Genomic DNA, 144,179 nt, shown 5'->3' on the forward strand with positions numbered 1-144,179 from the left:
GCTATTATGTAAATATATATCGCGTATTTAGGAGCCAAATACGGTTATCGTGAAACAAATAATGCCGTAATCCTGGCATTCTTGGTTTAACATCATAAATGAACGCAGAACTAATGTTTTAATCAAATATCATGTTTGGCATTTATAAAGATAATCAGTACATAAAAATAAAACATAAAATACTTTAATTAAAAATGTACAACTTATTATTGAGACTAAGATCCTGAACTTGAGGAATACAATATACAAATAAACAAGGTATTATCTTTGAAAGATTTGTGCAATGGTAGTGCATGACTTGATGTAGGCTTTTGGACATACGCCATTGCTAAGCACATGGCGTATGTCCAAAAGCCTACATCAAGTCAAATAAACAAGGGTTGGCCACGTCTGCATGATTGCATGGTGTGTGAAGATTTTCTTCCTTCAGCTAATTGTTTCTCCATATTAATTACCCGTCCAAAAATGGTCTAAAGTATAGGTAGTGTTTGCATTGTGGAAAGAGTTCCGAAATATATATTTTTTTGTAATGAAAGTGACTGTTTTTAACGACACTGATTCTAATTCATACTTACCCACCATCACCAGACGCAATGCTTTTGGCGGAACAACATGGCGCTGGCGATGTTAAAAATGACCTCAACTACGTCACAGCATGCCATCTCTTGAGAATTCCTACCTCCTTGACTATAAATTAACCTATACTTACCCATGCAGAACAAAGTCAAATTCCTTTTGATTTTAGGCTGTGTGGTTTGTAGTTTCATAAATGTACCTGTATAATTGGCCGATTTCAGAGAGAGAGAGAGAGAGTGAGAGAGAGAGAGTGAGAGAGAGAGAGAAAATGTAATTATATTGAACCTAGGAGTGACGTCTCTCTTAATTTCAATGTTCCTTGACCATGTACGCTGTGGCAGTGGTATTTATCTAAGTATTATGCAATTCAGTCACTAGTTATGGCGTAAGGCTAGAGAATAAAATCGACAGATTAAAATATTTCCAATGGCCTTTATTTGGAAACGCTGTAAATCCGTTCGAAAAAAATTTGGGTTATTTAAAAATCATTTCCTTTGCGCTTCGTCGCACAAAAAAAAATTGCGCAAAAGAAGATAAATTGTATTCATTTTTAAAATAAAATGACTCTTTTTATAGTATCACAGAGAAATTCATTTCCCGTGAAATTTAATGAATCTTTTAAATTCCATAAATTTTAATTAATAACTATTCAATTTAATTAATATCATCGATAGCGATAGCATTTCTAATGACATTAACATATGCATATTTTGTAAGGTTTCCAAGAGTACACTTGCAGAAGATAAAAAACAAACTCATGATTTATGGCCGCCATGTGCATTATAAGTCGTACTTCACAGACTGGGTTTTACGTCATCTCTATCGACGCTGCAAGCTGCTACTTGAAAACGTCTATTTGCTCGCTACAGAGATAATCGGCCGGACTTTCTTGTGTGACAAAAACCATCACATTTGAATAGCTAATAACTACGAGACTAATAATGTGTCAGCAATGGTTGAGCCCACAACGGATAGATCATGACTGTATGTGTTTGTCGCGCAGAATTTTTTTTGTCTGTGACGTCATCGTACCAGTGTGTGGGCGCATGATCTTGATTGTCACGAATTAGCTTTGTGTAAAGTTATAAATAAGTGTAGTGTGAAAACGCGTTCAACCAGTACATTGATTCGTGATACCAGCTTGATACTAGGACCCGAAACGACATAATAAAATATTTGCCGGAATATATATGAAAATCGATATTAAATTGAAAATTATAAAATAATTATTGATATCATATCATGTGACTCGTAAATATACTCGGAATTATTATGAAACGCGTGTCAGATGAAAGCTCGCTTCGAAAGGAATCCCAAAACCTAAAAATTCCAGTGCCGACCGAATGAGAGAGCTACGGCAGCGTCGAAAACGATATAAACTAATAATGCGTCAACAATGGTTGTGCCCACAACGTATAGATAAACCCGTACGTGTTTGTCACGCAGTATTTGTTTTGTCTGTGACGTCATCGTACCAGTGTAGGCGCATGCGTGATTGCTGCAACAGATACTCAAATTACATGTTTATACGAAAAACGTGTACGACTTCATCGCAACGTTTTTACAAAATGTCTCCGATGCCGAACCGAACTGCGCCTTTATTATTTTTTTTTTAGAAAGTTACTTTATAGCTAAAATATGGTGCATAAATTTGCAAATTAAGGGGATTTAGTGTTGATAATGCCAGTACAATACAATTACACATTATTTATAAGTAGAGACACGGAAATTTCGCGCATTCATTTAGTCGCAAGTTAGAATGCAAACCTTCACACTCTCGCACTGTGTTCATGATTGGCCCGCAGTTACTTGGACACGCCCCTCTATGACTTTAAGCCAACGACGCCCAGCTAGGAGAGAAGTAAGCGAATCGGTTAGTGCCAATTAACGAGGATAAACATGCTCTCGCTAAGAAATCAACCAATGGGAAAGCAAACATGGGTTGAACACACCTACTACCTTAAATTCTACTCTAAAGCCAGACGAATCTGCGAAATTTCCGGGTCTCTAATTAAAAGTTATCTGTTTTCAGATTTACATAAACCCTAAAATTCAACTTCTAGATCAGTTGAGATTTATCAGAATAATGTGTGTAATTTGCGATTGACGTATCCGCAGCCACAAGGCCTTGTCACATCCAACTTCCCGGTGTGGCCATGGAAGTGCAAGTTGAACAAACATGGCGCCAAATAGCAGAGAAGTTACATCGCTCTCTTGTGTTTAACCTTCCGTTACGTTCTGGGCACTACCTACACTTTTTTTTTTTTTTTAATTTTTAGTAACACCACTTTTCGTTTGCCTCCGATTACGTCACCGCCTCGACTTACTTTACCGACTGTAAATATCTCTTTGACTTATAAACGTGATTAACGTCCTATAAATCGATAAACGCCGGCTGCACGCACGAAAAAGCATGACTCATTTTCACGTTCCGCCTGAGCCGAGCGTGCAAGCGAGAGCGCGGAACAAGCGATAGAGAGGCACGATCGGCTTGTGACGCATCTATCTCTCTTCCACTCCATCGGCCGATGCGTGCGAGTAGAAGAGAGACAGCGGCAGCACACAACCTACACGTGAACTGTTTCGTCAACTGTTTATAAAGTGAAGTGAAAAGTTAAAGTGTTTTCCATTGTTTATTACAACAACAATTGCGGCAAAAAAAGGTAATTAATTCTTGCATTTTAAGAATTTGATTAGCTATATAATCTCATATATTTGTTCTTTGATTATAAAAAAAGTAGCATCGGTCGGTGAGTGCATAATAAGTTATGTTACAAATTTGACTAAAAAATTATCTCATATTAACGATCGTATAAAAAGTCAACTGCTTTTATTTAGTATTTAATGTATTTATTTAGTATTAATGTAAGATTAAAAATTAATGTTTAACTTCACACATGTCATAACAATGTGTCTAAAATGACAAGTTGAACCGGCCAACCACCGTGCGAGAAAATCTTCTATAATATCAAACAGGTTATCGCGGTCTTTTTAAAAGTAGCAATTTAAAAATTTTGTTTTACTTGTCCAATTTCGTCATTTCAAATTAACAATTTATTGACATTGATTTGACTTCAGTTTATTTCTATAACTTATTATTCGTGATTATATTTAAACAAATTATTTAAATTAAATTTGCAAAAACTGTAAATAATTTTGAAAATTAAAAAGTATGCAATATTTCATCAATGTTTTCTTATGACGCTATCACGTAAAATTATCGTCCGTAAACCGATTTTACAGACAACCCCCTTTTTCCATTAGGGGCTTTATAAAAGATCGTATCTACGTTCCGCCGCTACCTAATGATTTGCAAGAGTTGAGACACAGGATCGAAGAAACTATTGTTTCCATCACTCCGGACGTGTTAACAAAAGTGTGGGAATAATTGGAATTTAGGATGGATGTGTACCGTATATCTAAAGGTGCACATATTGAAAATTTGTAAGAAAAACTAGGTTACTTTTAATTTGATGTATTATTTGTTGTAAATAGACTAAACTGTTATATACCATTGAAAATGGGACATTCTTTTTAACATAGATACATTGATTGTGAGAATTAATGCAAACAAGCCAGTGAACATTAATTCACTTTATTTTGAAAGCCATATATTTTGTTGTATGACGTACCAGAAATTTTGATTCCCGTATTCATTTATATAGAACATGTTTTTTTTTTTTTTTTTTAATTACAAAACAGCATTAAGTGACTTTTCTCACAGTTTGAAACTCTTTTACTAATCAATGAGTCGTCAAGTAGTAAGACTTTGGATTATAACTTGCATTTTGCTAGCAGTTGTGGGGGCCCGCCCGACAGATAGCGTTACACGTATCGCAAAAACAAAAAAAAAGGTTTCAGTTCCCGCTGTAAGAGTCGCACTCGTGTGTCTCCCTCCTTGCTCTGCGTGTGGGTCGACCACGGTCAGAGGTCACGAGCCAGGCTTCCGGGGTCCGCGGGCCTAGCCAAACACGACGGCACGTAAGGGAAAAGGGGTGGGGGGGGGGGCGGGTTGGGGTTGGGACGTCTCCTCCGGCCGGTAGTAATTAGGATCGCGTTCGGAAGACAGAGGGAATGGCGGAGGAATTTGTTTACCGTTCCGCGGCGGGTGGAGACGAGACTAACCCCCTTCCCTCCCCCTCTTTCTCCACCATCAAACACACGAAATCTCCTCGGCAAAGGCCGAAGGTACAAATTGGCCATTAGCGTTTAAACATTCGCCCGTGTTTACTCTTGCCATCGGTCTAGACGCAACGAATATTTTTTTCTCTCTCTCCGCCTCCTCCTCCTAACCACCAACCCTTTTTCAACCCCTTGGACGCAACTCAACAGTCCTGCGAATCCGTTCCTTATTACTATTATTATACATATATAGATGGTGATGTTTGGATACCGAACTTGCGTGGAGTCGGGTTTGCGGGAGAGTGAGAACTCGGATTGCTTGAAGGCCTGTGTTTTTTTTTATTCATCCACCTATCTCCCTCTCTCTCTTTCTCCTTCTCTCTCTTCCCCTTGATCCCCCTCCCCGCCCTCTTGCTGGGCGAGATGTTTGTGCTTGCGCGCGGCTAACTTGTAGAAATTTCCGCGTGGCAGGGGGTTGCGAATTAAAGGGGGGGTGGGGAGTGTCCGATTTTCGCAGTTGGCTGGACCAGGAGTTTAGACGCTGTGCAAATACATATCAAGTCCCGCCCAGACCCGAGACTTGTAAACGCTCGCTGGAGTAAGAGGGGGAAGAGAGAGAGAGAGAGAGAGAGAGAGAGAGAGAGAGAGAGTTGTTACCAGCGTGTACGGCCTTCCCGTCTGTTATGTGCTTTTCCGGACGGGGGCGGCGGTAGATGATATTATTATTTTTTTTCCCCCTTTTCCTCGCCTCATCACCCTCCGCCGTCCAAGAGACCGGGTCAGCACATTGACGTAGGTTGTGTTTGTGGCCGTTGAAGGAATCGGGTTGTGTTGGCGCTGGCGTGTTATTTCCGCGGGCGAGTTTTTTCTGGTAAGGGAGGGGGGAGGTGGGGTTGTGTTCCTTCGCGTTCCGCGCTCAATTAATTCCGGTTAAACACACCAACCGGTTGACTTTATGGTAGCGCAGTAGGGTGGTTTCCGTGCGTTCCTGTCCTTTGTAAGTATTCTTCGTTCGTGTACGATACTGTTCCAGATATTTTTTTTTTTTGTTTTGGAACCAATACGGGCATAGTGAAGATGGCATCAACGTTAAAATTACAGACAAGTTTAACGCTTTTAAAGGACGACTTTGGAACTTGAAAACTTGAAATAAAATTTGTTTGTTAAAACTAAATGAATCCTAAGAGAGACGCTCTAGTACAAAATAACATTAAATAAGATAAAATATTATGGAATATTTCCAAAGAAAACATAAGTTGTAACTAAAATGAAATCGGCAATAAAAGTGGCTTGTGCAGATTCGCCTTCAAACGAAAACCTAACGAACGTCTTGTTATCTGTCTGCTGATTCAAGTGCGCGGAAACAACACACTGCAACCAACGAGTTTGAAAAAGAGTGACCAACACAATTATATCAAAGTTACCTGTGGTAAAAAATAAATATGAATTGAGGCTTTTAGAAGCGAGAAGAATATTTTTTTTTTCACTTCCTTACGTGATTTTTCTAATCATTATCTAAGAAGGCGTGATATTTAAATAAATTTACCAGTAATTTAGCATTTGAACGAGTAGTAATATTAAGTTGGTTGCATTAAAAAAAGCGTTAATGTGTGATAACGGAAAAAAAAAAACTTTTAGGAGGAGGAAATCCAAACTATCGATATTTGCACGTGAACTTATAACAATTGTGGAGGGTGGTAAAAGTTAAGCAAGGGAAAGGAGCGGGGATTATTTGACGTACGAGCAATCTTGAACAGCCCTAAGGCACTGAGATAAAGCCCTCTTACGTGGTTTAATTAATTGGCCAAAGATATACACAATTTCTTAGCTAATTTTTAAGTCTCTTTGTTGGTATGAAAGCCTGTGATGTCTCACTGTTGAGAAGATTAAATTACTTGGGGAATATTTGGTACAGTTCCGTTAAAAAAAACTAAAAGCGCATTGTGGTTTCAAATATCTTACTTCGTAACATCATTTATTGTTTGTTAATAGTTAAAAAGAATTTCTATAAAGTTTTTTACACTTGATAAATTCGAAAAATTCGTAGTGTTTTTAGAATTATAACATTTCGCAGTTATCAAACAATTCAAATGTAAATTACTAAACTTACTCAATGTGATTTACATGAACCCACATCTAATAACGAATTTCTATTTGGAATAACTATTCATTATTCAACGTAAATTTTGTAGCATGAAAAGAAAATTAATTTTATAAAGTAAAACAATAACATTCTCAAATAAAGTGCCTTGAAGTGCGGTAAGAAAAAAAAAGCACTGATAAAAACTTTAAATTGTAATGGCTTATACATAATGTATGTTCTTCGGTCAGTAATGTGAATATATTTTTTTCTTGGCATTGTAGGTACACCTGCATGTCAAAAAAAGAAGAAAAAAACAGGAGGAGCCCGAACTATGGGATATTCTTCACTCGACTTCACTCCGAAGAGAAAAGTCTTTGATCTTCAAAACGTCTGTTTTAATTAAAACTTCCCATTCGCCCTCCTCGCCGCCGCTTCCCCAGCATGGGCCTTGGAGGGGATGGGAGCGGACTAGGGGGGAGGGAGGGGGGACTGTGCAATGCGGCAGTCTCGTGTCGCGGTGCAGGTCAGGTCACAAAGAACAACGGAAGGGGGAAGGGTGGGGTTGGGGCATGAATCTCGCTCTGGGTCGAAGCCCACATAGCTACACCGCTCTACGCCCTATCCCTATCCCCCCCCCCTCCCACTCATCCTCCCGGGGGCTGTGTGCTCACGCATAAATACTAATCTGGAATGTGGCGAAAGAAATGTTTGCTCAAGGTCCGCGCGAGAGGATCCACGGACAGTCGGTGCAGCGAGAAAGTTGCGCGCAGCGGGCGTGTTCAACTTCGCCGACGGGATTTCTTGATTGGGGTGGGAAGACGTGTTTGTTTCGAGTGAGGTGAAGAGATAGGGTCGAGCTTTTCCCGGCTCAACAAACGAAAAGTGCAACGGATAGGTCATTATCCTAGATGACGTTTAGAAGCTTACCGGAGGCTGTAGACAAGGATGCTTAAGCCTCAATAAGGATTATGTGTTCTTTTTAAGGCAAAAGTCTTTTGAGGTTTTTCAAATTTCGAATTTTTGAATTTTTCAGGACAAAAACGAGAATTTTTCCCACGAAATTGGGAATTCGTAGGAATTTTGAGTCATTTTGAGTCATTTTTGAGGAATTTTGAGTCCAAGATGGCCGCCGTGACGTCAGAGATATCGGTCATTGACCCGGCACTAAGCACCACAGCCAGAAGCCAGTGCCAATACCGGCCAATTTATACTACTAGTGGGCCTTAAGGCTCCTTCTCACACGACAATGTTAATTTTTTTTTTGAAATCTTGAAGCATTTCATTACTGTATGGTGACTCTGATGTTATTTCAGAATTTATGCCCCTTTTATTCCTATTCTTTGGATCAGACCTCTTCGGAAATGGAATTATCTCATGTAGAGGAACAGGATTTATAGCACCTGAACAACTTGGTTAGATCAGGGCAAAATAGCTATGCCACAGTAGAATTCGTTTGAAGAACAACTGATGCTTCCTGCTGTTTGCTACTGCTATAGCTTTATATATAGCCCACTTTCTACTTCATTTATTACCAGTATTATTAATGAATATTTTAAATACAATTTGGTACTGGTTACACGCTTTTTATGATTACTATGCTAATATTACTAAACACACACATGACATATCTCTGGAAAGACACTTACATGATATCACACACAATAAACATTTAATTTCATGTTAAATTATTAACCTTGTTATTGATAAGAAATATATATTCCACTATAGTATTCCTTTAACTTCCTAAATACATTATAAGGAATAACGATGGAGAGATGAAGTCAATAGTCCTTGTTAGCTTGTTATAAACTACGTAAGTGGCACACAAATGTAATAATCTCAGGGATTTAAAAAAAAATGTTTTTTTTTTTTTAAACTGCACACGACTAAAATTTCAATCAGTAGAATAAAAGAATCTAGACACTCCCACTGGGAATAACGGCTGCTTCCTGCGGTGTCTCTGGTAGCTCATCTTCCCTATCTTCTCCTGAATATTCCTCTTGAATATTTTATGAAAATTCTGTGACACTACAGGGAAGCAAGTCTTCATCCGTAAACACAACAGGAATTAATAGGCCAAATCCCACATGCTAGGGATGCATTTCCTGTCTTTTCTAAGGTTGCATATCTTGCATAAGCTTTCCCGAACAATTCACCAAACTGGAAATCATTTATTGAGTTCATCTGGATGCAAATTTTTCAAAATGACCAAAAAAAAAATTCTGTCAAATGACTGAATTTTGTAGCTACTATACGGCAGTAGAGTAAGTAAATGAATGCTATTGTCAGGACAGAAGTTAGTAGGTTCTAGTGCTTGTGAAGAATGATTATCCAACAGGAGCAGAGCTGGTTGATCACAGTCAGCACGCACCTTTTCCTTGAAAGTGACTGATCCATTAATTATATGAACAGGCTTGAATTTATGCAACCCAGGCCAGAACACAGCGCAGTTTTTAGCAGGAGCACCATCAAAAATATCTGCTTCACATTTTCTTGCGTGCATGTATTATTGAAAATGGGACAAAAGTACCGATTGCTCTCATTGCACACATAACTGTGATATTTTCACCCCTGTCTCCAGATAAGACTTTGCCAACAATAATCTTACCTTCGCTCAAAACTTTCGGGTCCTTGTTTGGAATAGTTGAAATAGCACATTTGTCCACGTTAAAAATTGCGCTTTGTGGAAATTTGTACCTGCTGTACAATTCAGACATAATTTTGAAGAAAAGCTGAACTTGAGACTTGTTGCACCCCATCAACCGCCCAATACTAGTCTTCTGTCGTGTTCTGAGGGCCACGTTCCAGCCATTTGTATTGTTTTGTAGAAATGGTTACAGATTCCATTCTATTCCGCGTATTTAAAGCCTAGCCTGGGTAATGTCTGCAAAGTGACCATCTAAATATTTACAATGCATCGCTAATCTGGCTTCTTTGTCAGCTGTAAAAACTGGTTTGGAATTACCTAAATGACAGCAGTCCCAGCTTTTAGACGTTTTCGTAACGTAGACTAGTCAATACAATATCCAGCTAGCTGCTATTTTCCTTTCGGAATAACCTTCTGCAAGTTTTGTTTCTGCAACTGCTAAAATTTCCGGTGTACAAACTTTGGATTTTATTTTTCTCTTGTAGTTTCCGTAAGTTTATAAAATTTTAAAATTCACATTTTTAAATCAAAATCAGGAGCTCACAGTAGAATATATATATATATATATATATATATATATATATATAAAGGAAGACACCCGAACTAGGACTCACGAAGAAATAATATAAATCCACTCTGAAGTTAAATACAAACATTTGTAGCGATTACTGCAGCTAAACGGTGGTTTTGAAATGTTTTAATTAGAGAAATAAGCATATGCAAGAAACAGAGTAGTGTTTGGATTTAAATTTCAAACCCTCAAACCCACGATTATCTGTTATGTGCGTGGAAAGTGCTGCTATTTCTACCGGCCATTTTTAATTCTAACAATACAGTCGTAACCACAAAGAAATGCTGTTTTTGCATATAGATACAGTATTTTGGACTTTCACATTCTATTTAGTAAGAGGCAATATTACATCAGAATTCACTTAATTACTTCTTGCTTCATTGCAGCAGCTAATTGTTACACCGTCAAGCAGCACATACGGCAAAAATTATAACAGTGCACAACTATTTATGTATTGAATCAGAGGTGCCAAAGGTTTCCCTCTTTAAAAATCAATTAAAAACAGGATTTTTGCCCCATCGTATTACCTCTTGCCAAGTTCTGTAGACACGGACAATTTCGGAGTTCATTTAAAGTCACATACCTGAATGTTTTAGTGACGTATTTAATTGAACAACAGTTGTTTTGACACGCTTATGGGTAGTCCAAACCAATGAATAACAACAATTGAACGAAAAAATCACCTTAAGGTCATTCAAGACTAAAATGTTCGTAAGGCCGGGTTTATAAACTACGCAAGGAACACATACACGAAGGGTCCTGCAGCACGCAATTAACGCAAGAAAATCACGATCATTTATAAAGCACGAAAGTCGCAAGGTGTCGCCAATTCTACGATTTGAAACTTTATAACTGTAGAAAACAATATTCTTCCTTGGGCATATTTAATGATTCATGTTTATCTTGAAAACACGTGAAATCGACAACAATTTGATTTTAAAGTCTCATATGCTTTCATTGTGCAAAAGTTTAACAAGTGAGAACGTAATGCATACGATAAAAATATTATTTTAGCATTTATTTTACATAACGTCTGCGTTTTTAAAAGTTTTCGTAACACTTCACTTCTACTATGGAAGGCTGAAAAGTACGTCGAAACACAAAAAGTTGGAAGATATTTGCACTACTTTTTTGCGTCTTGCGTGAATTATAAACCGGTTATTAAGAACTTTGCTATTTTACTTTTTGCGCCTAGCGTTCTTGCGTTCTTGTGTTTCTTGCGTAGTTCATGAACACGGCCTAAGGATCGAGAAAACAAACGACTATCAAGTCTAGTCTGCAAGTTTCTGAACCAACGAGATTTCCTGGTCTCACCTCATAAAGGTTTGCTCGACGTATTCTCCTCGTATATCACGATCCCGGCCGCCACCTACAACAATGTGCTGGTTCAGGGGGAGATAAAATTTTGGCACACCCTATGAGCAAACAGAGTTGCGGCAATACAGATTCGGTGACCAAGGATTTAAACAAAGAGTTCTTCACTTTTATCCTTACAATATTTTGGGGTTAGTTCCACAAGTTTACTTTATATATATATATATATATAATATCCAATATGGCAACGACTTGAAACCTAAGATCGAAATTTAAATGGGAAAAAAAAGTTCAATCGTTCCGAAAATGAAGTGTGATTATTATTGTATGAAGTCCGAAACCAGAATTATATGCCTATTTTTTATTTCCTTTAAACATGCAGGAAACCTAAGATTCACACCAGTCCATTCCGAGGCCGCGTTCAGGCATGTTCGGTTTTTTTCCTCCTCGATTTTTTCTGTTTTTTGTTTACCTAACTCAACAAAGAGAGGATTTGAATATTCCATGAATAGGGTAGTTGATTAAAAGTTCTATGATGATTGGTTAACACATTAGTAAATTCTGAAGGAAAGCTTATTTCTAAAAATCAAAAATGAAAACTCCATAACGATTTTACGTTACCCTTTGAAGGTTTTCGTAAATATTACAAATCAGAATTATCGCGAGAAATAAGTATGGTCCGTTAGGTTAGCTGAATTAAAAATACTTTAAAATAGTGGATAGTTGGTTAAGTTAGGTAAGCTACATCAAAAATGATGTAAAATAATTCTAATTGTTGGTTAGGAATTACCAATTTAAGAAGTACCTAACTTAAAGTAATCAATTGTCATTATTTTATAGCTTTTGTAACGTAGCCCTAACCTAACCAAACGTTAACACGATTTTGACAGTATTTTTTAATGTAGCTAACCTAACCACGTCAACCGTCCACACTATTTTAAAGTATTTTTTTATGTAGCTTGACAATTTACCAATGTCTCCGTCACTTAAGTCTATGAAAGACGATTTCAACATCTTTACTGTATATATGTGCTACAAGTTGGTCTTCCGTGCATTTCGGAACTGTTCGGGCCTCGGAATAAACTTCCATTATTGTTAGGCTTCCTTAAAAACGCATCATTATATAGATTACAGATTAAAACCAGTTTACCGTCAGCCTACAAATATCGCAATCTTTGAAAATAACTCTATTGCTGCTTTATTTAGTTTCTCTAACAAGCAAGTCTGTAGATACATAAATAGATGGTTATTTATAGATCTTGTCAACCAAGTGGCATGATACATATAAAAAAAATGGCTGATATATATTTCATTCAAGCCGACAATTTTTATAGGCGAGTTTAACAGTCGATTTGTATTCAAAAATATAGATTTTTTCTCCTGGACCTTAGAAGCGTTCATATTTCCTTTTACTAGAGCCGCATAGACAAAATCAATCAAAGCGATCTAACCTCACGTAAAAATATTCTTTATATTTTTCATTTCTCCTTGCTTATGCCATGGTTACTCAAAGTTTTCAAGTATAAATCAAGTATTGGTATCAATGCCAAACATTATTTTTTAAAATTCAACATCGCAAAATTAATTATATTTATAGTTTATGTACATAAATTTGAATTTAATTTTTCAGTCCTCTAAAAGCATGGCGACAAAATTTTATATAACTGTAAATTTTAGTAACAATTTGTTTCTCATCGTATCGCTTTCTTTTCATTCATATGACTTCATTTCACTCACCTATGATTGTTTACATCATGTTTAGAGTTATGTTTTCCTAACTACCACTTATTTGTTGAACTTCTGTTGCGTTATTTACACAAACTCGCCGAAGTAAAAGTGATTAAAGGAAGAATTTACCAGGTCAAGCAATTAAAAACTTGTCGCATGAAAAGTTACAAAAATCTACGAACATTCTGAGGGCAGGCATTTGCTTTATAGTTATATAATATGTAAGTAAGCAGTCTAATAGTGTTTTTTTGATAACGACAGACTTAAACGAAACTTTGTTTTTTTAGACATAGCATTTCGTGAAATTTATTTGTAATAATTTTTTTACAATTTTATCAGTACCTTTAGCACAATAACTGATTTCAATACCTAATTCTATAGCCATTAGTGGATTAAAATTTACAGTTTCGCCATAGTCTAGAAGAATGCTTGTAAGCATTCGGAGGTTTGTGGTTCCGAGATAGAAGGTTTCAGTCCACTTCAGTGTGGGTGCATACGCCATCACATTAAAACGGAAAGATAACAACATTCATTTACATCGACTGAAGTTATAAATCCCTTATTTGTCACATTAAAAATAAGTTGGTAATTTTTGGTCACAGTAATATACTTCTGAATTTGTAAAATTGTAAAGCGTATTGTGCTGTATAAATATTCTAAATTTGATGTTTCAATTAGCTACTTGCTGTTTTTACTATATAGGTAGACATATAGGTGTATGTTTATATTATTTTTTTACAGAATGCTGGTCTATTACGTGACGAACTTCGAGATAGCTAAGCATATATTGGTTAAGTCTGGGACCATAGAAGCGAAGACACCGATAGAACCTAGAGGAAAAGTGATTAGAATGTACCAGGTAAAAAACAATATCCGTCAAAATTTTGAGGTAATTAATAACGCATGACCTTAAATATAGGTGCATACGTTTATGGTGAAAATTGGCGAACTTACATTGAACTTGCGAAGTGCAAACAAAACTAGGGAGCCGATCAAATCTTTGCTTTTATAGTAAATTATTTAGGTTCATAACCTACGTGAATTTACCATAAAAGCCACACATCACACAACCAATATCACCGTTTGTACACTCTAAGTTCTAAACTGTTCGAACTACTGGAAATCAGTGGAAATTCCTTATGAAAAACTGTAAGAGCCTCTCTAAATTGATTTAAAATAGAGCATTTTTAATAATTTTCCCCGTTTAATTTCACGGATTCACTCGTTTCGTCACAAATGTAAGCTCGGCTAGCAAATTATACTTGGAGTTCCCCATTTAATTTTTTATTTTATTTTCCTAACCTCGTCTTCAAATAAAAAGAAGATTTACCTACGTTCAAGGAATTTAATTTATACGTTAACTTCAAAAATTTAACTTGGGTACAAACTTCAAATATGTGTCAGATTACAATTGAAATCGGACCTAACCTCACATCTGACAGCTGCACATACATTTATGTTGAGTTGTAATTTAACTCCAGAGCCTCTCACAGGATTAGCAAACGGCCTCCAATAAACTAATTACTAAAACAAAATAACTGCCTTTGCTGTTAAATGCATGGCTTAAGAATAAGAATGCATTATCTTCTATTACCCCTTACGGTGTGATTCCTAAGATTCTATAACAGCCGGCTGTGCTATGGCGTGACTGCATCTACATAACCTCAAAACGCGAATAATATAATTCCGAAGAAAGTAATGGATAGGCCTATAGGTTATATTCTCCAATTGTTAATTTTGGACGAGAAGAAGGCGAACGATGAACTTTTACTGTGATTTTTTTTTTCAAACTAAACTGGGGTGTTTAAAATAGCACAAAAAAGAAAAAAGAATCATTTCGTATTATTTTTTATCCGACACCAGAACTCGTCACGTGGCTAGAATCGGCGCGACAACCGCGCGCAGCTCGACGATGCCGTACTGCGCATGCGCATTAGTATTAGCAAGGATCGCGCCTTAGGAATTACCGTTACGTCCTTTAACACTTTCTTAATGATTCTCGTACGTGTTTCGAGTGCAAAGTTTCAAGGTTAATTCAAAATTTTAAAAAAATCCAGTAATATAGACCATGTGTCGTGTGCACATACTTTAACCGCCCTGTTTCCGAACCTGTTGATTCACAACTACAACATTTAGTAAGCATGGGAGGGAAATGAATGTACATTTCATTTCTGTTACAGCCAATAAGAGAAGTGTATGGAGGATATTTTTACGGGACTCGGGAATTATTTATATTAAAATATCATGCTGGTAAGAAATTACCGAGATATATTACATTTCTCATAACAATAATTATTTTTTTTAAAAGTTAAAAGGGTGTTATCTGAATATGTGACTAGTGAAAAAGGTAAATAAAAGTATTATTTTACAAAACAATCAAATATTTCATAGTCTAAATTATTTATTATCTGTTCATTACCAGTAGTCACAGGTTGGTGGTCAGCTGTCGTGGAATATAATCAGTCTGTTAAAATATTTAATGAATGATACTTCAAACAGATATCAGATAAATAGCGAAATTCTATCGTTACATGAATTTGCCCAGGTCGTGCGTATGGCCAGCCAAGCTCTCGCTTAAGTTCATTAATTGTGAACCCTACTTTAGTCTATCAGGCGACAATCTTATGCTATACGATGAGCTACTTTTCTTTATCTGAAAAACGTTTTCTGGTATTTTATACTATTTTCAGCTGTTCTGAGATGTATTTTGTAATAATCGATTTAAAAATGTCACAGTCGTCTGTTAAGCACAAATTAAAAACAGTGCATTATTTGCTAGTTTTGAAAGTGTTACGAAACCTACAATATTATAATATACATTTTTGGTGAAGTGAGGCATTATTTTAGCTTAACTCGATAAAGCATAATTCATATCACAAACCAGCTTACGCAGCAAAGTGTAAAACTACATATAGTCTTCTGAAATGAAAGTGCGAAATATACGCTAAAACATGAGCTTATTGTAATTTACAAATGCAAATAACTTATGTTTCAATTTTTTATTTTTTCCACAGACATTTTAAAATCGCAATAGGATAGATAACCGCGGATTTTATATTTCTAAACTTCAACATTGTTGGCTAGAAAAAACAATTAGCCTAAAGGGATTTCTATCCGTTGCCAAACTATTCAAGTTGAAATAAAGGTCAGTTTTTACTTCAAGTGTGGAAAAATTAAAAAAAAAAGAAGTATTAATTTGTGTGTTATTAAGACTGGTTTAACAATGCCCCTTTAACGTAGTAGTTAAGTAAACAAATGTTCAATCCAACCCCTACATATAAACTTAAGTTTGTCTTTGGAGGTTTCTCGTCATGATCCCAACGTTTAACTAAATAATGGTTAGTTAACTGAGGTTAATAGTTAACATGGCAACAATGCAGTGATGTTTCACGTTGTGATTGGTTGTTGTATGTGTTATTAATATGTCACTTGCAGTAAACAACTCGGACACTGTGTACTGACTAGGCGTAAATATTAAGAGAGTGTTCGGGTAATTTTAGTAGTTCAGAAACGTTTTTTTTATAGAGCGCATGCCGTTTTCATGGGAGTTTTTGCAATCGATCGTGCTCGAATTTCTGTGAAAGGTTTCTTTACAAGATTGAAATTTTAGCCAAACAGAGTATCAGACTACATCTGTCGTCTTGAGTTATCAACTGTGATGAAATCTGTAAATGCTCACCCATTTTCGTTCTTTCTTGAACTTTAAATACTGCATTGTTGTGAACCGTTTGTATGTGCATATAATGCAAACTTATGTTATGTATATTCAGATAACAATTACGCAAAGTGATTGGGCCTAAAGGCCTATCACCAAGTCGTATGCTATATTTGTTTGAAATTTAAATTTACCTCGAAGAAAAAAAATCATTTGTATAAGCTCATTTGTGATTGGCTTAAAAATATATGTAATTCATTGAATTAAAAAATTGCAACCCGAGTGATATTCCAACCTATAATATTCGCGTGTTCGTGAGAAATAGCTTTTAAATGAACTAACACGTCCCAGATAAATTTTAAAGAGAGGTATTATATTTGTTTATGTGACTTGCATTGTCAAAAGGTTTCTTAAATTATAAAGGAAGAAAAGTAAAAATTTTGAACATTTTTACTACTGCCCTGTTACTTGATATTTTTAATTAAAATGTAGAAATTTTTGCTGTGTAGAATTTTGGCACTTATTTGTTAATTGTGTTTTGTGAGGATGATAAGTACTAGGCCCATTACGTTGGGTCCGTATATTTAAATTCGGTTTTCACGCTAATTATTGCAAAAATTCGTCAAGTTTTTTTTATTTCATCTGAGCGTTAGACTTATAAATAGGCTATGCACAGTATTATTTTTAAAAAATTAACCTATTTCAGAATTGAAATGCACTTCAAAAAGTACACTTATATATTAACTTCATTCAATTGCAATTGAATGTAAAAATAAATGTTATCCTTTTCCCCCCACTCCCTATCTCATAAAGCTACTCTAAATGTCTTTGAAACAATACACACCAATAAAAACAATGCCAGATATATTAAATCAACGATATGATAGAAAAGGATAGTTGTTGGAAGGAGATTTTTCAATAAATATGTAGATTGTTTTCCAGAAGCCGCTACACTACAAAATTATCAGTTTTGTCCCGCAATATTTTACAAGAATAAGAACTTGTTTCACTATAAGTTATAGTTTAGTTACAACTTGTAGTGATTATAAAAGTCAATTTACATATTTATAAATTATTTTTAACCAAGAAACACAGCAAAAAATATTTCATATGTAGTCCTTACACAAAAATTTGATATGAGTTTGAGCTAATTAAACAGTAACTGCAATTTTTTTTTAAGATCTCTTTAAGCGATACAAGTTTTTTTTAACTAGTGAAATAAGCTGATCTGTAACAATTTTCGTAGATATTATGTGTTCGTACTAAGTATTTCCGTAATAAATTAAGTTGACATTTGCTTTGAAGATTAATTGGGTAAATATTTGGCATAGATTTCATGCATTTAAACATTTAGCTTACCCTTTTTTTTTTTTACCATTGTTAGGTTGGTTTAGTTACATTGAAAAAACTGTAAAATAGGGAGAATGGAATGTTATGTTAGATTAATTACATTGGAAACACTGTAAAAATAGGGTGAATGGTTTTTTAGGTTAGATCAGCTACATTAAAAATATAGTAAAATGGTTGGATGGAGTTGGGGGGGGGGGGGTTGGTTTATGTTAAAAACATGTATATCATGTAGGTGAATATGTTCTGTTGTCTGTGAATTTAACATTTTTTATCACCCATCTATACTCAATTCATACAAACATTTCATATTTGCAAATTTCTGATCATTTTTTCATTTAGCTGTAATTTACAAAGTTTTGGTGACACTATAACCGAATCTTGATCTGGTTAAAATAACCACTTGTCGGATGGTTAAATACTGTTAAAACGTTAACCATAGGTCGATGAACGGTTAATTTTACTAACGAAAACTTAAATCGGAACATAACCAGATATTGTGAAACCGGCCCTTAGTCTCTTCAGAAAACTTCTCGTTTGAAAATCTGCACATCAATTCAAAGGTCAGTAGGTATGTCTGGTTAGTGGGTAAGGAACAAAAAAAATCTCAACAAGAAAAAGACGCAAAATTTAAATAACCAGATTATATAATACAGAAGTCGCGAAAATGCACCGCAACCATAAGCCGACCTTCAAATTCTAACGTTTAGACTTGATAATATTCCACCCTCCATATCTGAAATGAAGTATTCCGTAAACTTTCAAAGATGCAGACGTATTATGTTTAGAAGTCTATGATTATTTTTTTTATGAATCCATTACGTTTAACTTGTTAAATTTTCGCAATTGAAAGTAAGCAAAACTTTTTTTAATAAAAATGTGTTTTGACCATTTTACACGTTTTCATGGTAAACATGAGTTATTAAAAGAAGCCAGAGAAACGCATTTTACGCAGGGGCGAATATTCCATGGAACCAAGGGAACCATTGGTTCCCTACTGCTGACAAATAAATAAAATAAATATATTACTACTTGTCTACTGTCGTAAATAATTCAACTCGTATTTTTTGAACAGTTCGCCCTAACACTTTGTGTAGGCGCGTTCGCGCGTTGAACCTCTTCAGATATCGCTTTGTCGCATCGTGAAACGAAGTCGGAAACCTTACAAGACTTCTACATCAGAACTACACAAAATTTTTACGATAAATGCGCAAATAGTTTAAATCCACATATTTCTACATTAGGAAATTATGATCCAGACATTAATGAGAAATATAAACGCCCAAAATCTATCCTGTCACACCGCCCGCCGTAGACGCGGACGTGGCGGGACTGCTCTCTGATTGGCCGGCAGCCCGCGGGCCAATCAGAGCGCGCCCCCTCCCCCTGCTCCGAGCGCGAGAACACGCGCGCGGAGCGCACGCACACAAGCTGGCAGCTCACGTACATTAAGTTAATATTAAGTTAAGTTAATATTAGGCCCCAATTATATATAAGCACACATCATCCCACTACACACTGCACAACACAAACTATCAGGCGAATCAAATAGTCGTGCTTTGGCCCAGCGGGGCCCTAATGGAATAAATAAATTATCCTTCGAAGATTAACAGCGTAGATGCTAGGCTAGCGTCTTTCAATGACAGAAGGTGGCAATTTCTCTAACTGACCGACTGCCTTTTGCTGGCAACAGGTCGACCTGAAGCTATGTCACCACTCTGGAGTCTAGTCCGACGCCACAGTTCGCGACCGCCCCACTTACACGATCATATTACACAGCCACAATGAGTGCTAACTGGCAGCACGACGGGAAACGGCATAAGCCGCCCCCAAAAAGACCACACCTGACCAAACCAATGCGGACTAAAAGTCCAAGTGCCCCACCCCTTGCATAGTAGAACTTCTACCACGCCCCACTCTTCTTCCAGGACCATCCTTCTATTCCTGTAATCCACCTGCTTGTAATAATGCATGACCTTTGCATCCCGCATGTATGTGCCCAGGGTTTTCCCTCTGTCTATGGAGGTTTTACCTGGGCCCAACTTATCTAGTTTTAGTCTAGAATTAAGAGTGAGGGGAGTTAGTCATGGCGAAAACGTCTGCCATGGCTGGCCAATCCCCTCCTAGCACATGATGCACGTGACCTTTTCTGCATGGTTAAAAACCCGCATGTATAGAGCGTATAGGGCTTACCCTGAGACGCACTTAGAGTCTTCCCTACCTAGACCCCTCCCTTACACACTTAGTTTTAACTTAGGTTAGGAAAAAAAAAACGTCACGCCTCTCTTTCTCTCTCTGCCTTCTCTGCCTTCCCCGCTCCCACATCCCCCCCCCCCCCTGGGGTCTACCATTGCTTTCTGCGCCTTCATTGGTGGCTTACTCCTTATCGGATCTCTCCGCCTTCACCTTCGGGTGTTTCCGTGAGCACTCGGCTTCGGCTTCCGACCTGGGGAACCAAGTCAGAGGGCTGGTTCCATCGCGTGCCGCGTGGCGTATTCTCTAGAGAAATTGTGTGCTTCGCGTTGCGTAAAATAACTCGCCTGACAGCCTGAAAGCAGATTTACTACATTAAGAATACGTACTTTATAATACTTAATTACGTCCCAAGTTTTTGGTGAAGAGTTTCGTCAAATTCAAAAGTGGCCACATAGCTACAGCATTGTTGAACTCGCTCATTGCGGTAGGCTTGGCCAAGGGAACCAACAGTCTATTCCGCGGGCCCTGGTCATGGAGGGGATTTTAAGGGGAGTGCGGAGGGACGAAGCTGTCGCAGTAGGGGAGGTAGCGGCAGGAAACAGACGCGCTTGTGACTGCGCGGTAGAAAATTTTAGAGCTGTAAAAGTAACGAAAAAAAGTGTATCCGTATGTATTCGTTACTATAGCAATTAGTACTCGTTACTATCGTATCGTTACGTTACTCGTTACTTCTGATACCGCATAACATGCTATGTTATGTTGCAGCAACGAATCGAGTCGTATTGCGTAAGCGTACAGTATGACGTCGCGTAAATAATAATAAATATAATATATACAACTAACAATATTTGATAATTAACAGTTTTTGTTAACCAAGAAACAATTTAATCTTATTAGAGCGGCTTTATTATGTTATCTCTTTTAACATAAGAACAAAAAAAACGTGAAAAAACGCGATAATAAAAAAACAAAAACATACATATTTCTCATTTGTAAAAAATACTTTCTTACGTTGTTTCTGTTCCAATCTCAAACTATGTCTACACACACAATACCTTTAATAAACAGTAAAAAAAACTTAAACTACGAATTTCCAAATTATACTTTACTTAATAAACAAACATCGTTCTTTGTAACGTAAATTCATCGAATATGCGCGCGCATGCGTAAAACATACGAGAAATGCGAGTAACGAAATGCATCCGTGTGTAACGTTTCGTTACTCGTTACTAGATGGCGCACCCTTTACTCAGTACCAAATACATACGGTTTGCTACAGCTCTAGAAAATTTACTTGTTTCATCTTTTGGTGCTAAAAGTTTCGAACAAAAACGAGTTTTAATTTTGCAAGGTGGACCCACGCCAGACATATCGTGTATGGTAACAAATGCTAAATCAAGCGGTGTGCAGTGCAAAAGACACTTCAAATCTAATAACCGAAATAGCCTAACAAAATGACCATACATGCTCATGCTTGAAAATGAGAGTTAAGATTATTAAATTCTGTGTGACTTTAACATGTATTGCATTGACTACCAAAATCATAATTTCGTGAATTTTGATATAGGTATGCTGGTGATGTGTTTCCGAGCGTATCTTTCACTGTTTCACTGATTAAAATATCTTGCTTCGTGTAACGACGATTGCTCAAGTTTTAGTCAAGTTTTATTATAATATAGGAAATGTTGACTTAACATTTTGAAGAGAAACTCTAAGGCCTAGCTTTCATCGACACTTAAAATTGTTTTGCTGCGGAAGCCGCCTTATTAGTCGAGGCAACAAAAGGAAAATAGATGAAAAACATACTAATTGACCCATTGGTGGTGGTGAATGGGAGGTGGGAAGGCTGTTTAAAGGTACAATTCATCGCTTTTGCTTAAGTATTTTCCAAACTATGGGTTTTAGCAAAAAAAAAAAACATTTTGATACAAAATTAAAGAGCATAAAATTCCTACAAAAGAGATACGTTAAACCGCTTAAATAGCACCAATTGGCACCTTAAAATCCAATTTTTCCGGGGGAGCACCCCCGGACCACCCACATTAATAGGGGGTGACAGTGAACATACTTGGTTCCCCCACTTTGAAATTCACCCTTCGCCACTGATTTTACGGTTTAAGTCTTAAGGATTGGTGACGTCGCGAGTTTCGTCTTTCCGTTTTTGCGTTCCTTGCGAAGTTTTTAACCTGGCATTACGATTGAAACCGCTTAAGACCTAATTATTTTCACTTACAACATATGTATTAGTCTAACCTGTCGGCCTTAGTAGTTGGAAATTCTGGTTGGTTACCCGTGGTTCTTGTATTCGACCAAGTAGGTACATTAAAAGAGAATGCTGGACAGCTCCACATTAATAGCATCGAAGCGCGTGAGACAAGCAACTGTGGTGACATATAGCGGTACGCTGCGAAGAACAACAGCGAAACTCAAATTACTGTGTTACGGACATTTCTCTGAAAGTGCTGTATTTGACACCTCCTCCTTGCTATTGTCACTTTGCAAGCATTGAAAAGAACGTCATCTGTAGAACGTTAAGTCCTTAACTATTCTCCTAGCACATTCGAAACGTAGCCAACTGCTTTTGTCATTGTTGTACAGTATTTCTCTGGTCATTATTGTTCATAGGCAGATTTTACATTTTCGGGTTCAGAACAAAAATTTAAAACAATAAATATACTGATTAAAGTGCTGTTATATATTTATTATAATTTCCTCATAGGTATTTTCTCGTATTTTGAGATATGAAATAATCCATTTTTTTTTTCGTAGCTTCCACATCATAAACTCCTTTCGAGGGGAAAAAATAACAGCATTTCGAGCCAACAACACGTTCTACTGTTATTTGATTGGCTACTTCGATTAAACTTTTGTGATATATATATAGTATATATTTTATATTTATTTTAGTATATATATAAAGTAAATGTTTGTCAAAAGCTGTTTCATACACGACACAATCATAAATCACTACATTTGCATGTATACGGAGTTATATCTTAATCTCACATCAAGTTTTCGTTACATCCAAGGACTCAGTCGCAAACCCACATTTAAGTGTTATCTTGTTTTATATTACTAAAATCTTCGGCTGAAGATAACCAAATCCTTTTTTTATAAGACGAGAGTAATAATCGCTCTTTTTTTTCATGGTAAGATATTATGTGTGTGCGTATGTATTTTATGTTTGTATGAGTATGTATGTGCACGTACATATACATATTGATATTTTAGTTTCATAGCAAGAGAATTAATGTGTATCAATATATCCTGAAAACAAGATAGTACTGCACAGTTTGTGTACATTATATAAGCGTTTAACTTGACTTATGGCACAAACTGGATGTTATACTTGGCATGTAGTGGTGGTGATGGGATTGTAGTTGTAAAACATGCTCATTAATCTTTCACTTGAATACCAATCTTTACACCATAAAAAGGGTACCTAATTTGTTCGGGAAACCAAGCCTTGTCAAGAAGGTACCCACAAGAACACTTAGTAGGCAAATGTGCGTGTAATTATATACATGTATGGAACACGAGTGACGCGGCATCATTACCGATTTTCTCACGTGAGAAAATGGAGTGTTACAAAAGATGATAAACGCCACTAATTTAACTGAACGATCGTATAACAAACGTCAAGAACCCACTTTTGTCGTGCTTCAGGTTTACGGTTACTTATTATCATAATTTTCAAGATTACAGGTTAGATAACTACCATAGTCAAATAAAAAAAATAGCTCCAGTAATTACTATTTTATGACGCTCTGAGACATGCTATCTCCCATGCGCTGTGTTTTGACATTCCTTGCTGTATTATGAAGACTAACTTATAGAATGGCGCCAATTTTATTGAGGCCGCGTGGAATCGCTATACTAAGTTTGAAAACCGAATGGAATTTAAAGATCCATACAATATATTTTCTCTCTCTCTCTCTCCAAGAAACCTACAACAAACGCAACTCACATCTTAAGAGCAAGTTTGGTTAAATATAAGGTTCGCCGTCTGAAATACCATAGAGGCGTGAGCTAATGTCCCCTTAGCGACCAACTAGATGGGCCCTTTAAAGGGGAGAGATTGGGAACCGATATACACCATATTGGTTTCAACAGTTTTTGGTTCATAAATGTTCATATCTTTTAATATTGAAAATTGGTACGTTCTTTAAATGATTTATGCAGTGGTATACTTTAATTTAATACAGTTTATTTTGCCATGGGAAACCTACAGTGTTCGTCGGTGTGTTTTCCATGATATCTGTTTATCTTCATCGTTGTGTTTGTATGTTTGCTGCGTTGTCCAGGGTTTGTTGTCTGTCTGCATTTACTATTCTTCTTGAAACTGTCTCTTTTTTGTTGGCCCACTGTGTTCGTCTGTGCTATTTTTTTTCCTTTTTTTCATGACTAAATTCCTTCCACGGAATTCTTGTGTTGTCTGATATTAAGTTTGAATGTGTTCGTATGTACATTCGTCGTTGTGTTGTGCATAAAGACGTTTTAAGTTCATCGTTGGTTTTATCTGCTTAACATTAGCTGATTTAGGCTTGTTTTCTGTGGGTTTATGTTTACATTTTTATTTATTATTTTGCATTTATGAATTTTTCGCATGACAAACAGTGCAAAGCTGTAATGGCGAAGTCCAAAAAATTGTATTAAATTGAAAATTGGCCTTCGTTGAAGCATAGGTCCCTACATTAATTGTTTTACAAATACCACAACATCGCGTCTATTACGATTGTATTATTAAAATTGTAACCCTAGTAATCCCCAAGAATAAATTAAGTCAATGACTTCACACGAGAAATTATTTATAGCAACCAGTTACTTTTAACTTCAAACATTCTTTAAAGTTAAATACTATGACGATCATAGGCTTTCACGGCCATTGTCTGAAGATGATTGGCTTGTAGCTTCAAGCCGCGTCCAAGACGAAGATTTCATCGATGTTTCGGTCGACCTTGCTGTCACCATCTTTAAGGTAGAAGTTACCCACTGAGGTTCTTGGAAATTCTTCTGCCTTTTAAACCTCTCGCCTGAGAGGGGAGTATTTCCCGATTGGCTGCAGCAGCCAAGCAACTTTATTATATACTATGCTTTAACGAAACAAAAATGTTGAAAATAAAATGCTAGAAAATTGTTATGGCCCAATAACTGTTGAATCCGAGCTACTAATATCAGCTCCTCTTCGCCCCTAAATGCCGGGTTTATAAACCACGCAAGAAACGTAAGACGCAAAAATTTATGTACTGTTTTCGTATACAAGTTTATAAACTACGCAAAACACAAAAATGCATTATCATTTTTTAGACTTCTTGCATTTGTTTCTTGCGTTTCCGCATTCCATATTTGAAGTAAACTTTTCAAAAAAAAATGTATTGTGAAGCAGACATTTGCACTAAGGAGCCCGATGTTTTTATTACATACAAAACGTTTTTACTTCTTAAACTTTTGCACAATAAAAAGAAAATAAACACTTTTAAATCATATTATTTAAACTTTCATAAGTGTTTTCACTATAAAACTAATCTGTCAAAAGAAACCCTGGGAAGAATTTGTTTTTTGCCGTTTAACAATTCCAAGAGGTAGGGTTAGGGACGTCTTTGCGACCTCCGTGCTTTGTAATTAACCGCAGTTTCAAGGCCGTGGCCAGGATTTTGTCAATGAGGGGGTCCAAATTCATCATGATATTATTTTCATGTTATAATTTATTACTAAAACATCAGGGAAAAGTAGACTTTTAGAACTCTAAAATAGAAATTTAAGAATTCATTTTGCTTGAGTAAAGAAAAACATATTATATATTTACATTTCATAATTATTTTTTTTCAATCGTTGGATGATTTCGTTAAAACAGGTCATAAATACATACATATATAAACGTTACTAAATACATTAATCAGAGATGTCAAGTTTGTATGTAACTACAAGCTGCAAACTGCAAGACTACTTGAAAATACAATTAATGCCGCTTCTGTGTAACTGGGAGGAAATGCATTGTTGTAGCCCAATAGGGATTACAATAATCCTTCTAAAATCATCTTTCCGTAGCCTTGCGTAGCTAAGTTTCTGTTATTTAATATTATATCTTTGCTTGTTATTTTTTTTTTCTTGTTTTAAATCCTGGAAGAGAGGGGTTCAGACTCCCACGGACCTGCTCTCTGGCTACGTCCCTTGCGTGAGTTGGTTGCGCGTTACGTTACGTGGTTTACAAACGCACCTTAAGTCACGGGGGTAAAAGTGTGACGCTCTCTGGTGCATCTGGCACGCCATCGCCTCCTGTCGATGAACAGTTGAGCGGCAACCACAACGTTAAGTTTAGTCATGTTCCCTCAGTTGAGGGAGCAGTTTTTCAGATGGCGTATGGTTTTTGTTCTGAAGCACTTGTATGTATGTGTGTGTGTGTGTCGCGCAGCAAACGCCGCCGCCGACCTTCAAGAAGTACGCCATCCCGTCGGAGGGCAGCGCCAAGGCCGCGGCCGACTTCGTGACGAAGGCGGACAACGTGGACGTGTACATGGAGTTCGTGAGCGACGAGGTGGACGCGCGCCGGCGCAAGCGCGGCGAGTGGGTGGCGCACGCGCCCATCCGCGTGTTCGCGCCCGCCGCGCGCGAGGGCGGCCAGCCGCTGCTGCGCGCCGTGTACGCGTGAGGCGCGCGAGGCGCGTGGGGCGCGTCCAACCTCTCTCCGCCGCCCGGTCGCCGCACGACTTCCAGCGGGTCAAACCAACAGTTTTAGTTATTAACATGGGGTATTTACGCAAAATCTTTAATAAATGTTTTCATGGCCTTTCCCTGAATATGTATTTTTTTAATCATTTATATATATATATAATGCTATTGTGCAAGTATGAACCTATGCAAGTATGCAAATGTGTTAATGTAAAGAGTGCCAAAGTATAGTATGCAAGTGTAAAGTATGCAAGTGTACAGCATGCCAATGTTCAAGTGTGTGTGCATACAAGTGTGCAAGTGTATGCTGCGTCATTTATACCTACCTTTCCCTTGCATGTCTCCTCTACCGGTTCCCCCAAAAGTACCTAACTATTCCCCTCGTGCAATCGGAATTTCCGTATATATATATATATATATATATATATATATATATATATATATATATATATACACACATGGGCGTAGATCCCGGGGGGGCCAGGGGGGCCCGGGCCCCCCCTGGAATTAATGGGCCCCTCCTTGGGGGGGCCCACTTCGTGATTTTAAAGTTAATGGTGTACACAACATATATATCATATTATTATTTACAACGCCGACAGACACTTTGACATGCTTTACATTCCTACCTTCGAGTTCCGTAGTTATTTTCCCTTACCCCTTCTGCGAAAGCCATGGTATGGAGTTTTCCAGTGAGAACTTTGAAACCCTTAATTCCTAGAAACCGTTCATTTTAAAGGACGAAGCTAGGGTAGGGTTCCGTTAGCATTTCCTCCCCATTGTTACCCACACTACCTTGTCCTCTGAAACGACAGTATTATAGGTTTCAGGTAGTCTGTTTTTAAAGTGGTTTTGCTCTCGTGTGCGCCAGTCTTCTGCTTTCTTGGCAAACATCAACATGGATAAGTTCGTGACGCGGAAGAAACGGAAAACAAAATCTGATTCTCACCGGGTAAGCTTGATTGTTTTATAAGTAGTGACTATTATTTAGGTAATATATTTTATTTAAGTGATTATGTAACGTTATTTTTTCCAGTAAATAAACAACTTAATATTTTAACAGTAATTATAGCAGAATTTAGTTTATTTACGAACTGAAACTTATATACCATTTTCTGGAATTTTTTTTAGCTCGTCTCCATTCTGTAAGGCTAGCTGCTCTGTACGTTACATGTGAATATACAGGGAATAATTTTTTTCCTCGTCAATATGGAATTTAAAATCACTCCCCTTTTATTATCAAACGATAGTTTTCACAATTCATGTCCGATAATCACTTTAAAACATTTGTTTTTTGATAACTGCAACACTGCACGAGTAAACAGAAATAAGAGTGAGAAAGAAGTATTTAAACGTTACACATCCGTATTTAAGTTAATAAGGAAGCAAACGCGTCTCTTTAATAACTAATCAAGCGGCATATTTTAACTAAATAATTCACTGCCCAAATACTGATTATACTAAATATAAGCCGAGAAATGTATGTGGTTCAATTAGCTGTAGGATAAATTTCATAGTTCTATCTCCGAGATTTTTCATTCGTGTCATTAAGATTTTTTCTCTTTTACCTGGTTTATGCCTTTACCAAATAAAATAGTCTTTAAGGGTTTTAATATGATTCGATCGTTCATTTGATGTTGATCCGTTTATTAGCTTTGGCACTTTGGGTTTTTAGGGCGCATCAAAAACTGTGAACAAAGAATTTCACGAACAGCATTTGAATCGCAGTAATTATGTGATGTGGCATAAAAAAAACCGCTAAAGTGTGAGTCGAACTCGCACACGAAGGGTTCCGTACCATTATCTATAAAAATTGCAAAAAAAAAATTATGTCTGTTTTATGGGAGCCCCACTTTAACATTTATTTTATTCTGTTTTAGTATTTCTTGTAATAGTGGCAACAGAAATACATAATTTGTGAAATTTTATTCTGTTTTCACGTTTGTTGTATGGGAGCCCTGTTAAATATTTGTTTTATTTTAATTTAATCAGTTATTTTTAAAGTGAATATATAATTAAATATTCTGTGAATATCACCTTTTGCCGTTTTCAATATCGAGCAAAAACAAACAAAAAAATCACGTTGGTTGTATGGGAGCACCCTTAAATATTTATTTTACTATGCTTTTAGTATTTGTTGTGTCTAACTATCACGGTTCATGAGATACAGCCTGGTGGCAGACGGACAGACAGACAGACGGACGGACAGCGGAGTCTTAGTAATAGGGTCCCGTTTTACCCTTTGGGTACGGAAGCCTTAAAATGTAACCCCACTCTTTACATCTGAAACTTCGTCAGGTTGAGATGATTTTAATAAGATCTGTTACCCTAATATTAAATTTTTACTGATTTTCTTAGCAACTTAATCGGTCTCTACGGTGAAGCTGACATTTTATACTCTCAAGAGGATCGAAAATAATTTAAAGAATAATATGGCAAATAAATGACTCATCACTGAAGTATATACATTATTCTGTGCCGTTTATGTATTATTACGAAAATGAAAAAAAAAAAAAAAAGATTTTTTCTCACATAAACTTGACATTTTTGTTTCAAATGATTAATAACAATAATATGTACGCATTTAGGACGTGTGATGAAATCATCACACAAATGAAATGAGCAAAACATAGGTATATCGAAAATGTGTATTTGGTAAAGTTCTAAATGACCACTATGCGCTCTGAGGCGTCTGAAGATATGGTTAAGAAGTACCATGACTCAAACCCGTCTCAACTCAGTGACTGTGTGTCATGTTCACAAAAGTCGTTTGGATGAACTTAGTTTACATGAATTAGCTAAAGATTTTGCTTCAAGATCTGAAATTAGAATAAACACTTTTAGAAAATGGTAATGTATGGGTAGGGTGTTATCTATTTGCACTATATTCACGTATATTATTTTTATAAATTTTTTTAATGGATATTTTATGTATTTAGGTTAGCAAATTATTCAAACATGTTTGAGAGATCACTTCTTATAGTCATTAATTAATAATTACTAAAACATATGTTGCTCTGCTTTATTGTTAATATCACTTACGTAAAAATAAAGTGTGTAACATACGAGCTTATCATCCAGAGAAGACTTGTTTCGGTTGACCTCTAGCGCAAAATTCTTAAACCACAGAATTCACGGGCCCCCCCTGGAAATCCTACAGATTTGCGCCCATGTATATATATATATATATATATATATATATATATATATAGCCTCCATCTTCTCAAGTGGCTTAGTTCTATGCACTTTCTTCATTTCGAAAAGAACCTTGCACACGCAATTTATTTTTTTGGGTGTGTACGACTGTGGAATGAAGCACATATGGGATGGCAGACTGTTTTATTAGTTACGATCGCTGGGGGATTTCCATAACCTTTTAGAAGTGTAACTTCTTTGCTGAGGAGGCTGCAATTTTTTCGAGCGTTACGAAAATTCCGATCGCGTGAGGGGAATAGTAGGTACTATTTGGGGAAACCGGTAGAGTCGCACGAGGGGAATAGTTAGGTGCTTTTTGAGGGAACCGGTAGAGGAGACATGCAGGGGAAAGGTATAAATGACGCAGCATCTTGCACACTTGTATGCACACACACAATATAACTTTGGCATACTGTACACTTGCATACTTTACACTTGCATTCTATACTTTTGCACACTTTACATTAACATAGTTGCATACTTGCATAGGTTCACACTTGCGCAATAGCATAATTTAGCGCTCGCATACACGCATATACATATTTTTTATCTGGTACCTCAGCCAGAGTGAATTATGTTTCCTGTGCCTAATTATATAATAAGCAAGAAGTTTCACTTCTGTTTCACGTGAACTCCACGAACGCACTTTTTTTTAGGGTGTCAATAAAATTCTTTTACTTTCCGGGACCCATTAAAATTTCACTGACTTTTCCTTTACTTTCAAGAAAATGTAAACCTTGAAACATGTGTGGTAATGGACGTAAACAAAGTATAATGTCATAAAAATGCTCTAACGCAGCGTCATTCAGTTTATGGAGACTGGAGGTAGAGTGTTTTTCGCACTATTTGCATGTTTTTTAACTTACCGATTTCTTAAAAAAAGGCAGACCAAATTGCTTGCTAAACTCAAGTAGTAATGATGAATTGTTAACATCCTGACCTATTTTAGGATACAGCCGATACATTTAACTAGATTATGTACAAATTTCATAGCAATATGAGAATTTCCACAATGATTTCGTAATCAATCTTTGCAATGCCCAATTATGTGTTTTCGACATTGTTTCTTTTTTGTTATTTAGTTTTTATTACCTATTTGTATTACACAGAAACGTAAAATTTCTTGATTTTGAAGCGAAAAGTTAACACTATCTAAAAAAAAAGTTATATATAGTAAGAAATTTATACGTTATTTAAAATATTCTAGCAAATCCTACGAGTTGTTTTAAATCAAAAGAGTTTTAGCGTTATGATCTCAACGAAATAACTTCACATACGTGCAAAGCATAGGAAGAGTACAACGGTGTGACGAATTGTGCATTTATATTTCCCTTTTTTCTCTCCTTTCCAAAGTTGATTTTTAATAAATGATAATTTCATATGGTCCAAATTAAATATCTACCCATTGTGCCAATATATTGTACTCTTATTTAAGAGACTAGCTGTTCTGTAAAGTGCTAGCATTCCTGGAAGCCTTCAATATCAAGAACAGGTAGTATGTGTCTACACACATTACTTATTCTCCTACATACACGTTGTTTTTAATACACTCTCAATAATGTCCAATGTACACCATTAAATTTTTTTGCAGCAAACGTTCACTTTATTAGATAGAAGTTAAGTGTTATTTCCAAATGATGACCTCTTTTTTTTTTTGGAAGACCATAATACGTCACGTGACAGCTGAAAGTTCAGTGAATGCATCATTCATTAATGTCGGATTCCTATTTGTTAAAAACTTGGATATTGTAGGTAGTAATATCCAAGATAAGGTTTCACAGTCAAATAACATGATGACTGAGACAATACAAGGGTCTGGCCAAAAATTCAGCATGGCTCTTAGTTTTTGCGCATGAAATCAATTACCATAAAGTTATTGTTAAACTAATACTTTTTACATTACCATGCTACATGATACAATGGCTATTAACTGTTTCATGGGTAAATGGATGGTCATTATCGGCTGTGTAGTTATTAACCGTGAAAACTCCACTTTTTGTCAGTTTTCACTTTCTTGCACGAGTTTCTTATAATTTTGTACTCCATGTTCTCTCCGGGTGTCATACCTGAGAAAAAGAATTTGTAGGACACAATTTCCACTTTTATCAAACCTCGTAACTCTAAACTTAACTAGCGTTTATTTTTACCTGTAGTTCGGATAATTAATGTAAAAGATTAATGTTATAACTATTTTACAGTGGGAGTAGTGATTGTATGTTTATACAGTATTAATATTATTGATAATTTAATAAAAATAAAAAGGAGTTACGAGGTATGGATATCGTTACAACCAGCAGTAAGGTTTGAGTTACGAGATGTAGTTTCTTTCTCTCGTGTATAATATGTCTAGGGAATATAGAGGTTTGCTATTTGGACCGAAAATATGTTGTTAAGTCTTTCCAGGAGTGATGTGTGATTGGCAGATGCGTGACTTGTAAACCTTCGCTTCTACTTCTGCAAATAGAGCACAAAAACAAACTGAAAAGAAAAAAATCAAACACGCAGAAACAATATGGTTTTAAAACATAATTATGTACAATAGTAGCTTATACACTTCGTGGTTTTGCAGTAAAAACCAAAAAATAAAAATAATTCAAAGTAGTACTTACAAACTGCACGTTCTAATTCACAAAATACCATAGAGAGACAATACTCATTTTGTTCGGTCCAAAAAAAATTAACACATTAAATAACTTGCCATAATTCTAATTATACTATCTAATGATTTATATAAAGTGTTTTAAAAAAATATGAAATCGAAGTTTTGGTAATGTATGTACATATTTTTCTTATTAATCTTATCTTAAACTTATCTAATCTTAGAACAATGAAATTTGATTCTCAGAGAGAAAATGAAGACTAATTAATTTAGTTTTATAATATAACATCGGACACTTAGTTTGCTAAAAGTACAGTTTATTTATTTAAATTAAATTTTATGTAATTTTCTTTACGATATGTACGTTATTCAGCTGTGTTTTGGATATGAACAGTGCATATAATAAATTTTCTTTATAATAATACATTTCTTTACTTTTTTAAAAATATATATTAATGCTTTTATTGCGACATTTCTTTTGCGTAAAATGTATTCAAATTGTACAAAATATTTCATCTTTCTTTCCCAAAACAAAATTTTAGGTCGATTAATAATAATAATAATAATAATAATAATTTACACGTTTGTTATTGATGAACCATTATAGACCATACACAATGAAGTGAAAGTTTGAACAACATTTCTGTGCTATAAATTAACCATAGTTTATTATTTAAAATAATTTTTAAAAGTTTACATTTAAGATAGTTAACTGCAACATGACATACTTAAATAACCTTTTATAAATATCGCACAAAACACTTGCATCTAATAAAATTTTCATTTTTCATATAGTTCAAATTTTTGTTATTTTAAGTTTTTAAATGTCAAGTTAATTAAATAAACTTACAGATTGGTTACAATTCAGAAACTTTATTGCCATTTAGTTCCGTTATATTAATGCTTTTTAAGACTTATAGTAAACTTATAGTGATAGCTCAGGTAGGGCCTGTATGAGAATGTTAAACTGTAGGATATATGCCAATAAATTGTAATTTACGTAACTTATTGCAATAATACCTGCGACATTCGTGAAAAGTTTGGTAAAAGTTTTGGTACATCAATAAGCTTACATCAGATTGAATTTTTGTTTCCGTACAGAAAAGCTTAATTTCTTGCAATAGGACCTACACGATATATTTTTTATGTTGATTTTTAAAATGAAAATTATAATTTTATAATAAGACTCTAAAGTTATTTACAACATTCACAAAAATTGTCAAATCATCACAAAAATAAATTTCAAAACAGCAATTCAAACACAATTTAATATCATTTTATTTTTCCTTGTTAATTGCGTTTTTAAACTCATCATTTTCGTTCGGTTCAGCTCTGTGTGCTTGAGAATTAAATCGTGTGTCACATAAAATCATTAATGAAATGCACGACTTCATTGACTACTTTGCTCGCTCACAATGAACTCGTAACATTAACGAACCCTGGTTCTCAAATCATGTAAGCGAGTTCACTTCAATTATACTCGAACTTATTCCTGTCTTTGCTAACACTTGTCATGGCAACACTTGGCATCGTCTTTTCGAGACACGGGAATAAACAGTTGGATATAGTATCAACCCTGAATAAGTCCATAACTTGAGAGAAGCGATTCCCAAAAGAGAGATCGTCGGTGTGCTGCAGGAACACAGGCGCGTGCACGGAGAGCTATAATAATTGGCGTCATTTAAGAACCCATCGATCGACAAGTGAACTCGCATTGCACCTGTGCAGTCGGCCGAACAGAGCGCCCCACAGCTCGAAGATCGTCTCGTAGTCGACTTAGTGAACCACGACCCTGCTCCTCAGGTCGCAAGGGTCCACCCTGCGGCGCTTCCACCCGCTCCTGACGGTGCGGTAGTCGGCCTGGAAGCGGCCGACGTCCACCCTCCTGGCCTGCAGCACGTCCGCCAGGAACCCCGTGACGAACACGTCCTCCATCCTGAACAAGTCCTGCGCGACGGCCCAGGCGTACAGGTCCTGCGACAGGTCGCCCGTGTACAGGTAGGAGGACCCTTGCAGGTAGTCGGGGTACGTGTCCCCGGGGAACTCCGCCTCGGGGACGTGGAACTTGCTGGAGGGGTCCCGCACGGGCTTCGCCCCGCGGGTCAGCCTGCCGAAGAAGCTCCTGGTCGAGGCGGCCACCTCCGGCAGGCGGACGAGCTGCAGCAGGCGGACGACGTTCAGGAACACGTCGTCGTCGGCCTTGAGGACGAACCCGGCGCGGCGGCAGTGGCGCGCCACCCACTCCGCCATGGAGACGGACTTGAGCGTGAGGCCGCCGTAGGTGTCGGCGTTGCGGGACAACACCACGTCGCCGAAGAGCTCCGCCTCGCGCGCCGCGCGCCGCGACAGCTCGCGGTCGCGGGTCCTGCCCAGCAGGAAGACCGCGGCGACTCCCGGCAGGCTAGCCGCCGCCTTCCACGTCATCCTGGCGGCCGCGCGCAGGTCGGCGTGGCCGCAGGCGGAGTGCACCACGACGAGCAGGTCCACTCCGCGGCCCGAGTCGGCGCACGCGCGGGGCAGCGCGTCGAACCCCGGCTGGTATACCTCGCTGATGGCGGTGCCGTTGTACCTGGCCGCCCGCATCCGCCCGACAACCTCCTGCTCCGCCGCGGTCACGTCCCGCTCCGCTCCGCAGTTCGATGGACGCGGAGCCGGGTTGTAATCCGACAAGAACTGTTGCAGGTAGTACGTCCGAGCTTCTTCCGCGACGTAGCTTCGCTTAGGAGCAGGCAAAACCAAAAACACGAAGAAACCCGAAAGTGTTAACAACATGACGATGACTATGTTTCTCTGATATCGTCTCATACTTGGAATTTTTTTTTTTAACTCTTTTCGTGTTCAATACACAAAAAACACGTCTTCTATTCTAACGCGAACACGGTTTGTTGATATCATTCAGCACCCCACTATCAGCTCTGATTGGGAAATCTGGATGCTGGATGGAATATCGTAAACTTCAGCAGATTAGAGTTCATTGCAACGAAGTAAAAAAATAACTGTATAGTGCAATAATTGGAGCTCGTCTGAAGAAGAGCAATGCAGGCACTAACTTCCATACGATTGCTTGTTCCACTGATGATTTGGGCGATGGCAGCCCTGCAAAGAGAAGAAAAAAATATTGAGCGCAGCTACAAGTCAAGCGCATTCGTTAGTATAGATTTGAACAAACTCAATGCTTGAAATATAAACCACGCCATGAAAATGCACAAATATAGCATATAGGTAACAAATGACGAGTCGCCAAGAATACAAAAAGCCCAGTCCTGCGTCTTGAGAAGGAAATGTTCCAATTTGGAAAATCCATTACTCAGCCGGAATAGAATCCGGATATTTTAGTTAATAGTAAACTTCCATGGACTAACAGTCCAGCCAAGATTGTGTTGAAGAATTCGTTGTTAAATTTTCTGTAAATGTACCTAAACTATATTAGCTAAGATAATTAACATTTTTATATCAGGTCGTTCTATTAGCGACAATATGCTTGGCTGGGCGTTTCAATAGTCCAAAGTTGAAAAAAAATCACAAGAGTGCCGGGACCAAAAAATATTTGTTGATCTGTCTCAATTAAATTTCTTAGAATAAAGAATTCGAGTTCAAGTTCATAATAAAATAAAATACCCGATAGTTTTGAACACCTGCAAAATATACAACTTATTTATATAAAATTATATAAAATCTCAACCCACGCTCATGTTTTCCCGTTTGCATGAGAAATTTTAAATAAAAAAGTTACACGCTTCATATTTGCGAGAAATCTCCAGAGTGTAATCGAGGATATTAAGTACATACGTGTTCCCGAGGTACTATACACTGTGCCAGTACGATGCGCGATGTGGCGAGGGAAAAAAAACCAAACACTGGACTATCACTCCAGACCACAAGGGTTCTAATCCACGTTGTTTCCAAGGACGGCTCCAGGAAGACTTGTCGGGAGGGGCTGTGACACAAAGAAAGGATGCAGTTGGCCAAACGTGACATTAAGGCTCCCTTCACACCGGGCCAATGCGAGCGAGACAATAGAAACGCGCCACGCCGTGCTGACAAGAAACTAAACATAACTATTCACACGGAGTAGCGCATTCACACCAGCAGAGGCCAGGGGTCGTGCGCAAGAGTGATGGCGGTATCAACTTTCTACACCGAAAGGTTTACTTTAGAAGCGCAGGAGGGAATCGATTTCTGGGACATGCCTGCTAATACTCCAGAGATTTTTTTTTTTAAAAAAAAGGTAGTAATCCTTATGTTATTTGCTCAACGAAGGATCGTGTGAAGCCGATTTCTTCTGTTTTAAGGGCATCTTTTTGCCGCTGCAACAACACAAACAATGTACCGTACTCGCTCCCTCCAAATACAATTTTTTTTCATGCTGGTAATTGGGATTGTAGCTCAGTGGCGCGTTCGAAGTCGCTCGAGATGATTCTTACACGTTTTCCTAACGCGACACGCAATGAGGCGCTGTGAGTGGCCCTGTGTACAGGAGCCTTAATATGTCAGAGAGAGGCTTGGAATAATAACATTTTTGTGTTCTCAAATACTGTCATTTAACAGTTGCAAACAACTTTTAATAAAAGAATAGTTTAACACACCAATTTAAGTATTTGAGTTATATATATACAATACAAAATTTAAAAATAAAAATTTGCTCCCCCCCCCCCCCCCAAACAAAAAATCCTCATGGAACCAGCTTGATTGTTTTCAGAAATAATTTAAGACAATTGCTCGGATGGTTCTTTCCTATGTACCTACGTAGGCCAGCGCCTATTTCTCCCCTGATTTTCCGGTATATAATGCTTTCCCTGTCAACGAGACAAGCTCATTTTAAAAAATAAAAAATAAAAATAGTAATTTGTAATCTAAGTAAGAAATAACGTGAGACATTTTAGATTTCCTAGTTTTAATTTATTTTTTCGAAGCAAGTGGAACCCAAAAGATTTTATAACTGCAGCATATGTCTGGAAAGAAAAATGCAATGTTATTTTATGTATTTTCTGCACACAGAAATATGGCAACATAATGCATGCCTAACTTCAGAGTCAAACCATGAACTTGACTTCTGTAACTTCATAAGGCCACGTGACATAATATTCTCTTAACGACATACACATTACTTTTTTTTCTTAAGTTAACTGATAATTTAATAATTTAATGTGCATATTTACTGAACTTTGCAGATACGTAATTTTTTTATAAGTATCTAAACTTAAAGCAATAGAAATAGTAAGAATACTGTTCTATAAATAATTAGTCACTTAATATTATGACATTGACTAGTAATGGTAATGGGGCAAAGAAAAAACCCTAAGGTTAAAAGTTTCCAAACAGATGAAAACAAATCAACACTGCAAGAAAAATATAATTAATTTGTAACATTCATTGTATTAATTTCCAAAAATATTTTTTGGTGTTAGATTACGACTTTCGGGAGTTTGGGCGCTCCCGTCGTTTTTTATTTTAACAAGAGAAATTTTTCTTTGGTACAGCTACAAGGAGATACCATTATGGGAAATTGTGATAGCAAGGTGTCAGGTTGATTTTGGGTAGAATAATATAGTCATATTAGGTTAGGTTATGGTAGGTTACGTTAGGTTTGGTTACGGTTACAATACGTTAGATTAGAATATGTTAGGTAAGGATTTTTGCACTTGAGTACTTTTGAAATTTTGGACGTTTCGAATGTTTAAATTTTTTGGATATTTCGGACATAAGACTTGTGTCATTTTGGAATTTAAGATTTTTTGACTTGTGCTTTCATACTTTTTTAAAGTCCTTGTCGTTAGAACTGTGCTTAGTCGTCCTAACGTTTGTCATAGGCTGCCAGAATTTACTGAGAACTTTCTACACGTCCTCATTTTTCTAAGAATATTTTAAGTACATGCCTAACACGTGTGTTACATATATTTTAATAAATATCTTACATTTTCATTTAATACAATATTTTGGGTGAATGGTGCATTGCAAGTGTCTTCCGCAAGCAAACAGTTAATCAGATTACTTATCTGACTGTGTTAATCATAGAGTTTGGAATAATTGTCAGATGACATGCTGTGACGTAGTTGAAGTCACTTTTTAACTTCGCCATCGCCATATTGTTCCGCCCAAAACATTGCAGAAATGGTGCTTGATGACGTCAGGCATAGGCGTAATTCGAGGGTGGCAAAGGGTGCCAAATGCTACCCTAGAATTGTCCAATCGAGTATTTAGCCACACCATTTAAAAGTAAATGGTGAAGTAAAAATATCAATAATTTACCAACAATTGTGAAATAAAATTTTACTAGCACGACACTTTCATTATTTACTATCAATCAAGCCTTATTTAGCGTAGAAAAATAAAATGTTTATTGGAACTTTCATATTATAATGTTAAAAAGGAGTGGTGGAGTAGCAGGCGTGACGTAATAACAGAGATCCATGAAGAACGTGAATGAGCGACGTCGCGTCCGGAAGTGACAACACTGTTAGACTAATTACATGATAAAAGATCAGGCAGATCAATCAATTCAAAATAGGCATACTCCTGAGTTGTGTGTAAATGATATCTACTTTACAAATGTTTTGGCTTTTTATTAAAATAATTAACATATACTATTTTAGGGTAAATGGAGAATGTTATCAATTATTTTGATATTTTAGGTGAAAACAGTCTGAGATAGCTTAAAAAACTAACGACTTAATGCTGGTTATTTTTTTAACTCCCCGAGGGAGGACCCACGGACAATCTTACACGTGGGGGCATTTCTCACCCCCCCCCCTTCCCCCAACCAGACCCTCGGTATGCCTTGCCACCACAGTTTAAAAGCTGAAATTACACCTCTGACATCAGGTGATGGTTAGTAAGCATGAATTAGAATCTCCGTCGTTAAAAAAAACAGTCACTTTATATTTAAAATATAAAGTCATTTAAAACTGTTTCCACACTGCAAACACTACACTTCAGGCAATGCTTTGGGCGTCGAACCAATATGGCGCAACAATTAGCTGGACACCATGTGGTCATGCAGACTTGCCCCGCCGTGTGAACAGACCTGAAGTTCGAGAAGTTGCCGAATATTTTAATTATTAAAAAATAAAAATTAAAATTCATGTGTAACACTTCCCACATTACTAACATAACTATAGATATACCTACATTATGTGCTCTTAAAAGCACTTGGGACAATAGAGTTCATATAGGTACATAATTCGTTTGTAAAAAAGAATGCTGTTGAAAATAGAAAAAGAAAAAAATTATTCACGTCACTGTGTCATGGGATGGAAAAACTTTTGTGATGGGAAGAGGGATTTTTTTTCCCCCGTTGCCGGGCTATTGCACAGACTGAGACCAAACACTCGATGTCTAAAAAAGAGCTTGAGACGTGTGTAACTTATTTATGTTCGAAAAACAAACGCACTTCGCCGGGTAATACGTTCAGCTTCCTGCGCGGCTCCGTGGCCTGTTCGTGTCGCAACTGCATATATCGTCGACGGAAATAGTCAACAGCCGTCTTTTGTCCTGCGCCCCGACACGGGTGGTGGAGACGGAAGGGGGGGGGGGAGGGAGACCTTTATTGTTCGGAATAACACACGAGGATAATATCTTTCGTGGTGAAGGAGAACGCGTTAAATGGCCGTCGTTAAAACCCCTCTTGGAAACTGTATTTCATCTGTGTTTTCTTCCTCGGGGGCACGTTTATGGAGTATTTTTGGGGTCTCCTCCATGTCCTTTCCCCCCCCCCCTCCCTTTCCGACCTTCACTGTGCTCCGTCTACCAGCGACCTCCCCTCGTTCACGGTCAGCGGTGGTGTCGTATGACAGTCCGTCACAGCCGACCCTTCATTCGCCCAGGAGCGCTGGTCCCGAAAAGGCACGGCGGGCAACTCTTCCGAGGAATCGACACTCAAGGTATGGTGACGCCGCCACTCCGTCGTCATGCGACGAGTCATACACGCCGCGTTTGGGTTTTATTTGATTTCTGCCTCAACTTGCGGTACGGGTTCATTGCGCGAACCAAAGTTCACAAAGCCGAATGAAAATCTTATAGTGTTAACTGTTTGGTGAATTTAACACGATGGGCAGTATTTTAATAAAATTTCCTGTTGAAAAACAGGTGCAAACCCGGGGTTAAGTTTTTTTATCATTTTTTTTTTCGCTTTTATCGGAGGCGTTTCTTTATATAGTTTAAAAATTCAGGCTGAAAATTGTTACGGGAGCGAGTTCTAGCGGCGAGTGCGAAAATTTCTTATGATTTGCGTCCAATATTATTACATTATAATGTAATTAAACAAAAAATCCAGTGACGAGATTGAACCTCGGCCCTTGAGGTCACCAAGCGCACGCTACCGTTGTTATTTATGCATTTCACGATCATAGGAAAAAAAAAAACCAGGAAAACAGAAAGAAAGAAAAAAAAGCAAATAAAAAAATAGTAACTAAGCTCCATAAAGTAGTAGGATCACCGCTCATTCAGCCATATATTTTTTTGAATGTTATAATATATATAATATAATTGACAAAATAATTTATTGTAATCAGGGATGGTTCGGTAAAATATGATTTAATTTCAAGTTATTTTCAAGCGTGTGTTTACCCTGCAAGTAAGGCGACAATTACAAGTCTATTACTGATAATGGAATCAATTGGAAACCTTACGAGCATATTACGTATGTATGTACAGTCTTTAGTTGTTTTTTTTTGGGGGGGGGGGGAAAGGGGAAGGGGGGTTGAAAAGTTGTAAATTTGAGTAATGTGTAAGAGGTTCCTCGTTTCTCTCGACGGCCATGCCTAAAACTGACCGCGCGGCGCGGGGTGGGATAGTGAGAACCGAGCCTGCAAGTGCATCTCCCCTCCCTCGGTGGTGACTCATCGCCCAGGGCCATCAGATCGAGAGTCCAGAACCCTCGTGGGACGCGCGCGTGTTGTTGTGTTCCCCGGGAGTCGCCGACGAGTCCAGTCCCGGAGACCTCAACGACAGAGCACGCCGTTCCTGCTCGGCTTGGTTTGTTTTTTTTTCAAACATCGGACGGCCATTGGGGCGTCGTCGAGGTAACAACATCTCCAGAGACTTTTCTTTTGTTTTGTTCTTCATGAAAAGAAACATGTGCATTTCGTGACGATTGTTGAATTCTAAGTTGTAATTTGACGCCTTACATGCTTAAATATAGCACTGCTAGTCCTGTAACACGAAAATGTTTGCACATTTCTTAGACCAAGTGCTTCTATGACGTAACAATTGCTTTGATGAATCTATATTTTATTTCGCCCCTGTCGTACAACGACAGGAATGTCCACAGCTGAACCATTCAAATCTATGTACCTTAAAATAACACAGATAAGCTATGCTAACCGTTAAAGTGGACGCATGGCCGGACGCGCGACCTCCGAAAGAGCGTGGGCGCCTAAGGGCGATTTTGGCTCGCGCATCACGCGTCTTTCAGCCTCTACGCTCCAGGCTCCGAACTTGGCGCGCAGTCTTCGCGTCGATAACGCATCTCTGTGGGACTTCAAGCAGGGACCCATTTAATGTTAAGCTGGGATGTTAATTTAGGTTCCCTGAGCGTTTCTACAACCATCACAATATTGTGTTTAAAGTTTTTCGTATCAAAAAGTGATCAAGAAAACATATTTATCCTTATTCACTGTACAAAAAATACACGTTAAAGATGAACTCACACAGGAAAATATTTTTCTGTACTTTTAGTAAAGATTCCTTTGAAAACCAGTTGCCACGAAATAGTTTATAATACTACAAGAAAGATATTGTAACTTCGTACAAAAGAAGGATATGATTATTTTTTCATTAATTAAATACTTAAGATTTATTTGCGGAAATTGGTGCATAAATTTAAATTTTAATTGATGTTTCATTATAGCATATTTTTAATACTATGGAAAAGATAATCGAATATTCAACTATTCAACTTTATCTTGTTTTATCATGCCTATTATGTGTGCAGTTAATACTAGAAAGATGTTCAGGGAACGGTTTACAAATAACTAACCATTGGAGCTACTGATAGCACAAAATTCCCGGGTAAGAATCCGAACCCAGTATTACGGCGAACATTTTTTAGTGATACAATTCGTTTTCATGTAAATGTATAAAGTTACTAACATCTGTAATTATACATGTATATTTCTGTTCCATTTACAAAAGAAATTACAGTCAATGAAAAAAGAAACTGTAGGTACATAAGTTGAACTTTTTCTAAAATACCATTGGTAACTGGACGGATCCAAGTAATGTTGAGTGGTTTGTAAATGGCGCGTTGACATTTGGGGCTCTGTACGCCGTTTTGCGGCACAGCCAGGTTGTTGTTGTTCTGTTGTTCTGGAGCAAAGATCTTTTAACTCCCAGTGTAGCAACGTGGCTGCTGCCTTGGGTTCTCGAATTCTGAAATCAGAGCTGGGATGAGCTGATAGGATCACAGGCGAAACAGACACGAAGTTAAGTCATCTGAACACCACGGAACATCCCAGCTAACGGCTCGTATTACGTCTTGTGTTGGCGAGACGAGGTGTCGAGTATATTTCTCTAGATTAACATCGCGTATTAGTAGGTAAAATAACAAAGCATAGTAAAACAAAACTTTATATAAAACAAACTTGAACGTAAACTTAACATACGAAGATAAAAGATAAACAAAAAAGACTTATTTGTATTTAACCCGAGATTGGCATACACACCTGCTGAAATGTAATTAAAGAATTAAGAGTCATCTGTTGCCGATATGATACAGTATATTAATACCTTTCTCCCGCACATTCACACACACACTCTTACAGTAGGTAAGCCGCGAAGTAATCATGCTTAGTTCCAGAAATGTTTTTTCAGCCTGTTTTTGAAGATTACTAGGTTATTAGATTGCCTTGTAGCTACATTCACGATAGTATGAAAACAGCGTATAAAAAATACCACAGTATCATACGCACAGGACACAACACGAGTTTGAATCATTTACTTCTGTCGAAATTTTAATTTTAAAAAGTTTGACTTTTGTCAACTATTATTTACAGAAGCCATTGTTTACTTAAATCCAAGCATTTAATTTCACAGTTTTGTTTCTAACGTTTAGCAATAATAAAATTTAAAATCTTTCTCGCAAATAAATACATATTCGAATTAGATTCATTCTTTGTCTTTGAAAAGTGCATTAAAAAAACCAACCGTCTGTGCCGTTGACGTACGGAAGTTCGAAGTTCTTTCTGTGCGCCATGCGCGTGCTTTTGTGCTGTGCGTGTGCTGTTTTCCAATGTGGCTGCTGCTATATGATTGTGCACATTCAACTTCCGCGCGTCTGTGCTGTGGGCGTACTGTTGCGAATGTAGTCCAACTTTAGGTCGGGTTTTATAAACTATGAAAGAAACGCAAGGTGCAAAACGTTCAGCAACCACATTTTAGAGTACTGGCAATAACGCAATGCAAGTACTGTCTATCTTCCAACTGTCACTACCTTATCGCTCTTCACATCCTCAACAAGGGGCAATAAAGGGAAAAGATTGTATAGATGGAAAATAACTATAGGTTGAGGCCAGGTAAGTTTAATTGCTGTTTTCAAAAGATGGACAAAATCATAGCAGTAATATGAGCTCTCCAAAACATTACATCACACAACAAAGTTACTTTACAGCTCAACAGAACCCAAAAAAATATTAAAATATGAATTCAAAATTATTGAGCTCTCAAGTTGGACAATCAACAAAAATATTTTACTTTACTCATCATCAAAATGATTTCAAGGTAACCTCAAAAATTACAAGAGTAAGCTGTAGGCAGAATCAGGCAACATGCGCTGCGTCTTTTTACATAAGCACATTGCTACCAGAGCATTACATATACACATTCAGACATCAATCGGATACCTTGAGCAGTTTACAATTAGCGTTGTTTTTCTTGAAGCTCTACACACCGTGTGTGTGCCCAGATAGGCAGCCTTAAGGCCATGCCATGTACTAAATGTGCCTCAAACTTGACAACTTTCAAAAGTGGCACCAACGCTACCAATTTCCCAACTGTCAATTGGCAAAACCACACGCGAAGTTTGTTCACGAAAACTGGCAACCACGTAAAGTCGTTCACGAAAAACAACAACAAAAAAATTGAGCGAGTCTTTCCTTTTCTCCAGGCATATGTAACATCTAACCTCGGTTAACGAGAAAATTCGTGTGTTCTCACGTTGCAAATACACTTACAATACGAAACTCGGACACGAAATGTAACTTAAAATTCTTTAAAATATTGCCGAGCGTGATAAATAGTATAGTCGCAAATTGTGTTTTCAACTACATTTATGGACGCGAATTACCCGTAGTTAGAAATTCCTTGCCCGAGCAGGAACGTCGACTATTTAATCATTTGATTAGAAGACCGAAATTTTAAACTACATAATGAAACGGCTCCGATTAAAAGCGAAAAAGACTTAAAAAATTACTAAACCCCGGTTTTGGATATGATTTTAGAGAAGGTATTTTTAAAAATATACTACCCATATTGTTTAAACTCATTAAACAGTTAATACTATAACGTTTCCCTTTGCATTAGTGAGCTTTGGTTCGCGCCATCCGCCACAGATGGCAGCACCGTGGTTGCGCATTTCCGTTCCATGTGACTTCCGTTCCATTCACGTAATTACTCATACCAAATTCGGTGTACCGAGAACGAATATATTACACATATTAACAGAACAACAGTTGCAGAGGATACGATGACCATTGGCAGTTAGTTTGAAAACTGTCGAATTTGAGACAAGATGCATGAAGCAGATTGTATCTCCGCCTTGCCAGGGGCCGGGTGGTAGTGTGTTGGGAAAAGGGGAAGGGGGCGAGACGGCTCATTGGGTCAGATCACTCGCCTCCCACCAAGGTGGTCCGGGTTCGATTCCCGGTCAAGCTGGGACGGGGAGGAGGACCAACGTTGCCGCGAGGCTACTGATTTATCTCACGATGCTCCCGTTTCCTCTCCACCAAAGCATTCCTTTGCAGCTCCATGAGTAGTAGGCTAATGGGAAGACAGGGACAGGGTCCAAAGTGTGGATTGTGGATGAGGTCAATGACCGTCCGCCATCTTGGATTGTGGTGTCACAGCTGCCATTTTGGATGGCCTTTATCCAGGCCGCCATATCGGATGACGTCACGTCCGGAATTATGGATTCCGCCGTTTTGTTTTCTAGAACTTTCCACCTTCTTGGATTACACCCTTTTTTATCCAGAAATTCCCGCCATCTTGGATTATGACATCACATCCGGCATTTTGAAATTTCGTAAATATTATCCATTTATCAAAAAAATTAAAACTTATAAAATTATGTGGCGGAAAGTTCTAGAAAAAAAATGTTGGAATCCAAAATGGCGTAAATGACGCCCTTCAAATAATGTGGCCCTGGAAGTAGGTCATCCAAGATGGCCTCTGTGACGTCACAATTCAAGATGGCGGCTGGTCATTGACCCCATCCATAATCCACACCCTGGATCCTGGACCCCTCTTTCCATTATCCTACTACTTCCATTCCCCATTGCTTCGCCCCTCGTCGCTCTTGATGACGATGTCGACAGGACGTGATGCCACTGCTACCGCAGAGGGCGGCTCCAGGGCGGGATAAGCCGGGCAAACCCTTTCATTACCGAAGCACCTGTCATGTAAAAAGTTTGTCATTACATTGTACATTCATATACATTATGTAACGTGAACGTAATTTATTCTAACTCTAATAACGCTAATATAATTTGTATTGTTCTCATTATTCGTATGAGTTAGTAAAGATGTATGTGGTTAAGTGTAAGACAAGGTGGTACGCCTTAACTTCGCCAACTTAAAATAAGGCAATAAATAAATACTTTAAACGCATAAATAAATTAGCAAAAGCATCCCTGGTTGGCTTACAAACGTTATTTTAAAGAGTTTATTTTAAAATGTTTCCAGGACCGTCTTTTCTGGAGGCCAGACCCTTCTCAAAAATATTAGGGCCTCGTAAAGTGGCTTCGAAGCCGGAAAAATCTAGGGTCCCATTTACAAGACAACATTATGCATACAATAATCAATAAACAATGTAAACTTTGTGAAAAATTTAGTGAGTGGAAGTATAAACCTTTTTTGTTGATCAAAAAAATTACGGTAATTGTTCTTTTTTATACATAAAATAACTGATTTTAACATTGATTCTTATCGTTCATAAAAATGTTGCACTAGTAAATATTTTATTCGAAATTATTAAACATAGTCTATCCCATGAACAAGTGCACTTTATTGACAGACTTTACGCAAAGGAATAATTAGTCAATCCACACAAAACTTTATCTTTAATAACAATAAACCATTTCGAGGTAAAAATGCTGTAAATTGAATGAAACTAAAAAATAAAGTATTGTAAATGGCTCCAAACATTATTTAAAACTCAAAAATATAGTTTTTAGAATTTTTGTCTGTTTGTCTGTTCCGGCATCACTCAAAAAATACTTGACGGATTTTGATGAAACTTTATTTTTATTAGTAAGGTCTTAGGATCATTTAAACACTAGGCTACATATAATTAAAGAATTCCACTCCTAAGTGGGTAGATAAATTGTAAATATGCATTTAAGAATATTAATTATATTTCCGAAGCTTATGAAACATAAGAAAGGATGTTTGGTATCAATAATAAAACACCCAAACAACCAACCACAATTTTACCACTTTCCGAAATTCAACCCGTGAGGGTTGATAACGGGGTACATATGGCTTTAAGATAATTATATCTACGATGCTAAAGAAAATGTGAAAATATATTCAGTACCAATCATAAACATATCCAAACAAGCAACCACAATTGAAAATTTTGCAATATTCAACCCCTAAGGGATAAAAAAACTGGAAATATATTTTAAAAATAAATATCTATATTTCCGACTATAACAAATTATATTGAGTACCAATAATGAACCTACAGAAGCTACCAACCACGATTTTACCTTTTGCCAAATTCAACACCTAAGAGGTCAAAAAGAGGTAATTATAGTTTTAAGCAATAAATTATATCTCTGAATCTAATAAGGCGTAAGAATAGATACTGAGTACCATTAATATATCTACATACGAAAATTACCAACCACAATGTACTTTTTGTGTATATCAAAACCTAACATCCAATTTTGTGGCATTAGGTCACATGATAGAACATTAGATATTCTTGTACTTGAAACAATTTTTAACGTACCTATTTAAAATCAAGAAAGGAGCAGTTTGAGTCCAGATTACTCCTAAAAACTTTGGAATTTTTTTTTTTTTTTTTTTTTTTTTTTTTTTTTTTTTTTTTGCTTTTTGAATTCCTTTAGACGCGAGCTTTCATCTGACATGCGTTTTCTATAATTACGAGCTTATCGACGAGTCTTATGATACGGCATATTTTATTATTTTGTAATTTTCAATTTAATACCCATTTTCACTTATATTAGGGTGAATATTTTTACTGTCTCACTTTGGGTCTTATTAGTGCTCCGCAAACTATTCACGATGACATCCGAATCAATGTCCTAGCTAAACGCGTTTCCACGTTACGTCAATTTAGAACTTTACACAAAACTAATTCGTAACCATGCGCGTGCGCCTACACTGGTACGATGAAACCACAGGAAAAACAAATACTGCGCGACAAACACGTACAGACGTGATCTATCCATTGTTGACGCCTTATTAGTCTCGTAGTTATTAGGGATTCAAACCTCGCGGTATTTTGCCGCACAAGAAAGTTCGACCGACTATCGCTGTAACGAGCCAATAGACGTTGTCAAGTCAAAATGCAAACCAACATGGCTACTGTAGCGGGCAAAGCCTTAATCTTTATCGTTCGCGCGGGAAGACGTAAACGGAAGATCTGAGCTTTGCTTATATAACCTGTCCTAATGCGTGCCATTGTAGACAGTCCATTCCGTGAGATTCGTCTCCATTTCCGTGTCATTGAATAACAGGCCTGAGAAACTAATGTAGTTTTCTAGCGTAGATGCGTGTTGCGTCCTGCCGTTCCTTGCGAAGTTTATCAACCCAGCCCCAAGGCCGGGGCTATAAACTAGGCAAGAAACGCAAAGGCGCAAGAAACGCAAGACGCAAATGTTCAGAAATCACATTTTAGAGTACCAGTGTTCCGAAACGTTTTCAAGGCGCAGACGCTAGAAGCTCACGATGCTCTTAATATTATATAAATCTTGTTTACTATCGTTAAACTTTCATATATATATATATATATATATATATATATATAATCAAATTATTGAAACTGTTTATTGTTTTCATGATGAATATGAATCATCAAAAAAGCCCGGAGTAAAAACATATTTTCTACTGTCTTTGCTTTAAGCTTGCCCTGTAATTTAGATTTTTCCTTTCAATTACCTATATTCTTGTTGAGAAATAAAATGCTATCAAACTGAGTTGCATTTATTCTGAAATAATCAATAAATTTGGCTTAATGGAATGATGAAATTCTCCGAAGTATTTTCGATTTTGAACTGACTTCATAAACTTTTTTTTTTTTTACGTTTACATACCGCGAGAACCAGCAGAATATCATCATCGTCGGAATCATCACTCTAATCCCGCGTCGCGCGTCTGTTCGACGCATCGCGAACCAGACTGATGTGCCTGGCCAGCTGGCGCAGCGAACATAGCGAACATCGCGAACATGGCGTAGCTTACTGCGTGGCCTCGCCCCAAGTGCCCCGGATAGGCGCCCCAGCTCACCCCTCGGTAGAGTTCCGCAGCTGCTCGAAGCGACGACTCCTCGGCTCCGGACAGGCGGCAGGTAGGACAGCGCTGACAGGCCGCAGATACGCCTGGCGCGGACCCAAGGTCCCCCCGGCTCGCTTATCAGCCGCCAGCAGTGCAGCCATCCGGCGAGGCGCGCACGTAAAACCAAATTTACCTCCCGTCTCACCTCGCGGGCCGGGTACTTGCTCGCGTTAATTTCCGTCCCTCCCCCCCCCTCCTCTGTGTAACGGTGGCGAATCCGGGATAACATTTCAGGAGCGGCTCTCGTACAGCTGCAGAACATGACGTTAAATAATTCAGAAATGAACCTGGGATATTTAATATGTGACACATTACCTCTCGGTACACGAAATTTGGAGAGAACGGTTTCGTGAACGTCAATGAACGTAAATGTACAACGAAAATGAATTAGTTATAGTATTAACGGTTTAATTAATTTTAATAAGATGGGCAGTATTTTAATATAATTCCTTGTCGAAAATCAGGTCCAAAGCCGGGTATTTATTTTTTTTTTAAAGTCTTTTTTTTTCGTTTTTATCGGAGCAGTTTCATTACATAGTTTAAAATTTCGGGCTGGTTCAGGGGCGGGGCCAGGGGGGGGGAGGTTAGGATTTCAACCCCCGCCCCCTTAAACCCAAATCTTTAATTAATTTCTTATTCATCACTCAAACAAATTTCATATTAAAATTAATAAAAAATTTACCATTACAATATTTAAATTTAAGTACCGAAAACAGCTAAAATAGCACTATTTTACACCTTAAAATCCAAATTTTCTTGGGGGAGGACCCCCGGACACCCGGCTTTAATACGGGGGGTCATGCTTCTTAAACCCCCCATACACAAATCCTGGCTACGCCACTGCTGGTAATTAAATGATTCAATAGTCGACGTAGTTGCTCCGGCAGCGAATTCTAGTGGCGGGTGCGGAGACTAATTGTGATTCGCGTTTAGAAATGTAAAAACACCATTTTCGTATATTTATCACACTCGGCATTATTTTAAAGATTTCTACGTACAATTTTCTATCAACAGTAAATTTCTTTATGTATTTGTAAAGATTGTGTGTACTAAATTTATTTGTGAAGTCTCTGAAGTGTGATCACACTCGGTGATTTTTCTAATCCAGTGTTTAATTTGAACTAAACATCTTTCTAAAAAAAAAAAAAAAGTGATGGCTGTCGAATGTTTGGTACGTACGTAATGGCAAGAAACATTTTTAATTTGATCATCACCTGGATAAGAGCCGCGTGTTCAAGATAATGCGATATTGAGATTCCAGCGTTAATGGTAGCTCACATAAAAAAAAAATTTCTAAAACGCAAAGCAAACTTCATTGTTCGTAATCAATAAAATTGCTGATAAGTTGTGATGCGTATAATGAGCATTGGCGATAATCACTATGTCTTCGTTTTTTCGCTATGAGTATGGCCCTTGTCAGTGTTGCGGTCTCCTCTATTTAAATGCGACTAGGTGAAGTGGACCTCGTGCTTGTAGCAGACGACAGACGTCGAGCGACGGGTATCTGTTTACCCAAGGCGCGCAGATAACGGGAAGCGATACCAGACCTGTGACCTGTACCATCACCCGCCGGCTCCGAAGTACCTAGTCTGTCGTTCCTTGTAGCTAGCGGTGGGAGTAGCGACAAAATTTTTGTCCCTGTGACAAGCCGCGACCAGCGCTTTGAAAGTCGCAGGGTATTTAGTATTATATAATACCCTTTTTTCTCTTCCCCCCCCCCCCCCCCTTCACGAGAGGAATAACTGGTATTTTAAACCGAACGAACTCAAAAACTGTGCTGATTGAGTTGCATCTATTAAAAATTAAATAAAACACACGAAATTCACAATATGTGTTTGAAACGACACATATTCTCTTGTTCTTACGCAATAATTTCCTTTTGGACTAGGACTCACTTTCGAATAAATACTGTTCACAAGAAAATAATATTAATAATTAGCATAACAAGTGATTAAAACTTTATAAACATTTGAAAACAGTCTTCAAAAATAGCTGGCATATATTCAGATTGAGCCTCAGACAAATATTATAACAAGGCTGTCTAAAAGAAAACTGGCTCTTTTGCTTGATGAGCATTAATCCTCAAAACACTAATATAACTTGGTCGTGGGAGACACAGCAATTAAACAAAAACTTTAAGACAATTACTCAGTTTATAATTCTATCCAAAATAAATATATACCAAAGAAAAATTTTAGATGCACTGGAAACTTATCACGAAGTAGAGACTGAAAATAATACTACACAATGTTGTCCAAGTGCCTCTTAAAACAAATAAAAAAACTGTACATACATGACTTTTACAAATTGCTCCGAATATTAATACCTCTCTGAAACTAGGGATTTTCCAAGGTCATCACTCGCCTCAAAGTCCTGCAGGAGACGTCCAATCCCGAGTCTGCGGCGAGTCGCTTTCCGCCGAGTAACAATCTCCTTCCCCCACAGTGCTGAGTAGTACTCTCCTTCCCCTACAATGTTGAGTAGCACTCTCCTTCCCCCACAGCGCTGAGTAGCACTCTCCTTCCCCCACAGTGCTGAGTAGCACTCTCCATCCCTCACAGTGATGAGTAGCACTCTCCTTCCCCCAGAGCGCTGAGTAGCACTCTCCTTCCCCAGAGCGCTGAGTAGCACTCTCCTTCCCCCAAAGCGCTGAGTAGCACTCTCCTTCCCCCACAGCGCTGAGTAGCACTCTCCTTCCCTCACAGCGCTGAGTAGCACTCTCCTTCCCCCACAGCGCTGAGTAGCACTCTCCTTCCCCCACAGCGCTGAGTAGCACTCTCCTTCCCCCACAGCGCTGAGTAGCACTCTCCTTCCCTCACAGCGCTGAGTAGCACTCTCCTTCCCCCACAGCGCTGAGTAGCACTCTCCTTCCTCCACAGCGCTGAGTAGCACTCTCCTTCCCCCAGAGCGCTGAGTAGCACTCTCCTTCCCCAGAGCGCTGAGTAGCACTCTCCTTCCCCCAAAGCGCTGAGTAGCACTCTCCTTCCCCCACAGCGCTGAGTAGCACTCTCCTTCCCCCACAGCGCTGAGTAGCACTCTCCTTCCCCCACAGCGCTGAGTAGTACTCTCCTTCCCCCACAGCGCTGAGTAGCACTCTCCTTCCTCCACAGCGCTGAGTAGCACTCTCCTTCCCCCACAGTGCTGAGTAGCACTCTCCTACCACCACAGCGCTCGAATCGGACTTCGTTGGCGGGAACACTAGCAGGAGCTCCTCAAGAAGCCCTCCTGGAAGGGTCGACTACTCGGATGAAGAACTGTTCACTATTATCCTTTTAAGACTCCCCAGCGAGCACGGGTAGTTTCCATCTCTGCACACTCGTTTACAACTGTCTTACTTTGCGAATGTAATAGCACTCTCACCACTCCATGCACCAACAGCAAACTCTCTGATCGTTAGTTATTGTCGCTGTTTCACAGTACTCCTGTCTGTACCCTTCCTGCCCTTGACAAGCCTACCTTATCGTCAGCTCGTCGCTGCTAATGATGTACTTAGTCCCTTTCTGCAACAATGCTTTTGGCTTACTCACTTTCTCACTACACGCTCGGCGAGTAATTAAATTGTCACATAGTCGGCGAGTCTTTTAAAGAACCAGGTGATATTCTGACCACCTAACTGTGCCAAAATCCGATGAAACAATTTTTTGCAACTTATTCGCTCAGCGAGTAAGTTGCAAAACTTACTGATTACGGCAAAAGTTTACTGATTTACTCAACTGGCAGGGAGAGTTGAGTAAATCAGTCCTCGACCTTCGAACACAGCAGCACTCATTCTCCAATGGCAGTAATTTCCTTCCTCATGGCCTCTGGTGCTAAGTCTGAACTGATTAATAGGTAAAGTCTCTCTTATCCCAATCTGCGGCTAAGTCCAACATCGGGCAACGTCGCGGATTCCGGCAGCATGGCGGCGTGTAGAACGATGGTGGTCAAGACGGCGGTGTGACCTCCTTCTGTGCTTCACTGCTTCTATACTTCTACTTGCTGGGGGCCCAGAACGAACTATAATCATCGCGCACCAAGTGGAAGTATTACTCCGCGCCCAAAGTTAGGCGGAGAGATCGCGAACCAACTCGCACTAGCTGGTCACATGACTCGGGCACATTACCCAATCACATGACCCGGCAACATGACTGGCGTAGAACCTCTTTCTCTGGTAGTTAGGCAACTGGAACAGCTTCGATGCACGGCGGGTGGTAAGCACCATATGATAAAAAGTTGGGACGGACGAAAAAACATTGCGGGCAGCAAAATTACACTTTCAATAGCCTTCTTCGGCAACTTAGGTTATTACAATATGTTTTTGAGTGACAAAAAATATTATTATATAAAAGTAGGGGGCATAGGCCGGTTCTGGACTACAGAAGATTATGCTAATTAGGTAATTAATCACTGTCAAACCTCCCCCACCCAATACCGCTCCCCCTGTCAGTCATAACTAATTTTTTCTATTGTTATCTCTCATTTCCCTTCCTCACCAGCTCCTTTATTCCTTCCCTTGCCATCCTCTGCTTCCTCTCTATTTATCTGTTTTCTCTCACTTCCTTTCTCTCTCACACACGTCTCTTTCGCTCAATCACACACACATACACATACACACATGCACATAAACATATACACACTCCCTCTCACTACCAATACTATCTCCCCTCTCCACTCTTCTATTACTCCCCTATCCAATCCTCTCCACCTCTCTCTCATGCTCTTTCCCTCTCCGCGCTCTCTCTCTTTCACGCTTCACAAATACACACACTCCATCACACAAACATACACACTACCTCTCTCTCCCCCAGAAAGGACTAAATATATATTTATAATGTATATTGTTATTAGCAGGAAATATTAATATTGTTACCCCATTTATTTCGCTCTTATTGGGCCTACAAGACTTATTAATGCACTATAATTTCGGTTATCAATAAATATTTTCACAAAAGCTGGTATTTTTTAACCAAAAATTATCTAAATATTTAACGCGCAAGTCGAAAAACTAGTTCAAACACTGTGTATGTATTGATACATATGCATATTTAAATTTAAATAAATTCCTATACAAGTAACCTAACATATTTTCCCCCACGAACCTTCTCGAAAACTTATCGCTTGCAACGATTATTTAATGAAAAAAGAACTATGCACGAACAAAATTATGTAGTATACCTCTTGAATGAGCCAAAAATTTTAATATTTACATCAGTAGTATACGAATGGGGCTCCGGAAACAGGATGCAGGTAGTGGATTGATGATTGTCGTCCGCCATCTTGGATTGTGACGTCACGGTGGCCATCTTGGATTGTGAGTCACGACGGCCATCTTGGATAAGCGTAACGTGACACTTTTTCGTGCGTGCAGCCAGCGTAACGGGACACAGCGTAACGGGACACAGCGTAACGGGACATAACGTAACGGGACAAGTATATCACGGCGTCCATCTTGAATCCGCCATTTTGTATGACGTCATTGTGTGTTCTCGAAAATTCCGGTGATGTGTTTTCCGCCATTTTGAATTATGACGTCACCGTTGCAATTTTCGTTACGGCCGCCATCTTTAACTTTTTTATTTATTATCCGATTTTAAAGATTTTTTTTTAAATGTATAAAAAAATTCACTTAATATAAATTTAATAAATTATTTATAAAAAAATTACATAAACGACACGGAGTTCGGAGTCCTCGGTTCGAACCCGACGGAGGCAAAAAAAAATAAAAATGGCGACCGATCCAACCCTCACAGTGGACGCAGGCAGACTGACCCCCACCACTTATGTCAATGCACATATACCATCAGGTAGTATGACATCATGTCCGCCATCTTGAAATTCGGACGCCATCTTGAAAATCTTTATTTATTATCCGATTTTAATGAAAAAAATTCCAAAATTCATCAAAAAATTAATGTATTTGAATTCTGTTTGATTATATCGATGCACGTCCTTGGTTCGATTCCCGACGAGAGTAAACAGTCGATCCTTCCTCCATAAAAGCTACCTAGACTGATCTACCACCACCAATACCAAAGTATATACCGTCAACTGGTATGACATCATGTCCGCCATCTTGTCTTCATCTGCTGGAGACCGCCATCTTGTTTTCGTATGCTAGAGTGTGCCGATACCATGTAGTATAATTATCTGGTCACCACACCTTTGACCTTGACCTTGACCTTGAAATTTGACCTTGACCTTGAAATTTGACCTTGACCTTGAAATTTGACCTTGACCTTGAAATTTGACCTTGACCTTGAAATTTGACCTTGACCTTGAAATTTGACATTGACCTTGAAATTTGACCTTGAACTTGAAATTTGACCTTGACCTTGAAATTTGACCTTGACCTTGAAATTTGACCTTGACCTTGAAATTTGACCTTGACCTTGAAATTTGACCTTGACCTTGAAATTTGACCTTCCCCTTGAAATTTGACCTTGACCTTTAAATTTGACTTTAACCTTGAAATTTTACTTTGTCCTTGTCGACCATCATGGACCCGGCATTTAATGTTCAGTACATGCTACCTGGAGCGACCAACTGCTGGAGTACGTCATCTTGTGTGTGTACTCATATTATAGAGTACATTTACATCTGGTTAATTTTATTTTAACCTGCTACAGTGCAGTAATCATTTATTACCGAGGTGCCCACCGCCATCTTGAAATTCGGACGCCATCTTGAAATCATGTAATAATGTAGCTAGAAAAGCGGGAAAAAATCCAAAATTCATCAAAAAAATCACTCATTAACTTACAAATCGAATCGATGGATCCCTGTCCACGGTTCGATTCTTGACCAGAGACAGTTGTAACTAATTATTAAATAAATGTTAGGTTCTGTTTTCCATTACCTTTCGCGGAGTTTATTAATCATTCACTCTACGAAAATCATCTCAAGTCAATATACCGGACCAACGAATTAAATCAGTGCCGATTAGCCTATTATGAAAGTCTAATTTTTCATTAATCTGAATAACATATAAGCCGTTCATGTACAAAGCCACACATATAGATCAATTGCCTTCAGTCCATGAGACCGAGTCATGTCATTATCAGACGTATAGGCTAGTCATTTCAGGACCACATGACCTTCGTAATCCATCGTGACATTTTTATACATTCTAAAGGACCAAGTAACCTTGTAAAATATTTTAGTAACACCAAGAGGTGATAAACTAGTAAATATTCAATCACTACATTTTGTACTACGCGCAATCAACACAAAAGGAAGCACCAACAACGAAAAGACAGCACCACCAACGAAAAGGCAACACATTTGGAAGCACCGACAACGAAAAGGCAGCACCGACAACGAAAAGGCAGCACATTTGGAAGCACCGACAACGAAAAGGCAGCACATTTGGAAGCACCGACAACGAAAAGGCAGCAGCGACAACGAAAAGGCAGCACATTTGGAAGCACCGACAACGAAAAGGCAGCACCGACAACGAAAAGGCAGCACATTTGGAAGCACCGACAACGAAAAGGCAGCACCGACAACGAAAAGGCAGCACCGACAACGAAAAGGCAGCACATTTGGAAGCACCGACAAAGAAAAGGCAGCACCGCCAACGAAAAGGAAGCACATTTGGAAGCACCGACAAAGAAAAGGCAGCACCGCCAACGAAAAGGCAACACATTTGGAAGCACCGACAACGAAAAGGCAGCACCGACAACGAAAAGGCAGCACATTTGGAAGCACCGACAACGAAAAGGCAGCACCGACAACGAAAAGGCAGCACATTTGGAAGCACCGACAACGAAAAGGCAGCAGCGACAACGAAAAGGCAGCACATTTGGAAGCACCGACAACGAAAAGGCAGCACCGACAACGAAAAGGCAGCACATTTGGAAGCACCGACAACGAAAAGGCAGCACCGACAACGAAAAGGAAGCACATTTGGAAGCACCGACAAAGAAAAGGCAGCACCGCCAACGAAAAGGAAGCACATTTGGAAGCACCGACAACGAAAAGGCAGCACCGCCAAAGAAAAGACAGCACATTTGGAAGCACCGACAACGAAAAGGAAGCACCATCAACGAAAAGGCCGCACCGCCAACGAAAAGGAAGCACATTTGGAAGCACCGGCAAAGAAAAGGCAGCACCGCCCACGAAAAGGAAGCACATTTGGAAGCACCGATAAAGAAAAGGCAGCACCGCCAACGAAAAGGAAGCACATTTGGAAGCACCGACAACGAAAAGGCAGCACCATCGACGAAAAGGAAGCACATTAATTTGTCATTGACTGCAATATTCATTGGTTCCAATATTTATTGGCTCCAATATTCATTGGCTCCAATATTCAATGGCTCCAATATTCATTGACTCCAATATTCATTGGCTCCATCAGTCATTGACACCTACAGTCTTTTGGTTCCAAAAGTCTTTTGGCCCCAAATATATTAGGCTAGAATTCTTCGAGTCTAAGAGACTATGAGACCACATGGCTACGAGTCTAAAATGATCTAGCTGGTTACGAGTTATACATGGCTTGCGAGGCTACAGAGCTACGAAGTTTCTAGTACACAGGTTTACATGACTGCGAGGATACAGGACTACAAGTCTGCAAGAGTACTTGACTACGAAGGTACTCGTCTACATGACTCCAGTTACCGCATCTGTCTTCGACAGAATTTTCTCTTTTGCTCCAACTGCTCCATCAGCATTATGTTATAAGATTACAAGGCCTCTTGCTTACGTAGCTTCAAGTCTACGAGCCTCCAATGCATCATGACTACGAGACTACGAGCCATGAGGTTACGAGTCTATGCGATTGCGAGTCTTCTAGGTTACGTGATCGCGAGGCTATAGGACTACGAAGCTTCCAGAACGCATGGTTACGAGACTGCGAGGCTACAATTCTACGAGGTCACAAGACATCCTGGCTACGCGACTACGAGCCATGAGGTTACGAGACTACGTGACTACGAATCTTCAAGTTTACGAGACTGCGAGGCTACAGAGCTACGAAGCCTCTAGTACACAGGTTTACGTGACTGTGAGGATACAGGACTACCAGTCTGCATGAGTACTTGACTACGAAGCTACTCGTCTACAAGGCTACAATTACAGCATCTGTTTTCGTCAGAATTTTCTCTTTTGCTCCAACTGCACCACCAGCATTATGTTATAAGATTACAAGGTCGCTTGCTTATGTAGCTTCAAGTCTACGAGGATACTTGGATACATAGCTTCAATTCTACGAGGTCCTAAGACTTCATGACTACGCGACTTCGAGCCATGAGGTTACGAGATTACGTGACTACGAATCTTCATGTTTACGAGACTGTGAGGCTACAGAGCTACGAAGCCTCTAGAAAACGAGTTTACGTGACTGCGTGGATACAGGAATACAAGTTTGCATGAGTTCTTGACTACGAAGCTACTCGTCTACAAGGCTCCAATTGACACATCTGTCTTCGATGGAATTTTCTCTTTTGCTACATCTACGCCATCAGCATTATGTTATAAGATTACAAAGCTACTTGCTTACGTAGCTTCAAGTCTACGAGGCTCCAATACATCATGACTAAGAGACTACGAGCCATGAGGTTACGAGACTATGCGATTGCAAGTCTTCAAGGTTACGTCATCGCGAGGCTATAGGACTACGAAGCTTCCAGAACGCATGGTTACGAGAATGCATGACTAATTGGCCGCATGGCTACGAAACTTTATGTCTCTAACTGACTACAATAGCACTATTCAGTGGTGAGAGTTAATTTATTTCATGCAAAGGTACTTGCTGCAAGCAGTTCCGCTTTTCAACATCAGATGACGTCACGTTTTGCTTGCAGGTAAAATAATATTTATTTATTTTATGCGGGATGCGGGTTGTTCACTATCGATCGCATAAGAAGAATGGCATCGATAGTCTTCAAGGAGAAGGAAGTTCGTCCTTCCTGCTAGTGCTTCTCAGATTTCTCACGGTCCGCCATATTGGATTGCGACGTCACGGCTGCCATCTTGGATGGGTGTGACTTTGACCTTTGACCGAAACCGCAGGAATGATCGCAAGCACTCGGATTAATCATCAAAATATTGATAAGAATAATCAGGAGCACACGGAGAAAACCATCATAATATTGGCAAGAATAATCAGGAGCACACAGAGAAAAACGACACACGATTTCTTTGATATCATAAAATTACAGAAAAAAATATTTAAAAATAAAAATAAATTAATAAAAAATTTAAAATAAAAACAAAAAATACATAAACAGATTCTGCTAGCTTGTAAACTTATCATTGTTGAGCAAAGATAGAGTTCTAGTACAAGCCAGAATCTGTTTATGTATTTTTTGTTTTTATTTTAAATTTTTTATTAATTTATTTTTATTTTTAAATATTTTTTTCTGTAATTTTATGATATCAAAGAAATCGTGTGTCGTTTTTCTCTGTGTGCTCCTGATTATTCTTGCCAATATTATGATGGTTTTCTCCGTGTGCTCCTGATTATTCTTATCAATATTTTGATGATTAATCCGAGTGCTTGCGATCATTCCTGCGGTTTCGGTCAAAGGTCAAAGTCACACCCATCCAAGATGGCAGCCGTGACGTCGCAATCCAATATGGCGGACCGTGAGAAATCTGAGAAGCACTAGCAGGAAGGACGAACTTCCTTCTCCTTGAAGACTATCGATGCCATTCTTCTTATGCGATCGATAGTGAACAACCCGCATCCCGCATAAAATAAATAAATATTATTTTACCTGCAAGCAAAACGTGACGTCATCTGATGTTGAAAAGCGGAACTGCTTGCAGCAAGTACCTTTGCATGAAATAAATTAACTCTCACCACTGAATAGTGCTATTGTAGTCAGTTAGAGACATAAAGTTTCGTAGCCATGCGGCCAATTAGTCATGCATTCTCGTAACCATACGTTCTGGAAGCTTCGTAGTCCTATAGCCTCGCGATGACGTAACCTTGAAGACTTGCAATCGCATAGTCTCGTAACCTCATGGCTCGTAGTCTCTTAGTCATGATGTATTGGAGCCTCGTAGACTTGAAGCTACGTAAGCAAGTAGCTTTGTAATCTTATAACATAATGCTGATGGCGTAGATGTAGCAAAAGAGAAAATTCCATCGAAGACAGATGTGTCAATTGGAGCCTTGTAGACGAGTAGCTTCGTAGTCAAGAACTCATGCAAACTTGTATTCCTGTATCCACGCAGTCACGTAAACTCGTTTTCTAGAGGCTTCGTAGCTCTGTAGCCTCACAGTCTCGTAAACATGAAGATTCGTAGTCACGTAATCTCGTAACCTCATGGCTCGAAGTCGCGTAGTCATGAAGTCTTAGGACCTCGTAGAATTGAAGCTACGTATCCAAGTATCCTCGTAGACTTGAAGCTACATAAGCAAGCGACCTTGTAATCTTATAACATAATGCTGGTGGTGCAGTTGGAGCAAAAGAGAAAATTCTGACGAAAACAGATGCTGTAATTGTAGCCTTGTAGACGAGTAGCTTCGTAGTCAAGTACTCATGCAGACTGGTAGTCCTGTATCCTCACAGTCACGAAAACATGTGTACTAGAGGCTTCGTAGCTCTGTAGCCTCGCAGTCTCGTAAACTTGAAGATTCGTAGTCACGTAGTCTCGTAACCTCATGGCTCGTAGTCGCGTAGCCAGGATGTCTTGTGACCTCGTAGAATTGTAGCCTCGCAGTCTCGTAACCATGCGTTCTGGAAGCTTCGTAGTCCTATAGCCTCGCGATCACGTAACCTAGAAGACTCGCAATCGCATAGACTCGTAACCTCATGGCTCGTAGTCTCGTAGTCATGATGCATTGGAGGCTCGTAGACTTGAAGCTACGTAAGCAAGAGGCCTTGTAATCTTATAACATAATGCTGATGGAGCAGTTGGAGCAAAAGAGAAAATTCTGTCGAAGACAGATGCGGTAACTGGAGTCATGTAGACGAGTACCTTCGTAGTCAAGTACTCTTGCAGACTTGTAGTCCTGTATCCTCGCAGTCATGTAAACCTGTGTACTAGAAACTTCGTAGCTCTGTAGCCTCGCAAGCCATGTATAACTCGTAACCAGCTAGATCATTTTAGACTCGTAGCCATGTGGTCTCATAGTCTCTTAGACTCGAAGAATTCTAGCCTAATATATTTGGGGCCAAAAGACTTTTGGAACCAAAAGACTGTAGGTGTCAATGACTGATGGAGCCAATGAATATTGGAGTCAATGAATATTGGAGCCATTGAATATTGGAGCCAATGAATATTGGAGCCAATAAATATTGGAACCAATGAATATTGCAGTCAATGACAAATTAATGTGCTTCCTTTTCGTCGATGGTGCTGCCTTTTCGTTGTCGGTGCTTCCAAATGTGCTTCCTTTTCGTTGGCGGTGCTGCCTTTTCTTTATCGGTGCTTCCAAATGTGCTTCCTTTTCGTGGGCGGTGCTGCCTTTTCTTTGCCGGTGCTTCCAAATGTGCTTCCTTTTCGTTGGCGGTGCGGCCTTTTCGTTGATGGTGCTTCCTTTTCGTTGTCGGTGCTTCCAAATGTGCTGTCTTTTCTTTGGCGGTGCTGCCTTTTCGTTGTCGGTGCTTCCAAATGTGCTTCCTTTTCGTTGGCGGTGCTGCCTTTTCTTTGTCGGTGCTTCCAAATGTGCTGCCTTTTCGTTGTCGGTGCTGCCTTTTCGTTGTCGGTGCTTCCAAATGTGCTGCCTTTTCTTTGTCGGTGCTTCCAAATGTGTTGCCTTTTCGTTGGCGGTGCTGCCTTTTCTTTGTCGGTGCTTCCAAATGTGCTGCCTTTTCGTTGTCGGTGCTGCCTTTTCGTTGTCGGTGCTTCCAAATGTGCTGCCTTTTCGTTGTCGGTGCTTCCAAATGTGTTGCCTTTTCGTTGGCGGTGCTGCCTTTTCTTTGTCGGTGCTTCCAAATGTGCTTCCTTTTCGTTGGCGGTGCTGCCTTTTCTTTGTCGGTGCTTCCAAATGTGCTGCCTTTTCGTTGTCGGTGCTGCCTTTTCGTTGTCGGTGCTTCCAAATGTGCTGCCTTTTCGTTGTCGGTGCTTCCAAATGTGCTGCCTTTTCGTTGTCGCTGCTGCCTTTTCGTTGTCGGTGCTGCCTTTTCGTTGTCGGTGCTTCCAAATGTGCTGCCTTTTCGTTGTCGGTGCTGCCTTTTCGTTGTCGGTGCTTCCAAATGTGTTGCCTTTTCGTTGGTGGTGCTGTCTTTTCGTTGTTGGTGCTTCCTTTTTTGTTGATTGCGCGTAGTACAAAATGTAGTGATTGAATATTTACTAGTTTATCACCTCTTGGTGTTACTAAAATATTTTACAAGGTTACTTGGTCCTTTAGAATGTATAAAAATGTCACGATGGATTACGAAGGTCATGTGGTCCTGAAATGACTAGCCTATACGTCTGATAATGACATGACTCGGTCTCATGGACTGAAGGCAATTGATCTATATGTGTGGCTTTGTACATGAACGGCTTATATGTTATTCAGATTAATGAAAAATTAGACTTTCATAATAGGCTAATCGGCACTGATTTAATTCGTTGGTCCGGTATATTGACTTGAGATGATTTTCGTAGAGTGAATGATTAATAAACTCCGCGAAAGGTAATGGAAAACAGAACCTAACATTTATTTAATAATTAGTTACAACTGTCTCTGGTCAAGAATCGAACCGTGGACAGGGATCCATCGATTCGATTTGTAAGTTAATGAGTGATTTTTTTGATGAATTTTGGATTTTTTCCCGCTTTTCTAGCTACATTATTACATGATTTCAAGATGGCGTCCGAATTTCAAGATGGCGGTGGGCACCTCGGTAATAAATGATTACTGCACTGTAGCAGGTTAAAATAAAATTAACCAGATGTAAATGTACTCTATAATATGAGTACACACACAAGATGACGTACTCCAGCAGTTGGTCGCTCCAGGTAGCATGTACTGAACATTAAATGCCGGGTCCATGATGGTCGACAAGGACAAAGTAAAATTTCAAGGTTAAAGTCAAATTTAAAGGTCAAGGTCAAATTTCAAGGGGAAGGTCAAATTTCAAGGTCAAGGTCAAATTTCAAGGTCAAGGTCAAATTTCAAGGTCAAGGTCAAATTTCAAGTTCAAGGTCAAATTTCAAGGTCAAGGTCAAATTTCAAGGTCAAGGTCAAATTTCAAGGTCAAGGTCAAATTTCAAGGTCAAGGTCAAATTTCAAGGTCAAGGTCAAATTTCAAGGTCAAGCTCAAATTTCAAGGTCAAGGTCAAATTTCAAGGTCAAGGTCAAGGTCAAAGGTGTGGTGACCAGATAATTATACTACATGGTATCGGCACACTCTAGCATACGAAAACAAGATGGCGGTCTCCAGCAGATGAAGACAAGATGGCGGACATGATGTCATACCAGTTGACGGTATATACTTTGGTATTGGTGGTGGTAGATCAGTCTAGGTAGCTTTTATGGAGGAAGGATCGACTGTTTACTCTCGTCGGGAATCGAACCAAGGACGTGCATCGATATAATCAAACAGAATTCAAATACGTTAATTTTTTGATGAATTTTGGAATTTTTTTCATTAAAATCGGATAATAAATAAAGATTTTCAAGATGGCGTCCGAATTTCAAGATGGCGGAGATGATGTCATACTACCTGATGGTATATGTGCATTGACATAAGTGGTGGGGGTCAGTCTGCCTGCGTCCACTGTGAGGGTTGGATCGGTCGCCATTTTTATTTTTTTTTGCCTCCGTCGGGTTCGAACCGAGGACTCCGAACTCCGTGTCGTTTATGTAATTTTTTTATAAATAATTTATTAAATTTATATTAAGTGAATTTTTTTATAAATTTAAAAAAAAATCTTTAAAATCGGATAATAAATAAAAAAGTTAAAGATGGCGGCCGTAACGAAAATTGCAACGGTGACGTCATAATTCAAAATGGCGGAAAACACATCACCGGAATTTTCGAGAACACACAATGACGTCATACAAAATGGCGGATTCAAGATGGACGCCGTGATATACTTGTCCCATTACGTTATGTCCCGTTACGCTGTGTCCCGTTACGCTGTGTCCCGTTACGCTGGCTGCACGCACGAAAAAGTGTCACGTTACGCTTATCCAAGATGGCCGTCGTGACTCACAATCCAAGATGGCCACCGTGACGTCGCAATCCAAGATGGCGGACGACAATCATCAATCCACTACCTGCATCCTGTTTCCGGAGCCCCATTCGTATACTACTTACATCACCTAAAATTTCAACAACTAGACACTGTTTGCTAAGCACATTTATTATAGATTCAATTACATAATAAAGTAAACAGGAGTTACATCCCTCCAAAAAACATGCAAAGCAAAATAAAGATATTCTTATCTAAAGAAATGTTCTATCCCCATACTTCAACACAATATTTTGCACCGAAAACAAGCGCACCCAAATTTAAAAAAACTTTGTAGAAAAACGGATTCAGTACGATGTTTTCACATTAACCGACATGCAACATGAAAATTAACGCGGAAAATCCATGAAATAATTGACAAACAGTTCAATAAATACTAAAATATTAACAAAGATTACTGAGAAAATAAATCCTTGATCTACCTAATCCTACTACTATATAATTTATGGATCACTCTCGTTATCATTAAAGCCCGATACTAGTTCACAAATAGCAGAAAAATTGTACAACCTTTCCCCTCCTATATCATGCTTCCCACTGATACCTATTACAATCAGCGCGACTCGCCTGCCCAAACCCTCTTCCCATACGAGACATACGTCAATGTCCGGCTTCTGTATTCATACTGCCTAGGAATATTTCTTGGGAAGGGGGAGACGAGCCCTATACAAACTTCACAGGGGTAGAGGGGGAAGAGAGGAGAGAGGGAGTGGAAGGGGAGAGAGGTAAATTAAACAATAGAACAAATTATTTACGACTGGCGGGGGAAGGGGGGTTGGGGAGGGATGGCAGTGATTAATTACCTAATTTGCATAGCCTTTGTGTGGTCCAGAACCGGTCTGCTCCATCTACTTATAAATATTGTTACGAACGCGAGCAAGGCCGCGACACGTGCAGAGCTGGCTGGCGGCCACCACAACATGAGATGCACCGCGGGTGTGTGGAAGATTACAAGGATTGTCTCCCCCCCTCCTTCCCTCCACTCCCCGCGCGACGCCCTGCCTTTGACACGTAACTGACACCTGACAGCTGCGGAGTCCCGCGCACCACCTGGCAGCTGCCGACACGTGTTTCGAGAGATTTCTGCCGTCGGGTCGGCGCGGAATGACGCGACTGGCCCCAGCCGCGCTCATGATTTCTGGAAAGCGCCTGGGCTGATATATAAGAGGAGGACGCCGGCCTCAGAGTCAATTGAGAGGTCAGGCGGGAGTTTTCCCGCGGCGGAGTTTCCGGGGCGATAGTGACGCGGGTCCGTGGCAGAGTGGCGAAGTCCTTCGATGAAGGTTCCAGGGAAGGAGTTCAGTGGAGTCGGGAGTTTTCCCGCGGCGGAGTTTCCGGGCGATAAAGCGGTGAAGTCCCTGGACGAAGGTTCCAGGGCGGAGAGTTCAGTTCCGGGCGATAGTGTCGCGGGCGCGGAGGAGTCCCGAGCGAAGATCCGAGCGAGGCGTCGAGTGGGTCCTCAGCGAAGGGAGGTGGCGGTGGCGGCGGCGGCGGAGTGCGGCGACGGATTCCCGCAGCGGAGGACCGCTAGGGGTGCCGCGGCGAGAGTTGCGCCAGAGGTGCTGCCCAGCGAGATGTATGGATTGTAAGAAACGAGTGACTGGGGAAGCAACATTATTTTTAATTGCAAATTGATTATTTGCCATTTTATAAGATTATTTGTAAGTGACATAAGTAGTGGCCATCATTAAAACTGTGTTTGATAAAAACTTTAATTGGGCTATCCTTTACGAACCCAGTAAATCGTAACAATATGTTTTTCTTACCAATAAAATACGAAAGTCAGCTTGGAAAAACTCTAAGATTTCACAGTCAAATAATGTAAGGAACCCGTGCGGCGATTGCTAAAAGATTATCAACTTTGCCATCAGATTTGTTTGGTCAAGCTGCAGTTTGACTACAGAGCAACTCAAACTACATTCATTTTTAATTGGTTTGTTTTATCCAAAGCTATTTTAAATGACTCGGCGGTCGCTGGAAAGGTTATCTGACACCATTTATGAATCATGATCGCTATAGTTACGTCCAGCAAGGCAAGCATGGTCCTCTTTTTTACCCATCATGGGGACGACCCATCATCGGTATGACGCTTCGTCATTAAAGTCTTTCGTTGAGATTCCCGCATACCTGGTCACACACACGATGTGCAGAGCTTCAGGAAAACCCACGTAATTTGAAAACTACGTTTGGGGTTAGTATTACAAAAAGCGTTTAAGAGTGCGCTGAGGACCGAGAAGTAGTTTGTTTTCGGGTTAAGTTTGAATGATGTATTTTTATAAGAGTTAAAATGGCTAAAAGGCGTGTTTTCATGATAATTTTTAGACAAAATAAAACTAATACAGATTCATAAAAGCACTTAAGTGACTTCCATTACACTTTTATCTTAATTTCTCCTCCATATCATGGTACAGTCACCGCTTAAATGTCGTAGTTGTCCTATGCATGACGAGAAGACTCCGCTCCAGTTCAGAGCATTGCGCTTAGAGGCGATACCGCGTTAGAAAAACTTGCGAGCGTCGCACTTATCAGCCCGCCTCACTAACACAAAAATACCCCTGACTAGGCGGGCCCCTTAATGCGTCGTCGGTATGACACACCCGTCGTACGTATCACATTAATTTAACCCCGTCATACAGCCGACGACTTGACTTAATTTCATTTAATACTGTAATAATCCTTTCAAATGAGATCAATAATACATTCTTGTCAAATCCTCATACTCAAAAATGATGTATTCGCGATATATGAACGTCTTATAAATCGATAAACGCCGGCTGCACGCACGAAAAAGCATGACTCATTGTCACGTTCCGCCTGAGCCGAGCGTGCAAGAACCGGCCAACCACCGTGTGAGAAAATCTTCTATAATACCAAACAGGTTAAGGCGGGCTTTATAAAAGCAGCAATTTAAAATATTTGATTTATTTGTCGAATTTTGTCATATAAAATTAACAATTTATTGACATTGATTCGATTTCAGTTTATTTCTATAACTAATTGTTCGTGATTATATTTAAAAAATTATTTAAATTATATTTGCAAAAACTGTAAATAATATTTGAAAATAAAAAGTATGCAATTTTTCATCAATGTTTTATTATCACGTTATCACGTGAAATTATCGTCCGTATACCGACTTTGCAGACAACCCCCCCACCCCCCTTTTTTTATCTACAACTTTTGTCTGAAATAATTTTAAATAGACGAACCATTGTTGCAGGGGGTTGAAAAAATAAAGTCGTAGAATTTTAAAACGTTCATAATTTTGTACAATACAACTGTTAAATTCATTCTGTTTTACTCTAAAACCTTAAATTATTATCTACAACGTACGTCAGAATATTTTTTTATACGACCAACCATTGCTGCAAGGGGTAGAATAAAAAAAGAATTGGAGGAAAAAAATCGTAACTCCCGTAGGCACAACATCGAATACGTACGGATCGTGTATTAAATTTATAATTTATGTCTAAAACTTTTGTCTGAAACAATTTTTGATTAGACAAACCATTGAAGCAAGGGGTTAGAAAGGGGGGGGGGGGGGTATAATAAAAAAATCATAACTCCCTCAGTAGGTACACTATCAAAACCGTTCAAATTATTTGTAAATCTTATAATTTGTATCTAAAACTTTTGTCTTAAACAAATTTTGATAGTACAAACCATTACTGCAATGGGTGGAAATAATGATAAAAAAGGTCATTACTTTTTTTTAATATGTTTACTTTCATTTACATTATAAATTATTGTAAAACGCTTCAACTTTATCCAAAACCATTGGATGGAAGAATTTTTGTTGAAACGAAGTATTGCCCTAAAAACAGGGAATGAAATAAAAAAATTAGAATTAAATTTTTTGGAATTTATTAATAACTATCTTAATATTTACCTTAACAATTTGCCCAAAATAAATATACGTCCACGTATTAGTGCAAGGGATGTAAAATGATGTTTGAAGATCAAAAATAGTTGCTTTATTAACTTACAAGGCATATTATGAAATTCGTTAACACATTCAATGCTGGATGGATTAAATTGAAAAACATTCAAAATAGTTTTGCTGTATGGAATACCAGAAATTGTTAAATCGGACTATTTTGAATATTGACGAACATATAGGATGTTAGGTCGGCTACATTAAGGTCTTAAAATGTTCAGGAGTTAATAGAAGTTTCTAAAATATTTCTAAAGAAATAGGTTCTTCAAAATATTCCCACACTTTAAAGGCTGTACCGAAAGATTTTTTTTTTCTCTTTCGGATTGTTTTTTTCGTGGAAAGTCATTGAACATATATAATAGAGCATGCAAGGTTTTGCGTGAAATAGGCCCTCTATGGATTTCCTTAATTTCTTTCAGAAAATTGCGAAATAACAAAAATCATTTTGAAACAATTCCAAGTATATTTGAAATATTGGTCATGGACAGGAAAAATCAGGAAGTTTTATTACTGCTGTGGATGAAGGACAATGTTTGAGTTTCAGGGGGAGTGGCAGAGGAGGCGACACATGAGCCGCATAGTGTTCTACGTGGCGGACGCGTGTCAGGCCAGCGTCCTTCTGCGCGAGGGCGTCATCCTGGCGCGGCCTGCCGTCAAACTGACGGAGGCAGAGCCGCCTTTTGACTCGCGACGGCTGCCCGTCGTGCTGTACCTTCGGCTGCGCCCCCGCGTGCACCAGATGCTCCGGTACGACGGCGAGCGCCCCGTCTACTTCGAGTTCCAGTCGCAGGACGTGTGGGCCGTGAAGGACAGCTGCGGCCCGGGCTGCGCGCGCTGGCTCACCGCGCAGAACATCTTCCTGTTCTCGCCCGCCTGCGGCTGCGGCAAGGGCAGCCTGCGCGCGCTCTTCCTGTGAGCCCATTGGTAGCGGTGCGCGCTGGCTCACCGCGCAGAGCATCTTCCTGTTCTCGCCCGCCTGCGGCTGCGGCAAGGGCAGCCTGCGCGCGCTCTTCCTGTGAGCCCATTGGTAGCGGTGCGCGCTGGCTCACCGCGCAGAACATCTTCCTGTTCTCGCCCGCCTGCGGCTGCGGCAAGGGCAGCCTGCGCGCGCTCTTCCTGTGAGCCCAAGGATAGCAGCGCGCACCCTTCCTGTGAGCCCAAGGACAGCAGCGCGCGCTCTACCTGTGAGCCCAAGGACAGCAGCGCGCGCTCTACCTGTGAGCCCAAGGATAGCAGCGCGCACCCTTCCTGTGAGCCCAAGGACAGCAGCGCGCGCTCTACCTGTGAGCCCAAGGACAGCAGCGCGCGCTCTACCTGTGAGCCCAAGGATAGTAGCGCGCACCCTTCCTGTGAGCCCAAGGACAGCAGCGCGCGCTCTACCTGTGAGCCCAAGGACAGATGCGCGCGCTGGCTTACCGTGCAGAACATCTTCCTGTTCTCACCTGCCTGTGGCTACGGCAAGGGCAGCCTGCGGTGCTTATAATACGTAGGCACATAAAAGGACAATTATATTTTACCCACTTTTGTGTAGGTAATTACTTATTCAAAACTAAATATCGCTGTAATAATGTGTTTTTTTAATAGTTATTCCTGCTTTGGCATGAATACATGTGTATATTCTTGATTCAGTGTTGTTAAGGTCGTGTCCGAATACACGATGGTGCCTACTCTCATTACTCACTCTCACATTCTGGCACATTTTGGTTAACTCTCGAATTAGTTATATACTGCATGTATAAAAACCGTGTTTTCAACTATTATTTAATACTGGCTGACAAATTTTAAAACATCCTTCAGGTCTGAAAAACATATTTAGGGTTTACAACGAATTGTTATCTTAGGACTGATTCTTCTAAGTTTATAACCAAACACTTTTCAGGTTTCAGTCACATAGTTCATGTTAAAATAATGAAATATTAATTTTTCAATAGTTTTTTTCTTCATTTATTTTATTTTCATCACAATCCAAACCTGATTATAACCTAAAAGTTTCTTCTACGCTTCGAAAACCAATATGGCTTCCTAAAGGGAGCGAGAATGTGTAGCGAGTGAACACTTCGTTCAATCACGTTTCCGTCTTCCCTCCTTTGATTTGGGACAGGTAGACTTGCCAAGTGAAACGAATTTTTCTTAGTTTTTACAGATTCATATGTACGGTCACTACTTTAGACCAATGTAATTTTTAAACAGTTTAGTGGTTGAATTAGTTCATTACTGCATACGTTTGTCAATTGTTTTGTAGAGTGTATATTTTGGCGTTGACTTTATTGCGTCTGTTTAATGTTTTATTTAATGTATAAGTAAGTGTGGTTACTGATTTGTGTGCCTAGAAGTTGTAAGCACTGAGGTATACCACTCACTCTGTGACGTCAAAGAATTGGCGAGAGTGTGATCTATGAATAAGTTGGGACACGGTCTATATAAATGCTGCGGAATAATTCTGTAACAGTATCTTAAGCCTGGCTCACTTCAACAAAAGTGTTGGTGCAAACGCGAAACAGCACGTGTAAATTTTATCTAGTGATCTCTTAATTCATATATATAAAGCCAGTAAGAGTTTTTTTTCTCGACCATAAAGTTACAGATGTCTACACTTCCGAGCTTATTCCTAAAACTTACTTATCGGTTTAGACTTGGAATTCGCAGTGCAAACATAAACCAGTACCAAATAAATATAGAGATATTTCACGAATGCTAATACATAAAAGGGCCCGTGAATCATGGAATCCAAGCAAAAGGGTTACGTTACTACAATTCACTGAAAATTGTGAGTTCAAATCAATGACCCCTAAAATTGTTATGATGCCATTTTCAAATATTTTATTTTTTAATAATAATAATTCAAACTCAACAGTTGTGTGTATTTCGCTGAAGTGAGTCAAAGACAATGCGTTTTTGAATGCAGATTTTTCTATATCTTATGTTTAGTTACTTGTTTTTGCTTAGATAATTGAGCCCAGAATTAGTACAAGTTCTATTTTCTGTTTTAAGATATCCATCGTCACACCTTCACTAGGCTGTCTAGTTCTTTTTTTATTTATCTTCAAAAAGTTTTCATTTATTCATACTATAGTACTAAAATAAGTTTCTTCCTGATTCAAGTTGAAGACAGGGGAAATTGCTCGTAGTTAAATTACTACTACAGCGAAAATTACTTAAAAAAATTATTTTATTTTTTTTATTCGTCTGATTGTCTTACTGTGTGAATTATTTATCTAACGGTTAACTGAAATTCAGGGAAAGGTCTTTAAATTTGCTGAATTTAAATTTCATATTTTTTTAATATTGCTTTACGGGGAAAAATGTATTATTATTTTTTAATGTTGCAATTGAGCGTGTATTGAATTTTGATAATTGATTTATTTCCAAATTTTACAATTTTCTTCACTTTTTATAATACATTAAATAACACAAAAACTGATACACTGTGGTTTTTGAAAGTTAAATGTAATATAAGATATGATATAAACTTCATACATTGTCATATAAAATTTGTTTGTGATATAATAATGATGTTGCGTATTTTATTGTAAAACTTTGTATATTTAAATCTGTACAAATTTTATGGAATGAGGAAATTTAAAAAAAAAAAAATTGTTAATGTAAAAACGGGTTGTGCTGTAGAAAGCTGTACCCTTTTTTTTTGTAAAGTTACGCTTTTGATATGAAAAAAAAAACTGTGATATTTCTGCCAAAATTGTACAATTGTAAATAAAAGATCACCGCATAAACGCAGCATTTTCATTTTTGTTTTATTTTATATCTTTTCTACATACTGCGCAGTCACCGTGGCACTTAGGTTACTTCTCATCAAAGAGATCCAGGTTCGATTTCCGATGTGGTCAAACCTAGAATATTGTTATTGATGAGAAACATGGCAGACGTTGCGAATGGGTGTTCTCAGGGTATAGGGGAGACTGGGTACAGTTGTGACGATTTTGGTTTGTTTGCCAATAATTCTGTTAATTTATCAGTTAGCTGGGAAAAAAGTAACACGAATTGTAATTTGTTTATTTGTCTACGTAAAAATACTAATATATTGTTCTTAAATACGCTGTATTAGTCATAGGATGAAATTTAAAAAAAAGGAAAGTGTCACAACCGACCACACCCCAAGGACGGTTGTGACAGTGGTTGGGGTCGGTAGTGACAGGCATAAACATACAGCAAAATGGTTTATAGTTACTTTTATTGTTATAAATAACAAAACATAAACTTCTTCTAAACAAAGTTAACATTCATATAGCAAGTGAACTAAAATCTGACATCACTTTTGTTCTTATAATTAATAAGGCACTGTAACAACTAATATTATAACAGTCTTCATAGAATCAGTCAAAACGTTAACTAAACGTAAATTAACTGTAGGTGAGAGTAGTATATGATAGCCGGTCCTGAAACTGGCTTCTGGCTGTGGAGCGGGGAGCCGAGCCACATCTCTGACGTCACGTCCATCTCTGACGTCACGGCGGCCATCTTGGACTCAAAATTCCTCAAAATTGACTCAAAATTGACTCAAAATGACTCAAAATTTCCCGTTTTAAGAAAAAAATTCCCGTTTTCGAGGGAAAAATTCCCGTTTCGATGGAAAATTAGGATTTCGAAAAACCACAAATGTCTTTTGCCTTAGAAAGAACACAAATTCCTAAAACTGGCTTAAGCATCCTTAACTCAAGCCAGCGTTAAGCCATTTATAGGATTATGACGTCACCGTTGCAATTTTCGTTACGCCCGCCATCTTGAAAATCCGCAATTTTTATGTTAGAAAATCGGGAAAAATTTTAAAAATCATTAAAAAAATTATTTGATCGAATTAAATAAAAATCTTAAAAACCACTGTTGCAGTTATTGTTACGGTCGCCATCTTGGATTATATAAATGTTGCATATTTCGTTACACCCGCCATCTTGGTTGAGTACTATACCATTCTTACACTTTACGTTACGACCACCATATTGTATCCTATTAATGTTTCAACTATCGTTATGGTCGCCATCTTGAAATTTAGTCACCATCTTGAAATTTAGACGCCATCTTGGAAATCCGTAATTTTTATGTTAGAAAATCGGGAAAAATTCCAAAATTCATCAAGAAATTAACTTAATAGAATTCCGATTGATTATATCGATTACCGTCCTCGGTTCGAACCCGGTGAGGGCAAAAAATAAAAAAATCAGATCCTTCCACCACAGAAGCCACCTACAGATTGACCTACCTCCACCAATAACAAGGTATTTACCATCAGCTGGTATGACATCATGTCCGCCATCTTGTCTTCGTCCGCTGGAGTCCACCATCTTGTTTTCGTCTGCTAGAGTGTGCTGACATCATGTTAATATATTGTTCTGTTCTCCATACCTTTAACCTTGTATATTAACATTAAACTTTGACCTTGACCTTGTACTTTGACCTTGACCTTGAACTTTGACCTTGACCTTGAACTTTGACCTTGACCTTTGACCTTGACCTTGACCTTTGACCTTGACCTTGAAATTTGACCTTGACCTTGAAATTTGACTTTGTCCCTGAAATTTGACTTTGTCCTTGTCGGCCATCATGGATCCGACATTTTATGTTCATTACATGATACCAGGAGCCACCACCTGCCGGAGTACGCCATCTTGTGTGTGTACTTGTATTATAGAGGACATTCCCATCTGGATAGTTTTATTCTAACCCGCTACAGTGCAGTAATCATTTATTATGGAGGTGCTCCCCGCCATCTTGAAATTCGACCACCATCTTGAAATCATGTAATAATGTAGCTAGAAAAGCGGGAAAAAAATCCAAAATTAATTAAATAAATTTGTAATCCATATAATAATTGATTGGATCGACTAAGGTCCTTGGTTCGAACCCTGACCGATACAAAACATCTTTAATTTAAAAAAAAATACTAAAAAAGTGTTGGTTTAAGAAAATAAAAACACCACAAGTTCTTTTTAAAAAAATGTTATTACATAAATTCAATAGGAAACGAAACGTATACACACATTACACACAGGAAACGGAACGTACACACAGTACACACAGGAAACGAAACGTACACACAGTACACACAGGAAACGGAACGTACACACAGTACACACAGGAAACGGAACGTACACACAGGAAACGAAACGTATACACACAGTACACGCAGGAAACGGAACGTACACACAGTACACACAGGAAACGGAACGTACACACAGTACACACAGGAAACGAAACGTATACACACATTACACACAGGAAACAGAACGTACACACAGTACACACAGGAAACGGAACGTACACACAGTACACACAGGAAACGAAATGTATACACACATTACACACAGGAAACGGAACGTACACACAGTACACACAGGAAACGGAACGTACACACAGTACACACAGGAAACGGAACGTACACACAGTACACACAGGAAACGGAACGTACACACAGTACACACAGGAAACGGAACGTACACACAGTACACACAGGAAACGGAATGTACACACAGTACACACAGGAAACGGAACGTACACACAGGAAACGAAACGTATACACACAGTACACACAGGAAACGGAACGTACACACAGTACACACAGGAAACGGAACGTACACACAGTACACACAGGAAACGAAACGTACACACAGTACACACAGGAAACGAAATGTATACACACATTACACACAGGAAACGGAACGTACACACAGTACACACAGGAAACGAAACGTATACACACATTACACACAGGAAACGGAACGTACACACAGTACACACAGGAAACGAAACGTATACACGCAGTACACACAGGAAACGGAATGATCACACATACAGTAGCGGAAACACACACGCTTAGTTGGAAATCAGAATACAAGAAATAAAACATACTTTAAAATATATAATAATTTATTTATTTTTAAATAGTACACACATGAAAGTTAAACAATTTATTAGTCCATCATTTTTACAAAGTATTGTGGATCTACTGAATATCGGCTTGGTTGTATTCTCACTTTTCACGGTGTTGTTACTTCCATTAGTTTCAGTCTTCACGAAGCCATCAGCATCATTCAATTTATGTTCTTCAACATGATCGATCGATCTAATACCATCTCGCTCAGGTCAAGGAAAAATTATTGTTGTATTCTTTAGTCTAGTGGATCCATCGATGTGATCTATGACGTAAGTAGGCTTGGCTTTACATGTTCTACCATGTCTTTTTAATCCCTCAATTCGTGTTAACAACCTGATACACCGATTACAGCTTAACATTTTACGTAGTGGGTTTTTAACACAATCATTCTTCTCATACCGTTCAGCATTCTTTATCAAGGTAAACACCTTGCTACAGTATCTGCAGTGATGTTGTTTTGATACAGCTACATACATCGAAGGCTCCAAAAGGCTCCAATTGCTCCAACAGCTTTTTGTTTCATCAGCGCCAATGATATTTGGCTAGAATGCTACGAGTCTAAGAGACTATGAGGTCTCAAGGCTACGAGTCTAAAATGATCTAGCTGGTTATGACTTATACATGGCTGCGGCGAGTCTGCATGGCTAAAATACCGCGTGGCTACGTAAAAACATGACTATGAAGCTACAAGGATACAAGTCTACTCGGCTCCAAATAAATGCAAGACGACATGGCTACAAGAAAACTTGGATACAAAGCTTCAATTCTACGAGTCTACAAGACTCCACCAACTACCTTCGAGTGTTTAAAGCTCCAACTGCTCCATCAGCATTATGTTATAAGATTACAAGGCTACTTGCTTACGTAGCTACAATTCTATGAGGTCCCAAGACATCATGACTACACGACTACGAGCCATGAGGTTACGAGACTACACGCCTACGAATCTTAAAGTTTACGAGACTGCAAGGCTACAGAGCTACGAAGCTTCTAGAACACAAGTTTATGTGACTGCGAGGATACAGGACTTCAAGTCTGCATGAGTTCTTGACTACGAAGCTACTCGTCTACAAGGCTCCAATTACCGTATCTTTCTTCGACGGAATTTTCTCTTTTGCTCCAACTGCACCATCAGCTTTATGTTATAAGATTACAAGGCTACTTGCTTACGTAGCTTCAAGTCTACGAGGCTCCAATGCATCTTGACTGCGAGACTACGAGACTATACGATTGCAAATCCTCAAGGTTACGTGATCTCGAGGCTATAGGTCTATGAAGCTTACAGAACGCATGGTTACGAGACTGCCTGACTAATTGGCCATGGCTACGAAACTTCATGTCTCTAACTGACTAAAATAGCACCATTCAGTGGTGAGAGTTAATTTATCTCATGCAAAGGTACTTGTTGCAAGTAGTTCCGCTTTTCAACAACAGATATCGCCACATGTTGCTTACAGATAAATAAAATTTATTTCTTTTATGTAGGATGCAGGATGCTCACTAACGCCCGCAAAAGAAGCACGGCTTCGGAAGTCACCAAGGAGAAGGAAATTCGTCTTGTACGTTAGTGCTTCACAGATGTCTCATGGTATATTACTAGACTGAGTAATAATTTTTTTTTATTTCCACCTCATTAAAAAATATTGCAAGTGACGATTTAGTAGCCGAAAATCACTAATTAAATGTAACTTTGAATAAAATGACATGTCTCATTAAGAGTAAAACTCCTTCATGGAGAGATCGGTTTCTCAGAAATAACCAGAAGCACTTGGAGAAACCACAAGAATAATCAGGAGCACACGGAAAAAACCTTCATAATATTGACAAGAATAATCAGGAGCACACGGAGAAAAACCATCATAATATTGACAAGAACTATCGGTAGCACACGGAGAAAAACAATCATAATATTGACAAGAATTATCGGGAGCACACGGAGAAAAACCATCATTATTTTGATAAGAATAATCAGGAGCACACGGAGAAAAACCATCATTATTTTGATAAGAATAATCAGGAGCACACGGAGAAAAACCATCATAATATTGACAAGTATAATTAGGAGCACACGGAGAAAACCGACATAATATTGACAAGAATAATCGGGCGCACACGGAGAAAACCACCACACATTTTCTTTGATATCATAAAATTAAAAATAAATTAAAAATAAAAATAAATTAATAAAAAATTTAAAACAAAAAAAAATCTACAAAAAAATACATAATATTCTGGCTTGTACTAAAACTCTATCTTTGCTCAACAATGATAAGTTTACAAGCTAGCAGAATCTCTTTCCATGATGATTGTATTAGGTGACGAAAAACAAAATTAAGTTAAAATTAATTACTATTATTACTATTCGATTGTCAGCATTCATAGTGTACAAACAATGCAGAACATATAACTTACAATGTTAAACTTTCCATTTAAGCCACTTTTGCGCTTTTTTGGAGTAATAGCAACTTAAACCATAGAATAGACGGTTTTTATTATTTCCCGCTCTCCGCTATTTATCACTTTACCGCGCCTCTGCGAGCTGCCACCTTCGCCTTCCATTTTCGGGTATACACTGAAGGGCGATATTTTCCTAACAGCCACTACACGGCTCTCGGCTACGTGTCGCCTGCTTACCCCCTCTTCTTTCTCCCGTCCCGCTGTCCCCGCACCACGCGCTGAGAGACGCCAAGATAACTGCTGGCCACAGTAATGGTGACTATTACCTGCGCACTATACGTGGGACCAGAGTCCACATGTTCCTTGGCACTTGATCCATTTTTCGCCAGCCCTACTTTTAAAATATGTGCCTACACAAACTAGACAGAAATAGTCTTCTTCATCGGATGAAGATTGTGAAGTCTTTCTTTTCTTGGCATTGGTTTTTCCTTTTCCTTTCCCTTTATTATTTCGTTTTAGTTCAGTTAGATTTTTCTTTACCTGCTTAGCCTTTAAACGTTTTTCTTTTTCTTCATTTTCTGGGAATCTAAAAGAAAAAAAAAATACGATTAAATATATGTCACAACCGTACCCACAAAATTTGTCACAACCGTACCCAACGCACAATTTCGAAAACAAAAAATTGCCATGAATCAACCAAACAATCTACATCAAAAGTAATCACTCGTAGTTAACTACTAATAATCAACTTATAACAAGAAAAATTACGAGGTAATCTATCTGTATATAAAAAACAGTAATTATTAAAAGAAATCAAAGAAAAATACTTTTGACTGTTGAAAAGTAATGTAGGCTCCTTCTTAGGTTAATGTCGCGCGCTGACTTACGCAATCCTAGGGAACGTGATCAGACTTGCACGCCGCGCCTCTCTTCCCTTATACTCTTCGCCATATTCCGTATAGTTTCGCGGTTATAACGACTGTCACTACCGTACCCTGTCACAATCATACCCAGTGTACCCTACTGCCTTGTGTCCCTAGAATGAATTCCTTCGCTGCACCATCTCATAGTTCTCACTTCATCCATTGTCTTAAACGCGACGTTAAAATCTAATTAATCTTCTTAAAGCTTTGTCACAATTCACAATGTTCTACATGTCCACTTTGCACAAAGGGTTTGTTCTGCAGAGTTAAGGGTGGGGGGAATGTTAAAATATATAGATAAACTAGTTAAAAACATGAAGAACAGAGACTTGAGTCACATAAAAAATGGTTATTTTTAAATAGTTTTAAATAAGTGTAAAAAATGTGCTCATACATAGCTTAAAAAATTTATAAAATGTGTACATAAATTTAAACAAGCAAAATTGAATACATGTAGGCTACATATCACTAAATCCAAATCTCAATTTCTTGTAAGTCTTTTCCACATCTTCAAAGCAGCATTTTGCTTCGCATTCTTCTTAGATGAACCAGATCCATTTTCAGAATGGCCTAGGAGGGAACATTGAACAGTAAAAGTCTTTGCATGTGGTGGTCCCATTTCTCTGACATCGCAGTAGATGGGGAGTGTCAATCTTTTGGCCGCACAGAATTCTTGCAGCATTCCCACTGGATTCGAAGGCATCTGATTTAAGATGTATTCATTCTGTGCTTCAAAAGAATCACTAGCAAACAAACGTCCATTCGGTAGTTTTATCTCGCGCACTAATGTATCATCACGAAAGATTATGCCTAGTTTATTAAGCATTTGTTCTGCTGCTGCTTTCCTTGCCAACTTTTTTGTCCAACCAAATCCTTTGCAAGAAACACCCCCTACTCTTACAACAATTGCAAAGTTAATCTTACTCGGTTCTTGGTTTTTTGAAAGTGGAAGATCATCATAGTTGGGCAGCGACAAACCCTTATTCACACAATACTCTTGTAATTTACCAACCGGATTATATACGTCTATAGCGGCGTTAGAAATGACATTTATGCTGTCTGAAGAAATTTTCGATACATTTCCGTAGTTCGGTATATCTTTAGTGCTTGCTGGTAAACGATCACGTTTGCTTCCGGAAATTTTTCTCTCACGGTCACCCACAGACATTACATTTCCTGCGCCATTCAAAGATGTTTCTTTATCATCTGTTTTCATATTTACAGGTACGACTTTTTCCTCATCGATTTCTTTGTTCATTTTCGCATTTTTGAATGTCGCAAGTACTAGTGTGCGCAGAAGATGCTTTGCAGCTTCAGTCTTGGCTTTTTGTTCCGAATCACCCCGACCTAATGCACTTTCAGATCCTGCAGAAACCTTGCATACGAAGTTAGCGCTTGTGCAATCGGATAGTTGAGTGTAGCTAGGCACGGTTCCAAACAAACAAACTATCTCTTGCAGTTTCGAGATCGGGGACTCACTATACGGATCCATGGTTAAATGCTCAGTTTTAATGAAAGTTTTGACGGCTGTTCTTTCCCAAACTGCGCGGTAGTGAGCAGAAAAGGAAGAAAGGGCAAGGTGAGTCTTGGACATCCAGATGTGTCCTTCGGGATGCGCTGGTAACTTCTCAACGGGCACTAGAGCGGAGTTGGTTTCCAAACACACCTCTGTCATAGCGTACTTATCTTCGTGGTCCTTGTACAAGTGTTCGGCTATTTTCATCCTGCCAGAACTTGGTGGCATTTCAGTTAGATACACACCATCACCAGCAGCTCCGGAACTGGTCCATATCAGTCCTATCTGGCAAATGAACTTAAATTCGTCTATTTTTGTGTAATAAAACAGAGGTACACTCATTGTAGCCCTGAAAAAGAACACAAAAACATAGTTTTTTTTTCACAGATCCTCAAAAAAAATATTAATAGAGGCACGTTTTATTTATTTTATTTTAAAAGCCAACATTGAAGTTAGTTAAAGCAAAACGGACGGGGTAAGCTTCATGTGAAATTAAAAATATATTGGTACAACCAGATAGGTGCAACTGCAAACACACTAATTTTCCCCCAACTCCTTAAATGTATGGCAAGGTAACTATAAGAGGATTAAAAAATAATATTTTTTGAAAATATATTAATTGGATTACAAAAAGTTTTACTAAGCACTATACAAACAAATTCTAATTCAAAAAAGATATTAAAATATATTGAAAATGTTGGTAAGACTGTCTAGAATTTAATAAATCTGCTAAACGATCTTAAACATCCAAGGAATAAACAAAATACTGTAAGACCATCACAAAATATTTTGTGAAAAATTTTCACCCTGATAATTATTTCGTGGTTATAGAAACAAAACAAATCCTTAAAGACCCACAACAGTGTTTGCTAGTGAGTGTAAAAGCCTTAAATCATCCATTCTAAAAACATTGCAAATACCAAAATAACTCTGCATGCAGAGTGAAATAACAAAAAAATTACTTTTAGCAGCGATCGCTTGATTGACCGAAAAGTATTTAGGATATGTGACATCAGCCATTTCTCTCCTCCGGCCAAATATTTAGCGCCACACACTGGTTTTAATTTAAGTTAAGTCTCGTGTACTTCTGCGCAGTTATGGAAGAAGATGAGAGGTGATGAAACTAGAATGGAGAAATGGCGGAACGACGGAGTGGTTGGGGAATACGGAAGCAACCCGAAAAAACCCACCCGCTCAAGGAGAGTACGCAGAATTGCATTTCGCCGAGGGAGGGGGGGGGATGAGATAGAACCACTTTCCCCGCTGTTTGCTTTCAAATTCTTCCCATTTGTTTGTGAAGGGAATGATGAATTTATTGTGATTTCTGGGGGATATATTATACCCCCAATCTCTCCCTCCCCCACCTCCATCGCATACGAACCTAAATACGTCAGTCACGTTTCCACTTGCGAAACATCCGGGGACTGACCCCGCCAGAACGTCTTGGTGGGGGCGAGCGATCAGACCACTACGGGCGGTTTTCCGAAACGTTCGGGTAAGGTATCAAATAATCACAACCGTAACCTAACTTGCTGGCCGAATTACAGAACGTGTCCAAGCCGAATCCCAGTAAGGAAACAAAAGGGAGAACCTTTTTCATAAACAGTGTCCTGCGCGAGGCTAGAACCTGATTCCAATGCATTCTTGTGGACTTTCGCAACTATCGATACAATTGTTACGGCAAAAATACAATTTATAGCAATACTAACGCACAAAAATAGAACGGTCTTTCTAATATCCTCAAGTACTGTTAAAGCTACAATTATGTCTTGTTATGCCCATTAAAGTACACAAAATTTATTCCATGATAGTTTCGCTATCATATAGTTTCATTTGGCACACCAACACACTTGGTACGACACCCGATGATCACAAAAAATAATATATACGAGTTAATGGCGCCAGAAGCGGGTCCGCCATCTGAACGAAACCAACGGAAATGTGAGCTCTGCACATGCGCAGAATTTGTGTAACAGATCGGCAACGGATAGGACACCAAAATCCGTTCCCTAAAAATAAGGGACTGGCCATGTCCTATAGTGGAGTAGGAATATGGTTAGGTACAGGTGTAGCATATTAAACACCAAAACCCTAATTTTTGAGTCTTGGAATACCAGCCTAAATAAGTCAGATATTGGTCTTCGAATATCTACAGGTCCATGGTATCAAATCTTTAGTAGTATATAATAGTTCCTCCGGAAACAGGAGTAGCAGTGTGGTGTGTGTGTCGGTGTCCGCCATCTTGGATACTGACGTCACGGCGGCCATCTTGTATGACCTTAACCTTTGACCTTTACCTTCAATATTGGCCAAAATTACCTCAATTTGCCAAAATTTACCAAATCGGCCATAATTTCCAGTTTTTAGGGGAAAAAAATACAACAAAAAAAACTTAAAAATCGAAAAAAATAAAAATGCCCTATTTCGAGGTGAAAATTTTCATATTGAGGGAAAATTTATTATTTTAGCCTTCAAAAATGCTAGTAGCTTAAAAGGTTCGCAAAGCAGCATACAGTCCTCATCTTGAAGCCACCCTAAGCCGCTGAAGTCATGTCCTCAACCATTGGGATGTCATGGTCACCATATTGATATTATGACATCACCGTTGCACTTTCGTTATGGCCGCCATATATAAATTCTATAAATATTATCTGATTTTAATGAGAAATTTAATTAATTCAATTTTTAGTAAAAATATATTGCCATTTTGAAAATTGTCTGCCATCTTGAAAATCTATAATTATTATCCAAAAATAATTGAAATCATCTTAAAATTAAAAAAAATATTTAATTCACCAAATTTTAATTCAAACACGCACATCATGGAGTCCTCGATTTGAATCCGGTGAGGTTATTCAATTAAAAATGACAACAGATCCTTCCTCCACAGAAGCTACCGACAGACTGACCTCCCACCACTAATGCCAAGGTAGATATATTATGCCAGCCAGTATGATGCCGCGACCGCCATCTTGTTTTCGTCTGCTGACGTCCACCATCTTGCATTATGATGTTAATACGCCATCTTGTTTTGTCTGTTGGAGGTCACCATCTTGGATTATGTCATCACAGCAGCCATATTTCCATCTGCTGTAAGTCGCTACCTTTTATTTTACAATACTCACTACCAGGAGCGAGAGTGACATGTAGTACACACATCGTCTGCTAGAGAATGCTGATGCCATCATGTTTTCAATACTTGTTACGAAGAGCGATAGTGTCACATAATACACACATCATCTGCTAAAGAGTGCTGCCGCTATCTTGTTTTCAATACTTGTTACTAGGAGCGATAGTGTCACGTAGTACACACATCATCTACTAGAGGATGCTGCCATCATATAAGTTTAATTTTTACTTGCTAGAGGACTAATAACCAGAGCATAGTGGCGTCCGCCATCTTGAAAATCTGTAATAATAATGTTATAAATTCGGTAAAACCCACAAAATTCCTTTTAAAAATTACTCATTAATTAACTATTGATTCACTCGATTCCCGGCCTTTGTTTGATACTTGCTAATGCAAAATATATAATTTAATTAAAATTACAAAAAATACAGGTTTTAGAAATAACAAAAAAACATTTTACAAATATATTTTTTTTACATAAATTCTACGCTACTGCAGGAACACTTGCTAAAGTTAGCAATCTAATAAACTTTTAGTTGTGCATCGGCTTGAACTGCTAATTCTTATCTCCAATCGATTCACTGAAGACAGAGACCAGCCAGATCCTTTACCTACATAATCTTTTTCTTCCCGACAGAGTTTCTCGATATTGTGTTTAACAGACTACTTCAGACTGTCATAATTGTAAATGGGAGTATTCACTGTCTTGAGTGCGCACTTATTCATTTTGTGCTCGAACGGAAATGATTTTCTATGTACACAGTCCAACCACAAATTATGTTTTAAAGATCCATGCGTTGTTGTTTCATCTGTAAGCTGACTGATTATGTTCTGATTGATATCGTCAAAAAAGGTACAAATGTATTTTGACTCACGAAATGTAATTATTAAGATAATAGTACTATTTCAACATTCCACGAAATGCAGATTTAGTAAAGTGGAATCCGTTATCATTTATCTGTAATGGACCAAGAACAGTCTTAGGCTTAGATTCATGTCCAGGCGTAAACGCAATCGATTGCTGAACATCTGTATTTGTGCTTGTACGCATACGAGGCACCAACTTAAACCAAGGAGTCGAAATGTCTGCAGATAGTTTCACATCAGGTGAACAGTCTTCACATATACAGTTCTACACATGTCGTATCAAACTGTCAATACGCGTAAACCAAACATGGAACTTATCGCAGCGAAACTTCATACAAGAAGAATTAATTATGCATTTACTTCTCTCGTGTCTTCGTGCATCATGGGAAAAAGGTGAACGCCATATTGCAGTAGCTGCAAGGATGACTAGTTGATGAAGACGAACCTTTCAGGCTCGAACCAGAGGCTGATGTAACTGATGTAGTACCAATTCCCGATGTACTCTTAAGCGAATCAATCAATGGCTGTTGTAGCGAAATCTTTACTTTCTGCCACACAGCAGAGCCTTTACATATCTGCAAGTGTCCTTTCAGCCTATTATTTCTTGCAAAATTGCTTGCAACACAATTTACAGCTTAACATTTTGCACGTTAGATTCTTAGCACATTCTCTCTTCTCGTGTCGTCGAGCATTACTGTTGTTCGAGCATATCTTGCTACAGTAACGACATAGATGCTCGATAGCTGTTGACAAATCACCAGCCATTGGAGTCTCCATCGAGAGTGAAACGTCGTTCATCTTGGTTTCCCCTGCAGCCAGCATTACAATCATTAAAGTCTCTTCTACTGGTGGAACCACGCCAGTTTAAGTCTCCTTTATTGTTGTTGGTGACAATGTTACACATTCCCTCGGGGTATGCGTCGTTGCTGACGAGATCTCTGCAGTCTATGGTACAATTTTCATCAAGGTCTTCGTGGTTGTCGTCGACGATGCCAACGGGATCTGCGCTGCCGTCGTCGTCGCTGCTGTCAGGGTTCCCGTAAACGATGGTATAACTTCCATCGAGTTCGACGTTAAAGGTGGTAAATATACCATCAAGTTCACAAGAACAGGTAATTATACGCGACTTATGCAACAGATGAGATAAACTAGGTGATCCTTATACCGCCGTAGCCAGTAACAAACTGAGAGTCGCATCGTCTGAGACTCCCTTATATTCCCTCAAAACGGGAATTTTTTTCCAAGAAATAGGGAAATTTTCATTTCTCCGATTTTTTAAAGATATTTTGACTGAATTCTGTTTTCCTCAAAAACTGGACATTTTGGCGGATTCAGGCGACTTTTCGGCGAATTTGGAGCGAATTTAGGGTCATATTGTAATTTTTGCATTTTTTTAGTTAAAAATCAAGATAAAGGTCAAAGTTCAAGGTTATCCATTTGTCACCTTGACGACATAATCCAACATGGCGAACACAGACACACACACCACACTCCTACCTCTGTTTACGGAGGAACTATTCTATACTACTTACTTTATATACAAATTTCGATTAAATAAAAGTATAACACACGAATTTAAGTATTTAAGTAATAATAAATATGCTCTCCAAAGTGTAATCCATGCCCGAAAGGGGTTATCGTCTTCCAGCAATGGATCCTCTCTGGAGTCGTGCTTAATACAGGGCCAGTTGCCTTCGAAGAAGGCTGCAAACGGCATGCCGAAAATTCGGGGAAACTAATTTACTCGAGGCAAAACCTCATCTTGGCAACCCCTCCCCCTTTATCCTTTTTTTACAAACCAACCAAACCAATTTTTTTCCCGACAATACCTCATATCGCCACCACATATTATTTCCACTGATCCAATAGTTTTATTCAACTAAGATGATATAAATAAATATATTTATTTGCAGTAATTTCATTTATTAACAAATCGCAAGTTGGATAGTATGCGAAAAATAAAAGTTTTAAATATTTGACGATGTACATGTAGGGAGTATCTCTTTCAATACTATTAATTTAGTTCACCTGTCCACAACATATTTCTTTTTTTTTTTGTTTTCTAACACTACGATATTGAAGTAAATATCTATAGTAAAAATTACTCTGTTAGTTTAGCTCTTAGCGCCCCCCCCCCCAACCCGCCTTTATTTCCCCTGCTCAATGTGACGCCCGGGGCACAAGTCCCGTCTGCCCCCCACTAGTTACGTCCCTGCGGGTACACCGTCATTTTCAAAAGCCAAAACGTATACGCATATACTTGTATATATGTGTATACTTGTATATACACGTATACTTATATATATTTAAGTAAATCAAAATAATTTTATTTGAAACGAAGTAAAGTATAAGGAACAGTAGTTTTCCACGAAGTCAATTGTTTCCGCTGACGACCAAGCTAACGTGATTTTCCACTACCGATATCACTGACTGGGAGTCGTCTATACTAAACAGTTTGCTACTCAACGGCGCACGGGTCACCTACATTAGATGGACCCACGACTACTTTTCAACCCAGGCACAAGGAAAGGGATTATGAAGGGAAATGTGGTCATAATCCTCATTGTTTGTTTACCCTTACATTGCCAGGCAAGGCTCAAGACTAGAAAATAATATTTTAGCTGTTATTTATATTTTTATGGTGAGGATTAAGAAAATTACACATATATATTTTTAATTTTAAATAGTTTTCAAGGATTTTTTGTAATCAGTTACACTCAACCAATAAGCCAAATGGTTAAAAGTGCAAGAGTCATTATGGATGATAATTTCCTAAAGAAAGCTTTTAAGGACATTTAAGCCATGACAACCCTTAGTTATGGTGCATTTAAGCTAATCTGGATTTATGGATTCGCCCTATCAAATCATTACTGTCAAAACCTGCGCCCGTCTTGTATCTTTCCCACAGCGATTCTATAAAGACTGTTCGTTAAATATTTTAATGGCTTCCTGATTTAACGAAACACCTAGTAAAATTTTAAAGTGATTCCGTGAGATGCCCTTAATCACTCAAGACCCATATTGTTTAACGCGTGTATAGTGCTTATTAGAATAAACGAATTACCGCAATTGAGGGGCCCCGAAAATAGTGACGTTAGTCAACAAATTTAGTAACCTTGTGTTATTTCACTTCTGACGCATTCAAATTATTATTTGGTATGGCAAACTCAAATTTGGAAGATTCTTTACTTATCTACACAATGCACTCTAAAGCGCATAAATAATCACATATATTTTAAAACTGATATTATAAATACACTGATCTTACATTGCATACTTACCAAGTGGAGGTTATCTACTATAACTGCAACACACGGAAAGTCCCTTATCATCTGCTGCCGCACAACAAAATCACCCATTTAAGTACAACGTGTTATCACAAAGACGTCCAGATAAACGAGATAAAACGAACAAATGTTCAAGAGCTACAAACGGGAAAAGTAACATTCTGATAAATTCGCACGCAGCCGAGTTAGCGCACCTGTTATAGTGTCCTTTTCACACATTTTTGTTTAGTATTCGAGGGAAAAATTTTTTGAATTTGTTTGTATCGTAATAGGTCGCGATAAATAAGGTCGTCCTTGCAAACTACACAGGTGCTAGTGCTTGAATTTATGAATTTCCCTTCTTGAAATGTATATATATCGGATCGTTTTCTCGAATATCAAATCTTTCGAATTATAAAGCCGAATGGTATTTAAGAATTTCAGAGGCACATCCCTAGTAATAATTTTGACTGTCACAACTTAAGTAGGGTATGACATACGTAGTCTGTCCTTACAAAAATTAGGAACGATCACTTTGGGATGATGAAAAGGAAGCGTTTAATCAAATATCGTAATCCCTTTCAAAACTGGAATCCGCAGTTTTACTCGCGATTTTGTTAGCTTCGATAAAATGGTATTAATAATGGCGATGAGAGGCGTGTTCCAATAGGACAGAAATCAACGTCCACTTAGCAGGGATGGCGAGAAGGGAAAAAGGGGGGGGGGGGGCAAAATGAAGTCTTTTTAATGCGTAAATTTACCCCGATAGCATGACGAAAATTGCGATGTGATCATATCACGTTTACATTCGTGGCCACTGTAACTTCATATAAGCAAATCTGCCTGGAAAAAAGTTATGATAACAGACTACAAAAAGAGACAAAACAATACATCTAGGAGATACTTTGTTTCATCTTAGATGATGAGAAGGCTTGTTTTAAAACCCGATAAGGGAATGAATAATCTGCCGGCAACGACAGGTGAATTTTGTGTGAGGGAGACTTTTTTTTCCTCAAGATATTGAGCGGGACAGCTTCTGTTGCAGCCAGCTTTTTGACACTCTTTGATTTGTCTACCGTGTTATTTCTGTTTCAGCGTGTTGCAATGGGCACAACCAAAATATACAGTTGGCGAAGCATAATCGTGTTGTATTTGTGTGTGTAATTCTTTTTTCGATCCAGTTGTCTCCAGTTTGCTTGGAATATTAATTAACTGTCCAGTAAGATCCAAATATCCAAAATCTCACGCAATAAACAGTGGTGTGTATTTGTGAACATGCAGATGATAAATAAGGTAGCTTAAAAAATTATATATATACATATATATATTTGTTACGTGACATAATAAATACGCACAGACTTGTGCACGGACCTAACAGAAGAATTGAAGTATCCTAAAATGATTCACAAGTCAAACATTTCTAAATCTACACTGCAGCCTCTAAAATTGTTCAACCAATTATTAGAAATCAATATTGCTAATTTTTTTCCGAATGTGTGTGTTTCACTGCGCATATTCTGTGTATCTAATTCCTGTTTCTGTTTCTCAAGCAGAGAAAGATCTTTCAGTGTGCTTAGTAGAGTAAAGAATTGCCTGAGATCAACAATAAATAAAACAAAGGCTTACTGATCTAAGAACTTTATGCATTGATTCAAGACTTGCGTGGACATTGAATTTTGATTATATTATTGAAAAGTTCTCTGATATGACCGCGCGAAAAACTAATTTTAAATGTTATGGATTTTTAAGTTGCTCGGTATTACTTTGAATATTAATAGAAATGTTATCTCGGTTATTTTACTAAATTAAATAATTTAATGCGTGTGTTTGTATTAATATTGAATACTGAGGTTTTTTTTAATTGATTGAAGTTATATTTTACCAACTGTATTTATATCACTCCAGTTCTTTTACTATTTTATTTCTATTAATTTTTTTTGCATACAAAATTAAAGTTTGTTTTTTATTACACCAAGATAAGTATAACTTGTAACACGCGTACGTAAGTACACACACACAAATGTTTTTCTTTTTTTTTCTAAAACAAACATTATTTTATCCAGTTTAATTTGTGGCCAAGAAAAAAAAAAGGGGGGTGATAAATTGCGTACTTAATTGGTAGTAGGGCTGTATTGACTATTGTTGTAATATTTTTTGTTACGTTTGTTGTTATGCACTGCAGTCATTCAAAATGACACCCAGTTTCTGGTTGGATTTTTCACCACTACGGAAACTAGGTGTTTCGGCCGTGCACAAAATGGCTTGAAACGATATGATGTTTTAGGATTACAACAAATATTTGCGCCATTCCGTTCTCATTAGTTGGACGTTCTGAAGACTTGGCCGCTAACCATTAGTCTCGTTACTCTCGCTCGGTGAGGTTGAAAACGTGGCGCTTCAATAATACGGGCATTACCATCACCATTTACAAGCTGAACGTACAGTACAACGTTCTTTGACTGGCTCTTGCAATGGAGAGGGATTAACACACTATCTTGGACATGCGCTATTGTTGGTTTACGCTAGTTATAACAGAAAAAAAATGAAGAAATGCGCAGTAGACTAATTAATATGTAATTTAACCATCAATTATCACGCATGCACCTACAGTGGTACGATGACGTCACAGGCAAGCACAATACTGCTCAACAAACACGTACAGACGTGATCTACCCGTTGCGGGCTCAACCATTGATGACACACCATTATTCCCGTAGTTAGCGATTCAAATCTGATGGTATTTTGTCACACAAGAAAGTTCGACTCACGAGCGAATAGACGTTTTCAGGTCACTTTAGGAATGGACATCACACAGAAAATATGAATAGGCCCATATGAACACACGGAGAACATGACAATATCAGCTCATGCCAAATGTTGCATGCTTGGACAACGCAGAGAATTGCGTGGAAGGAATTTTAGTAAGAAAAAATGCCACCATGGAAGTGTCTGTATTGTCTAAGCCAGCGGTTCCCAGTAGGTGTTCCGCGGGACCCTGGGGTTCGTGGCAGGGTCACAGGGGTTCCGTGAGTCAGGACGAATGTCATATGAAGCAGGCACAATTATTGTCTAGTAACTTCCTTTGAAGGAGTTGGGGTTCCGCCAAAAGGAAAGTCAATCATCGGCTGATACCTGGATAATAACTTGTTGTATATGTATGAATGTACTCCTCTATGTTGTCCATTCGTGATGGGTTTTTAAGACGTGACGTCTAATAAATCTACGAAAGTGTCCCGTTACGCTCATTGTACGCTTGCGCCGCATCTATCTCTCTTCCACTCGATTGGAACAACTATCGATTTGACTTTTTCGAGGCACATCAAACTTGAAACACTCCCATTCGTTTCCTACTTTTCCTATCATCGTCCTATCCTTAACAGAATAACACAGATTGGAAGAAGTTAAATAGCAAACATGTATAAAAGTTATAGTTAAAATAATCTCTTCGTTAAAGTAATAAACATATTTGAATTAATGAGTACAAATAAAAGTAAATTTATCAATTAAATTGTAGATTTCATTTCACTCCTTCTTTGTATCCATACAAAATAGTGATAATTCAATAAAAATGATTCAATTTTATTCATAAAAGTATGCAATCATTACATCAATGTTTTGTTATGACGTTGTCACGTTAAACTATCGTCCGTAAACCGACTTTAGAGAAAACAAATTTTTTTTTCAGTTACAACTTGCGAAGACCAGCAATGGCGTGTGGCTAAGATATTATGTTACACATACAAGTCAAGTAACGCGGTGGATTCCCAATAAATGTAGTCTGTCTTCTTCGGTGATAAGTCTAACCGTTATCGCGTCAAAAACAAAGAATGATTATCATCAGCTGCCTGAGCCATCGCAATCAGTTTCTTGGAATCTGACGGATAGAACAATGTTATTCCCCCCAAAAAATATACAGTCCATAATAAATACGCGCCGGCCAACTGATATTAGTGCACTATGCATTCTGCAAACATAATATTGCAAGTACCTACGTTCATATACTTATTTTCCACGTTGCAAGATACAACTCTATCGGAAAACTTACAAAGTTAGGTCAGTGTTTCATTATTCAAAATATTTTGTTTTAAATGGGAAAACAGATACAAAAATCATTGCTGTCAAACGAAATTTTTTTTAAAACAATTAATTTACTGTAAAAATTGCTGATTTTCACATTTCAATATACACTAGTTAGAACTCCTTGATTGTCTAATATGTAAATCATGTTCGAGGTATGAATATCTACATAAAATTACGTAAATTGTAAATAGTCTGCTGTCTGGCATTCAAATGCTATGAAGTCAGTGTCGATAGGCGAAAGCATACCCAGATCGCATTCAAAAGGCCGTAATTAGCATTGCTCCAGAGATGTTCTCGTCCTTAGCTATTCCCAGCTTTTTAAAGTGGTTTTTATTTCAAATTTCACGCAAATGGCGCCCTTAATTATCCACCGAAGATCAAAGATCTTGCAAGCAACTGTTGAAAAAAAATGTGTGCGTGGAGTCCACACGTGGCAGATGTGAAACTTCTTGCTTATTATATAATTAGGTAAAGGAAACATAATTCTCTTTGGCTGAGGTCGCAGATCAAAAAAATCTGCAAGAATGCAAGTGTAATGTACGCAAGTATGAAAGTGTAATGTACGCAAGTGTGCAAGTGTACAAGTATGCAGGTATGCAAATATGAAGTGTGCAAGTATGCAAGTTTGCAAGTATGTGAGTATGCTGCGTCATTTCTACCTCTCCCCTGCCGTCTCCTCCTCAATCGGTTCCCCCACCACGTACCTAACTAGTCCCCTCATGCGATCGGAATTTTCGAAACGCTCGGTAATTGTAGTGCCCTAAATAATTTGCCAGTTTGCCTACATGTTGTTTGATCGATTTCCGACAATCTCTAAGGAAGCACTCGTCGCTTAATTATGTCTTTCATCTGTTACGCGCTGAACCAATTTCGATTTAACGTTAGATCTGCTACAAACAAAAAATATTAAAAATGTTTTTTGACAGTTAACGTTCACATGATACCAGCCCTTTACGTAACTCCGTCTTGAGATTAAAACGATTATGTTGCATTTGAAGAAAGACTGAAACAAATGTTCAGTCATCACCCAAAATAATCTAAGAGAGAAATTTCTCACCTGCAACTTCGGTTCGAAGACAAAAGCGAAATTTTCACGCGCAAAAAAAAAAAGTCAAAGTCAATGCAGATGACTGGTTTTCTCGGTGTGCTACGGCATACCTTCCGCCATTTCTCATTCGTCATACTTGGACGCTCGAGTTCTAGAAGCGGCGGCGGCGCCAAGGGCGACACTGACCCGCGCATCACACGTCTCTTCGCCTCTACGCGCCAGGCACCGGATTGGCTTGAATTATTCCCGTCGGTAACGCGCCTCTGTAATTGTATTGTGAAAATATTAGAGACTAGCTGCCCGACCCGGCTTCGCACGGTTATACTAATGGAAAAAAATTAAGCCACATCTCCCATTTACAGTAATGGCAAATAAAAAAAATTCGGTGAAAATTTATTACAATGCTTTATAATGTACCGGAGAGAACATGAATAGCACCGATGGTTTCCCGACTCGTGCACGCAACGTACAACTGATGTACCCGTACTTCGCTACGGCAGTCTACAGTCAAATCACTCTTGCGCCGCTCATTATACATGCCCCTCCTTGTGGGTACGCCACTGCCGCGCGATGCCCGTTGCCATGGAGACGCAGAAGGCATGAACAATGCAAAATCCTGTTCTCATGCAGACAAAGTACCCACTGTTGCCTGGTTTTAACCACCCATGAGATCTAATTTTCGGAAAATGTCATCCTGTGTAACATAAGGAACATTACTGTGAAGTTTCAAGTCTGTAAAATATATATACTTGAAAAAAAGGGCAATTTTTGATATTTAAAGTACCAGCAAAATTTCAACGGTGATGAGGACTGCACTAACAATGAAATAGTCGTTAACTTCTAGCGCCTGCGGCATCGTCAACACACACTACGTACGTGTACTGCACGTTGTATCTAACCCCCTCCAACGCATTTGATTCTAAATTGGACTTTTAGTAAGGATCCCTAATGTTATTGATAATATAATATAGCCTATAGCCTTCCTCGATAAATGTACTATCCAACACTGAAAGAATTTTTAAAATCGGACCAGTGGTTCCTGAGATTAGCGCGTTCAAACAAACAAACTCTTCAGCTTTATAATATTAGTATAACCTATTTCATACCTAAAACCTCCCGTGAACACCCTCGTCTGAGCCTTTCCTCTGTCAAAAAATACATGTTTAAAACTAAGCCATGGAACTAGACTACCATAGGGAAGTGTAATATATTTGTTTAATGCCCTTGGCCGTTTTACAATTGGTACGTGTCAAAACAAAAACAAAATTCTATAAACACATCATTAAATATTAGGTTAACTACATAACACCATACAATTACATTTTTTTTAAATTTGATTAGAGAATTTTATCATTGCCTTACATTGACCTGGTTTAGCAGTAGGAAGTATTCATACTTTCTCCTGAAATGAAAGAAGTCCGGAGGTGATTCCATATTTTATATGGAACTAGCTGCAGTACCCGGCGTTGCCAGGGCTGAACACAGGGTGACATATTGTCCGCGAGTTAAAGCAAAATGGATAGCGCTATACGACAGTGTGGTTGCCACAGAGAAACGAAACACAACTACTGTTTGCATGTCTACGACCTGTGATTTTCTGTTTACCCGTGGCGCTCGGTCGAACGGTTTGGAAGTTGATGCGCTGCGGCGCCACCTAGCAGCGAGTTACAAAATAATATCATAAATACCTTTTCCATTAAAAAAAAACAAACTTTTATTTATGTGCCATCTTTCATGGCTATCGGTTAAACGGTGTTGGATTTTATCAACGTCACCCATATAGATGTAGGCAGGAGTGTAGGTACGTAGAATTGCATTACAAAAAAAATGGGGGGGGGGGGGGGGAGAGAGAGAGAGAGAGAATAGGTTATTACAGAACTACTTTGTCCGCGGTTTGTTTACAAATTCTTTCCTCGGGTTGGTGTTTATTTATTTATTTTGTTTATAGGATTTCGGTTGGGACGGTGTGGAAGAGGAGGTGGGGATGTATAATTCATATCCCCCATCCTCTGCGATGTAAGGGAAAGAGTGCTTGTAAACTGATGCATGCATTTTTGGTTACGGGTTCCGTGTTTCTCGTCCTCGCGACGTGAATGACGGCCCTGCGAGCTCCACAGACATGGCGACGGCCGTGGTGCCCGGTGTCCGGTGCTTCATGGCCGCCGCGGCGCCGCGGGGGCGATCTCCCCAGCGCATGCCTCGTCGGGCCGTGACGTGGCTGCTCGCGCACTTCCAGACACTGGCGACGAGGCGTGGTTCCTGTCGCGTGCGCGCAAGAGAGGGTTCCCCGAGCAATGTGTCGCGGTTGATAACCACTGACATCAGGCCCTCAGGAGGGTGGTAACGTTTATCTAACTAATTTCACCATATTGTAATTCTCGTAGGTGAATTATATGGCATTTGTAAAATCAAGTCATGCAATCTAGTAATTTATATTGTTATATTTTTTTTGTATAATTTTGTGTTGTCTGTTGTTATTGGTGTTTATTGTAGTGTTGTATTTTTCGTGTTTGTTGTGTTTGTGTATTTGTTATCACCGCCAATATGTGGTACTCTTCCTTCGTGAGTTGGCCATGTGCTGTTCTTACCTGCTATAGTACCGCCCAGGAGCGAGTCCATGTGTTTGCGGTGATAACCTTATGTTTGTACATGTATAATAAATTATCGTGCCCACCACCCAAGTCTAACGACTGTCGGTGGTCATGTCACAATTTTAAATAAATAAATAAAATTAAAATAAACGTGTTTAATTGTTTCCTAGTTGATCAATGTGCCAATACTCTCCCTGCAGGACAAGAAAGAGGTATGCTACAAAAGGTACAAATTGGTAACTTTTATCTCAAATATTACATCTAGTTTTTTTGGTAATAGTGCAAACAGGTATAACTTAAAAGTGACATAACTCAACGTAATTCATGAGCAGTTTGTAAACAACCACAATCATTTTGAAGTCACCTGTGGACAGGTTGCATGACATAATACCACAGTGAATAATGCTCCCTTAAATTCTTTGTATTTATTCTATGCATCTATTGTGTGTCCACATATTTTATCACAATAGCAATAAAAAAATAACAAAAAGTATTATAGTACAAAAAGATATTTTGTGCTTAAATTCAGTTATTAATAAAAAAAGTTTACCTCATTAAAAATAGTAACATGAACTTAGTGATAGTCTGGCTATAAAACATGCTGCATAAATACTTTTTAATAAAAATATGTAAAAAAAAATACTGGCTTACATTTATTTTTTATTGGATAGTTCAAAATGCTCAGATTTTTTCATTTATGTAAGATCATTGCCTAAAGTCTTGAATTGTTTAACTTTTGCCAGGATTAGTGCCTGTCAGTGGCTTAGCATAATTCAAGTTAAAAATGACTGACTGTAGACTAGGCTTAAAATTAACTGAAATTAATAGACAAAATATTAAATATTTAGGATAGGTCATCCTTGTTTTCTTGGTTTTTGTATGCTCATGATGAATCAATTAGGTCTAAAAAAATATCGGGGGTTCGGGGGGTCCTCTCCCGGGAAAATTTGGATTTTAAGATGTAAAATAGTGCTATTTTAGCAGTTTTCGGTACTTAATTTTAATTATTGTAATGGTAAAATTTTTATTAATTTTAATATGAAATTTGTTTGAGTGATGAATAAGAAATTAATTAAAGAATTGGTGCTAAGGGGGGGGGGGGGGGGGGGTTTGAACCCCTAAACCCCCCCCCCCCTGGCTTCGCCACTGCTCTCTCTCTCTTTATTCTGAAGCCCAGAAGTTAGTACAAAAACTGTATAAGTTAATGATCAATGTAGCATTTATGTTTCATAATTCAGAGATATGGTGGTTATTATAAATATGTTTAATTATTCTTTTTCTTGTAATATCTAAGTAATGAAACATTTTACAGATGAACAACAAAAGCTAATTTGTCACAAGATTTTTCAGTAATTAAACTTAAGTGTTAAACAATTACAATACTCTGAAATACCAAACTGTATCTGATATTACTCATAAACCACTCATTAAGATTTTACACACAGAAAAAGAATTGTTTATATAAAAAGAAAACTTAATTCATAATATTTTATAGCTATCGTTCACATAACAGTTTCCTGAATCATATAAAACAAATTAATGTACTTAATTCTGAGACCTAATAAGGCAGATGAAGAAAATTGACATATTTTAGTTTCATACAATTAATGCTAATAAAATTGTGAGCACAGTGAACTAATATCTTAATTAGAGTAGCAGTCACTGCACGTGTAAAATACCAACTGTCTGCTTAGTGCTTACTTAAAAATAAGTTAAGGCAGGAATTGGTATTGGTAAGGAGCCATCAATACGTGCCTCTGCCTCATCATGCAAGCATGATGCTTAAGCACTCATAGTCATATGCATTGAGAATCCTTATAAGAAGTCAGAGATTACACAATATAGTAGAACTCAACCATCCAGACTAATTATTGGGGACCGACATGATTCGAAAATGTGAACACAATGAACTAGCAAAGCCCAACACAAAAAGTTATACTTCTTATTGATTTTATACAAAAAATATGTTTTAAATAATGAAATAAATTACATAAAATTAATATCATAACTTTTGTAACAGAAAAAAAATGTGTGAGTGATAATGAAAAATGTACGCATGTATGATCTCAAATGAAATAACTCTTTTTCACACTTATAAATAAATTGTACATTCTTTGAGTAAAAAAATTTTACTAAAATTTTATTCTCGTACATTTAAAACAAACTTTGATTTTAAATAAACATGAAGCTTGCCCATAATTAGGTATATTATGAAGCTTAACTAATTTTCCAAATGGACGTGTGTAGTCTGAGGTATATATCTGGCATGTGACAACATGGCATACGAATAGGACCTAGAGCGTAATGCTACTTTTTTTGAGGCACGGTCACCCACAGCTACACTCCGATTGAGAAATATTCACGCCTCTTAATAATTGAACTTAACATATTAACACACTAGTGAGCTCGTAACCATAATATGGTGTGTGATTTAGTTAGTCAAATAATAATTTGTGACAAATAATTACCCATTTCAAACAAAAGCGTAAAAAGCATTATACCAGCAGAAATATTTAGTTACACACTTAAACAATACTCACATAAAACTGTTTAAGAATACAGATTTACACTAGTAATTAAAATAATAATACATACAAGAAAGAACCAGATTTCCTTTTGAATATGGCCTGTGGCACGGTGCACAACAATAAGCTTAAAACCAGTTGTGTTGCTCTCTGCCCAAATACTCCCTAAAGTCAGGGTGGCATTAGGCGCAGAAAGGTACCTATCGCCGCGACCCGCCTATCCCTGCAGCATGGCAGGGTTCAACCTGAGCCGCACACCGCCACGTGGAGCCTGCTCACGGCTGCTCCAGCGATCACCGACTGCGCCAACGGCCCCTGGAGTTGTGATAGCGCGACGTACACCCCCAAGAAATAACCACACATATGAAAGTATGCAAACGCGCAAGAGAGCAAGAGCGCAAGTATGCTGCGTAATTTCTACCTTTCCCTGCCGTCTCCTCTATGGGTTCTCCCACCATGTACCTATTTCCATCCCCTCTTGGTTCCTCCACCTCATACCTAGCTATTTCCCCTCATGCGATCGTAATTTTCGTAACACTAGAAAATTTGCATACAAATGCATGTTTTAGCATGTGCCCCCCCAACTCACACACACACAAAAAAGAGCTGATGTACACAGTATTACCGAGGCTTTATGCAATGTAAAGAGAGTAATTTTTATGTTTTATTTCAGAAATACAAACAACTGGTGGATGGAGAATGGAATTTTTTTTTTTTTCAAAAATCAGACTTGGAGAGTAGTTTTTGTCTTATTTTTAATATCAAGTTTCCAATTCCATCAAACACCAAAATTCATATTTAAAGAGAGGGAATATGAGATGAGGTGGTTTTAGTTTAAAATAATATATAGACAATGATCTCTATCTTACTCTTTTACAAAAATTAAATGTAGACAGTAATTTTTGTTATATGTGCAACATTTCTTCAAGAACAAAAATTCTCCTTTAAGTAGTGGAACAGTACACATTTATTTTCCTAGAATTTTTTTTATTAAGTGATAGATAATAATTTGTTCGTGTTTTCTCTTTTTTGAAACAGATGTAGACAGTATTCCTCATTTTACTTTATTTTTCAGTTGGGCAAAATTTCATTCAGAATTCAGAAGTACCAAAGTTCTCATTTATGGGGTGGGAAAGGATAATGGGGTTATTTTTTATTTTTGCAAAGTGTCTTGAAGACTGTGATATTCCTCTTTTTTCCTAATCAGATGTAGATGGTAATGTCGCTCTTTATTTTGTAAGTCAGTTGTGCAAAATTTCATCAAAAAGTACCAAGGGGTGGGAAAGCAGAATGAGAATAGTTTTTCTAACTCTATTGTAGACAGTGATACTATTCATATTTGTAGGTCAAGTGCACAAAATTTCATCTAGTTCGGAGTATAATTGAAGAATTGTTTAAAGAAACAAATAAGCCGAAACAATACTTCATATGTTTGTGTGTATTTAAATTTAAACGAACACACACACATTCACACACATCCAAACAATCTCTTTGATTGTTTATAAGATTTATTTTTTATTAATAACTATAACAATTCAGTTTCTACACATATCTAATGTAAAAAAAAGGCAATGGTCTGAGCTACATATCAAAAGTTAGATGGTTACAGAAATAATTTTTAATATTATAATTTTCTTCAACTTAGTGATTAAAATGTAATAAAAATTTCATTGAAAAAGTAATATATATATATATATATATATATATATATATGAACCCCTTATAAAGAGATAACATGCGTTTATCCACCAAGATAAGCTGATAATATATTATTTTTGTTCTATCAAAACTATAATCTCAGGATTACAACATAATTATTTTTTAAATTTTCAATTATTTCTTTTTGTGACAAAATTTATAAAATGTAATAGAGGATAGTTTTGCTATCACAAACATTTATTTGGCACACCGATTCACTTGGTACATCCTCCGATGTTCACATAAGCGAATACATACAAGATAATGCCACCACGCGTGGTCAGCTTGTGGCTATAGCAGTTACATGCACGTGCATTAGACTTCCACCTGTTAAACTTCTGTGGCATGATGTGCACACAGATTACTGCATTTCCACTGCATACTGAAATTTCACCCTCAATGCATTTAAAAAAAAAACATCAAATAAGAATTAAGTAGATAGCAAAAACTTTAACTTGTGGTTTAGTAATTTCCAGTGCAAATGTGGAAATGTTAGAAAAAATTTGGCACCTTTTGCTTAATAGAAAAGAATTATCAGATACCCAGATACATTCCGTTACAATTTTCTGCATAGATTCTATCGATCTAATCTGTATATATAACGAAGAGTTTCCATTTGTTTGTTCTTATACAAATCTACAGTTTTACTTCGATCTCAATTAAATTCTGCAGACATGACCAAAACACAACGAAGGCCACTGTCTACATAAAATTTTGAAAAACCACCCCTATCCTTTTTTACAACCACTTAAATTTCAATTTTTGTTCTTCTTGATGCTTTTTTGCAGACTTTATGATCATAATAGCAATTACCTTTTCCATTAATCAAGAAGCATTTTGGTACTAACAATGAAATTTTGCATAATTTTGTTCAAAATATGAGGAAAATTAATGTCTATGCCTTATTAAAAAAAAACTACCCCATAACCCTCTTTACATATTTTGAAAAAGAACCCCAACTCTCTTTCCCATCCCTTAAAGTAAATTTATGGTACTTCTTAGTGGATTCTTTTACACTTGATGTTAAAAATAACAGTAAAATAACTGTCTATATCTGATTTCAATAAAACTATCCTTCTACCTTCTCGCCCCTTAAATAAGAATTTTGGTTCTTAGTGATGCTATTTTGCATACCTGACATTCTTAATAGACAGATAATTCCTGTCTACACCTGATTTTATGATAAACTACCAAAATCTCCCAGTCTACGTGAGTTTAAAAACAACCCCTTCCCCTTTTTCCAACCTCTAAAGCATAATTTTGCTAACCCTTATAAAATGATTCACATTGAGTTTGAAAACAAATAGTAAATTACTGTCTACATCTGATTAAAAAAAACCTTCCCCATACACCTTTCCCACACCTTAATGCATACTTTTGGTACAACAATAAAAACTGTGTCCACCTGATTTAGTACAAACTACCCATCAACCCTTCTTCCCGCCCTGTAAGTTATAATTTTGGTACAATTTAAAAAAAAAAAAAATTTACTCAATGTTCAAAAACACAGCTTTTTTAATACCCAAGTTGCACTAAAAATGAATTATTGTTTACACCTGAATTTGAAAATAAAGGTCTGTCACTGGTTACAATCTCACTTTTTCACACCTTAAAGAAGACTTTACGTTACTACGTGATGAAATTTTGCACACTTGACATTCAAAATAAGAGTAATACTACTGTCTACATCAAATTTACAAAAAAAAATGAATATTCCTTACACCTTGAGTAATGCCCAGGAAATACTAGGCACTTAAGCTAGTATATTATAAAAACTCAGTTAAAAACTATTGTATTCAAAAGCATTTTCATTTTTGGGGACTGACACTGAAAAATAATAACAGATTTTTGAACTTAATGAAGTAATAAAATTAACTGGGTACTACTACGGTTAAAAAACAAATAAGATGAATAAATAGTTCTCTAATTTTAATAATTTATTAGCTAATGCTCAGCATGCGTTGCAATGCCTCATTCAATTTTTTTTTTTTTGTAATTTGTTTGAAGTAGGTACACACATACAAAGCTTCTCTCTATCCATCTCTAATTCTCTATCTCTCTATGTAAATCTCTATCTATATATATATTTACCTCTGTCTCTATACATTTGTATGTACTATATATCTTTATATCTCCTTATCTCTCAATCTCATTCTCTATGCATCTTTCTATCTCCCCTATCTCTCTATACAGGTATCTCTCACTATCTTTATGTCTATCACTCTTTTATATATAACTAGCTGCAGTACCCGGCTTTGCCCGGGCTGAACACCGGTTGATATATTGTTCGCGAGTTACAGCAAAATGGATAGCGATATGTCCAGTGTGGTGGACATTAAGAAATGACACATAATTACTGTTTGTGTATCTGTGACCTATGGTTTTCTGTTTACCCATGGCGATCGGTTGAAAGGTTTAGAAGTTTATGCGCTACAGCGCCATCTAGCGGCGAGTTACAAAAAAAAATGGTTAGTATAAAAATCTTCTCCATGATAAAAACACTTCGATGTGCCAATTTTCATGGCAATCGGTCAAACGGTGTAAGAGTTTATCGACGTCATACATGCCAACATACAATTATATATATTCTTATATTTCAAAATTTTGGGGCTTTCACTTTTGCGGAAAGTGGATGTTCAAGACCTCGAATGGTTTGGAACACTCCATCTCGAAAGAGATATAAAGGAATATAAGAATGTAGGCAATTACTGTACTCCTATCTACCATAATAACAATATTGACAAAAAGAAAGCTTATTACCGACCTATGAATAATTATCTAAATAAATTAATAAATAACTGTATGTTTAAGAATTTACGTACATACATAATATTAAACTTCAAACTATACACACCAAAAAAAAACTAAGGATGTTTGTGAAACTATTTTTTATTTGTCATAATGTTTAAAACATTTGTAGGATTTGTTTATATGTAAAACTGTGGTGGCAATATTCCGCTTATCCAAAAGAGTATAGAAATTAATAGACAAATCTTTGAATTAAGTAAAAAAATAACATAGTCCAAAATGAAACAAAAAGTATAAATAACAACTAATTTGACAAAAAAATTTATACAACTGGAATGACAATCTTAACATCCGCCTGAAATTTAATAGAAGTAGGTAGGTAAGAATATATATATGAAATCAAATGAAATTAACACATACATAAATAAAATTATCTCACACTCAACCAAACATAATGTTTAATATGAAATAAAGGAAGATGGCAATTACACGTAACTATTCTAATTAATAAAAAAAATCAACTTTCCTGAAATAGTAAAATTCAAATTTTTCAACAATATATTACATAATTGATAAATATTTCTGGTCTTCGGTCTCAGCAGCCCTAAGACTCTTGACGCTCAGCAGATAAATTATAAACACTAAACCAAACTCCTTGCAAATAAGTAGGTATTGTAAAAAAAATAACAATATTGACAAATAGAATGAATAAATTTCGAAGAAATTCATAAGTTTAAGAATTTATGTACCTACATAATATTGAACTTGAAACTTTCCACACAATAAAAACCTAAGAATGTTAGTGAAACTAATTTTTTTATTTGTCATAATACCTAAAATATGTATGTTTCCAAAATGAAACAAAGTATAAATAATGACCAATTTGACAAAAAAAATTGTACAACTCGAATGACATTGAAAACATACACGTGAAATTTAAAAGAATTATGAGTGCCCTAGGTAGGGAGAAAAAATATATAAAGAAATTAAATAAAACAAATTGGTGCGTGTACTTAGGTAGAAATTGATTTTTAGTGAAATCATATTGTATCAAATCAAACTAAAAAAATAAAGGAAATAAATTTGTAACGATTCATAGTTTGATCTTCAGAGAGAGCGAGACACCTATTGAATGTCTATCAAACTAACTTTTTTATGAGAGCAGAGTTTCATGAAATAAATCATTAAATCATTCAACGATAAAAGCTGTTTATTTAAGTAAGCGGACGGGTTCGCCCCAAGGAGAAAATTGACGCGGCGAGACCTCGTGGACATAGAGAAATTACACACACTCACTATTTATGTGTCTATGAAACATGATTTTTTTCTGCAATTTAAATTTTAATATACAAAAACGGTATTGAAAATTGAAACAAATATGGCGACACTACAAACTGTCAAGATCATTATTTTTTTCTTACTCTCTACTAAGTTCCTTACAATAGCAAAACGTAACGTAATGGCTTGAAAGCTATTGCTCGGCAGACATAGAGGAATGACACTAACAGTTTGTATATCTACGACACACATTACATAAAATTAAGATATATTTTTTTAACCCGTTTAAAATTTATTTCTTTAGACAAAAGATAGCCTATGTCCATCCCCAGGATATAATCTATCTCCTTGCCAAATTTCATTACGATCCGTTCAGCCGTTCAGTTGGGAAAAGGTAACAAACAGACAGACAGACAGAGTTACTTTCGCATTTATAATATTAGTAAGGATTCAATTCAATTCTCTCATGAATATGTACTCATACACCAAAAACACATGCTGCTAAACTAAATGAGTTAAACACATTTGTTGAAATGACTCGTGTGCCACTGTTTGTTTATATCATACACAAACTGAAATGTCACTGTTTGTATCAAATTCAATTCTGTAATATGTGCGCACTAATACACTGAGAACACACGAACTGTCACTAAATTATATTAAATACACACATTTGTTGAAACTGAAATTTATTTTAATGTATGTATGTGTATATATAATATATATATATATATATATATATATATATATATATATATATATATATATATAAAATTGAAATTTAAACTACACTTCATTACCTATGATGTATTTTTCTGTGTCTCAATAACCAAAATGCCCGGTAAGGTAAAATATTACTGATCTAAAATTACTGTTCAGGCAATATAATCACTTAACTAAAATGAGCACCAAATTAATTTAGTTGTATTTACCAAAATCTTCCAATTAAGTAATTAAGTAAAAGGAAAATATTTCAAGAAAAATAATTAAACGTTAAGCAATGTAGAACTAATTAATTAATTTTATCCAAAAATAATGGTTGATACTTAAATAATACGAAAAAATAATAATTAAATTTGCCAAACAGTAATAAGCCTCAGTAAAAAAAACTAGGTCATTTAAAATAGCACTAAGCCTAATTAAACAAAAAAATTGGTTGTCTGTAAAGTCGGTTTACGGACGATAGTTTAACGTGACGTCATAACAAAACATTGATGAAATGATTGATCCAGAAGAAAATGAAATATATTCGGCCTGAGACTGAGCCGTAATAGGTTTTTGCAACCAAACCATTTAGGCATTAAAAATATTATATTCTTTGAGGAAGAATTTTAATTTTTCTATCTTTTGTATGATAAAATCTACCTCTGCATACTTTTATGAATAAAATTGAATCATTTTTATTGAATTATTACTATTTTGTATGGATACAAAGGGGTGAAATGAAATGTACAATTTAATAAATAAATTTACTTTTATTTGCATTCATTATTCAAATATATTTATTACTTTTGAAATGTTACGTGCGCCGTATTTATTTTTACAAGTACAAAAAAAATTTCGCACCTGCCGGGATTCGAATCGACAACCTTACAATTAGAAAACAGCGCCGCTGATCGCTCACCCACGAGGCCATATTCTGTAATTAATAGTTTCAGATGTTATATATACATTAATAAAAATTTTGTTCACGGTAGGGGAATAATATTATTTCGTTTTTATAACTCGATTTTATAACAAATACGCATCCCAAATACACAAAACTTATTTATAATGTGTTACAATATTTTTTAAAACATTGTGCATAAGATCCCGGTTGTAATTTGAATTATTATGTGTAACTGTAAAAGTTCAAAACATATTTGAATATTCAACATTACTTTTAAATAACTGTACCGATTGTGGTGAAAATCGGTGGACAATCGTTAAATTACATAATATTAATAATTCAAACGACGAAAATATGATTGAAAAGTCAAATCGATGGTCGTTCCAATCGAGTGGAAGAGAGATGCCACGCATGCGTAAGCCCTACAATGAGCATGAAGAGAGATGCCACGCATGCGTACAATGAGCAAATAGGACACATCCATAGTGGGACACTTTTTCGTGCGTGCAGCCGGCGTTCGATTTATTAGACGTCACGTCAAAAATTGTCAGGACTTCTGAGGGAAAATACTAATTTTATCAGGAATAGTTGTGAAATATACGAAGATAATCAAAGTTAAATTTAAATAATTAGTTATACAAACTTTAACAGAAATCAATGATAATATGTACAATTTTGGATACAACTAACCTATTTCGCAATATTAATCTATCACTAACTAAACACACATATACCTGAAGCAACAACACATAATCACCATTCATAAAATTGTAGAAATATCCAGTCAATACAAAATCTTCAAAATATTAATTTCTGTAGTCTTTCATAACAGTTAACCGAAGCTGACGAGCTTGAAGAATGATGATTCAGTCCTGTAGTAGTATACGTTAGAATTATTTTAAAAGCAGCGAATCTTCATTTAGCTAATTGTCTATTAATGTTTTTTTACAAGTGTCAAATTCTCATTCTTCAATCTTGCTCCGTAGATATCCCTTTAAATTCTGTGTAGGACTTTCATTAATAAATATATTATCACATTAAAAATGACAGTACTTTTCAGCCTTCTAAATTCAATATTTGTTCCAAAACTCAATGTTCTCAATAATCACTTTCATTTATTTGTCCCTGCCCTTGTTTTAAAACTAACATTTAATTACAAAGAGTATTTAACATACAAGTTTCCACAGAGATTTTATGCACAAGCATAGATTATAACTGTAATCTTATTATATATATATAAATCCAGTGTCCTGATGTTTGTTTCCAGTGAACTTTTCACCAAGTCAACCGATTTCAATGAAAATTGGCATTTATGTGTAATTTTTTCCAACTTGCGAGATAGGATAATTTTTATTTCGATTAATGGTCTCAATAATTTATAATTAATAATAAACTGATTATCAATGTTGATTAGTGTTATTAATCGTAAGTTTCATAAGTCTCAAACAGATGGCGCCTTAAATCAGTTTTTTACAGACAACTGTTGTACTGTCTGACATAAATATCTCATAGATGGTGCTACGTTTCAATTCAAATTTTATTTTTCTCCATGTTGTGCACATTTTCGTTTATCAATGTACTACGTAACCTCGCTGTTTTTGTATTATTTGTATATTTTATTCTCACGTGTTTACAATTACTGATATCTATCTTCAGCTGTCAATCTACAGATATAAAAATAAAACAAATAATATTAGCTAGAGAATCAGAGTTCAACAAATTTTATTTCATGTAAAAAAATTTGTAAGGATTAAATAATTCTACCTTTCCTGCAAATTTTATAATCTACAAACAGACCCGGCCACGCAGATTAACATAACGTTTTCAATTCTATTTTATAATTAAATACTCTGAAAACTATATGTTAATCTGTGTTAAATTTTGTCTTTTAAATCCTTTCTAAATCACTCAGCCACAGCAACGCGTGGCCGGGTCTGCTAGTTTATAATAAAAAGAATATAACTGGTACTATCAAAAAATTACAATTATTAAATTGTCTATCGACAAAATACAGTACAATTTCATTACAAAACGATTCGCGATCCACCTATTGTAAAATGGTTGCACTAATTCAGAAACCTTCGCAGGGATGTGCATACCAACTCACCAACGCTTCATCGCAATCAGCTGAATGTTATAGGAACACTTACAGGAAAAAACACACACACACACACACACACACATATATATATATATATATGCCTTTATACAACTAAGATTTGTTTTGCTATTCAATTGCTAACCAGCTGACTTCAACTTCAGAACAGACACCACACTATAACCTAATACCTCCATGTATATAACATGTGCGCCATCATTATTGTTCGGACCATAGAAAAGAGGAACTGTCATAAATATTTACTGGTAATTATCCTATATGACTCATGTACCACCTATTGTACATTATCTCACATAGACAGTGATCTTCCTTGTGTTTCAAATGTCAAATGAAAAAAATTTCATAGAGATCGGATAAACGATGCGTTAAAAATGAAAATTCGAAATATCAAGAATAATTAAATTCTGCTTGAAGGATTGGCTCTATCAAAATTCCACCTACACAGTGATCTTTCTTGTGTTGCAAAATCAAGTGTGCATAGTTTCATTGCAACCGAATGAATTTATTAGGAACGCATAATGGACAAACAAATAAACATTCATTTATATATATATATATATATATATATATATATATATATATATATATATATATATATATATATATATATATATATATATATATATATATATATATATATATAGATAACCAAAATATGACTGATCTCACAGAAGTTCTCAATGTGGCAGAGGGCAATAATTACAGTATTTACTGGCTTTAATTAGCTGATATTCCTCTGAGTAGAATGTACAAAGTGATTATTAATAAAAATATTGAATAAATAAGGTAAAAGCACTAGTCATAACTGGAGTCAAATTTAATCAGTTTACACAATGAAAAATGTTGAATGTAGCAATGAAATAAGTTTATATTTTGTTATAGTAGTAAAACTGCCAAACAAGTTGTGTAATATGCCTCATGTATACTTGTCTATTGAGTTTGTAATATTTGTTGTTCAGTTGAAGATCAAATGTGTTAACATCTGTATGAAGGAATAAAGTGGTATTTTAATTTAATATCACCAAGAAATAAATTTTGTATGAATTCTAAATAGCTAAATTCACACAGTGGCTATTTAAGTATATACAGTGATTTCTTCCTTAAAGTCTTTCAGTTGAACAACTATTTTCTGTCCCTGCAAAAGTACTGTTAGAAGAATATATGAGCAGTCAATCTTATGTTTTCACCTTAAAAACTTCTACCTACCCCATTTAGAATTATTTCTTAAAAATCAACTCTGAAAACAGCAATAAAAACATCCATTCGAGTAACTTGCAAATTTTTCAAAGTAGCACAAAAATGTATCATAGTACCTACTTTCTGGAAGTAAACAAAACAGTTATGGTAATGATTTGTTTCTCAATACTTAATGCTGGACTATAGTACTGCCGGCATCACGTGGTGTCTTAACACAGAGACATGTGGGATGTGGCTACAGGTTCTCAAATGTGACAAAATAAAGCCTAAGTTTAACCAATCTTGTGTTTCAGCTTAAAGATTTCACAAAACGATAGCAGTATTCCTATTCCTGACTAACAATATCGTGGAGATTTAGCGTTAAATTAAAATATAAAATTGACTCATGAGTGGGAACACTTTTTACTGATATTGTCAATTGACTGTCATATTGTACCAGAAAACTGTCTGAACAACAGTTCATTATATACAAAATAAGAATTCAGTTTTCATGTAAAATTCTGCATGTATTAAGAAATTATTATACATCTTACATTAATGTAAAATGGTTGATTGCTACTAGGCTAATGCTAATAATAATTAATTGGTTCTTTGAGAAATAAATAATAAACAATTACAATAATACTACAATAAGTCCCAAAAATATTATTTTATTTTCTTTCTTCCAAACATATCAAATTAATACTTACACCACCATACAAAACAACTTTCTTTCTACAATTTTTTCTTTCAACACACATATGTTTCAAACATAATAATGCTTCTCTACAATTTTCTTGACTTCCAATATTAGATTTTTACGTCAAAAATACTTACAGAGTTAACAGCTATGCTAGGTAAATATGCTGGAACATAAAATAGTAAAAATATCAGTCAGATATTACGTCTTATATTTAATTACAATGCAAAATTCTGTAGCAATTTCAGTCTCAATGCTCACAGCTCAAAAATACTAAAATAAGTATTTTAAAAAAAACTAGGTTTAGTAAAACAAGTACATAATTAACCTTTCTCAGGTACTTTCAAGTTACATATGCAAATGTCCATAGTCAGGAAAAAAAAGTAATTGCTGCTGCGAAATTCAATTTTGCGTAACTGTCCTCCACATCTTCAAAGCAGCATTATGCTTGGCATCCTTCTTAGATGAACCAGTTCCACTTTCATAAAAATTGATAAGGGAGCATCCAACCACAAATGACTTTGCGTGAGATGGTCCGTCTTCGTTAACATCACTGTAGACGGGGAGTGGCCAACCCTTGGATACACAATACTCTTGTAGCCTTCCCACAGGGTTTGAAGGCACCTGACTGCCGGAACACTGACCCTGTACTTCAATAGTACTGTCCGTTAACAACGGTGCGTTAGGACAGCTAATCTCATTCCCTAACACCTCATCACGACTGAGCATGCTTAACTTGTGTAGCATGTCTACTGCAGCCGCCTTCTTTGCCAGCTTACTTGTCCAGCCAATTCCTTCACTAACAACTATACCTACTTTCACTACTGTGGTGATGTTATTCAGGCCACTGTTTTCTGAGAGTGGAAGTAATTCGTAAACAGGCAAAGGCAAGCGCTTGCCTGCACAAAACTCTTGTAGCTTTCCCACAGGATTTTGTAAAACTGAAGCAGGGCTAGAACTGTTACTGCTGCTTTTCAAAGACAACCCTGACGTGGATCCACGCTTCAGAAGCTCTTCACTACTCGCCAATACTTGATCTGTGCTTCTGGAAATTTCCGGCTTTTTGCCACTGATCGACATGCTGTCTACTGCATTACATAAAGAGGTTTCTTTTTCATCTGTTTTATAATCAACTAATATGTTATTTTCTTTATTCAAGTAAACATCCTTAGTTTCTGTTGCATTTTCAAATGTTCTAAGAATCAGTTTACGCAAAAGTTGTTTTGCCGCTTCAGACTTTGCTATTTGTTTCGTGTTGCCCATACCTACTGCGCTCACGGATGCTATGGAAACCTCGGCCACAAACTTAGTGCCATTAAATATTTCCTTGTAGTATGGCTGGATACCAGATCGTACAACCATCTCTTGCAACTGTGAAATAGGTGATTTATTGTATGGATTCAAAGTCAGGTGTTGTTTTTTGATGAAACTCTTGACTTCAGTCATTGTCCAAAGTGCATCTGAAGTAAAGCGGTATAAAGCAGAAAAGGAAGAAAGGCCGAGTTGAGTCTTGGACATCCAGATGTGTCCTTCGGGATGCGCTATTAACTTCTCAGCGGGTACTGTGGCAGAGTCTGTTTCCAGGCACACCTCTGCCATGGCATACTTATCTTCGAGGTCCTTGTACAAGTGTTCGGCTATTGTCATCCTCCCAGAACTTGGTGGCATTTCAGTTAAATACACACCTTCACCAGCAGCTCCGGAACTGGTCCATATCAGTCCTAGCTGATAAATGCACTCAAAGCTGTCACTGCTTGTGTAATAAAACAGAGGTACAGCCATCATAAGCCTGTGAAAAATGGAAGAATGTGTTATAATAGCTCGTAAATCATAATGTATTTTTTCATATGTTTTAACAAAATATATTACATGGTGCAAGAACGTGTTCCCAGAAAACCTACAGGTCTTTTTATTTATTTGGATTAATCACCTTCAAAATATACATACCTATATTTAATATAAACAACAGAATGTGAATTAGTTATTTTTGGGTTTCTAACCTTTTCACTAGGTAAACAGAAACCCTGCTTCTTTCACTGTCTTACCCTCTAAAAGGATACAAAGTTACTACTTAAATTTGATTAAAGTTATAACAGGCATTGTTTTAAAGTGAAAGAGGACCAACTCACAAGGATTTATTTTTCGTTAAATTTATTTTTTTCTGATATAAGCAATTCAACCAGAATGTAAATTAGACCATGATCCTCAGTTTTCCTGCTAAAGCATGACAAAAAAAAACACATGTAGTTTCCTATAACCTCAACAGAAAGCACTACCTGTCCAGACAAACCAGATACTACAATCTTGGGTATGGGGTTATGGGATAGTTTAGTTTTTTTTGCTAGGTAGGTACCTATCTCTATACAGCAGTGGAGTCCCAGTGATCCGAACTAATTGGGACCAAGACCTGTTTGGATTACCATACTGCAACAGCATGAAGTAAAAATAGACATCTAGCTATATGCATCTAGTTGTCACATAACACAGCCTAAAACATTTACAAGCACATCATCACTAAAAATGTTCATTAATGGGTCAAGACATCAAAAATATTTTTGGATCAAGCATCAAAAGGATTTTTTAAGATACAATTTTTTAAAATTATTTTACACATTTATTTTAAAATAAAACTTGTTCAAATAAAACAGATTTTCGGATTAGTGGGACTCCACTGTAAATGTATGGCATTATAAATACATATATAATTACAGTAAATTTGTGTATCTGCTCTAAATCCCTAAATGACACTTAGAAATAACAGTCTTCACATTTCTCATTAATATTTGTGCCTAAAATCCGGTGAAGACAAATTGAACTCGCATCGCATGAGTTCTTTTGATATTCTGCGCAATAGTTATTTTAGGATTTGAATCCAAAGAAAATGAAATCCTTATATTGCCAGAGATTCATATAGTATCCTTATTTCTATAGTTCGAAAAATAACAGTTATGTTAGTTAGTTTAATTGCACAAAAATGTTAAATTTCCAGATTTTAGCAAATTATGGTCGCTGAAAGTTTTTATCGTATTCATTAGACACTTGAAATATTTATTTTCAATAATGTAGACTGTATTTTCTTCCTTGCAAGTAATTTATGGTTAAAATAGTTTTCCATAATATATGATAAACTATGGATCAAGGCTTCAATTAAAACACCAAAATGCTTTGTTATGACTAAAACCCCATGTACACAAATACACTACTCAAACTATCTAATATACGTGACTATGCTGCTCCTAGCATACATATTCCCAAAAACCATTTTTATTACTATGTACTTAGTTCAACAGTTTTCAAACTACTGTTCCCCAGTGATGGATCTTAAAATTTCAAATACAAAACCTAGGTTTTAAAATACTTTTATTTAATTTTCTTTTGTTTGTAATAGATTCATAAAATGATAACTTAAACGATTGACAAAGCCCTTGCATTACAAAGTTCCTTAGAATAATATATAAAACCAAATTAAATGAACCAGCTAGTATATTACTTTAAACTGCAGTCAATGTGTTTTTTTTTCTTATTGGGTAAAACCAGACAATATCAGTGTTTCATAGGTGTATTTTATACTTAAGTCTTTTCACTATTAATTTTGACTCTGTAAGTTGTATTAGGTATGTATTAGGGATATAACATGTCATTACCACATACAGCAAGTGGTGGATACAGGAAATTAAAAATAAAATTAGAACACATGTATTAAAAAAAAACTTACTTTACTATTGACAATAACACACAGACATACGGCCATACAGTAGTAGCCATCGGCAACATGGCTTCTCACACATAACATACCGTCTTCACTGATATTTTGCAAATTATTGTCAAAAATTTGAGGGGTGGGGTGGGTGGATATCTCCCCTCTCTCTCTTATGGCACCCAAAACTGAATACAGCCTATGCTGTCGGCCCAAAAGGTACATATAACATTAAAATAAATAATAAAAATAATATATGTATAGAGGCACCACTTTTCTAAAAAAAAAAAAAAAAAAAAAATTGAAATTCTTTCTTAAAAGGTAATTAAACTTCGGATCGCAACTCACTCTGGATAAATTTATGTTTCATGGGGAAAACTAAAAAAACAATAGTGTATAAATATGAGTCCACTCTTCATTTCAAAAAGCTTCTGTATCCACCATTGCTAGCATCCCAATTTTTTTGTCAATCCTTATTTCCTTAGCCTAAGAATTTATGATAAATTAAGTTGATAGTTTTTTTTACCATCATTTTATTTTAGCTTTACATCTTTTGACAGTGTGGTCATGAGAGGGAAACACAACACAATAGAGCGATGTTGAGAAATAAATCCGCCGTGGGTCACGTTAAGGAACCAAACAAGTAAATTCATGAAACCATGGAAAACCAAACTCAGGATGGGGGCCAGGAATTGATACTATAACATTCAAAACTTGAATCTCATGACCAACCACAGCAAACGTAAACTATAGTAGAGTTGGGAAGATACCATGTTTTCAATACTCAACAATGTTTTCTCATCAATACCCTCAATACTTTCAATACTCATGGTTTTTTTTTTTTTTTTTTTGCAAAAATAAACATTGTTTATTTATTCTTTTAAAATTTAATAAATAATTTTGCATGCCCTTGAAAAAATATCAAGGTACATAGTTATATACGAGTTCCAAAATGTTAAGAAACTCTCGCAGTAGGTACCATACCATTGATTCAGCCAGGGTGTCAAATTTCCCAACTCCATTAAACACTGAAATTGGTGCTGGATATCATTATGTTTGCGTTGGTAATATGTAAACTATATACACTGCATCAGAATTTTTATAATTTTTCTGGTTCAGTAGTGGTATTTTATATTTACATGTTGTTGGGAGAAGATTTTTATCTAGGCTAAAGAATATTTTTATTCAAATAAACACACATATTTCTTGAAACAATAGAACAGTAAATAGTGTTTTTAATTTGCCATAGTAAGTTTGTACAAAAGAAATTTTTGTTTTGTCGCAAAGGAAACAGACATTGATGAAGGTTAGTAAAAATGTATTGCATTTAAGGCTGTAAAGATGGCCCAATTTACACAGTGAATGAAAAAAAAAGTCACTACACCGCAAAACACTGAAATGGAAGTGAAAACACTCAATAGCACTGAAATGCCTGGCAAAACATAACATGCAGCCATGCAGCAAGATTCAAAATATAGAATTTATTTAATATGTATGGCTTTTTGAAAGTAAATTAAATAACAGCAGTTTATAGCTGAGGCCATTATTTAAAGTTAGAAGTTATAATAACATCAATTTCTTGTTTTGGTACTTGAGTAATTTTATGTATTAATGCTGATACTTTGAAAATAAAAACTAAAACAAAACCATAAAATCTTGGCTCTAGACATAAAAATATTTTTAAATATGTTTAGCTATACCTATGTTCATATATATAGACTTTCTTGTGAACTCAGAAACATTACAGATAAATATTGAAGTTTTAGTTACAGTGTTTTGTATAATTTATGTACTCTCATCAGTAGTACATGTTTTATGTGCCTATTTTAAAAGTCTTGCCAAGAATTGTTGAAGAATAATATAATTGTGCTTTATTAAGAACTCATTATTACATGTGTTTTCATTTTAAATGACAATGAATATGAAATTCAATATTTTATATGACAAAATTTGCCTTTTTATAACACCATAAAATCTTGGCTCTATGTATAAATTAATAATAATGGTTATAAGTAAATTGTTTTTAGATGATCTAAAATTATTAAAACACATACAAAATAAATAAACTATACAAAAAATGACAATAACCTATTTCAAGTGATAAATTTTCAGTGATAAAACTAATTTCATATTCAAGGTTAAAATTACTATCATTTAAATTACATAATTGAAAAATCTGCAATAAAATTTTTTTCTGACATGGTTATGTAGGTTATAACTGTTACCTATACATACGTATTACCAATGGTCTTACAGTTCTAAAACACTATGATAATCAGTTAGTTATGCAAACGCCAATGTTTTAAATACCAGACATTTTTCAGTTCATCAAGTGGTGAATGGTGTTAGGGGGTAGGGGGGGAGAACTAACATTATTGTCCCCTCCCTTTCTTGGTTGCACCAATGAAAATTATGCTGAAAATTAAAATAAACAAAAATAGGCTATTATGGCTTAATATTTAAAGTTATGAACCAAAAGTATACATAGCCCAAAATCCAACTATTTACCAGATTTTGATAGATGTACAGCTATAAATTAATTTTAGTTATTCATTAGAAAAATACTAGCTGTTTTTTAAAATTATATATAGGAAAACATTTTTTACCCTTAAGGTTTGGAAATATATTTGTGATTTTATGATATATGACTGATTGATATAAAACAAAAATCAAAAAAATGAATTATTCAGGCTATTATAGTAGCAAATAAACTAATGAAATGTAAACCAACCATTATTGTTGGCATTAAGAACAATATTACAATGTATTATTATTTAAAATTTTATTTTATTTTTTTGATTCTTGCCAGTGACAAGATTGAAACCAAAACTGATATATTTATCTTAATATCAAAATGCATCCTCTCACACTCAGATATGATGAAATTGAAATCTCTTGGCAATGCAGGTTTTTAAATTCTTATACTGATTTTTATAAGGGGCATTGCATTAATTTTTAGTAATTTCCAGATATTTTCATGAACTTAAGATAGATTGATTTAATGCCTCTCCTGAAAGGCAGTGCAAACTAATGTGTAAATATTGCACCTTACTAACTTCACAGGTACAGTCGACTAACGCCAAGAGGTACCGCTGTTAATTTTCCGGTATTTAAACTAGTGTGTGTATGTTTCATCACAACACGAGCTTATAGATAAATAAAGTACTTTGCATAGATTGGTAGTCAGTGTCCGCAAATCAGGTCCACTCACTGCGCATGCAGCACTTTTGCGCCCCAAATGCTTGGCAACATTGCATTCACAACTAGACAACCATACAACTTGAAAACGTAAGTATAATAAAACCTTGTTTATCCGGCCTTTGCTCATCCAGATTTGTAGTAATTTTACTTAACGTTCACATAAAAACTGATAAGTACGCAAAATATTCACATTTATAGTTTGATTCAATGTATAGATTCCGCATTGACGGTAGAATTATGGCAATAAAATTCTTTTGTTGAGTTTAATACAGGGCACCAGCTGACAAATATAATGGCGTACTTGGAGGGTCAGTTCAACACCACTACAGGTTGTAAAGATAAAGCATTTGCATCACCATGCTTCATTCAAAAACCAAACAAGTTTAAAACAGAAGTGGACACATTTTTTGCTAAGATTATGATGTGGAAATAATATAGGGAAAATACACCAGGTATTTTGTACAAAATTTAGTTTTTTATCATAATAAACAGTAAATTTGCTTATTTAAAGATTTTATTTTGCTTATTACCCATACTACCCTAATTATCCAGATTTTCGATCCTCCGGATTGCCTTTGGTCCCAGTTAATCCTCATACATAAAATTTTACTGTGTACAGAATTTTTTTTTTTACCATTAGCTCCTAGATTTTGTCAGGCTCCTAAACATTCAGACATTTTGTAGAAACCGGGGCATGACTCAAATTTATGAACACGGAGTCGGTTCCCAAGTGGTTTGGAACCCAATAATCTGGAGATTCCGTCTGTGTGTACAACCATGTGATGTAATATTCTATCAAATAAAAATCTGATGTATAATTCACCATGAGATTACTCGTGTGGTATTTATTAGCTAAGCAGTATTCTTACACGTATGTATGGATGCAGTCAGCAAAAACCTCCGAGATTTGGAATGTTCAGCAACATGGTGTCGTGATTGCATATTTTCGTGACCAATCTCCAACGTTAATACTGTCATTATGAAATTATCTAAGAATGTAGTTTTAGCCTTTAAAGTTACAGTTACAGACCGCAAGAAATTATCTTAAGACCCAAAAATGAACCATCCAACAAATATAACTGGGCACAAATCAGGCAATAACGATCATTTATATGAAACATAATAAACATTTACCAATTTCTTGCTGTCCTCTGCAATGCTCACGGCACTCTGCATTGAGATGCAAGCATCATGAGCACTCAGAAAGATATGCTGATCAATTTGCAAGTGACAGACAGACTTACGAGCATCATGAGCACTCAAGTGTTATGCTGATAAACTTGCAAGCATCGTGAGCGCTCAGAGCGCTGTACTGATCGACTTGAAAACGTAATGAGCCCTCGCAGCACTATGTTGATCAACTTGCGAGTATCGTGAGCGCTAATATCCTTGCGAGGATCATGAGTGCTCACAGCTTTTGGCCGACCACATCCAAGTAGTATCGATCTCATACTGCAAGTGAGGCTCACTGCCGAATGTCTGTACAGGGTCAATCCATATCAAATGTCCCAGTTTTAATTTTTCAAGTTGCTTGACCTTTTTAGAAAAAAATAATTTTGTGTGTGTGGCCTCACTAGCATATAATAAGTTTAAAACCACAATAATATATTTTTATTATTGGTTTATTATTGGTGGCTAGATTTACATGATTGGGTGCTGCAGTTTTGACGTTTGCAAGACTTTGGGGGAACTCCAATAAATTTTTATTGGCTGCTTCCGGAATTATGAATTAAATAGCACTGTACTGAGCATGCTCTGAAGTAACTTCATATTTAGTAAAATATATTTATTTTATTTTTTTATATACGAAAATGGGGTACAAATATAGTCAAAATTTGGGTCAAAAATACGAGATTCAGTGGTGTGTAGTGAAAGGAAGACTTCAAGTCTCAGAGTTGAAATTCACACAGGGAATTCCTTTCTACCAGTAGTCTTTGTATACCAAAAATGAAACCTGAGAAATATTTCCTTTCATTTCTATGAGCTCGTCAACTTCCCACTTTTTGCATTTTTTACAAATTTTACACCTAAATATCTCTGGTGGGAAAACTGATAAAAATTTGTGGTTGTGCCAGAATGAAGCTCTATATGAGGGTAAACTGCTGTAAAAATTTTTACTTTGATATTTATCTGTGAGTGCATAAAAAACAAGTTTGAAATGTGGCAACTATGCACATTAAACTATTATAACATGCATGCGTACAGATACACGATGTATCATATCACATATTTACAATACATGTACTTTACAATCTTAAGTGTTTAAAACTTAACCAAAAATCAGCAAGCATGACTGTTAAGCAACACAGAAATTTCAGCACAAAGAATGTTAGAAATGTTGTGTGTACATCCCGTGGATGTTGTAAGTTCCTGTGGTGTAAGTTTCCTCAGAATTCTGTTAAATGGCACCCAGGTAGAATCATTAACATGTATCTTGAATGATGTACTGGGTCCTGATGGATGGTAAAATTTTACATGGATATCCATATTTTCATTGCTGATGTCAGCCAACCACCAATGTCCAACGTAAATACATGCAACTATATCACTTATGTCCACATTCAAGGGAATTGTTTTGCTGACTTGAAAGTCTTCAAAATTTTCTGCATTTGAAGTAACATAACACCTTACAGTGCTCTCATTTACAGGCACAAACCTATGGTAGCTTCTTATTCCAGTAACTCGCTTGCAGTTTTCAAATCTTTGTTCCAGCATTGTGGCATGATTGTATATCTCTGTGCTTGACACATATATGTAAGAAATACCAGTTATTTGAGTGCTGCAGTACTGAAACATTTCTTGAGGAGTAAGTATCTGGTTATTTGCTGTTCTTTGAAGACTTGCTCGTGAAACTTGTCGTTTTGTAGTGCCACCAACTCCATCACAGGCATTCTTACCGTGTGAAGAACCAAAAAAGTTCCATTCACATTGCAGGTCAAAATCTTTTTTATGATTGCAGACATTAATTAAATTCTTTCTGTTCTTGTATTGGCTGGAAGCCCCATCAGAAAAATACAGAATTTTTTTGATTGCAGGATTAGTTTCAGTAATATGTTTCAAAAGATAAACTTGAAATGTGTGAAATGCCAGATGTGTTATGATCCAAACTGTCACTGATAATGCAAACACAATTTATTGTTGAATATTTTCACCGTTCATGTAGTAATAGACAAATGGATGTAGAGTGGCCTGTTTTTTTGCCCAATGAGCAGATTGTATTTCATCTTGAATTACAAATGTGTAATTTTCAGCAAAATCAGCTAGGACCAGGCACTCGTATTCAGTCAAATTCATCTTCCTTTCTTTCAAGAACTGAGATTGAGTTTTGCTAATATAATGATGTTTTTTCAAAGAAACTAACTTTCCTGCCAGATCTTCCATGAATTCATGTCTTGGCTTCACAGTTGTGACCATTTCTGCTCTATCAACAGTAACCCACTGTTTGTAGACAATATTGTCAGGCAAAGAATCACTTTCTTCAAGCTCAGCAAACAACTCTAGGAAAACTTCTTTTCCTGGGCATTGCTGGCATTCACCCATCATACACGAGTAGTTGTTGGAATCACACACTATCATATTGAGCAATTATTTGTAGTCTACATTCAGCCGGGCTCCATCAATCATTAGTTTAGCATTCTGATGATAAAGACACACACATACTGTGTGTGTACCTGACGAACCTGCTAAAATGCACCACTTTGGTCTCAGCTCACAAAATTTAGACCTACCTATCTTGAATGCTGGATATTCATTCTTAAACTGTAGATACAGTTCATTTAGGTTGTTCAAAATGAGTCTTTTTTGTTTGTGAACTTTTTCTCCATTAATTTTCACAGCTACAAAGTCTTTTTTTCCAGAACATATACGACTATTCTCATCATCTTCATAAAACCTTTCCACTTCTTTTGCAATGTCATCAATAATTCCAGCACCATTTTTTTTTTCCTAGGTGAGGTAAAATTCCTTGTTCTTTAACTAGCTTCCTTGTTGTTTTCACTACACTCTCTGTAACTTGAAATTCGTTCATTATTTTCTCGCAAGACCAAGAGGTAGGGAGAAGACTGATGATTCTTACTGTGTCTTCTTTGTTAGCTGTAAGAGTTTTAGCTCTCAATTTATTGATTAACTCATTATATTCTGATGAAGATACTCGACAACTGTCCTTATCTTGAATAACTGAATCATTTTCTACAAAACACAATCTCAACTTCTTCTTTACTTCTTCTGATACTCTGTGCTTTTGAACTGATTGCTAGATTTCTTTTGTTAGAACAGAGTTTTCTGATCTTAGAAGTACTTGGCAAAAGTTCCAAAATATTAAAAGCAGAGTCTAGTTTCTCTGCAACTTCTATGATGTTAACAAATTCATCAACCTCTTCCTCATCATTTGCATTTTCTTTGGTAACAAATATCTTACTGTAGCATGTTGGGCAAAGAGATTTTCCAGGCACAAGACATAACCTCAAACTTACATCTTGAAAAGTATGCTTCAACTTATTTTCACTGAGTCCTTTTGATATCACCTTCTTGTGAACTTGCATCGGGTCACAACAAACACCACCGAAAATATGATAATACTTGCATAGAAACATTATTTCATGATATTTACAAACTGTCAAAATAGCCTTATTCACTCTCAACTGCAACAGATTTTTATCTTCCTCACTGAACTCACTTATCAATTTCATTTTCATAGGCACATTACCATAAACATTTTTGTGACATTCTTCTGAAGTAAAACTTCCTATTGAACAGATACCCTCCATACTGATAAGTAAACAACATAAATAAGACAAAATATCCAAAGATAACACAAATACTAATTAATGTGCAGTGCTCCTTGTAGTACAGATTAATAGTGCATTATAATACGTATTGTAATATTCTAAATGTGATGATAATATGAATTTTAATTATTTATATGAAATTGGTTGATACAATTGATGTTTTTTTAATGGGTAGGTAAGTAACATAACCCTAGAGTATAAAGGCAAAATTCCACACATTAAATTTTTTTTTCTGCATTCACAGTGCAGTCTCAAAGTCCAAATTTTTACAGGAGTTTACTATCATATAGAGCTTCATTCTGGCATAATCCCAAATTTTTATCAGTTTGCCCACCAGAGACATTTAGGTGTAAAATTTGTAAAAAATGCAAAAAGTGGGAAGTTGACGAGCTCATAGAAACTAAAAAAAATATTTCTCAGGTTTCATTTTTGGTATACAAAGACAACTGGTAGAAAGGAATTCCCTGTGTGAATTTCAACTCTGAGACTTGAAGTCTTCCTTTCACTACACACCACTGAATCTCGTATTTTTGACCCAAATTTTGACTATATTTGTACCCCATTTTCGTATATTTAATTCATAATTCCGGAAGCAGCCAATAAAAATATATTGGAGTTCCCCCAAATTCTTGCAAACGTGAAAACTGCCGCACCCGATCAAGTAATTCTAGCAACCATTAATAAACCAAGCATGATAAAATTATATTTATGTGGTTTTGAACTTATTATATGCTAGTGAGGCCACACACAAAAAATTATTTTTTTCTAAAATGGTCAAGCAACTTGTGCTGGGATACTTGATATGGATTGACCCTACAGGAACAGCCTGCTGATGGTGTTTGGGGAGTACCACAGGCTGGTTTGTAATGGCTCCTGAGGTGTTCTTACTTCTTTAGCACCCATAATCAGGATGATGTGATAGCAATGTTGGACTTTACATGCTGAAGAAGGGCCAGATAAAAAAAACCTGTTTAACGACAGGTGACCCAGTATGCAGTTATCATCTTGAGGATGGCCACTCTCGCCGGAACATGACCTCACTGGATGACTCAAGAGATCCTAGTCAGACATATGATTACTAGGGTTTTGTTTTCTGGTCAACGAATGGCCCCTAGCAGCTGCAATAAAAGTGTTCTTTCCCCCCGCTTTTTGTGAATTGGAAATAGGAGGGGGAAAAAACTAGGAAAGGGAGGGGATGGGGAAACTACAGGATAATTCTAAAATACCAAAATATAGAAACTTTTGCCATAGGGCCTATTCCATTTTCTGATACTGAATGTGTGCCTTTTCTCACCTACTGATAGCCACTAGCTGAGAATGCTGTCCACAATATCTGCCTTATCTTCACTGCCTTTTTAATCTGAAAATGCTAGGGCCAGCTAGGACAGACAATTTTTGTTAGATGATATACAAGAATTACTTTATTTTTGGCAAATGGTAAATTAAAATTTTATATGAATTTTTCAAGTTTTGGGTTACTTAAAATGTTCTTTATAACATGTATTTTCCTACGTTTGAAGACGAAATTTATTACATATAGGTAAAGTTTATATTTTCTCAGAGGCAGTAAATGATTAAGTGAAACATTTGAATTTAGTCAGATTAAATAACATATTGTAAAAATGAGATTCCTAAACACACCATACACACAAATGAAGTACCTTAAAAATAATAGTCTCTCTTGAATTAGAAAGAAAAATAATTTTAGGAAATTATATTTTTGAGTACTGTAGTAGTAATTATGTTTGATAATTTCAAGAAGTCACGAGAAAGATGTTATTTTGGAATAGATTGTTTATTATAGTTTAACATTAGTACTATGTTTAAAATTGTACATAGGGTTTATTTTATTATCTTGTAGCATTGCAGAACCCTGCCCTCCTAATTAAATAATTTTCTTTTAAACTTCTTTTGGTATAGGTAAATATAAATAAGTCAATGTTTTTAGATTGGTGTGTATGTTATGAGACAGTATTATCAGACGTTATGGATACTCATATATGTTATTTTCACTTGCTATGTTTTTAAGAAGGTATTTATTATTTTATTAGACATTTTCAATCAGTACTATTTTTTATGTAATTATTCACAAAGAAGTCGCTGTACTAGAATTTTACCTGTTTAGGCCTACTTTTTCAGGTTTTTCTCAATAAGTTTAATTTTGTAAAGTAATTCGTATTATGATTATTGTTCTTAATTTTAATAAACGTGTTGCAATATAATTATATATCACGGGACTGTGTCTGGGCTGGGGTGATGGATAGAAAGAGAGGCATAAGAGGCCTGTAAGTGAAAGTGAGAAAGAAACAGTGCTTCCCCGCCAACCGAGATAAAGACGGTAATTTCCCCACTGCGTGGGAACTGTGTGATAACTGCTCTCTCACGGTGTGGGAGAGAGAACGAGAATGGAAGTCCCCGATTTCGATGTGAAATTGAAAAGAGATAGATCAGGGGAAGCCCAGAGTTCTGTATGTACAAAGTTTTTTCATGTATTGTAACTTGTTCTGTGATTGGCTTGTATCTGTAAGCGTGAAAGAAGCGTGCGTGTGATTGGTCGGTGAGGTCATGTGACGTCTACTCCCTGCGTGGAGAAGAGTGTGGCAGGACTTCACCAGTCGTCTGTCGATCGCTGCCAGGCGAGGCCGCGTTTCGGCGGCTCGCTGTTTTTCGTTGGGTGCGGCCCTGTTCGAGGTCGCACCATCTTCGTGTACTTGCAGTAAAACATTACTGAAGAACTTCATCTATGCTATTTTTTTGTTAATTCTCATCGCGCGAACTGCAAGCATTTTTCGACGGGCAGATGTACGTGTGAAACGAGTGAATGAAACATTGGGTTCAATTTGTCTATGAATTCTAGTTGAAAAAATAAAACAACGAAAATTGACGCTTTAAATCTTATTATTTGTGTAAGTAACGAATCGTTACAATCTTTTGTGTCATGGGAATGGTACAGATTGGTTAGAAGTATCAAATTATATGATTGAAAATTATGAAATAGATGGTGATAGTTATATAATCATTATCATGGGTTTATTAACCCTAGAAAGCTAAACTATCGTAGATTTCACGAGCATGTTTTGTTTTCATGTACCTTGCACCCCTTAATCGGCGTAAATGGACTCGTCCGTCCAATTCCGTGCCTCACTTGGCCGACCTCATTAGTTAGCGTTCGTCTCGCTTCGCTGCCTGTTGTCAGTTCAGTGCGGCTGACAATCACTCGTACATTATGATAGTTTAGCTTTTACGTTTGGATTTTATAATTTACTCATTTTACTTTTAGTGGTTTATTATCGACTGAAAAGTGATAATACTGTGTTCTAATTACGGGCGTTAGTAATAACTATGTTATAAAAATGAATAAAAAGTGCACTGACAAAGACATTTTTAAATATCTTCAAGATAATGATAGTGATGACTCTGACTGCGCTCCTGGTTTAGATAATGAAGTTGATCATGTGGAATATGATGACGTTGTAAGTACAGATGATTCCGATGCAGACCCACATTACCGCCCTGATTCAGAGCAAGATCTGTCAAGTTCGGAAGAAGAAGAACTGTCACCACCAGTGAGAAAAAAAAAGACTTGTCAAGTAAATCCCATTGTGTCTCACCGACTTGCAGCAACACAAACAGCTTCTGGTAGTGAATCTACCCCGAAACCTTCAGGGCATGATGCATCATCGCAACCATCCACTAGTGGCACAACTACCCTGCAATCTTCAAGAGATTCTACAGCATCACAACCATCCACCAGTGGCACAACTACCCCACAACATGCTGATGCTACACCCGGACCTACAGGTGATCCACATTTAGTGGTTTTCAATAAAACTAGCCTGAGGGGTAAAAATGGACACCGTTGGACTAACAAGCCAACAGCTGTTACAATAGAGCCTCTGTAGCGAGGAATGTCATTCATATTTCACCCAGATGCATTGGTATTGCTAAAGATAAACTAATACCTGTGGAAGTTTTCAGGCTTTTTTTCACTGATGAAACTAAAAATCAAATTGTTTATTCCACAAACATGAAAATTCAGGAAAAGAGTGCTAACTATACTGCACAAACTAAAACTGTTGGAGCAATGAACGATAGTGAGTTCAATGCTCTATTTGGGTTACTAATTCTTTCGGCAGCCCAAAAGGACAATAATTTACCATCAAACGAGATGTTCAACACAGAAATCAGTGGAGAGAGATACCATGCAACCATGAGCTGTGACCGATTTGATTTTTTGTTAGAGTGCTTGCGGTTTGATGATTCTGCAACTCGAGCCGATAGGATAAAAACTGAGTTTTGCTCCTGTGAGGAAAGTTTGGGACTTATTTGTTGCTGCATGTCGAAGTTCTTACAAGTCTAGTTCTTTCTTGACTATTGACGAACAGTTACTTGCATTTCGTGGGCGATGTAGTTTCAGAATGTACATTCCGAACAAACCAGATAAATATGGGCTGAAGATAGTTGTTATGTGTGATACTGCCACAAAATATATGGTTAATGCCCTTCCTTACACAGGTAAAACTTTAGACACAGAAGGTTTGCCTCAAGCCGAGTTTTTTGTGAAAAGGCTGTCAACAACTTGTCATGGATCCAATCGCAACATAACAGTTGACAACTGGTTCACATCTGTTCCACTAGCAACCTCACTTTTAGGAAACCCATACAAACTTACGCTTGTAGGTACACTAAGAAGAGACAAACGAGAAATTCCACCTGAAATGAAAGACCCTAAGGGCAGAGCTATAGGGACAAGTATGTTTTGTTTCGATGGCCCAAAAACCATGGTTTCTTACAAAGTAAAAAAATTCCAAAACTGTTTTGTTACTATCTACTTGCCACGAAAAGCGTCATCGATAGTCTCCAAAAAACCTCAAATCATCGAGACCTACAATGCCACTAAAGGAGCAGTTGACTCCTTGGACCAGATGTATCATCAAATGTCCTGTAGCCGCAAGACCAGACGATGGCCTTTGTGCGTGTTCTATGGCATGATGAACATTATCCTAGTAAATGCATATGTTGTTTACGTTACTAATGTTATTAAAAGAGGTCAGAAACCAGTATCAAGAAGAAAATTTGCTATGCAAATCCACCACAGCCTTATAGAGCCATGGCTTCAACAGCGATTACAGTACCCAACTTTGACCCGCAAACTCCAGCAATCAATTGCAGATATCCTGAAAATTCCAGTTCCAGGAAGGGCCCATGACCTCCCTCAAAACCTTCCACGAACAATTTGCGGAATTTGCCCATCCGTCAAGAGGAGGATGACGTCGATCTACTGCTGCTACTGCAGGAAACCAATCTGCGCAGAGCATCGTGGAAAGTGTTGTGTCAACTGTGTTGAGGACTTGTAAAATTGCAAATCTGACAGAAATATGTTTTGAATGATGTATTTTAACACAATGTTTTAAATAAAGTCTGTACTTGTATTCAAAAGTTTTTTGTTGCAATTTTTTTTACGATTCGTAGATTTTACGATAGTTTAGCTTTAATGTAGCTTTTGATCAGTTTAGCTTTCTAGGGTTAAGTTAATATTATTACCAGTTTTAAATCTCGACATTTTGTTCATTTACTGAATAATCACCTTCACTTCAAATATTTGTGTATTGCAGAATGCCTTGTAGTTAATTTTTAATTCTTCTCATCTTTCCACGGTACAATTCATGGTACACACTGAAGTGCTTTTTATGATGATTTTTCCTTGCAATAAATGCAGAAATATGTATTATATTGCTAATATATTTTAATATTATCATATAGTGTGTGGAATATTTAAGTTTTATATTCATCATGTACCTATTTCTAATGAACTTTTTATTTTTTCATTGGTTATGTTGCTATTTTCCGAATGGTAGGTATTTGGTTAGGTAAGGTAATATAGGTACATCAATAATAAGTAAAATTATTGTACCTACAGGTATTAACTCACAAAAATTATTTTTTTTTACCCAGGGTTGGTTTTTGAATGTCTTGGTGATAGCAAATAAAATTATTGGTTGGTTCGGTTAGATATATTAGCAAAATTTAAAATACAGTAAAAAAAGAGTGAATAGTTAGTAAGGTTAATTACATTTAACTATTGCAAAACTATATGAATGGTTAGTTACTTAACAACATTTAAAATGCTATAAAACTGTGTGAATCATTAGTTATGTTAGGTCAGTGAGCAGTGACATTTAAAAAATGTAAAATCACGATAACATATGAATTGTATTAAACATTTTTTTAAAAAAATCCCAGTGGATTATAGAAAAAGAGAAGTAGTGAAATCACTATCGCTTGAATCTTTCAGATATTTAAGTTACTTCAATATTTTCTTGTTTTATAAGTTTCTCCACCCCCCCCCCCCCCCTTTCCCACACACACAATTTCTATGAACTTCAGTGCCTTCTGCACTATTGAGTGTTAATAATCTAGTTGAAATTTAAAAAGTTCCCCATCCGTAAGCTAAACAAGCATCAGTAATGCTCAAAAATAAAATTTTCGCATTTTTTTAGATGGGAAAAGTACCACTGTAAAAAAAATTACACGACAGATGAAACTCCTGGTGAAATAATTAGAAATTTTGCCACTTAGAGCAGCAAACTTCCTCACGTTTGGGTTTTGTTCTCTATTTAAACATAAACCAGCTAAAAAAAAAAAAAAAGTAACTTAGGACTCACAGTACTTCAGAACGATTGAGTTTATTGTTGAGAAACGCCTATGCTTGTGTGTGTGTGTACTGTTTACATATCGCTATAAGAATGTATGTAACAATTTAAATATTTTAATTATATAAGAACTTAATCGAAATTGAAGTTTTCACGTCCAAAATTATCTACGAAGAACACTAACCTGAACTGTAACACCAGATTATAAATTTTCAACCATGTCATTACTTAGTCCTCACAAAATTAACAGCTTATATATTTGCTTGTAGTATTTTGTACGTCGGCTACATTCCGTATATTAACAAATATTGTACAATATTCTACAGTATTTGATATTAATTTCCAAAACTTCGTTATTCTTATCACTAAATTTCCAAGTAACAATTACCAACACAACATTAGCGTCTCAAGTCCCATATGTCGTACCAACTTGGGCAAGATAAAGATACTAGTTCTAAAGAAAATGTACTAGATTGCTACTTGTTATTGTTTTATAATATTTTGGCAATTTTGGAGTACTTATTGGCTCTTATAAACGAACTTAAAATATGAATCACCGAATTAACAATAAAATTTTAAAAGAAAAAAAATGCGAGCGCGTCTTTCAATTCTCGCCAGCGATGTGTAAACATCTGAACTCGGTAACGAGCAGATTCATATTCATGTGTTCTCATGTTGCAAAGAAAGTTATAATACGAAAATTAGACACGAAATTTAAATTAGGATTCATTAAAATTAAAATAATGCCAAGCGTGATAAATATACGAAATTATTCATTTTAGCGAAAAACGGTAAATATTTTTCCTATTTATATAATCCAGTTCATTTAACAAAATGTTAATAACCTAACCGAACCCAGTGTTTTATATATCAAGCTATGGCAGTAAAATATAAATTTATTACTGCAAAATAATATTCGTTGCGTGCATACAAACTTTAAAGAATCCCTTTTCGGGCTTTCGGCACAGCCTACATGCGTAAGTAAATTTCAAAGTACCTATCTATTTCTTCTCGAAATGTTTTGAAAACTTCTATAAACTTCTGGAACATTTAGAACTTAATGTACATGATAGCGAAAATGTTTCGAATGCTTTGAACTCAATGCATCCAGCCAGTGACGTAGCCAGGACTAGTGAATGGGGGGGGGGGGGGGGGAAGCATGCCCCCCCCCCTTAATAAAGTAGTGGATTCGGGGGTCCACCCCCGGAAAAAAAATTTGATTTTAAGGTGTAAAATAGTGCTATTTTAGCAGTTTTCGGTACATACTTAACTTTAAATATTGTAATGGGAAAAATATTATTAATTTTTTAATAAAAAAATTGTTTGAGTGATGAAGTAAGAAATTAAATTAAAGATATTTTTATCAATCCAAGTGCCTTGTTTTTACGTTCACTCAAAATCATTAATCATGCTCGAAGCTCGACAATACAAAAAAAGGAATAACAAGGGTTGGGTTTCGGCATAAATGATCTATTCCTGGAAACAATTAGCTTTAGCTTGAAGAGTTACATGACACCATGTCGTTGTCTCAATTCTATACACACACAGCGATCAATTCACTTTTGGAAGCCCAGTCAACGCCGGTGATAACAGTAAGACACCCGGGCTTTCAGCTAACCTGCTTTCAGTTACGAAAAAATAATTGTTGTTAAGGGGGGAGGGGGGGTAGATCCCCTAACCCCCCCCCCCTTCTGGTTACGCCACTGCATCCAGCATTAAATTATAACGAATTTTCATAGTAATTTTCATCAGTTGCAGTAATAAGCCTATGTCGTATAAAAAACTACTTTAGATTAAGATAACATTATGATGGTTTAAAATAAATTTGAACAAATTTGATGGAAACAATTTTTGAATTTTTTTTATTTCAACCCCTGATTTTACGGTAAGTACCTAACAGTTTGTTTGGCAAAAGTTGATTCAGCCAAAAATTTTAAATAATGCTTGGAAATTTTACAATAAATCATAACGGATTTATGAGTATACCTGCTAAAAATGTTACGATATATTTTTTGTCTTTCAACCCTTGTTATGACCACCCCTTGCAGCAGTGGTTGGTTACATTAAAATATACTTAAGTAAAACATTTTAGCCACTATTTAGAAAGTGTAAAACCAATAACGGATTAGATAGTATTCACGGTACGGAAGCTTTATATTTTCCGACTCCTGAATTTTTTCACTCCTAGCAGTTAATGTTGGATGTATAAAATATTATTTCAAACGAAGGTTGTGGATGATATTTTTAAGTATCACAATAAAAAAATAACGGGTTTAATAGCGTACATGGTACGAAAATTATTTTTTATTTTATATTTTTACGCTTGTTTATTTCATCCCCTTGCAGGAATGGTATTCAAACAAAAATTCTTTCAGTCAATAGTTTTAGATAATAATTATAGGATTTACAAATAATTCAACAGGTGTGCTTACTAAGGGAGTTATAATTTTTTTATTTTTTATTTATTTAACCTCTGTTCCACCCTGCAGCAAAGATTGGTTGAATCAAAATTTGTTTCAGGAAATCTTTATATAATAGTTATAAGGTTGAAAAAATCCGAACTTTTTAATAGTGTGAGTACATGGAAATAGGGATTACGGGTGCAATGTATTTATGGGACTACGATTAGGTGGCTTACTCATTGGGCTTACCAATCGGAAAGATTCGGCCATGTTCGGGCGTGTCTGCTGCTCGTTGACTATGATCGAGACCTCGTCCATCATTTTTTTTGCTGTGAATAACCAATAGCAGTCCGCGGACCAATGGCCGGCCTGTGGAGTCGCTATTACGGCTGTCGGTGTGAAAGGTAGCCTGAATGCAGCTCGGCGCGTGGCAGGGAGCAGCTTCGTCGGCGAAGGCCCGCAGGGGAGCTCGAGGTGCTGAAAAAATGCGAAGTGTAGACGAACTGCGGGCTGGAACTTGCGGAGCTGTGAACTGCTGCGCGCGCAACGGAATTGAAATGCATCGGAACTCTGAAGGAAGACATCAGGAACCTCCAGCTGGGGCTGCTGTAGGTGTGGCAGCAGTAGCCTCGAGCGGCGCGACCTTCAACCGTCTCGGGGATTTTGGGTGGCGAGGTTGGGTCCCTCCCCCCACCCTGGCTTGAGAAGTACTGCTGTTGACCTGAAGAAGGAAGATGAAGATGGCGCAACGTCAGGCTGCCTTTCGCTCCGAGAGCCAGCAGTTCGAGCCGGTTTACTGGCTCGTCTGCCCACTCTGTCTTAACTGTGGCTGCCTGGGCAGCTGTGGCTGGGCTGACGTGAAGTCGCCCGCCCCTGGGGGCGCTTGCGCCCCTGGCTAATAATAACCCAGGAGCTCCCAACTTAAATGCGGGCCGCAAGGCCCAAGCTCCCAACTCCACCAAGGTTGATTTTTCAGCCCCTCCAACTCTTCTTACCTGGACCCTTCTTCCTCTTGTCCAGTAGTTACCTGCTTGCTTAATGCATGTTAATTGATCCCCGCATGAACCGGCCCAGGGTTTTCCCTGTGTCTATGCAGGTTTTACCTGGGCCACACTTAGCTAGCTTTTAAGCTAGGCGACCAATGGGGCGTCAGTCATGGCGCCAATCGCAGCCATGGCTGGCCAATAAACCCCAATAAGCACATGATGCACGCGCCCTTGTCCTGCATGGTTAAAAACCCGCATGGTAGAGTGTATAGGCTTCGGCCTGAGACACACTTAGGTCCTCCCCTAACCTGGACCCTCCCCTACACACTTAGAATTAACTTAGGCTAGGAAAAAAAAAAAAAAAAAAAAATCGTCCATCATCTTCGATAACATTCGTATTTTTTCATTCACAATCCAAAAACCGCTTAATTTAAATCCTTAAAGATAGAGAAGGATGTTTTAAACGAGTATACTATCAGTAAAATTTTAAAATAAATGATAAAGATTTGTCATGCGCTCGTAAATGTTTAATAATTCCAAATTAATTATAAAGCCAGAATATATATTCCACTCAGGGCCGCAACTAGTGGGGGGGGGGGGGGGGGGGGGTGCCAAGCGGGGCATACGCCCCGGGCGCAAAGCTGTGGGGGCACCGAAATCGCTTGCATTGTAATTCCTACTACAACTGGTAACTGGTAAATGTTTTTTAACTTGCATGCCAGGAGTGTCTAATCTGATTTACAATATAACGTCTCAACATATTTAATGAACAAGTCTAGTGATTATACGGACTACTTTATGGACATAGTGGGTTCATGCATGGAAGTTACAATAGCACAGAAACTGTTACATGTAGGTATGGAAAATGCTTAAATAGCACCATTTTTCCGTGGGAGGGCCCCCGGACCCCCCGCTTTATTGGTGTGGTATGTGCAAAAAAAGAGGGGGGGGGGGGGGCGCATGAATTCTATTCATGCCCCGGGTGCCAGAGACTCTAGTTGCGGCCCTGATTCCACTTTATAATTTTTTCTGTTTTTATGGTATTAGTTTTACTAGACTTGGCTATCATTGCATCACAAGTCTCAATATCAAACATATTTAATGATTTAGGTCTCTAGTTGTCCTTGTGCCAAGCTTTCTACCAACATATCACCAACATTACAGGTTTTTAATTTTTTGGGTCAAGCTAACATGACTTCTGTAGAATATTATTCATTAAATATTTATTACTGTTTTTTTATTATCTAAATAAAATCTTAACTATCATGGTAAAAGGAAAATATTACTGTAATGAGCAGTACCGAACAGCTCATGGCCTCCATATTCGATTACGGGCCCTGGAGACGGCCGCCCCTCCCCCCCACACACAAAGAATTTTACAGTCACGTGCTACATTATAATTGCATGGTTATTTCTTACCTACACTCTTTTTAGAATGTAATTTAACCTGAAAATACAGGGTAAAATTATGGTTATTATTTTGTAAGTCCAAACTAAGCTTTACTTATAAAATTATTTTACTTTTAAACAACCACAGCGAGTATTATATTTCTATTCACACGCTGAAATAACAATAAACGGGACTGGGGCCGGGCCCGGGCCCTGCACCCAGGGGTCCACCCAGCCCCGCCCTTGTGGGGGCCGTGGAACAGCTCATCGTTGGCTGTACCGCTGTAGCAGCCGCGCGTGCAGTTTCATCTTGGCCGGGCTTGTTCAAGGTCGCACAGGCTTGTTACAACTCGCGCGCTCAGCTAACGGCCGCCCGCGGATCCAATCGCGATCACACTCGACACGGTTGTATGCATACATGCCTTGTGCGTCTGTCTCCAGGTCGGAGTGGGCCAGCGTCATGCCTGCCAGGGGCTTAGCCAGGGGGGGGGGGGGTTTGGGGTTCAACCCCCTCCCTTAGCACCAAATCTTTAATTAATTTCTTATTCATCACTCAAACAAATTTCATATTAAAATTAATAAAATTTTTACCAATACAATATTTAAATTTAAGTACCGAAAACTGCTAAAATAGCACTATTTTACACCTTAAAATCCAAATTTTCCCGGGGAAGGACGCCCGGACCCACGGTTTAATACGGGGGGGGGGGGGGGGGGCGCATGCTTCTTAACACCCCCCATACACAAATCCTGGCTACGCCACTGATGCCTGCACGTGTCAGCTGGTGCTCGCTGCTGCACTTCGCGCAGCTTTACATTACACTTTTTACTGCGGTGCAGCATATGCATTCAGTCAAGATGCGCGAACTCACGAAAGAAGCAGATGTATGAAGACTCCTAGTATCATGACCATCAGTGTGGAAGTTGCGTAGCCACGTATTCGCGAACAGATGCTTTGAAGAGACATCAAAAGATTTGCAAAGACATACTTCCTCCGCCAGTTAAGAAAATAGTTGCATTCTGTCACCATTGACAGAGAACGACAATTCCCGTCATACTGTGTCGTCAACGATACCAGATGCTGCTTCATCATTTGAGCGAACATCGCGGCATAGGATCAAAGTCGGTGATAGCATTGTAAATGCTAATTGGTACATCGTGGCAGAGACTGCTTTAAAAAGCAACTAAGATGTTTTTTACAGAAAATTTGACTGCCATAGATATATACACATACCTTGGCGAAATGCAAGGAAACTTTATTGCACAGGTCTCGGAAGAAGTTGATCGATTTGGTCCCATAAAATTTAATATAGTCCTTGAGTGCGATTACAGCAAACCATGAAGGAAGTATAGACGAAAGAGCCTTCAAAACACCTAATGTTGCCGTGTACAAGTCGCACAAAGCTACGAAAGCGGACGTTTACGATTTTTAAATTATATTAAATACGTTTAGTTATTGAATAATATATCCGTCACCGAGATGAACAGACAGATCTTTGGATCTAGCCCCCTTGTTAGTCACCAGTTCAATAGGTGCAGACCTACAAAGTAACTACAATTTATTATTTCCCGCAGTTGGTACATCGAATCTATGGTGGGAACCAACCTCTAGAGATGACGATATCCAAGTATACATGTACTTTAGTTAACTTCACTCTTTTAAGGGTTGAATCCACGAATAAAATCTTTTAGCAAAACAATATCTTCTCTTTAACGTTATTCATTAATTAGTCAAGTATAGTAGTACAAAACATCTGTAATCTGTGAAGTTGTCATGAACATTAGTGTAACAGAGATACTGGAAATGAAAGGTGTATTGAAAATTTGAATTTTTACTACCAATGTAATTAAGTGTGACGCTGGACGCTGGTGACAATACACATTTACAAAGACATGCCCAATTACACTGCATATGAAAATAATGAAAACATGACACCTGATTATTATTCACAAATATTCCAGATCAAAATAGCTCATCATTATTTCATAGATGACATTTGTAGTATTTTAGTTTGGTAGTTTGTTTATGTTAGATTTCAATCCAACGATGTATCGTAAATTTCGTGTCCAAGTTTCGCATTATAAGTGTATTTTCAATATGAGAACACATGAATTTGCTCGTTATTGAGGTTAGATACTACATCTCTGGCGAGTACTAAAAGAATATATATATATATATATATATATATATATATATATATATATATATATATATATATATAGGGCAAGTGTACCGAATATGAGACCCTTTTTTTAAAATATTTATATTTTGTTGTTAAAACCACTATTGGTAGATTTATTTATCTTAAATGATATATTATGTAATGCACTTTTACTTCAAAACAGGATTGAGCACTTGTATTAATACAGAAAATAATTTAACTAAGAAATAAAAAAAAATGCGAAATTTTGTGAAAACAAAAATGTGTTCCTAATATGAGACACCCCCTACATTATGTTACAAATTCCATATTTGATATCATTTAGTCACTTTTTGCACTTTTGTTTGTTACACATAGGACACACAAAACATGGATCAGCTCCGCAATCTTCATGAGCGCACCCATAGCACTTGAGGCACTGCCGCCATTTCTCGCCATGTTTGTCCTCTGAGAAAAGGCACCCGCATAACAAACACTCTGCATCCATCACTTTCAGATCCATCACTTTCATTTGAACTGTCATGCAGCGAAATATTTTCGTCACTGGAGTCCTCAGAATCTACAGCGATGAATGATTTGGTAGTAATCCTTAATTTGTCCGTGTTGCGAGATCTGGTTTGTGTAGGTCTAGCTTCGTTTCCTTTCTGTTTCCCAAGAACCAATTTCTTACGAGCTTCAGCCTTTTTCTTTCTTGCGACATTTTCATCCAAGCTTGTTTTGTATGGCGATGATGTGATAACATTAGCACTGCCACATCTACTGGATGTTTCTTTTGAAGGAAAATTTGGTAGTGGTGAAATATCCACAGGTCTGATAAAGGGCCTAACTATACTGCTGCAACATGGCTGATCTGTCTGCATCGAAGTTTCTCTTGGGTGGCTCTGGTCTTCTCCACAAATGGCTGTATCTGAATTCTCTTGAGCTCCATTTTCTTCTCTAGTTTCTTGGCCATGTAATTATTTAGAGAAAGCACCAAATTCATAATCACGAAATATGTTTCGGTTAAATGGAAACAGGCCTGTTTTATTAAAAGAATTACCAGATATTTCCATTGTTGCTCTTTGGTATGCAGCACTGAAAAGTTTAGCCACTGAAAAGTTTAGCCACTGTAAAGTTTGTAACCACATGATTTGGGTTTCAGCACAGCCAGTCTTCTACTTCTTGAGCATAATATGTATTGAGAGGGAACATAAAACCTACGTCCAACGGCTGCATCTTATGAGATGAGTGTGGAGGTAAGCAGATGATCGAAACATGGCTTTCCCTGGCCTTCTCAGCAGGGCCTACATGTCTAACTATGTTCTATCACAAAATTTTAAGATATTTTATATATAATTAAACTTATTAGTTACTGTTCTTACAGCGACAGTATTATTTTAAATCTAAATCACCTAATATGAGACCCTTACTCCTAATATGAGACCCTATCTCAAATTAGGACACGTAAGTGGTCTCATATTAGGCACCTTGTCATGGCCGCTACAAAACACATCAACAAAGCTGAAATTTTAAACTGCCATGGTTCCTTATTTATACACATAGAAGCTTACTTCACTGCTCATAAGAAAGTATGAATGGATAATTAATATAAACGTACCTCTATGTTGATAATAAAGCTGCAAGATGCAACTCACGAAAACTCAAAATGAAGAAAATCGTATAAACTGTTATTCTGGATCTCGCGCGCATCAGATAAATGTCTCACTCTATCCGTGGTCGGGAAATGGAGGCTGCTAGTAGTTCCAAGAGCGATTGATAGGTAGCAGCTCTTACTTGTCAAGATAACCAAGGGTCTCATATTAAGGCCGGGTCAGTAGTATAGGAAAGTATTTCCGGGGACACGGGTTCTGGGTGTGGATTGTGATTGTCGGTCTGCCATCTTGGATTGTGACGTCACGGCGGCAAAAATTCCTCAAAATTCCTCAAAAATGACTCAAAATGACTCAAAAATTCCCGTTTTCGAGGGAAAAATTCCCATTTCGAGGGAAAATTTCCCGTTTTATTCCTCAAAAATCCCAACGGCTAGAAATGTCCTGATAGAGGCTTAAGCATCCTTAACTCAAGCCTCAGTTAAGCCTCTATCAGGATGTGACCTTGACCTTTGACCTTGACCTTGACCCCGGCGGCCATCTTGGATCCGCCATTTTGGATGACGTCATTGTGTTCTCGAAAATTCCGGAGACGTGTTTTCCGCCATATTGGATGATGACGTCACCGTTGCAATTTTGGTTACGGCCGCCATCTTTAACTTTTTTATTTATTATCCGATTTTAATGAAATTTTTTTTAAAATATAAAAAAATTCAAATAATAAAATTTTAATAAAATACTTATAAAAATATACTTTTACGACACGGAGGTCAGAGTCCTCGGTTCGAACCCGACGAGGTCAAAAAAAAATTAAAAATGGCGACCGATCCTTCCCCCGCGGTGGCTGCAGGCATACTGACTCCCACCACTTTTTTCAAAGCATATTTATCGTCAGGTAGTATGACGTCATGTCCGCCATCTTGTCCTCGTATGCTGGAAGCCATCATCAGTGTATCGTCGGCGAGAGTGCGCTGACGCCATGTTAGTTTAATTCTTATCCGCTAGAGTGCAGTAATCATTTATTATTGCTGTGACACCCGACATCTTGTCATTTGGCCGCCATCTTGAAAATCCATAATTATTTAGCTAGAAATTCGGGAAAAATTCCAAAATTCATTAAATAAATTTATAATCTATATACTGATTGATTAGGTCGACTAAGGTCCTTGGTACGATCTAGGACGATGCAAAAAAATATAACATCAATTTAACATAATAGTAACAGGTTCGAGGAATTAAACACCACAAGTTCTTTTACAAACATAATATTTATTACATAATTTCTATTCTACTACAGGATCATTTGCGAAAGCCAGCAATCTTATAATCATTTAGTTCCGCAGCGGTGTGAAATGACTAATTCTTAGCTCCAATCGGTTTATACTAGACAGAGTCCAGCCAGAACCTTTACAGACATAGTCCACCTCTTCTTGACAGAGTTTCTGGATACCATTTTTAACAGTTTGCTTCACATCGTTAGAACTGTAAATTACTGCAGACGATGTCTTGAATGCACACTTCTTCACTTTGTCATCGAACGGATATGGCTTTCCATGTATACAGTCCAACCACAAGTTATATTTCAAAGGCCCGTTTGTTGCTACATCATCAGTAAGCTGATTGATTATGTCCTCTCTGATATCATCAAGAAAATTACAAATGTCTTTCGACTCACCTAACGTATTTAAATAATAGTAGTCCTTCAATGTTCCACGAAATGCAGACTGCGCCAAGTAGAAGCCATTATCGTTCACTTGAAATGCGCCGAACACAGTCTTAGGTTTATTTTCCTGTTCAGACGTCATACCAATCGGTTGCTGCACATCGGTTTTCTTGCTTGTACGCTCACGAGCCTTCAACCTAAACCGAGGAGTCGAAATTTCTGCAGGTAGTTCAGCAGTTGGCACACGGACTTCACCTTTACAGTTTTTCGCATGTCGTCGCAAATTATCAATTCGAGTAAACCATTCATGACACTCATCACATCGAAACTTCATGCGAGAAGGATTCTTCGTGCATTTGCTCCGCTCATGTCTTCGTGCATCATGGGAAAATGCGAACGACGTATCACAGTAGCTGCAAGGATACCGTGGTGATGAAGACGATCCTTTCAGACCCGATCCAGATACAGGCGTTGCAACAGTAGTACCATCTCCAGGCATACTCTTATGCACATCGACGCATCGTTGTTGTGACGAAACCTTTACTTTCTGCCGCACAGCAGGACCTTTGCATGCCTTCATGTGCGTTTTCATATTATCTTTTCTGGCAAACTGCTTATGACATTTCTCACAAACAAACATTTTACGATATAGGTTCTTGGCACATTCTCTATTCTCATGTCGTCGAGCATTGCTGTTGTTTGAGAAAATCTTGTCGCAGTAACAGCACCGATGTTCGTTAGTTGTTGTCGATTCGGCATCCATTGAAGTCTCCATTGATGGCGAACCAGCGTTCGCCGAGTTTCCCTGTGCAGTCAGCACTACCGGCATTAAAGTCTCTTCTGCTGGCGGTACCACGTCTGTTGAAGTCTCCTCCAGTGTTGACGCCATCGTTGCCAACGGGATCTGCACCTTCTCCATCGTAGCTGTCGTCAAGGTTCCCGTAGACGATGGTACAACCTCCGAGTTCGACGTTAAAGACGGTAAAGATGCCATCGAGGTCTCAAGAACAGCTAATTGACACGACTTATGCACCAGAAGAAACAAACTAGGTGATCCTTACACCGCCGACGTCAGTAACAAACTGAGCGTCCTGCTGTCTAGGACTCGCTTATATACATGCACCGTATGGAATAATACGCTAGTCAAATCAAGAACCATTTACAATAATACTAAAGTCAAATCTACAAATTAAAAAAGAGGATCATTTGATCGAAAAAAATATCGATCTCTCCAATATACGCCAGGCTCCAAGAGCTACAATTCACGTCATCAGATCCATCTACATTTTGCTCCTATGCTTCAATTGACCATTAGCTGCAAGTGCTCCAGCAGCTCCATCAGCTTCAACACGTAATGTACGCAATGTACGCGCAATACATGCAATTTACACGCAATAAATGTAATGATTACACAGTACACACAGGAAACGGAACGTACACACAGTACACACACAGGAAACGGAACGTACACACAGTACACACACAGGAAACGGAACGTACACACAGTACACACAGGAAACGAAATGTACACACAGTACACACAGGAAACGGAACGTACACACAGTACACACACAGGAAACGGAACGTACACACAGTACACACAGGAAACGGAACGTACACACAGTACACACACAGGAAACGGAACGTACACACAGTACACACACAGGAAACGGAACGTACACACAGTACACACAGGAAACGGAACGTACACACAGTACACACAGGAAACGGAACGTACACACAGTACACACAGGAAACTGAACGTACACACAGGAAACTAAACGTACACACAGTACACACAGGAAACTAAACGTACACACAGGAAACGGAACGTACACACAGTACACACAGTAAACGGAACGTACACACAGTACACACAGAAAACGGAACGTACACACAGTACACACAGGAAACGGAACGTACACACACAGTACACACAGGAAACGTAATGATCACACATACAGTAGCGGAAACACACACAGGCTTAGTTGGAAATCAGAATACAAGAAATAAAAACATTAAATTTTTACTTTCAATATTTTATTACTTCTCAACATTACACAAATACAAGTAAAAGAAGCCATTATTGTATGTAGCCAGCTTCCCTCAGTTCTTTGAGTATAAAGGATATTTCTTTGATGCACGGATAGTTTCCTGCACAAAGCGAGCCATGTAGAAGTCTTAGCCGGTCAACCAATATGTTTGGATCTTTCCATGATGTGTAATCAATCTCTTCTACCACCATCTTACTTGCCTGTTTATTATAAATACTTTTAATATCACAATCATCCCAGTGATCATAATAAGCATTATCAGATTTATTTATTATAACACGACGTTTCCATCGTTTCGGTCTCAGGACATCGCCACATTCTTCGATCTTGTCAGCTCTAGGTGCTTCATCACAGTCTGTGCCTTTGTCAACAGCCTCAGAGTCACTGTAACAATCACTGTAGAAGACATCCTCTTCACCCAGATTACCGTATGAATTCGCTATCGATGATGTCGAAGTGTCTTCATCGTCTTTATGCTTCCTTTTTAGGAGTCCATCATTTTTACAAAGAATGGAGGATCTACTGAATATAGGCTTGAATGTATTCTCACTTTTCACGGTGTTGATACTTCCATTAGTTTCAGTCTTCCCGAAGCCATTAGCATCCTTCAATTTATGTTCTTCCTCACGATCGGGTGAGCTAATACCATCACGCTCAGGACAAGGAAAATTATTGTCATAATGCAGATCACTCTTTTTTAGTCTAGTGGATCCATCGGTGTCCTCTATGCCGTAAGTAGTCTTGACTTTACATGTTCTACCATGTCTTTTTAAGCTGTCAATTCGTGTTAACAACCTGCTACAACGATTACAGCTTAACATGTTGCGTAGTGGGTTTCTAGCACAATCATTCTTCTCATGACGTCTAGCATTCCTTCTCATGACAAAATCCTTGCCACAGTATCTACAGAGGCTTCCTTCCGATTCAGCTATAGATAACAAACCACGATCCATGGTAGCTTCTGTGACTAATGTTAGATACAAACTGTCAGTTTTCTCCAATTGGAACCATTTCTTAAATAGAGTTTTTGAAATATTTCATCAGCGAGAGTTAAGTTATCTAATGCAAAGCAAATTGATGCAAGTAGTTCCGGCTGTCGTCAACAGATGGCACCACGTGTTGCTTGCAGGTAAATAATATATATATTTCATTAATGTAGGATGCGGAACGCTCACTATCGATCGCAAAGGGAGGTTGGCTTCGATAGTATCCAAGGAGAAAAAAGTTCGTCCTTCCTGCTAGTGCTTCTCAGATTTCTCACGGTCCGCAATCTTGGATTGTGACGTCACGGCGGCCATCTTGGATGGTTGTGACCTTGACCTTTGACCTTGACCTTTGACCGAAACCGCAGGAATGATCGCAAGCACACGGATTAACCATCAAAATATTGATAAGAATAATCAGGAGCACACAGAGAAAACCAACAAAATATTGATAAGAATAATCAGGAGCACACGGAGAAAACCACCACAAGTTTTCTTTGATATCATTAAAATACAAAAAAATAAAAATTAATAAAAAATAAAAAAAAACGAAAAAAATTCAAACATTCTGGCTTGTACCAGAACTCTATCTTTGCTCAACAATGAGAAGTTCACAAGCTAGCAGAATGTTTGAATTTTTTTCGTTTTTTTTTATTTTTTATTAATTTTTATTTTTTTTGTATTTTAATGATATCAAAGAAAACTTGTGGCGGTTTTCTCCGTGTGCTCCTGATTATTCTTATCAATATTTTGTTGGTTTTCTCTGTGTGCTCCTGATTATTCTTATCAATATTTTGATGGTTAATCCGTGTGCTTGCGATCATTCCTGCGGTTTCGGTCAAAGGTCAAGGTCAAAGGTCAAGGTCACAACCATCCAAGATGGCCGCCGTGACGTCACAATCCAAGATTGCGGACCGTGAGAAATCTGAGAAGCACTAGCAGGAAGGACGAACTTTTTTCTCCTTGGATACTATCGAAGCCAACCTCCCTTTGCGATCGATAGTGAGCGTTCCGCATCCTACATTAATGAAATATATATATTATTTACCTGCAAGCAACACGTGGTGCCATCTGTTGACGACAGCCGGAACTACTTGCATCAATTTGCTTTGCATTAGATAACTTAACTCTCGCTGATGAAATATTTCAAAAACTCTATTTAAGAAATGGTTCCAATTGGAGAAAACTGACAGTTTGTATCTAACATTAGTCACAGAAGCTACCATGGATCGTGGTTTGTTATCTATAGCTGAATCGGAAGGAAGCCTCTGTAGATACTGTGGCAAGGATTTTGTCATGAGAAGGAATGCTAGACGTCATGAGAAGAATGATTGTGCTAGAAACCCACTACGCAACATGTTAAGCTGTAATCGTTGTAGCAGGTTGTTAACACGAATTGACAGCTTAAAAAGACATGGTAGAACATGTAAAGTCAAGACTACTTACGGCATAGAGGACACCGATGGATCCACTAGACTAAAAAAGAGTGATCTGCATTATGACAATAATTTTCCTTGTCCTGAGCGTGATGGTATTAGCTCACCCGATCGTGAGGAAGAACATAAATTGAAGGATGCTAATGGCTTCGGGAAGACTGAAACTAATGGAAGTATCAACACCGTGAAAAGTGAGAATACATTCAAGCCTATATTCAGTAGATCCTCCATTCTTTGTAAAAATGATGGACTCCTAAAAAGGAAGCATAAAGACGATGAAGACACTTCGACATCATCGATAGCGAATTCATACGGTAATCTGGGTGAAGAGGATGTCTTCTACAGTGATTGTTACAGTGACTCTGAGGCTGTTGACAAAGGCACAGACTGTGATGAAGCACCTAGAGCTGACAAGATCGAAGAATGTGGCGATGTCCTGAGACCGAAACGATGGAAACGTCGTGTTATAATAAATAAATCTGATAATGCTTATTATGATCACTGGGATGATTGTGATATTAAAAGTATTTATAATAAACAGGCAAGTAAGATGGTGGTAGAAGAGATTGATTACACATCATGGAAAGATCCAAACATATTGGTTGACCGGCTAAGACTTCTACATGGCTCGCTTTGTGCAGGAAACTATCCGTGCATCAAAGAAATATCCTTTATACTCAAAGAACTGAGGGAAGCTGGCTACATACAATAATGGCTTCTTTTACTTGTATTTGTGTAATGTTGAGAAGTAATAAAATATTGAAAGTAAAAATTTAATGTTTTTATTTCTTGTATTCTGATTTCCAACTAAGCCTGTGTGTGTTTCCGCTACTGTATGTGTGATCATTACGTTTCCTGTGTGTACTGTGTGTGTACGTTCCGTTTCCTGTGTGTACTGTGTGTACGTTCCGTTTTCTGTGTGTACTGTGTGTACGTTCCGTTTACTGTGTGTACTGTGTGTACGTTCCGTTTCCTGTGTGTACGTTTAGTTTCCTGTGTGTACTGTGTGTACGTTTAGTTTCCTGTGTGTACGTTCAGTTTCCTGTGTGTACTGTGTGTACGTTCCGTTTCCTGTGTGTACTGTGTGTACGTTCCGTTTCCTGTGTGTACTGTGTGTACGTTCCGTTTCCTGTGTGTGTACTGTGTGTACGTTCCGTTTCCTGTGTGTGTACTGTGTGTACGTTCCGTTTCCTGTGTGTACTGTGTGTACGTTCCGTTTCCTGTGTGTGTACTGTGTGTACGTTCCGTTTCCTGTGTGTACTGTGTGTACATTTCGTTTCCTGTGTGTACTGTGTGTACGTTCCGTTTCCTGTGTGTGTACTGTGTGTACGTTCCGTTTCCTGTGTGTGTACTGTGTGTACGTTCCGTTTCCTGTGTGTACTGTGTGTACGTTCCGTTTTCTGTGTGTACTGTGTGTACGTTCCGTTTACTGTGTGTACTGTGTGTACGTTCCGTTTCCTGTGTGTACGTTTAGTTTCCTGTGTGTACTGTGTGTACGTTTAGTTTCCTGTGTGTACGTTCAGTTTCCTGTGTGTACTGTGTGTACGTTCCGTTTCCTGTGTGTACTGTGTGTACGTTCCGTTTCCTGTGTGTACTGTGTGTACGTTCCGTTTCCTGTGTGTGTACTGTGTGTACGTTCCGTTTCCTGTGTGTGTACTGTGTGTACGTTCCGTTTCCTGTGTGTGTACTGTGTGTACGTTCCGTTTCCTGTGTGTACTGTGTGTACATTTCGTTTCCTGTGTGTACTGTGTGTACGTTCCGTTTCCTGTGTGTGTACTGTGTGTACGTTCCGTTTCCTGTGTGTGTACTGTGTGTACGTTCCGTTTCCTGTGTGTACTGTGTAATCATTACATTTATTGCGTGTAAATTGCATGTATTGCGCGTACATTGCGTACATTACGTGTTGAAGCTGATGGAGCTGCTGGAGCACTTGCAGCTAATGGTCAATTGAAGCATAGGAGCAAAATGTAGATGGATCTTATGACGTGAATTGTAGCTCTTGGAGCCTGGCGTATATTGGAGAGATCGATATTTTTTTCGATCAAATGATCCTCTTTTTTAATTTGTAGATTTGACTTTAGTATTATTGTAAATGGTTCTTGATTTGACTAGCGTATTATTCCATACGGT

General features: G+C 37.5%; 4 protein-coding genes across 7 annotated transcripts; 1 reads left to right on the plus strand and 3 right to left on the minus strand.

The window, feature by feature from the left end:
- Nucleotides 1-33,956: 33,956 nt before the first annotated feature.
- Nucleotides 33,957-49,496, minus strand: LOC134528905 (beta-1,3-galactosyltransferase 5-like). Of its 4 annotated transcripts, none has more exons than XM_063362579.1 (3): nucleotides 49,389-49,496; nucleotides 42,894-43,070; nucleotides 33,957-35,798 (listed from the first exon to the last, which is right to left on the minus strand). In XM_063362579.1, the coding sequence occupies exon 3, from the start codon at nucleotides 35,505-35,507 to the stop codon at nucleotides 34,479-34,481; it is 1,029 nt and encodes a 342-aa protein (XP_063218649.1). In that variant the 5' UTR covers nucleotides 35,508-35,798; nucleotides 42,894-43,070; nucleotides 49,389-49,496; the 3' UTR covers nucleotides 33,957-34,478. The 4 variants fall into 4 exon arrangements, with proteins under 4 accessions (XP_063218649.1, XP_063218657.1, XP_063218644.1 ...); XM_063362587.1 differs by lacking the exon at nucleotides 49,389-49,496 and adding an exon at nucleotides 49,196-49,330; XM_063362574.1 differs by lacking the exon at nucleotides 42,894-43,070.
- On the plus strand, nucleotides 41,599-72,084 carry LOC134528932 (uncharacterized). The gene is made up of 2 exons (XM_063362604.1): nucleotides 41,599-41,722; nucleotides 69,035-72,084. Exon 2 carries the CDS (start codon nucleotides 69,059-69,061, stop codon nucleotides 69,404-69,406), a length of 348 nt encoding a protein of 115 aa, XP_063218674.1. The 5' UTR covers nucleotides 41,599-41,722; nucleotides 69,035-69,058; the 3' UTR covers nucleotides 69,407-72,084.
- LOC134527504 (interferon-inducible double-stranded RNA-dependent protein kinase activator A homolog) lies at nucleotides 69,536-81,582 on the minus strand. Its single transcript, XM_063360268.1, is given in 5 exon segments — nucleotides 69,536-69,575; nucleotides 69,635-69,771; nucleotides 79,166-79,399; nucleotides 79,925-80,071; nucleotides 81,577-81,582. Coding segments are annotated over 5 exon segments (564 nt in total).
- Nucleotides 81,583-108,983: 27,401 nt separating this feature from the next.
- LOC134535438 (uncharacterized) lies at nucleotides 108,984-127,784 on the minus strand. The gene is made up of 2 exons (XM_063374541.1): nucleotides 127,570-127,784; nucleotides 108,984-110,836 (listed from the first exon to the last, which is right to left on the minus strand). Exons 1-2 carry the CDS (start codon nucleotides 127,608-127,610, stop codon nucleotides 109,450-109,452), a joined length of 1,428 nt encoding a protein of 475 aa, XP_063230611.1. The 5' UTR covers nucleotides 127,611-127,784; the 3' UTR covers nucleotides 108,984-109,449.
- Nucleotides 127,785-144,179: the final 16,395 nt, after the last annotated feature.

The sequence above is a fragment of the Bacillus rossius genome, chromosome 1, assembly GCF_032445375.1.
Source record: "Bacillus rossius redtenbacheri isolate Brsri chromosome 1, Brsri_v3, whole genome shotgun sequence".
NCBI lineage: Eukaryota > Metazoa > Arthropoda > Insecta > Phasmatodea > Bacillidae > Bacillus > Bacillus rossius.

Excerpts from the sequence above, each read along its gene's own strand:
- LOC134528905 (XM_063362574.1), bottom strand. The coding sequence starts at position 35,507 with ATGAGACGATATCAGAGAAACATAGTCATCGTCATGTTGTTAACACTT.
- LOC134528932 (XM_063362604.1), top strand. The coding sequence starts at position 69,059 with ATGAGCCGCATAGTGTTCTACGTGGCGGACGCGTGTCAGGCCAGCGTC.
- LOC134535438 (XM_063374541.1), bottom strand. The coding sequence starts at position 127,610 with ATGACATGGTTGAAAATTTATAATCTGGTGTTACAGTTCAG. Across the intron at positions 110,837-127,569 it reads AATCTGGTGTTACAGTTCAG|GCTTATGATGGCTGTACCTC; the intron begins GTTAGTGTTCTT and ends CATTTTTCACAG.